General features: G+C 42.8%; 2 protein-coding genes and 1 long non-coding RNA gene across 7 annotated transcripts; 2 read left to right on the forward strand and 1 right to left on the reverse strand.

Annotated features, from left to right (window-relative positions):
• Positions 1-5,960: 5,960 nt before the first annotated feature.
• KIF23 (kinesin family member 23) lies at positions 5,961-51,734 on the forward strand. Of its 5 annotated transcripts, XM_055436000.2 has the most exons (24): positions 5,961-6,138; positions 8,533-8,602; positions 9,631-9,759; positions 16,527-16,632; positions 30,848-30,984; positions 31,203-31,312; positions 31,674-31,844; positions 33,419-33,460; positions 34,126-34,238; positions 34,376-34,497; positions 37,376-37,478; positions 41,948-42,027; positions 42,120-42,239; positions 42,461-42,587; positions 42,923-43,081; positions 44,151-44,308; positions 44,938-45,111; positions 45,576-45,755; positions 46,090-46,398; positions 49,003-49,233; positions 50,019-50,101; positions 50,291-50,369; positions 50,825-50,895; positions 51,597-51,734. In XM_055436000.2, exons 1-24 carry the CDS (start codon positions 6,128-6,130, stop codon positions 51,610-51,612), a joined length of 2,901 nt encoding a protein of 966 aa, XP_055291975.2. In that variant the 5' UTR covers positions 5,961-6,127; the 3' UTR covers positions 51,613-51,734. The 5 variants fall into 5 exon arrangements, with proteins under 5 accessions (XP_055291975.2, XP_055291977.2, XP_055291979.2 ...); XM_055436002.2 differs by lacking the exon at positions 49,003-49,233; XM_055436004.2 differs by lacking the exon at positions 46,090-46,398.
• On the reverse strand, positions 42,728-65,370 carry LOC129562641 (uncharacterized). The gene is made up of 3 exons (XR_008687235.2): positions 64,965-65,370; positions 47,880-48,127; positions 42,728-43,044 (listed from the first exon to the last, which is right to left on the reverse strand). It is a non-coding gene; the product is annotated as an uncharacterized LOC129562641 (long non-coding RNA).
• Positions 65,371-65,506: 136 nt separating this feature from the next.
• Positions 65,507-67,658, forward strand: RPLP1 (ribosomal protein lateral stalk subunit P1). Its single transcript, XM_055436006.2, has 4 exons — positions 65,507-65,714; positions 66,432-66,506; positions 67,187-67,304; positions 67,522-67,658. The coding sequence occupies exons 1-4, from the start codon at positions 65,643-65,645 to the stop codon at positions 67,599-67,601; spliced, it is 345 nt and encodes a 114-aa protein (XP_055291981.1). The 5' UTR covers positions 65,507-65,642; the 3' UTR covers positions 67,602-67,658.
• The last annotated feature ends 58,832 nt before the right edge of the window (positions 67,659-126,490 follow it).

Raw genomic sequence — 126,490 nt, forward strand, 5'->3', positions numbered from 1 at the left:
GATCTCAAAGAAAGCTGAGCACTGAGGAATTGATGCTTTTGAACTGTGGTGTTGGAGAAGACTCTTGAGAGTCCCTTGGACAGCAAGAAGATCAAACCAGTCAATCCTAAAGGAAATCAATCCTGAATACTCACTGGAAGGACTGATGCTGAAGCTGAGGCTCCAGTACTTTGGTCACTTGATGGGAAGAATTGACTCATTGCAAAAGACCCTGATGCTGGGAAAGATTGAAAGCAGGAGGAGATGGGGACGACAGAGGATGAAATGGTTGTATGGCATCACCAACTCAATGGACATGAGTTTGAGCAAGCTCCGGGAGTTGGTGATGACAGGGAAGCCTGGTATGTTGCAGTCCATGGGGTCGCAAAGAGTTGGACTGACGACTGAGCAGCTGAACCGAATTTAATGGACTAAGGACTTACCTGGTAGCTCAGATGGTATAGAATCTACCTGCAATGCAGGAGACCCGAGTTTGATCCCTGGTCAGGAAGATCCCCTGGAGAAGGGAATGGCAATTCCCTCCAGTATTCCTGCCTGGGAAAGCCATGGTCAGAGCAACCTGGCAGGCTACAGTCCATGGGATGGCAAGAGTAGGACATGACTTAGTGACTAACATGTCCCTTTTTTGATGGGGTGTAAGACACCGACTTTGCCCGCAGGTGGGGGAAAGGATTTCAAGTAGAGAGCTGTAAGAGCAAAGGCCCTAAGGCCAGAAGGTGTTTGTCTTTTTGGCTGGATAGAAATCAGGCCACTCATTCCTGAGATAACTCCAGAAGACATTGGCAAGACTTGACTTGAATTCTGAAATTTCTCCTGAACATTCCTCCTGGGAGATTGCCCAAGTGAGTTTTCAATGGCCCCTTGGTATTTGTACGAATTCTTTAACTCTGTAATAAATGTTCTTCAACAAGTAGTTGTCACACTCATTCTCTCCATGTCAAGAATCAGGTTTCTAAATGTCGCTTTACATTTTGCCTCCTCCGGAGTGTGGAACCACTAACCTCAAAGATAATTTAATCCAGCCTTAAAAAAATATGTTTGATGATGTAAAATGCACATTCCCAGAGCCCAGATGCACAGATGTAGAAGACCCAGAGTGCATGCTAGAGGTGAGCATGGTTCTGGAGTTTTGAACTTTTTATCAAAAGCCCCAGTGACTTTTAATACTATAAGAGAGTTTAAGAAGCACTGATATAGTCCAACCATCCCTCCCTCTTTTGGACATAATTTCATACTTAAGAAACATGTTGCCAAATAGTAAAAAGAATTCATAGGTACTTGTCACTCCCCCGCCTTTTGGTATTTATGTTACTCTCTAACAGTGAGAAACTTGGCTCCCCTTATCTGCAATGTATTTAATGTCATTTCAGAACTGCTAATCCAGGTCTTCAAAAATGCCAACTAATTAGAATTCAATGTTTTGAGTTCTTTTTGTCTTGGACATGAGGGCATATACTGTAGTCTAAATACTCCAGCTTGGGTAATGATATCTCCCTTTCTGTGTGAGTGTGTTATTCATTTGAAATATGGTTCTGCTCAGATCGTCTGTGTTTTTTGTATCAATGTTACACCCTCCCCCAAGTTTGTTGATTTTATTGTTTTTGAGTAGGTAAGACTTTAACATCCCGCTCATTCATTTTACAGATGGCCTGGGGATGTGAGATTACGTTGCCAAGGCCACTGAAGCCTTGGGTGTGCTGTGTGTTGGGTGCTCAGGGCCCCTGGTCTCCACCTTACCACCTTTCATCAAACATTCCAGGCTTTGGTATTTTCTGGTGCTTACTGGTTATGAGGTTCCCACAGCTGGACTTGTTTAGCTGGGAGCTTGGATTAATTATGTTTCAAATCTCTGTAGTATCAACCCCTTTTCAGTGATTTACATAAAACCCTCCCAGTCCAGTTTGTTAATTTCTTAGTGAAACTTACATTGAACACAGGACCAGCAATCCCACCCAAGAGAAATGAAAGTATCTATGTCTCCATAAATAACTTTACACAAATAATTATGCCAGTTTCATTCATAATTGCCAAAAAGTGGAAACAACTGAAATGTTCATCAGCCAGTGAATGGGTAGACTGTCATACAATGGCATACTCATCAGCAATAAAAAGGGAAAATATTCCTGATAGATGCAACACATGGATGAATCTCAAGAAGGTTATGCTGAGTTAAGGAAGAGACATTCTAGAAAAGACAGAAATCTGAGGAAAGAAGTCAGAAAAGTGGTTGCCAAGGGCTGGGAATAGGGAAAGGTGATTGCAAAGGGGCAGCACAAGGAATTTTTGGTGTGATAGACTCAATAGTTGTTGCACAGGGCTTAGTTGCTCTGCAGCATGTGGGACCTTCCCAGATCGGGGATCAAACCCGTGTCTCCTGCAATGCCAGGAGGATTCTTTACCACTGAGCCACTAGGGAAGCCCGAACCTGATCTTTTAAAAAGCCTCCCAGTTCTACCCTCTAGGCTTCTTCTACCTGCCTCTCCCGAACTCTGCCCCTGCTTGGCTCTCTAATTCTAGGGGGAAATGCAAATCTTTAACCAGTTATGGGGATTGCTTGACCATTTTTGAACAGGGAAATAAGATAATGAATTGGCATTAAAAAATTGTCAGTGAACTCTGATAAGAATATAAATGAGTGATAAAGAAGAAACTGGCCTGAAGAAAAGCTAGGGGTGATAAGTTATAGTCGGGTCTTCCATGGGATGCCCCGTGAAGGGATGGGCTCATTCATTCCTTCAGACACATATGGAGCATCTTCACTGCTGGGCACGGGGGACACAACTGTGTCGCCTAGTCGGGATCTGGGGATAAGCTGGTGGGGGTGGTCTAGTTCTCAGTCGTGTCTGACTCTTTGCGACCCTATGGACTGCAGTCCCCCAGGCTCCCCTGTCCATGGGATTCTCCAGGCAAGGATACTGGACTAGGTTGCCATTTCCTCCTCCAGGGAATCTTCCCTACCCAGGGACTGAACCTGCATCTCTTGCATTTGCAGGTGGATTCTTTACCACTGAGGGAGTAGCAATCACAAATTGGGATGTGAGCTCTGAAGCAAATCAGAGGGAATGACTTGGAGGTGGTGTGCAGAGGACTAGGGATAGAGAGCCGGGATCCAGCATCCAGAGCGGGGTCATGGGCAGAAAATCTGCTGAGAACTGAGGGTAAGGAGGCATTGTCAGAGGAAGGGAGGGAAAGCTGTGTGAGCCCAGTGTGTTCATGGCACAGAAGGCCATCATGGCTGGAGGGAGGCAAGGGGAAATGATAGGTGATGAGCTTGGAGAGGAAGAACCCCAGGGCCTGTTGAGGGTGTCCAGCAGTGGGAACAACTGTAGTATTACAAGTAGGGAAATGACATGACCAGATCTGTGATTAGTGGTGAGCTGGCTGCAAAATGGAACCAGGCTTGAAAGATGGCAGCAGGGAAGCCTGTTAGGATACTGTTTCAGTCATCCATACAAGAGATGGTAGTGGTTGAGGGGATGGAGAGGAGGGTTTTAAAAGCTATTTAGTTGATAGAAATGTCAAGATTTGGTGACTGATTGTTGGAATAGAAGGAGAGGCAAAAGTCAAAGGTAGTACCTTGCACCTGGGTAGGTGTATAGTTGGTGATGCTTGAGGGAGAACAGGTTCAGGAGAAGAGATTAGGATGGTGTTTAATGTGAGGTGCCTGTGAGGCACCCAAGTGAATTCATCAGGCTGTTGGACATATGGCTCTGGAACTCAGAAGAGCAAATATAAGTGATATGTGAGGCCACAGGAATGGTTGGGAGTGCCTGCAGAGAGGGCACAGCTAGTGAACACCAGGTGAAAACCTTAAGCCACAATATTTAAGGCAGAAAAAAGAACTCACAAATGAGGCTGAGAAAGAGGGACTAGAAAGCTAGGAGTAAAAACAAAGACATGAGAAGAGAGGAAATATTATTTTTAAAATATATATTAAATATATTTTTTATAAGAGAGGAAATATATTTTTTAATGTGTTAAGAGGTCAAGTAAGGTAAGGATCAAATAGTTTTGGCATCAAAGAAACATTGATCTTGATGAGAAGAGTTCCAATGGAAAGGCTGAGGCCAAAGCCAGGTTACTATGTAATTAAGAGGTAATTGGCCAGCAGCCCAGGCCAATTCCTAAATAATGAAGATCCCAACTTCATACCAGGCTTCCCTGGTGATTCAGACGGTAAAGAGTCTACCTGCAGTGCAGGAGACTCAGGTTCGATCCCTGGGTCGGGAAGATCCCCTGGAGAAGGAAATGGCAACCCACTCCAGTATTCTTCCCTGGAAAATCCCGTGGATGGAGGAGCCTGATAGGTTACAGTCCATGGGGTCTCAAAGAGCTGGACACGACTGAGCAACTTCACGGCTTACTTCTCAACCTCACACTTGACAACAAAGTTCAATGGTTCAAAGACTTAAACATAAAAAAGCAATAGGAAAAATATAAGATTAAAAACATTTTTTAAATGTTAGAGTACAAAAGGCTTTTTTTCTGGTGTGACACAAAACAGCCACAAAAGAGAAGGCTGATGAATTTGCCTGCCTTAAAATTTTCCCTAAGCTGTCACAAAGCAACACAAGCAAAATTATGAACTATAAAAGATTTGAACTCAGATTTTGGATGAGGAGTAACTTCCTTAATATGTGAAGAGCTTTTACAAATCAACAAGAAAACTAACAACCCAACGGAACAAGGAGGCAAAGGATATGAACATGATTCTTAGAGAAGAAAATACAAATGGCTGTTGAACACTGGCACAGACACCCAATCTCATTTACCATGAAAGAAAGTTTGAATTTGTGATTATTTTTTTCATCTATTAGATCAACATCCACAGAAAAGCTTGGTAACACTTTGCTATCTGAGAAATTTGGAAAAACAGGTCCTCTCATACATGCCTCGCAGGATTGTGCATTTGGACATTTATGGAGGACAATTTGGCAATACCCGTGAAACATTATGTATGACAAGTATACTCTTTAACACAGTACTTCTCTGTAAAATGATAAATTTCCAAGTATATTCAGTGTAACTATGTAACAGCAAAGACAGGAACCATCTTTATGTGGAACATTATGGGTTGAGGATATTATGTCTATTCTTACTGGTGTCTGGTCCTGTAGAAAGTCGAGGAGAATGGGACTACAGTTTCATGAGAGCAAAGATGTAGGTCCGAATTTGATAGTCATTGGTTTAGGGGCAAAAGTCGAAGTGAGAATCAGTTCATCTTAGAAAAGAGTGGTTCCGGGAGGAGCTAGAGGAACCAGAGAGGGAGATTCCCGGAAGGACAAAGAGAGAGAAAGGAAGCCAAGGTGATGTGATGATCTGGAAGCCAGAAAGTGAGTCTGTCTCTGCATAGGGTACAGACCAAGGACTGGACACTCCTGGGTCGGAACAACACTGTTGATCTCTGAATCAATCCTGGACTTGCCCTTCCATTCGACTTACTGGGATATGGGAAAAGAAACTCTCAGTGTCCTCAGAGAATATGGATGGGGTTTATTTCCTAACATCTGAGCCTAGCTTCCTCCTCCGGAGAAGGCAATGGCAACCCACTCCAGTACTCTTGCCTGGAAAATTCCATGGACGGAGGATCCTTGTAGGCTCTAGTCCATGGGGTCGCTAGGAGTCGGACACGACTGGGCGACTTCACTTTCACTTTCATGCATTGGAGAAGGAAATGGCAACCCACTCGTGTTCCTGCCTGGAGAATCCCAGGGACGGGGGAGCCTGGTGGGCTGCCGTCTATGGGGTCGCACAGAGTCGGACACGACTGAAGCGAAGCAGCAGCAGCAGCAGCAGCTTCCCGCTCCAGCCCGGGATCCCAGACACCCGGCTGCTAGTTCACTGTCTGCGTCGGTCGCCTAGGAGACGAGCACCACGGCCTACTGAGCAGGCGCTTTTTCTGAGGCCACGCCCCCCCGCGGGCGGGCGCTGATTGGCCCGTTTGAAATGCGCCGGGCGCGAGCTCACCTGGGCCCTCAGCGGCGTTTCCCGGATTCCTCAAGTGCCGCGCAGGAGTCTCCGAGTCGCGGTCCCTGTGGCCGGTCCCTGAGGTCCGCCGTTCTCGTCAACCCCCGGCCGAGTCCGGCATTCCCCGCGCGCGCCTCTGGGCAGTTCGGAGCTTACTGCCATGAAGCCAGCGTGAGTACTGGGCCGCGAAGCTGGGGCCGGCGTCTCCCCTCGCCGCGGCAGGCCGGCGGCCGCGCCGTGGGCACCAAGCCCTGCGCCGCCCGGACCACCAGGCCCCCGACCAGGACCGCCCGGGGGAGGCGGGCGTGAAGACCCGTCCTCGTCCACCCGGGCTAGCTCCCCGCCTCGCGGAGTCGGGCGCCTGGCTCCCCGCCCTGGCCGCGCTCGGCCGGGGAGGGGCGGGAGGTTTGGGCCGGGACCGCCGCCTCCGATCCTTTCTCTGACTCCCCTTTCCCTCCCTGGCCGCCCGCACCCGCGGGTTGCATTTGCCCAGTTAGTGCGGGGCGGGGGTCGTCTCGGGGTGGGCCTGGTGTTGTGTCCTGGGTTTGGGGTTGGGTAGGTGGTCTCAGCCCCTGAAGAGCCCTTGGCATCCGGGCGCACTGCCTGCCTTTCCTAGTCTAATTCGGTAGCCTCGGGGCCGCGACCCTCTCGGGTGTAGGCCAGTTACTTTTGCTCTGTTCTTTGGTCTCAGACAACCCCGCCCCCGGCCACAAACGCCCACATTCCTCACGAAGTTGGTGACAATTGCGCCGCAGCCTAATTCCTTGACCGCCACTGGGTGACGAAATACTTGTGCAAAAAAGGTTAACGTTATAATTATCATCAGGATGTCGCTAGTCGTTTGCAGAAAAACAGCGTGTTTTCTTAAGAGGCTAAAGTCAAAATTTTTATCTTTGGGGGAAAAAAATGTTGAGTTTAAGTAAACCTACCATAATATTTTGCACTTAAAACACGAATTTGTTTTGTTTCATTGGGAAAGTGCTGAGAAAGTATTTTAACAACCTGTGTAGTCCAAGCCAGTAATTTCACTTAGTGTTAAATGTTCATCTCGTCTATAGATAAATGGGGGGGGGGGAAGGGGAGTGTCATATTAGAGAAATGGTGAAATAAGCCAAAATATCTTTTTCTACTGCCTCCACTTAAGAGAGCACAAAATTGCAGTTTGGGGACCACATTTTGTCTGGGAACAAAGGATGATAGTTTTGAGAATTCAATAGTCACTTGTTCTTTAAAAATAAGGACAAATCTTGATCGAAGAGTGGATTTCTCCATCTGCATTTTTATAATTTAGAAATTAATCACTTGGTCTGCCTTGGCAATAGACTAAGCACAATGTATGTGCTTTACCAAATGCCTTTTGAGATAAGTGTGCTCAATTATTTGTTGAGTTTTCAAATTTGTAAACGCGTCTCGCATCTCTCTTATAATGCCTGTAAAATTGTTGGTCAAGAAAGCAAACCACTTAACATACAGAAATGACTTAATTACTTAACTATTCAGTTCAGTTCAGTCGCTCAGTCGTGTCCGACTCCTTGCGACCCCAGGCCACCCTGTCCATCACCAACTCCCGGAGTTCACTCATACTCATGTCCATAGAGTTGGTGATGCCATCCAGCCATCTCATTCTCTGTCATAGAGTTGGTGATGCCATCCAGCCATCTCATTCTCTGTCGTCCCCGTCTCCTCCCACCCCCAATCCCTCCCAGCATCAGAGTCTTTTCCAGTGAGTCAACTCTTCGCATTAGTTGGCCAAAATATTGGAGTTTCAGCTTTAGCATCAGTCCTTCCAATGAACACCCAGGATTGATCTCCTTTAGAATGGACTGGTTGGATCTCCATGCAGTCCAAGGGACTCTCAAGAGTCTTCTCCAGCACCACAGTTCAAAAGCATCAATTCTTCGGCGATCAGCTTTCTTCACAGTCCAACTCTCACGTATAAGTAGATATTAAAAAAAAATAACCAGAATTTGAGTAAATTGTAAAGATCTTACAGGTTTTATTCAATGATTCATGAATCAGACAGCTTCCTATCTAGCAGATAGAAAGGTGTTCCTAAGAGCTGTACAAAATGGAAGATTTTTATCGGGGGGTTGTGGAACAAAGGAATTTTACTAGCAATGAGTGGATTTTCTGTTGCAAGATGAGCATCCTTTACTCTATGGCAGGGGTCTATCAGGCAGATCACTTTACCAGTGCTGACCAGGTAATTCCAGATTGACTGGTTTAAGATTCTACTCCTGGGAGTGGTTGAAACTGTAAGTTAGGTATTGAGTCACAATTTGGTGACATGGAACTTAGCACAAATAACTCCATTTGGGGTCTGTTATTTCTTTTCTTGGTGCCACAAATGTCTCCTAAGCCAAATTTTAGTTGCTTTTAAGTTACGCATGTCACAAACACTCTCCTACTAAGGTAGTTTGTACGTATTCATATTATTTGGGGCATAGTGTTTGGAACTGCTAAAGAATAATTTTATAACCCCTAGGAAGATTGTCTCTGTATGCATTATAGGTTAGGTTTTTATATGTTAGTGTTGAACTGAAATGTTTTTGTTTCTATGACCAGGAGGACTAAGACGCCCAGGAAACCACCAGTGAAAAAAGGATCCCAAACGAGTCTTAAAGACCCAGTTGGGGTAAGGTCTGCCTGTGAATTTGTGTGTTCTTTCTTCAGTCCCTTTATGTTTTATATGCTTGAAAGGGACAGAGATATGGAAGTGGAATCAAACAACATTTAGCTAAAAGGACTGTACTAAATTGCTTAAGGCTGGTTCCAGCTTTGAAATTTTTTTTCTATGTAGGATTTATTAGTCCAGTAAAATGAAGCCTTTGGTTGTCAGTTGCATACTTCCTATAACTACTTATATTTGAAAAGCTAGATAATGAAAAAATATTCAACTATGTTGATAGTCTCTGGGATGGGGTGAAACTTTGTGCTTGGATGAACATCCTCTCCTATCTACACGACTGAGTGACTGAACTGAACTGAACTGAACTGAAACAGTAACTTACGGCACACTTGAAGAGTAAAGCCCCAAACTCCATGCTTTTGGGGACCAAGTTTCATAGACTCTGGTTTAGAACAGTTTCATTTATCTCGTGACTACTCTATGAACTTCACTAGTTTCAGGCTTGGGAACTTTTAAAAGCAAATGGCAAATAAAAGAACATTGGCTTGCTCTGTTTTTGTTTGTTTGTTTGTTTGTTTTAATTTTCCCTTCATTGGCACTGGAGTGTTATCTCTTGATCTGAGTTGTGGGAACCAGATGCTTTGCATTTACAGCTGAATAGTTTTCTCCCAGCCCTATCACTGATTAAGAAGATGACATTTTGAATCTTGCATGTTAGTATATTGTGTTAAGCTGGCAAGTTTTACCTGACATCCAATTCCAAACAATCCTAACAGCTTTTCAGATATTTTTCATTGTGTGATATGTTCTTGATTTTTAGAGTTTTGATTTTATGTGCATTTAAAATTCTCTCATATCTATCTGTTTGCATTTGACAGCAAATTGGGTAGCAGATTTTTGGCTTTTGGAGCTCTAAGTTTATTTAGCTTTCAAGTTTAGATGTCAAATGTTGGTTGATGAATGAATAAATGAATTAAGGAAAAGTCAGGTAAAAAGTCAACCTTTGTTCTTTAAGCACCTTCTTGTATTTTCAGGTGTACTGTAGGGTACGTCCACTGAGCCTTCCTGAGCAAGAGTGTTGCATAGAAGTAATCAATAATACAACAGTTCAGCTTCATACCCCTGAGGGTTACAGACTCAACAGAAATGGAGACTATAAGGAGGTAATTCTGATTGGAACCAACCGTTTTTAACTGATAGGTTCTTTCTTGGATCAGTTTTCTATTTTTTAAGTATGACAAAATTCCTGTGTTTCCACTTTACTGAAAGACTTATTTACTTCAGTCTAACTACCATATTAAAAGTGTCTAATTTCTGAGTTGTATAAACACACCTTTGGTATACTGAAGTTAAAAGATTGGTTTTAGATGGTAATTTCTTATACTGGATATTTATTGCTTTTTAGAGTATATTTTAAAGATAGTTTAATGTGGAATGATATCTGATTGTGCTCGGCAGTTATATATATATAGTTCCATGTGTGGGATTGAAGTAACATTTAATAGGCATTTTATACTTGTATTGATTTCTTATGAAGTGTTTTTATTTTTGTAAAATGTTAAGCAAAGAGTTCAGTTCAGTAAACATGTGCTAAGCTGGAGGGTGAAAGGAAACTTAAAAATGAGTAAGACATAATCCTTGCTTTCCTGGAGCTTACAACTTAGTTGGGAGCACAGACACTAAGCAAGTAATGCTCATAGGTAAGACAGAGGTGCTTAAAGAAATGGACTTTGGGAGTGCAGAAAAAAGATTAATTCAGGCTGTCGACTCTTGTCGCTGCCTTGACTGTTTTATGTACACTGCTCCCAGGAGATTGTTAGTCAGAAGTCTACCAGTGGCCTCTCTGGTGATGTGATGTGATGGACACCTCTTTGTCTTCATTATGATCTGTTTCTCAGCAGCACTGTTCTGTCTTCCCCCTCAAACTTTCCATGTTGTCTTTTATCCATAACTTTACACATTGATTATGTAATAATTTTGGAGTTTTGATCTTCAGCCTACATCTTTTCTCTAAACTGGAACGTCCACTGTTTGGGTGCCACATCGGCGTGTCCAAAAGAACTCTTGATTCTTTTTCCCCTCTAGATCAGTACTTCCTTTGTTTTTTCTTGTCAGTAAATAGCACCACCACCATCTGTTTGCTTAAACCAGAAACCTTGTCCCTACCTTCATCTTGGGGGCTTCCCTAGTAGCTCAGTTGGTAAAGAATCTGCCTGCAATGCAGGAGATCTGGGTTTGATCCCTGGGTCAGGAAGATCCCCTGGAGAAGGAAATGGCAACCCACTCCAGTACTCTTGCCTGGAGCATTCCATGGACAGAGGAACCTGGCGGGTTACAGTCCATGGGTCATAAAGAGTCAGACACGACTGTGTGACCAACTTTCACTTTTCTGTTACCCCCCTCATATCTAGTTCATCATTAGATCCTATCAGTTCTACTCCAGTGTATATCTTGAAACTGTCCTTTTATTTCTGTCTCTACTCCTACCCTTGTCTGAGGTCTGTTTTAATTATGGAGATGGAGAAGGCAATGGCACCCTACTCCAGTACTCTTGCCTGGAAAATCCCATGGACAGAGGAGCCTGATAGGCTGCAGTCCCACTCCAGTACTCTTGCCTGGAAAATCCCATGGACGGAGGAGCCTGGTGGGCTGCAGTCCATGGGGTCGCTAGGAGTCGGACACGATTGAGCGACTTCACTTTCCCTTTCATGCATTGGAGAAGGAAATGGCAACCCACTCCAGTGTTCCTGCCTGGAGAATCCCAGGGATGGGGGAGCCTGGTAGGCTGCCGTCTATGGGGTCACACAGAGTCGGACACGACTGAAGCAACTTAGCGGCAGCAGTGCTTTTCAAACTGTCCATGGTGAAGAAGCAACTTTCTTATTTTCAGTGCATTGTGACTGATAGTTTTATGCTGCTTTGCCACAAGAAACTGTTACACAATTGTTAGGCAAAGTTAGACAAAGGAGAACTGGTTTATAATCTGTTCAGAGTAAGCTCACTGATCACATGCTGGGACACTGCAGCCATGTGAAATGACTATAGAGGTTCTGAGCAATTACTCTCCATCTCTATAATTACTTCCCCTGGACAGGAGACAGATAGCCCTCAGAGGGGCACTGGCCTGCCTGCTGACCACACTTTGAGTGGCGTTGACAAGAATATGCTGAAGCCCACTGGACTACCTGCTTCCATTCTGAATCTTCTCTGATCTGTTGCCACAGAGCAGCCAGTCAAAGCAGAAGTCAGACCTCACTATTTTCCTTTTTTTCTTTAATTGAAGTACAGTTAAGTTACAGTGTTGTATTAGCTTCTGGTATACAGCAAAGTGATTCAGTTATCCATATATGTACATATTCTTTTTCATATTCTTTTCCTTTATAGTTTACTACAAGATATGAATACATCTGCCTGTACTATACAGTAGGATGTTGATGTTTATCTGTATATGTTGTTGTTCAGTCGCTAAGCTGTGTCTGACTCTTTGTGACCCCACGGGCTGCAGCACACTAGGTTTCCCTGTCCTCCACTATCTCCCAGGGTTTGCTCAAACCATATGTCCATTCAGTCGGTGATGCCATCCAGCCAGCTAATCCTCTGTTGCCCCCTTCTCCTCCTGCCTTCAATCTTTCCCAGTATCAGGGTCTTGGTACTTTGTATCTCCTAATTCCAAACTCTTAATTTGTACCCTCCCCCACCATTTTTCCTTTTAAAGCCTTCTAAGTTTTAACAGAAGCAGAAGATATTAAGAAGAGGTGGCAAGAATACACAGAAAAACTGTACAAAAAAGATCTTCACGACCAAGATAATCAGGATGGTCTGATCACTGACCTAAAGCCAGACATCTTGGAATGTGAAGTCAAGTGGGCCTTAGAAAGCATCACTACGAACAAAGCTAGTGGAGGTGATGGAATTCCAGTTGAGCTATTTCAAATCCTGAAAGATGATGCTGTGAAAGTGTTGCACTCAATATGCCAGCAAATTTGGAAAACTCAGCAGTGGCCACAGGACTGGAAAAGGTCAGTCTTCATTCCGGTCCCAAAGAAAGGCAATGCCAAAGAATGCTGAAACTACCCCACAATTGCACTCATCTCACACGCTAGTAAAGTCATGCTCAAAATTCTCCAAGCCAGGCTTCAGCAATACGTGAACCGTGAACTTCCAGATGTTCAAGCTGATTTTAGAAAAGGCAGAGGAACCAGAGATCAAATTGCCAACATCCTCTGGATCATGGAAAAAATAAGAGAGTTCCAGAAAAACATCTATTTCTGCTTCATTGACTGTGCCAAAGCCTTTGACTGTGTGGATCACAGTAAACTGTGGAACATTCTGAAAGAGATGGGAATCCCAGACCACCTGACCTGCCTCTTGAGAAACCTGTATGCAGGTCAGGAAGCAACAGTTAGAACTGGACATGGAACAACAGACTGGTTCCAAATAGGAAAAGGAGTTCGTCAAGGTTGTATATTGTCACCCTGCTTATTTAACTCACATGCAGAGTACATCATGAGGAACGCTGGGCTGGAAGAAACACAAGCTGGAATCAAGATTGCCAGGAGAAATATCAACAACCTCAGATATGCAGATGACACCACCCCAAGAGGAACTCAAAGGCCTCTTGATGAAAGTGAAAGAGGAGAGTAAAAAAGTTGGCTTGAAGCTCAACATTCAGAAAACTAAGATCATGGCATCTGGTCCCATCACTTCATGGGAAATAGATGGGGAAACAGTGGAAACAGTGTCAGACTTTATTTTTTTGGGCTCCAAAATCACTGCAGATGCTGATTGCAGCCATGAAATTAAAAGACGCTTGCTCCTTGGAAGGAAAGTTATGACCAGCCTAGATAGCATATTAAAAAGCAGAGACTTTACTTTGCCAACCAAGGTCCGTCTAGTCAAGGCTAGGTTTTTCCCGTGGTCATGTATGGATGTGAGAGTTGGACTGTGAAGAAAGCTGATCGCCGAAGAATTGATGCTTTTGAATTGTGGTGTTGGAGAAGACTCTTGAGAGTCCCTTGGACTGCAAGGAGATCCAACCAGTCCATTCTAAAGGAGATCAGTCCTGGGTGTTCATTGGAAGGACTGATGCTGAAGCTGAAGCTCCAATACTTTGGCCACCTCATGCGACGAGTTGACTCACTGGAAAAGACTCTGATGCTGGGAGGGATTGGGGGCAGGAGGAGACGGGGACGACAGAGGATGAAATGGCTGGATGGCATCACCGACTCTGTGGACATGAGTTTGAGTGAACTCCGGGAGCTGGTGATGGACAGGGATGCCTGGCGTGCTGTGATTCATGGGATCGCAAAGAGTCAGACACGACTGAGTGACTGAACTGAACTGAAGTTTTAAAATGGGAAAATCCTGCTTAGTTTGCCTGCTATCTAATTTCTCCACCTCACCTCTTATTACTCATCCAATCCCGAATTGCTTGGATAAACCAGAATCCTGCCTCAGGCCTTTTGCCTTGGCTCCTCATCCTCAAATCTCCTTCTCTGAGAGTTTGTCCAGACTACCCCCATTGGAAGTAGTATCATTCCTGCTTCTATTCTGGTCTGTACTCTATTCTTCCTTAATAGCACTTATCACAATCTGTAGACTTATTTACTTGTTTATGGTCTCTTTCCCCAGGTGTAATATACACTTCTATGGGAGATGCACCTTATGTGTCCAGTTTGCCAAATAGTCAGTAAATATGGAGTAAGCATGAAGGAATGGTTTGTGAACGCTTCATGGAAGAGTTGGACTTTGAGAATGTAAAATAGTTGAGAAGTGACTTATTGAATTTTACTTTTATTAGAGTTAATTTCATGTATGTGTAAATAGTACAAAAGCTAAGTGGGGATTAAAAGTTCTCAGTGTCTTGTGACTGGATAATGGAAAAACTGTTAAAATGGAAATGCCTTTGACAGCAATTAGCTTCTTTGGCTTGGGCAAGTTCCTTCTTGGCCTCAGTTTTCTTCAGTTAGAAGAGGGTGGGGGTTGTTCATGAAGACTTGGAAGTCATCTGATTGACCTGTCACCACTATCCTGTGTGTGTCCTTTCAGGTCCAGGATTCTTTGTTCTTTCTGTGAACTCTAAAGCTGTTTTCTAAAGGGCTTTCCTCATAGCTCAGTTGGTAAAGGATCCGCCTGCAATGCAGGAGACCTCAGTTCGATTCCTGGTTTGGGAAGATCTGCTGGAGAAGGGATAAGCTACCCACTCCAGTTTTCTTGGGCTTCCCTTGTGGCTCAGCTTGTAAAGAATCCACCCGCAATGCAGGAGACCTGAGTTCAATCCCTGGGTTGGGAACATTCCCCTGGAGAAGGGAAAGGCTACCCACTCCAGTATCCTGGCCTGGAGAATTCCGTGGACTGTAAAGTTCTTGGGTCGCAAAGTGTTGGACACGACTGAGCGACTTTCACTTTCAAAACTGTTTTATAGCATTGGAATAAAGACAAAGGTGAGAGTTAGCTGAAGTAAGTGTGTGCTATGCTAGACAGTGTTTGAGACATGATTAGTATTAAGTGTGAGCTGTTGTTATGATAATGATGATGATGTATTTCAGTCCTAATCTATACGGTCTCCTTTTGGGGGACAAAACTGCTAATAGTTTTCATAAGGGTTATGATATCTGAGCAGGTTGAATTTAAGATAAAAGGTACAAAATAGGGAAAAGGGGCCACGTGATAAAGGCTATGTGAAGTCACTCAGTCGTGTCCGACTCTTTGAGACCCCATGGACTGTAGCCTACCAGGCTTCTCCGTCCGTGGGATTCTCCAGGCAGGAGTACTGGAGTGGGTTGCTGTTTCCTTCTCCAGGAGATCTTCCCAACCCAGGGATCGAACCCGGGTCTCCCACATTGCAGGCAGACGCTTTACCATCTGAGCCACCAGGGAAGCTCGATAAAGGCTATAATCCATAATAAATTCTAAGTGAATACTCATGCACCAAATAACAGTATTGATGTTCATGGAGCAAAAACTGAAAGAAATTCAAGAAACCTACAGGAACGGTTGCAATGTCTACAAGCTACTAAAACTAGGAAATAATAAAAATAGAATAGAATTCCAGTCTTTGGACAGTTAGGTCATTTTAGTTTACCTTGAAATGTTTTTGTTTACCCCAGTCCCTAATCTTATTCTCCAGTTGGAGTTGGGTAATATTTTCGATAGTATAGCTATACTTTGTGTCATATGTTGAAAGATCTGAGAATTGAAGTATTACTTCACTTTAAAGGTCACAATTATTTAAAATTTATTTTACATTAGAACACAGATCAGAGATTTCCCTGGGGGTTCAGTGGTTAAGACTGAATCCTTCCGCTGCAGAGGGCATGGGTTCCATTCCTGGTCAGGGAACTAGGATCCTGCATGCCTTGCAGTGTGGGGGAAAAAAAAAAAAACTCAGATGAGATTATATTGACAGTTTTTTCTAGTTTTAAAAAAGCAATACATCAAAACTCTTAATTTTTTACTGTTATGCTATTTTAAAATGACATCTTTATTTTTTTAAAAAAAGAAAGCAGTAAAGTAGTATATGAAGTAATGCTTGAGGATTTTCACAAATCTGTGACTGAATTGTTATAATACCTTTTGATCTTCTTTGTCACTTAATTAAAACAAAATCAGCCTTAGTGTATGAAGCATAAGTAGACCTAAGACTTTTCTACATATATACTTTTATATATATAAAACTCTTCAGTAGTTGTAACCATACTATACTTCAGTACCATAACCATAAATATTTACCAGTTTATTACTGGTATAATTTAAGTATGTCATGACTTTTTAAAGTTTCCAAGTTTAAAATCTATTGATATTTTTTTCTTTTCATGTCTAGATTTAAGTGTTCATAAGGAAACATCTGAATGTGTTAAAGCAGATGTATTTCTATCCTAGATATAGTGCGATTCCATTTATGTGCTTTTTATTTTTTCCTTCTTCACAGACTCAGTATTCATTTAAACAAGTATTTGGCACTCATACCACCCAAAAGGAGCTCTTTGATGTTGTGGCTAATCCCTTGGTAGATGACCTCATTCATGGCAAAAATGGTATGATTCTGGAGTTTTTGCTGAATATTACTTTTTCTCTTCTGGTAAAACTTTTTGATACTTACATATTTACTCTGTGTTTGGCCTTGAACTCAGTTAATTTGTCAGGGTTGTGTTAAACCTACTTTTTTGAGCAGTTGATTTTATTTTTTAATTCACTTATTTTTTTGAATTTCATATTGGCGTATAGTTGATTTACAGTGTTGTATTAGTTTCAGATGTACAGCTAAATGATTCAGTTGTACATATATCCATTCTTTTTCAGATTCTTTTCCCATATAGGTTATTACAGAATATTGAGTAGATTTCCCTGTGCTATACAGTAGGTACTTGTTGGTTATCTATTTTAAATATAGTAGTGTGTGTATGTCAGTCTCAAACTCCCAATTTATCCCTCTCCTTTGGTAACCTTTGGTAATCATAAGTCTATTTTCTAAGTCTGTGAGACTGTTTCTGTCTTATAAACAGGTTTATTGGTATTTTTTTTTTTAAGATTCTACATATAAGGGCTATCATGTGATATTTGTCTTTCTCTGTCCAATTTATTTCACTTACTCACTTAGTATGATAATCTCAAGGTCCATCCATGTTGCTGCGGATAACAGTATTTCATTCTTTTTATGGCTGAGTAATAAATCCCATGGACGGAGAAGCCTGGTGTAGGCTACAGTCCACGGGGTCGCAAAGAGTCCGACACGACTGAGCGACGGAACAGAACGGAATATTCCATTTGATATATGTACCATGCCTTCACCCATTCATCTGTTGATGGACATTTGAGGTTGCTTCCATGTCTTGGCTATTGTAAACAGCACTGCAGTGAACACTGGGGTGCATGTAACCTTTCAAACCATAGTTTACTCTGAATATATGCCCCAGTAGTGATATTGCTGCATCCTATGGTAGCTCTGTTTTTAGTTTTTTAAGGAATCTCCATACTGTTCTCTAGTGGTGTGCCAATTTACATTCCCACCAACACTGTAGGAGGATTCCCTTATCTCCACACCCTCTCCAGCATTTATTGTGTGTAGACTGTTTGATGATGGCCATTCTGACCAGTGTGGGGGGATATCTCATTGTAGTTTTGATTTGCATTTCTCTAATAACTAGCAATGCTGAGCATCTTTTCATGCGCTTCTTGGCCATCTGTATATCTTTTTTGGGGAAATGTCTATTTAGGTCTTCTGCCCATTTTTTATTTGACTGTTTTGGATGTGGAGCTGCATGAATTGTATTTTGGAGATTAATCTCTTGTTGGTCACATCATTTACAAATGTTTTCTCCCAGTCTATTGGTTGTTTTTTCATTTAGTTGATGGTTTCCTTTACTGTGCAAAAGATTTACATTTTAATTAGGTCCCGTTTTTTTTTTGTTTTTATTACCCTTGAAGGTGGGTCCAAAAATTATCTCACTGTGATTTATGTCAGAGTGTGTGCTGCCGATGTTTTCCTCTAAGAGCTTTATAGTATCTGGCCTTACATTTAGGTCTTAATGTATTTTGAGTTTATTTTTGTGTATAGTATTAGAGAATATTCTAATTTCATTTTTTTTACATGTAGCTGTCAAGTTTTCCCAGCATCACTTATTGAAGAGACCCTTTTCTCCATTGTATTTTCTTGCCTCTTCCTTTGTCGCAAATTGACAATAAGTGTGTGTTTCTGGGCTTTCTTTCTTGTTCCTTTGACCTATAATTGTGTTCTTTTGGTGCCAGTACTGTAGCATTTTGATTTCTGTAGGTTTGTAGTATAGTCTGAAGTCAAGGGAGCCTGATTCCTCCCACTTCGTTTTTCTTTCAAAGGATGGCTTTGAATATTGGGGTATTTTGTGTTTCCGTATAAATGTAAAAAAAAATTTGTTTTAGTTCTATGAAAAATGCCGTTGGAAATATGAGAGAAACTGCATTGAATTTGTAGATTGCCCCTGGGTAGTATAGTCATTTTGACAATATTGATTCTTCCAATCCAAGAACAGGGTATAACTTTCCATTTGTTTGTGTCATCTTCAATTTCTTTCTTCAGTGTCTTATAGTTTTCAGAGTACAGATCTTTTGCCTCCCTAGGTAGGTTCAGTCCTAGGTTTATTCTTTTTGATGTGATAGTAAATGGGATTATTTCCTTAATTTCTCTTCCTAGTCTTTGATTGTTCAGTTCAGTTCAGTTCAGTTCAGTTGCTCAGTCGTGTCCGACTCTCCGCGACCCCATGAATCACAGCACGCCAGGCCTCCCTGTCCATCACCAACTCCCGGAGTACACTCAAACCCATGTCCACAGAGTCGGTGATGCCATCCAGCCATCTCATTCTTGGTCGTCCCCTTCTCCTCCCGCCCCCAACCTTTCCCAGCATCAGAGTCTTTTCCAGTGAGTCAACCCGTCGCATGAGGTGGCCAAAGTATTGCAGTTTCAGCTTTAGCATCAGTCCCTCCAATGAACATCCAGGATTGATCTCCTTTAGAATGGACTGGTTGGATCTCCTTGCAGTATAAGGGACTCTCAAGAGTCTTCTCCAACACCACAGTTCAAAAGCTTCGATTCTTCGGCGATCAGCCTTCTTCACAGTCCAACTCTCACATCCATACATGACCACAGGAAAAACCATAGCCTTGACTAGACGGACCTTGGTTGGCAAAGTAATGTCTCTGCTTTTTAATATACTATCTAGGTTGGTTATAACTTTCCTTCCAAGGAGCAAGCGTCTTTTAATTTCATGGCTGCAATCAGCATCTGCAGTGATTTTGGAGCCCAAAAAAATAAAGTCTGACACTGTTTCCACTGTTTTTCCATCTATTTCCCATGAAGTGATGGGACCAGATGCCATGATCTTTGTTTTCTGAATGTTGAGCTTCAAGCCAACCTTTTCACTCTCCTCTTTCACTTTCATCAAGAGGCTTTTGAGTTCCTCTTCACTTTCTGCCATAAGGGTAGTGTCATCTGCATATCTGAGGTTATTGATATTTCTCCTGGCAATCTTGATTCCAGCTTGTGCTTCTTCCAGCCCAGCGTTCCTCATGATGTACTCTGCATATAAGTTAAATAAGCAAGGTGACAATGTACAACCTTGACGTACACCTTTCCCTATTTGGAACCAGTCTGTTGTTCCATGTCCAGTTTTAACTGTTGCTTCCTGACCTGCATACCGGTTTCTCAAGAGGCAGGTCAGGTGGTCTGGCATTCCCATCTCTTTCAAAATGTTCCACAGTTTATTGTGATCCACACAGTCAAAGGCTTTGGCATAGTCAGTGAAGCAGAAATAGATGTTTTTCTGAAACTCTCTTGCTTTCTCCATGATCCAGCGGATGTTGGCAATTTGATCTCGGGTTCCTCTGCCTTTTCTAAAACCTGCTTGAACATCTGGGAGTTCACGGTTTACATACTGCTGAAGCCTGGCTTGGAGAATTTTGAGCATGACTTTACTAGCGTGTGAGATGAGTGCAATTGTGCGGTAGTTTGAGCATTCTTTGGCATTGCCTTTCTTTGGGATTGGAATGAAGACTGACCTCTTCCAGTCCTGTGGCCACTGCTGAGTTTTCCAAATCTGCTGGCATATTGAGTGCAGCACTTTCACAGCATCATCTTTCAAGACTTGAAATAGCTCAACTGGAATTCCATCACCTCCACTAGCTTTGTTAGTAGTGATGCTTTCTAAGGCCCACTTGACTTCACATTCCAAGATGTCTGGCTCTAGGTCAGTGATCATGTTATCGTGACTATCTTGGTTGTGAAGATCTTTTTTGTACAGTTCTTCTGTGTATTCCTAAGATTTCTGTATATTAATTTTGTATCCTGCAACTTTACCAGATTCATTGAGGAGCTGTAGTAGTTTTCTGGTAGCATCTTTAGGATTTTCTACGTCATCATGTCATCTTCAAGCAGTGACAGTTTTACTTCTTTTCCTTCTGGACTTCCTTTTCGTTTTCTTCTCTGATTGTTGTGGCTAGGACTTCTATTCCTCAGTTTGCCAATGTGCTGTATCACACTGATTGATTTGTGGAAACTGAAAAATGCTGTATCCTTGAGATAAATCCCACCTGATAATAATTTAAGATCCTTTTTATGTGTTGACTGAAAAGATGAACAATGTGAGAGTTGCGAGTTAAGTTTTACTTGGGGCAAAATGAGGACTGCAGCCCAGGAGACAGCACTTCAGATAGCTCTGAGAGACTGGTTTAAAGAGGTAGTGGGGGAAAGTCAATATAAAGATTTTGGTGAAGGGGGAGTTCAATGCATTCAAGTGCTTACTTTACAAAAGCTTTTCTGCTAGTCATCAGCTGATGTCACTATGAAGGGATTTAGTGATTTTCTAGATATGAAGAGAGGCAAGGGTTTGGATCCTGAAATCAGTTCCTGAAAATCTCCAACTATCTGAAGACCTGTTCCACCAGTTTCCCTAGAGCACAGAGTGACTCACTCTCCACCCTGAATTCCCCTCAGCGGTGTTGAAGGTTGGCAGCTGAAGCAGCATAGGGTTCAGGTGGCAAATGCTCTTGGCAAGTGCCAGTTTGTAGTTGATAACGTATTGTTGGTTGTGCTTTGCTAGTATTTTGTTGAGAATTTTTGCATCTATTCTCCTCAGTCATGTTTGCCTGTAATTTTCTTTTTTGTGATAATTCTTCTCTGATTTTGTTATCAGGATGATAGTGGCCTTATAGAATGAGTCTGGGAGAGTTCCTTTCTCTGCAATTGTTTTAGAAGAGTTTCTGAAGAAGTTAACTATTCTCTAAACATTTGATAGAATTCTGCTGTGAAACTGACTTTTGTTTGTTGGGAGTGCCTTTTTTTTTATGACATATAGTTGATTTACAATGTCATGTTAATTTCTTCTGTACTGCAGAGTGACTCAGTTAAACACATATATATTCTTTTTTATATTTTCAATTATGGTTTGTCACAGGATAGTAAATGTATTTCCTTGTGCTATATAATAGGACCTTGTTCATCCATCCTATGTATAATAATTTGCCTCTGCTAACTCCAAACTCCTACTCCTTCCCTCTAGTACTTCCTTCCCTCTGAGACCACAAATCTATTCTCTGTATCTGTGAGTCTGTTTTTGTTTTGTAGACGTGTTGATTTGTGTCATATTTCAGTTCCACGTATAAGTTTTATCATGTTATTTGTCTTTTTCTGACTTAGTATGGTAATCTCTAACTCCATTCTTGTTGCTGCGAATGGCGTTATTTCATTCTTTTTTTGTGGCTGAGTGATATTCCAGTGTCTCTGTGTGTGGGTGTGTGTACACCATCTTTATCTATTCATCTGTCAGTGAGCATTGATGTTGTTCCCATGTCTTGGCTGTTGTAAGCCATGAACACTAGGGTGCATGTTTCCTTTCAAAACATGGGTTTCTTTAGATATATGTCCAGGAATGGGATTGCTGCATCCTATAATAGCTCTAATTTAGGTTTTTAAGTAACCTCCATACTATACTGTTCTCCTTAGTGGTATACCAATTTACAAACCTACCAACAATATAGAAGGGTTCCCTTTTCTCCAGACCCTCTCCAGCATTTGTTATTTGTAGACTTCTTGATGAGGGCCATTCTGACTGGTGTGAAGTGGTACCTTATTGTAGTTCTGAATTGCATTTCTCTAATAACTAGTGATGCTGATCATCTTTTCATGTGCCTCTTGGCCATCTGTATGTCATCTTTGGGGAGATGTCTATTTAGGTCTTCTGTCCATTTTATGATTGAGTTGATTGTTTTTGTAAAAGAGATGCATGTTGTTGTTCAGTTGCTCAGTTGTGTCTGCTCTGTGACCCCAAGGACTGTAGCACGCCAGCCTTCCCTGTCCTTCACCATCTCCCTGAGCTTACTCAGATTCATGTCCATTGAGTCGGTGATGCCATCCAACCATCTCATCCTCTGTCATCCCTTTCTCCTCCCACCCTCAATCTTTCCCAGCATCAGGGTCTTTTCCAGTGAAGTTGGTTCTTCACATCAATTGGCCAAAGTATTGGAGCTTCAGCATTAGTCCTTCCAATGAATATTTAGGACTGATTTCCTTTAGGATTGATTGGTTTGATCTCCTTGCAGTCAAAGGGACTCTCAAGAGTTTCCCCCAACACCACAGTTCAAAAGCATCAATTCTTTGGCACTCAGCCTTCTTTATGGTCCATCTCTCACATCCATACCTGACTACTGGAAAAACCGTTCTGTTCCATTCCGTTCAGTCGCTCAGTCGTGTCCGACTCTATGCGACCCCGTGGACTGTAGCCTACCAGGCTTCTCTGTCCATGGGATTCTCCAGGCAAGAATACTGGAGTGGGTTACCGTTTCCTTCTCCAGGGGATCTTCCCGACCCAGGGATCGAACCCGGGTCTCCTGCATTGGAGGCAGACGCTTTAACCTCTGAGCCACCAGGGAAAAACCGTAGCTTTGACTATATGGACTTTTTTTTTGTTGGCAAAGTAATGTCGGCTTTTTAATACACTGTCTAGGTTTGTCACAGCTTTTCTTCCAAGGAGCAAGCATCTTTTAATTTCATGGCTGCAGTCAGCATCTGTGGTGATTTTGGAGCTCAAGAAAATAAAGTCTCTCACTGTTTCCATTGTTTCCCTATCTATTCGCCATGAAGTGATGGGATCAGATTCCACGATCTTAGTTTTTTAGATTGTTGAGTTTTAAGCCAGCTTTTTCACTCTCCTCTTTCACCTTCATCAAGAGACTCTTTAGTTCCTTTTTGCTTTCTGTTGTAAGGATGGTGTCACCTGTGTATCTGAGGTTATTGATATTTCTCCCTGCAATCTTGATTCCAGCTTGTGCTTCATCCAGCCCGTCATGTCGCATGATGTACTCTGCATCTAAGTTAAATAAGCAGGGTGCATGGGTTGTTTGTATTTTGGAGATTAATCCCTTGTTGGTCACATCTTTTGCAAATGCTTTCTCCCAGTCTGTTCTTTGTCTTTTCATTTTGTTGATGGTTTCCTTTTCCCTGCAAAACTTGTAAGTTTGGTTAGGTCCCATTTGTTTCTTTTTGCTTGTATTTTTATTGCCTTGGGAGACTAACCCAAGAAAACATTTGTTACAGTTTATGTCAAAAGCATCTTGCCTGTGTTCTCTTCTAGAAGTTTTATGATATCCTCTTTGAATCATCTTTAATTTCCTTTGTTAATGTTTTGTAGCTCTCAGCATATAAGTCTTTCACCTCCTTGGTGAGATTCATTCCTAAGCATTTTGTTTTTTGGTGTGAGTTTAAAAGGGATTGTTTATCAGATGCCAAGTCGTGTCCAGCTCTTCACAACCCCATGGACTGCAGCATGCCAGGCTTCCCAGTCCCTCCATTTCTTGTTTATTTACATTCACTTTTTGCTCTTTCATTGTTAGTGTAAAGAAACGCAGCTGATTTCTCTATGGATACAAGATTAATCTTGTATCCTGCTACCTTACTGAATTTATCAGTTCTAGTGGTTTTGTGTGGAAAAACCACGTTAGGGTTTTCTATATATGTTATCATGTCATCTGTGTATAATGACAGTTTTACCTCTTTCCAACCAGTGTAATTACCTTTTATTTCTTTTTCTTGTCTGATTGCTGTGACTAGCACTTCAAATCCTATGTTGAAGAAAAGCGATGAGAGTGGGCATCCTTGTCTTATTCCAGATTTTAGTGGGAAGGCTTTCAGCTTTTCACCATTTTCTGTGGGTTTGTCATAAATAGCTTTTATTATATTGAGATATGTTCTCTCTATACCCAGTTTCAGAAGGATTTTTATCATGAATGGATATTGAATTTTGTCAAACATTTTTTCTGCAGCTATTGAGCTAATCATGTAGCTTTTGTCCTTTCTTTTATTAATGTGGTGTATCACATTGATTTTATGTATGTTGAATCATTCTTGGAATCCTGGGATGAATCCAACTTGGTCATGCTCTATGACTTTTTTTATATGTTGTCGGATTTCAGTTTGCTAGTATTTTGTTGAGAATTTTTGTGTCCTTATTCGTCAAAGATAATGGCCTGTGATTTTCTCTGTTTTTGTGGTATCCTTGTCTAGTTTTGGTGTCAGGGTGATGGTGGCCTTGTTGAATGAGTTTAGGAGTGTTCCTAATTCTGCAGTTTTTTGGAATATTTTCAGAAGGATAGGTGTTAACACTTCCCTTAAATGTGTGATAGAATTTTCCTGTGAGGCCATGTGGTTCTGGACTTCTCTTTGCTAGAATTTTAATCACAGTTTCAATTTCAGTACTTATGATTGGTCTTTTCATATTTTCTATTTTTTCCTGGTTAGTCTTGAGAGATTACACCTTTCTGAGAATTTGTTCATTTCTTCTATGTTACCCATTTTATTGGCAAACACTTAATTGTGGTAGTCTCTTCTGATTGTATGTGTTTCTCTAGTCTCCTATTTGAACTCTAATTTTCTTGATTTGACCCCCTCCCCTTTTTCAGTGAGGAGTCTGGCTGTGGGTTTGTGAACTTTGTATCCTTTCAAATAACCTTCCTCGCTCTTTTCTGTTTTTTTCCTCATCTCTGTTTCATTTATTTCTGCTCCAGCCTTTATGATCTCTTTCTGCTCAGTTCTGTTTGTTCTTTCTCTAGTTGCTTTTGGTATCAGGTTATATTCTTTACTTGAGATTATTCTTGTATTTTCTAGTGCTTTTTTTTTCTTTTTTTACAATTGCAAAAAGCTACTTATCTTTTTAATTGAAATATATATGATAATGTTGTTTATAAGGTCACAGCACCTTATATGTATAATTAGATCATTTATACGGAGAAGGTAATGGCAACCCGTTCTAGTACTCTTGCCTGGAAAATCCCATGGATGGAGGAGCCTGGTGAGCTGCAGTCCATGGGGTCGCATAGTCGGACATGACTGAATGACTCCACTTTCACTTTTCACTTTCATCCATTGGAGAAGGAAATGGCAACCCACTCCAGTGTTATTGCCCAGAGAATCCCAGGGACGGGGGAGCCTGGTGGGCTGCTATCTATGGGGTCGCACAGAGTCGGACACGACTGAAGCTACTTAGCAGCAGCAGATCATTTATATATTGTAATGTGATTGCCATTGTAGCAATAATTAGCACCTCTATCATATTTCATAATTATTCTTTCTTTTTAGTAGTTGGAATAATTAAGTTCTAGTCTCTTAGCAAGTTGCCTATTTGTAATACAGTTGTTATTTAGTCACTAAGTCGTGTCCAACTCTTTGCAACCCATGGGCTGTAGCCTGCCAGGCTCCTCTTGCCAGGATTTCTCAGGCAAGAATACTGGAGTGGGTTGCCATTTCTATCTCCATTATAATATAGTACTGTTGTCTATATTCACTGTACTGTGCATTATATCTCTAGGTCTTATTTACCCTTGTTGTAAGTAGTAAACTTAACATCTCTCCTCCCATTTACTGTTCCCAAGTAACCACAGTTTTACTTGATTTTTACAAGTTTGGCTTTATAAAATTCCACAAATAAGTGACATCAGAGTACTTGTCTGACTTAGCTCACTTAGCATAATGTGCTCAAGGTTTATCCAGGTTGTCTCAAATGGCAAGATTTTATTCCTTATTATGAAAGTGAAAGTCGCTCAGTTGTGTCCAACTCTTTGCGACCCCATGGACTATACAGTCCATGGAATTCTCCAGGCCAAAATACTGGAGTGATAGCTGTTCCCTTCTCCAGGGTATCTTCCCAACCCAGGGATCGAACCCAGGTCTCTCACACTGCAGGCAGATTCTTTCCAGCTGCGCCACCAGGGAAGCCCATTCCTTATTATGGCTGAATAATATTCCATTGTGTTTATATAACATGTTTTCTTTGTCCATTGGTTTGTAGATGCTTAGGTTGTTTCCATGTCTTGGCTATTGTAAATAATTCTGAAATGAATGGAGAGGGTTGTAAATATCTTTTCAAGGTAGTTTTTAAATTTTCTTCAGATAGATACCTACAAGGACTTACGTATTATTTATCTTTAAAGTCTGGGTCATATGAAAAGTTCTGAAGAACCTCCATACTGAGAGTTCTGAAGAACCTCCATGCTGTTTTCCACAGTGCCTTCAGCAATTTACATTCCCACTGACAGAGCATAAGGGTTCCCTTTTCTTCACAACCTGCCAAACACTTGTTATCTCATCTTCTTGATGATTATTGTCCTTAACATACATGAGGTAATAGCTCATTTTGTTAATTGTTCCTTTGCTGTGCAAAAGCTTTTACGTTTGATGTAGTCCCATTGGTTGATTTTTGCTTTTGTTGTTTGAGCTTTTGCTGTCATATTTAAAATACCATTGCTAAAACCAATGTTGAGGATCTTCTCTCCTATGTTTCATTCTAGGATTTTTTTGTAGTATCAGGTCTTATGTTTGAGTAAATTATGTTTGATGCATTTTTAGTAAATTTTTGTGAGTTGTGTAAGATAGGGGTCCAGTTTCATTGCTTTACATGTGTTTATCCAGTCTTCCCAACACCAGTTGTTGAAGAAGCTATCTTTTTCACATTGGGTGCTCTTGGGTGGCTCCCTTGTCAAGTATAAGTTGACTGTATGGTCTGGGTTAATTCTGGGCTCTTTATTCTGTTCTTGTGTGGCTATTTTTGTGCCAGTACCATACTGTGTTTATTTCTGTAGTTTTATGGTATAGCTTGAAGTCCGGAAGTATGTGATACCTCCAGCTTTCTTTTTCCTCAGGATTACTTTGGCTTTTGGGGATTTTTGTAGTTCCATACAGATTCTAGGATTTTTTTTTTTCTTCTATTTCTGTGAAGAATACTATTAATGTCTTGATGGGGATTGTATTGAATCTGTAGATTTTGAGTATTATAGACATTTTAGCAATATTCTTTCAGATCATAAGCATAGATATTTTTCTATTTGTTGTTTTTATTTCTTTCAGAAGTCTTATAGTTTTTGTTGTACAGATCTTTTACTTCCATTGTTAAATTTATTCCTAAGTAATTTACTGTTTTGTTGCTATTACACATGGAATAATTTTACTTCTTTAGCATATGTTTCTCCTGAGTATATAGAAGTGCAACTATCTATATGTTGATGTTGTATCCTGCAACTTTACTGACAACATAGATTGTTTCTGACAGTTTTTTGGTAGAGTCTTTGATATTTTCTATATACAGGATCATATCACCTACATTTCTGTATATAGGAAAAATAAGAAAAACTTAATAAAAGAGTAAGTTTTACTTGTTCTTCCCCTATTTGGATGCCTTTTACTTCTTTGTCTCGCCTGATTACTCTAGCTAGGGCTTCCAATACTATATTGAATAAGAATAGTAAGATTGTACATCGTTGTCTTATTCCTGAATTTAGAAGAAAAACTTTCAATCTTTCTCCATTGAGTATAATGTTAGCTGTGCATTTGTTATACATGAACTTTATTATGTTTAGGTATGTTTCTTCTGTACCCAATCTGCTTAGGGTTTTTATCATGAAAGAATGTTGTATTTTGTCAAATGGTTTTTCTGCATCTATTGAGATGATCATGTGACTTTTATCTTTTATTAATATGTTTACATTTATGGATTTCCTTATGTTGAACCATCCTTACATTCAAGGCATAAATCCCACTTGGTTGTTATGTGTATTTCTTTTTAACTGTTCTTGAATTCAGTTTGCTGATACTTTGTTGAGACTTTCTGTTCCTGTATTCATCAGGGATATCCGTCCATAGTTCTCATTTCCTGTGGTGTCATACCTGGCTTTGGTTTCAGGTTAATGCTGGCCTCATAGAATGAGTTTGGAAGTTCCCTTCTCAAATTTTTGTGAAGAGCTCGAGAAGGACTGATGTTGGTGATTCTTTGAATGTTTGGTAGAATTCTTCATTGTAGCCATCTTGTCCTGGGGTTTTCTCTGTTGGGAGGTTTATGATTACTGATTTAATCTATTTGGTTATTATTGGTCTGTTCATATTTTCTATTTCTTCCTGATTCAGTTCTCTTTTTAAAGTTTATATTTTATATTATTGGAGTTATTATTGGAGTGTAGTTGATTAAGAATGTACAATGTTAGTGTATAGCAAAGTGGTTCACTTCTGCATATACTTGTATCTGTTCTTTTTCAGGTTTTTTCCCAATTTAGGTTATTACATAATACTGACTAGAGTTCCCTGTGCTATATAGTAGGTCCTTGTTGGTTATATATTTTAAATAAGTAGTGTCTATATGTCAATTCCAAACTGCCAATTTATCCCTTCTCTTTGGTAACCTTGTTAAGTTTGTTTTCTAAGCTTGTGAGTTCGTTTGTTTCGTAAGTAGGTACATTTATCATTTTTAATTTTTTTAGATTCTGCATATAATCAATATCCTGTGATATTTGACTTAACTTCACTTAATATTGATGGATCTGTAGATTATGCAAATGGCATCATTTCATGCATTTTAATGGCTGAGTAATATTCCATGTGTATGTATACCACAATTTCTTTATCTCTTCCTATGTTGATGAACACTGAGGGGCATGTATCTTTTTGAATTATAGTTTTCTCCAGGTATATTCCCAGTAGTGGGGTTGCTGGATCTTCTTTTCCAGTTTGGATTCCTTTTATTTCTTCTTTCCTGTTTTCTGTGGCTAGGACTTCCAAAACTAAGTTGAATAAAACTGGCGATAGTGGACATCCTTTTCCTGAGCTTAATGGGAATTCATTCCACTTTTCACCATTAAGTGACGTTGGCTGTAGGTTTTTCACATATGGCCTTTATTGTGTTCCCTTAGTACCCACTTTCTGAACAGTGTATCAAATGTTTGTTGCATTTTTTCAAAGGCATTTCTGCACCTACTGAGATGATCATATGGCTTTTATTCTTCAATTTGTTAATGTAGTGTGTCACAATGACTGATCTGTGGATACTGAAAAATCATTGCATACCTGGGATAAATCCCTCTTGATCATGGTGTGTGATGCTTTTAATGTTAGGTTCGCTTTGCTGGTACTTTGCTGAGGATTTTTGTGTCTTTGTTTATCAAAAGATGAGCAGCATATTCGTCTGTGTAATTTATTTTTTTTAGGTATTCTTGACTTTTTTATAAGGATTATAATGGCCTCATAGAATGGAATTATTTCTTCCTCTGAAATTTCTTTGGGATAGTTTCAGAGGGATAGATATTAACTCTTCTTTAAATGTTTGATGATATTTGCCTGTGAAGCCATCTGTTTCTGGACTTTTTTGTTGGGATTTTTCCAGTCAGTTTCAATTTCAGTACTTGTGATTGGTCAGCAAACCAGTTTTAGTTTCATTGCTCCTTTCTGTTGTTTTCTTCATCTCTATTTAATTCTGCTCTAATCTTTATAAATTCTTTACTTCTACTTGCTTTGGGTTTTGGTTGTTCTTTATCTAGTTGTTTTGGTGGTGGTGGTGGTTTAGTTGCTAAGTCGTGTCCGACTCTTGCAACCCCATGGATTGTAGCCTGTCAGGCTCCTCTGTCCATGGCATTCTCCTGGCAAGGATACCGGAGTGGGTTGCCATTTCCTTCTCTAGGGGATCTTCCCGACCTAGAAATTGAACCTGGGTCTCCTGCATTGCAGGCAGATTCTTTACTGACTGAGCAACAAAGTTGCTTTAGGTGTAAGGTTAAGATGTTTGAGATTTTTCTTGTTTTCTGAGGTAAGACTGTATTGCTATAAGCATCCCTGTTAGAACTGCTTTTCCTGCATCACATAGGTTTTTAATTATTATGTTTTTTTGTCATTTATCTTTAGGTATTCTTTGATTTTTCTCTTTGATTTATTCAGTGATCTGTCAGTTGTTTAGTAGCATTGTTTACCCTCTACTTGTTTGGGTTTTTTTGACAGTTTTTTTCCTTGTGATCGATTTCTAATCTCCTAGTGTTGTGGTCAGAAAAGATGTCTGATATGATTTCAGTTTTCTTATATTTACTGAGACTTATTTTGTTATCCAGCATATGATCTATCCTGGAAAATGTTTCATGCGCACCTGCGAAGAACATGTATTCTGTTGCTTTTGGACAGAATGTTCTATAAATATCAGTTAAGTCTCTGGTGAAAAGTGTCATATAAGGCCTGTGTTTGCTTATTGATTTTCAGTGTGGATGCTCTATCCATTGATGTAAGTGGGCTGTCGAAGGCTCCCTATTACTGTTTTACTGTGATTTCTCCGTTTATGGTTGTGAGCATTTACCTTATTTATTGAGGTATCGAGTAGTTAATAGTAAGTGTTTTCTAGTACAGTATTAGAAATATTATAATGAAGAACTTTTAAGATACAGCCCTTTGTAACTTTCACTATATAATTGTGACTTGTTATGTTGTAGGTCTCCTTTTTACATATGGTGTGACGGGAAGTGGAAAAACTCACACTATGACTGGTTCTCCAGGGGAAGGAGGGCTGCTTCCTCGCTGTCTGGACATGCTCTTTAACAGTATAGGGTCATTTCAAGCTAAACGATACGTAAGTGTGTGTCTTTTTAAAATTGTATTGTGACTCTCACTAAAAGACATAGGTGCCAAAATACCTGTGAATATAATTATTAAGGGAGAACTAAGGCACTGAATACCTTTTAAAACCTTAAATATGTTTAAATGTTAATTGTCTTGTTTCTTAAATATATTTCTTACTATTTATGACAAAGTCTAAAAATTATGGTCTGATTTTTGCCCTCACTTCAGGTTTTTAAATCTAATGATAGGAATAGTATGGATATACAATGTGAAGTTGATGCTTTATTAGAACGGCAGAAGAGAGAAGCCACACCGAATCCAAAGACCCCCTCTAGCAAGTAAGTAATTATATTTTGTAATACTGGCCTCATGGGAACCCTGTCTGGTGGTCAGAAGTGGAGAAGTTGGTCTGACAGTTGACTTTAGTGAGATAAAAGTTGAAGGATGTTCATAATTATGTTTGCTCAGATGTTCTATTTGGTTTTGAATGCACTGCCCTTGAATCACTGTGTAGGGAAAAGGTGCCTCTCTGGGTGAAAGAAGGTGTAAAAGTCTGTGCTATGTATCTGGGAAGATATGGGAGAACGTTGGCCCAGCCATGAGTATGAATAAAGTTGCTCTGTGCATTCTTGCTTGTAATAGAGGTCATTTCTCATAATGTGTAAGATGAGAGTGAGACTTTTTTTTTTCTTTTTTCAGACGACAAGTAGATCCAGAGTTTGCAGATATGATAAATGTACAAGAATTTTGCAAAGCAGAAGAGGTTGATGAAGATAGTGTCTATGGTGTATTTGTCTCTTATATTGAAATATATAATAATTACATATATGATCTGTTGGAAGAGGTGCCGTTTGATCCCATAAAGCCTAAGTAAGTAGTGGAGAGAGTCCCTTCTTAGCTGACTAACCTTGACGAAGTCACTTCACATCAGTGACCTTAGTTTCCTCAGCTATAAATGGGAATAAAGCTTACGTCTGTTTTCAAAATGAAATATAACTCATATATCATGCAGTTGGTGTGTGGTGAACAGTTCTGTTATTTACTTGATATGTAGTTAGTTGTATTAGGAAAACCAATGGGTTAAAGCTCTAAGGAGAATATTTGCCTTAGACTTTACTTTTGAAAACTCTTGGCCCTAGGCTATATTTTGAGAAGGATCTTAATTGTATAAAGAAGTGTCCCTGTAGATGTGCCTTGGGGCTGCCTTTCAAGAACCTGACACTTAATGTTGGGAATTTGCAGCCTCTAATCTGTGTCCTGGTGATCTCCGCAGAATGGAGCCTAAAGCTGCTGTCTGCACAATAGTCACAGACCTTCCATCATTGATTAATAAGAAGCGACGACCGACCGTATTGTCATTGCACCAGAGTTAAAAGACTATTCCTCAGATTTCCTTGGGTCTTGCCCTGCTGAGACTGAAGGCCAATTACAGTCAGGCATTACAAATAACCTTTGTGCCAGAGTGGACTCCAGAATCTCATGTCTAATAACAGTATCTTGTTCACAGTCTTCAGCTAAATGCTTGTCTTCAGTGCTGTCTTTGTTCGGGCCTCTTAAGACGTAAAGAATGTGAAGACCTGTCTTACATATTTAACTTTTGTGTATATGACTCCATCAGATATTATTGAAGGAGCAGCTAGATTTGGAAGACCATTACACTGAGTGTCAGTGTATCCACTTTATATTATATATATCATATTTATATTAAAGAGTTTACAGACTATTTTATAGATTAATTACTTTTTAACTTCGTATTTATATTAAAGACTTTATAGGCTAAATTATTATCAGGTTTCCCTGGTGGCTCAGTTGGTAAAGAATCCGCCTGCAATGCAGGAGACCTGGGTTCGATCCTGGGTTGGAAAGATCCCCTGGAGAAGGGAATAGCAACCCACTCCAGTATTTTGGCCTGGGAAATCCTATGGACAGAGGAGCCTGGCGGGCTACAGTCCGTGGGGTCGTAAGTGTCGGACATGACTTGTCAACTAAACCACCACAGACTAATTATAATTACTTAACTTGTTTCAAAGTGTCAGTTGTGTGTACCCGTTTTCCTAAACTTTTTTGAGGTAATTCATTGCTACCAATCACGTTCACATCTGCACATGTACCAAGTTTCTGTTTGACCTGTTCCAAATGAGATTATTTTCTAAGAAGCCTATCTTGTTTTTATTATGTAAATGAAGACTGACAAATGTGCTGTATGCCTTCCTGATAACACCTTGAATGAACTCACAGGGTGCTTATTTGGCAGTGAATTCATTTTGTTAGGGTGGTGTCTAACCTGTTTTTTTTTTGGAGCTGATTTAAGGTTTAGTTTTTAATACAGTGAAGGAGAATTTTTAAGATATGACTCACTGTAACTGTCACATACTCTAGACTGAATGTGTTGTTATGAAATGGCTGCTGTAGAAACAGTAACTTCTGCCTTATTCCTTTGGTAGGTGGAACAGTTGCAGCACACCCATGAGGAACACAGATTTTGTGTATGTGATGTGTTGACTCTTTTCTTAAGGAGAAGGTTATACTAGCAGTTATACTAGTGGTTGGCATTTGTGGCATGTTCGCATGTAGGTGATTTTTCATTGCTCCTGGGCCGGCTGCTACCTCTGAGCCCCTCCTTCCTGAGAAATCTGCCATTGGTGGCTGGTAACTGTTTTTGCCCCCACTTTTCACACGACTGAGGCCAAACAGGCAGCATCTTTCCCATCTTCATCCTACCTTAAGAGTAAAACTTGACCAGCTACTTTGAAAGGATGGCCACTCCTGGTATATACCAAACTCCTTCTGAATTTGTTTTTTTGTTGACAGAACCAGCTTGATCTGTTGATCTTTTAAAATTAAGAACATGCTAGATTTTGACGCTTAACCTTTGCATGTGATGGTGCTTACCACTACTTTCATCTCTGTTTAGTAAGTGTTGTTTCATGTGCTTTGTAGGAACAAATTAGAGCAAAGCTTTTATAACAAAATAGATTCCTGTTTTGTAACTAATCTTAACTGTATATCCTTGTTCTTATCCAAGTGTAATATTCTTCTGGAGTCTTGCTTAGGCTTATTCCCGTTGTAAGAATGGGTATCATGTTGCCTGACGTTTTAGTCCTTATGTCCTGAGATAGTTTAGGAACTAATGTTTTTTCCTTTCCCCTAGACCTCCACAATCTAAACTGCTTCGTGAAGACAAGAACCATAACATGTACGTTGCAGGATGTACAGAAGTAGAAGTGAAATCTACTGAGGAGGCTTTTGAAGTTTTCTGGAGAGGTTAGAAGCAGAGTTAGAAGTACAGATATATAAAGTGATAAATATAATCCTGAAAGTTGCTACTCTACTGACAATACTTTTTAGTTTGGTAGAAAGTATATATACTGAAATGAGCAATGATTTCTCTGTCACTGTAGGCCAGAAAAAGCGACGAATTGCTAACACACATTTGAATCATGAGTCCAGCCGTTCCCATAGTGTGTTCAACATTAAATTAGTACAGGCTCCTCTGGATGCAGATGGAGACAACGTCTTACAGGTAAAGGTTTAATGTGTGGAGCTTTTCCTGTTCTGAATCCTTAATTTAGGAATTAAGAGTTAAATCATGCAGGTTTCATTACACTGAATACTGCGCTAGAATTCTCTTATGTGTAGGTGATAACATGTTAAAAAAATGTTCCATTAATTAGGTAGTATAGTTCTAGGAAGTGTTAGCCCCTCATGTGCGACTCTTTGAGACCCCATGGACTGTAGCCCGCCAGGCTCCTCTGTCCATGGAATTCTCCAGGCAAGAATACTGGAATGGGTTGCCATTCCCTTCTCCAGGGGATCTTCTTGATCCACGGATTGAACCTGGGTCTCCCACACTGTAGGCAGATTCTTTACCATCTGAGCCACCGGGGAAACTCTTGTTCTAGGAAACTGGCTGTTAAATCTTAGAACCTGGAATTTTGTTGTGAAAAAGGTTTATCAGTTCAGTTCAGTTGCTCAGTCGTGTCCGACTCTCCGCGACCCCATGAATCACAGCACGCCAGGCCTCCCTGTCCATCACCAGCTCCCGGAGTTCACTCAAACTCATGTCCACAGAGTCGGTGATGCCATCCAACCATCTCATTCTCCGTCGTCCCCTTCTCCTCCCGCCCCCAACCTTTCACAGCATCAGAGTCTTTTCCAGTGAGTCAACTCGTCACATGAGGTGGCCAAAGTATTGCAGTTTCAGCTTTAGCATCAGTCCCTCCAATGAACATCCAGGATTGATCTCCTTTAGAATGGACTGGTTGGATCTCCTTGCAGTATAAGGGACTCTCAAGAGTCTTCTCCAACACCACAGTTCAAAAGCATCGATTCTTCGGCGATCAGCCTTCTTCACAGTCCAACTCTCACATCCATACATGACCACGGGAAAAACCATTGCCTTGACTAGACGGACCTTGGTTGGCAAAGTAATGTCTCTGCTTTTTAATATACTATCAAGGTTGGTCATAACTTTCCTTCCAAGGAGCAAGCGTCTTTTAATTTCATGGCTGCAATCAGCATCTGCAGTGATTTTGGAGCCCAAAAAAATAAAGTCTGACACTGTTTCCACTATTTTGCCATCTATTTCCCATGAAGTGATGGGACCAGATGCCATGATCTTTGTTTTCTGAATGTTGAGCTTCAAGCCAACCTTTTCACTCTCCTCTTTCACTTTCATCAAGAGGCTTTTGAGTTCCTCTTCACTTTCTGCCATAAGGGTAGTGTCATCTGCATATCTGAGGTTATTGATATTTCTCCCAGCAATCTTGATTCCAGCTTGTGCTTCTTCCAGCCCAGCGTTCCTCATGATGTACTCTGCATATAAGTTAAATAAGCAAGGTGACAATATACAACCTTGACGTACACCTTTCCCTATTTGGAACCAGTCTGTTGTTCCATGTCCAGTTCTAACTGTTGCTTCCTGACCTGCATACAGGTTTCTCAAGAGGCAGGTCAGGTGGTCTGGGATTCCCATCTCTTTCAGAATGTTCCACAGTTTATTGTGACCGACACAGTCAAAGGCTTTGGCATAGTCAATGAAGCAGAAATAGATGTTTTTCTGGAACTCTCTTGCTTTCTCCATGATCCAGCGGATGTTGGCAATTTGATCTCTGGTGCCTCTGCCTTTTCTAAAACCTGCTTGAACATCTGGGAGTTCACGGTTCACATACTGCTGAAGCCTGGCTTGGAGAATTTTGAGCATGACTTTACTTATAAATCTTTATAAATATCTAATAGAGGAGATAAAATATGTTATGATTCATTGTTTTTCTCTGAAGACTCACTTTGTATGTAGAAATTGTTCCTGGTTTTAAAATGTTACCAACAAACTTTTCAGGAGTGGTCAGTTCTAGATTGTTCTCTCTTGGTGACAGGCCAGTGGAGCCCGCAGCTGCTGGTCGCTGTTTAATGCTGGGCCTGTCATGCTGCAAGGCTTATATTAATTAGTAACAGCATCTGAGCCTGAATGTAAAAGTCGTTTAATGAGTTTAAGGTATTAAAATGTAATCCCATTCAAAACATACCATGAAATTGTGGTGTATCATGAAGGTTTTCAGATGGCAGTAGATGGTACGGCATGGTACTAAAGACCACCAGGATTTGAATTATGGTTTCTGTGCATTTACTAGCTGTCTTACCTAGTTGTAATAAACTCCTCTGCATAATAAATAATTTCTGTGTAATAAACAATTTCTACATACAAAATGAGTTCAGAGAAACACAATGAATCATAATATATTTTATCTTCTCTATTAGATATTTATAAAGATTTGTGAACCTTTTTCACAACAAAATTCCAGTTGTAGTGCTGTGAGGATTAAAGGAGGTGATGAATGTAAAGTTCTTAGTCAGTTGCTTCGCTTACAGTCAGCACTTGATAAACGTTTGCTAGAAAATGCTTCTAAGTTAAGTCTCTATACATTTGCTTTCTGAATCACATCTAATGTATTAGTAATATCAGTTATGTGTCTCTTGATTTTCTTATAAAAGTTATTAGAGTATTAGGAAATTATTAGGCTGTAAGATTATTAAATATCTCATTATACAAATATTTAGTCTTGCTCTAGACTATTTAGCAGACATTTATTGAGCTCCTGCTGAGTACTGGGAACTGTGCAAGGTGCTGGAGGTGAAGTGGTTAAAAGAGTTCCTGTTCTTGTGGAACTTACAGTATAACATAGTCTGCAAGTAATGTCATGAGGATATTTATCACGTATAAATAAACTGTTTTATTAAACAGTTTTAGTAAACTGTTCCCCCAAAACATGTATCTTTCCCCCTTATTATGCATTTTGTATTATGCAAACTTTATATTCATAAGACTTAATTTCACTTGAATATATTTAAAGAAAACTGTAAACCAGTTATAACTCATGTGATTGGCATTATCTTCCCTTCAGGAAAAAGAACAAATCACTATTAGCCAGTTGTCCTTGGTAGATCTTGCTGGAAGTGAAAGAACTAACCGGACAAAAGCAGAAGGGAACAGATTACGTGAAGCTGGTGAGCAAAACATAGTATTTACTCATTGCTACGACTTTTAAGAACTTGCAGTGCCAGGTTATTGCCTGCTTATTGATGGTGTAAGCCTAACTGTCTTCAATTTGACTAAAAATTTAGAGGCTAAGTTAAGTGACTGGTGCTTTTTCTTTAGTTATGCTGGTTTCATGTTGATCTGTTATAACACACTAATTTCTTTAAGAATAAGGTGGTGATTTAGTCGCTAAGTCATGTCTGACTCTTGTGACCCCTTGGACTGTAGTCCTCCAGGCTTCTCTGTCTGTGAGATTTTCCAGGCAAGAATTCTGGGATTCTCAGGGATTGAACCTGCATCTCCTACACTGCAGGTGGTCTCCTACATTGCAGGCAGATTCTTTACTGACTAAATCACCAGGGAAGCCTAAGAATGAGGAAAAGTGACTAAATATAAAGTAAGTTATATTCCTGTTGAAAGTGTTATCTATGGCTGGAGTGCCAGTACTGGGTCCATAAAATTAAGTGATTTAATAGTTCCTCCAGCATTCACAGTGGTAAAAATCGGCTTCTGGAGATAGAAAAAAAATCTTTGAACACAAAAGCCATTTGAAATCTGTGTTTTTCTTTTTTAATTTTTCATTTAGTACAGCCATTTATGATATGATTTATGCTAATAACATTCATGGAATACCTACTGTGTTATAGGAATTGAAAACATACCTAGCACAAAAGAGGCAAACAGCTAGTAAGAGCGTGAGGCAGGTGAGCAGCAGGTGCTGTGGAAATACAGAGCCGGGCTGTCCCATCCATTCTGGGGCTGTACGTGAGATGGGGCTTTGGGGAAGGATGCGTGGAGCTGATGAGGCATGAGCTCTTAGAAGAGCGATGGAATTAAGGTCATCATCCCTGGGAGAACATGGCAGGGTCAGGGTGGCTGCAGTGGAGGGTGTGGGTTGGTGAACTGTGACCACTGAGGCAGGAGGGCAAGGCAAGTTCATGAAGACCCCTGACTATCGTATTAGTGTGAATTTCTTATTGAAGGAATAATGGAGACTACCAATTATTAAGGGCTGAGTATTTATCATAGAGTCTACTATATATGGGCTTGATTTCTTGATTCTGACTTTTCAGGATTGGATCATACCCATTTTGTCAGACTGGAAGAGGTTAAGTAATTTTCCCAAGGTTAGAGCCGGGTTCAAACCCAGGTTGGTTGAACTTCCAAAACTTGTATCTTTCTGATGTTACACAGCCAGTGAAGGATCAGTTTTAAAAAGATTTTCCCAGTGTAGTAGATTAATTTATCAGAGGCAAGTCTAGAGAGATGAAAACCAGTTGGGAACCTTTGCAGTAATTCAGATGAGCAGTCCTGTCACCTGGAGGCAAAGGTCAGCCAAAACTAAGAGCTAGTTTGGAAGCAGGCCCACCTGGATGTGGAGAGGAAGGAAGAGAGGAGGATAAATCAGAGAAAATCTTGATTGAGGAGAAGTAGTTTGAGCTGCCGGAGAAGGCAATGGCAAGCCACCCCAGTACTACTGCCTGGGGAATCCCATGGATGGAGGAGCCTGGTGGGCTGTAGTCCGTGGGGTCGCTAAGGGTCGGACACGACTGAGCGACTTCACTTTCACTTTTCACTTTCACACATTGGAGAAGGAAATGGCAACCCACTCCAGTGTTCTTGCCTGGAGAATCCCAGGGATGGGGGAGCCTGGTGGGCTTCCGTCTATGGGGTCACACAGAGTCGGACACAACTGAAGTGACTTAGCAGCAGCAGTTTGAGCTGCAGGTGTGGGCAGCTAAGAGTTTTGTGTTGAACATATTCAGTTTATTCAAGTGTAAGTGAGTGAGTGAAGTCGCTCAGTCGTGTCTGATTCTTTGCGACCCCATGGACTGTAGCCTACCAGGCTCCTCCGTCCGTGGGATTCTCCAGGCAAGAGTACTGGAGTGGGTTGCCGTTTCCTTCTCCAATTCAAGTGTAGGTGCCTAGCAATTGGATGCAGAAGTAGACAGATATGGAAGGAGAGAGATTTGATTGAGGTTTACGGTTTAGGTTTTGCCACTGAAGATATGACTGAAGCCATGGGGAAGGTAAGATTATTCATGGAGTACAAAGAGGAACGCACTGAGGGCAGGGCTTCGAGGACAATAGATCTCTGGGAAGGAGAGCAGGGGGTAATAGCTAGGTGACCTGGAGTTATGAAATGACCGAACACACACTTTTTAAAAAAATTTTATTTTTTGCTGTGCTGAGCCTTTGTTGCTGCACGTGTTTTCTCTGGTTGCAGTGACGGGCGTCTACTCTCCAGAAAGAGCATGCAGGCTTCGCATTGTGGTGGCTTCTGTTGAGGAGCAGGGGCTCCAGATCGCATGTCCTTCAGTAGTTGCAGTGCATGGGCTCAGTAGCTGTGGCGCACTGGCTTAGCTGTTCTGTGTGCGTGTTCAGTCGTGTCTGATTCTTTGTGACCTGGTGGACTGGAGCCCACCAGGCTCCTCTGTCCATGGGATTTTCCAGGCAAGAATACTGGAGTGGGTTGCCATTTCCTACTCCAGGGGATCTTCCCGACCCAGGGATTGAACCTGTGTCTCTTGTGTCTCATGCATTGGCAGGCAAATTCTTTACCACTGAGTCACCTAGGAAGCTCTGGGCTTAGTTGCCCGGGACTAACAGCACACACGCATTATATACGTCTATATGAAAAGACAAAGCATCTAGAATCCAAATCACAAGAGGAAGGATTAACCTTGGGAAAGCAGGTTTAGCTGGATTGGAAGGAAAGAAGAAACCTGAGGGTTCTGATGCTTTGGGGACAAGAACAGAAACCTTATCAGTGTTGACATGATGGGGAAGAGGTGACATGGTTAGGGAGTTAAAACTATACTGGGGCTAGTTTGTGGCTGGGGAATATGACAACCTCAGGTTTCTAGAGGTTTTGGAGTTCTGAGTGACAAGGTTCAGGGCGTGGCTATAATGCTAAAGAGAGAAAGATTTCCTGGACTTGAGGTCTGGGCCCTCTGATGGCATGTTAGAGTGACCTTCCTATTAGATGCTGAAGTTGACCCAGGAGCTGGCATGTAAGGGGAATGTGTGTTTGAAGGCAACAGCAAGGGACTAGGAAAATGCTGCTGGCTTCCTGCCGCTCACCATCCTTTTACTATGTCAGGCTTTTAGAAAGCAGGCAACTTTTATTCACAAGGCTGCAGGAAAAGCACCACTCTTCTGGGAAATAAAAATAAGGTTGTAGGGTTTTGCATCATGGGTGGGGTGAAGCCTGTGGATATGATTCAGAATATTTTAGAATGTATAACATAAAATACAGGATTACAAAAATAAACCAATTGGAATGAAATGTGTTTTTAAAAGTATTCTTAAAATCTTTGTTATACAGTAATTTATGTACTTTATTAATGCCTTAAACCTGACAGCATGTCTATAACTACATAATTTCAAAGTAGTAATGAATATAAGTATCTTGAGATAAGCAATAAACTGTTATAAAAGTATCTGTGACTTCTATTGATTAAAAACCACAAGTACTACTACTACCATTACTATAGGTGTTTGGCCTACATTCATAATTGAAGAAACAGCTAAATTTCAGAGGTTAGTAGGAAAAAAGATGCATTTACTTCCCAACCATGTATGCACGCTCCCTGAAGTGTACCCATAGACAATATCCAGATCACAGGTGGCCATTAGAGAAAGAGATGGAACGGATCATCCTGTGAGAGGTCTGAGGGTATGGCAAGTCTGTTAACAGGGATATGGGTTTTGAAGAACACATGGAAGAAACGGAGGAAGGACAGTGCGAGCTGGGGTCAAGGAAGAGAAAGCACGACTCACGGAATATCATGGAGGCACAGACGAGCTCTGTCTTTTGAAAGGTGGCCAAGAATGAAAGCATGGGTTCAAAATGAAAAAACTTTTGTGTTGTAATACTTTTGGGGTCTCTGCAGGTGAGATCGCCTGTATTGTTGGCTTGATAGATCTGTCAGACTTGCCCTAACTCAGAAATTCAAACGAGTGGCCAGGACTAACAAGCATGCTACCTAAGAAACCTTCTTTAGATATAGAGGGAACAGATTTAGTTGGCTCTTGAGACACCTGACTGGTAGAAACAGGAGCTCCTTCTGGTGCAAGGGAGACATCGATGTCTGGATGGAGCCAACTGTAGCCTGAAATATGGGCATGCTTTAGAGGATATTAAACATCTGTACTCAGTATACTCTTTCATGGTATTTACGATTTGAAAGAAACCTTACGGGTCATGAAGTATAATGTTACATTCAGTGGAGTCTTTACGTAAGAATCTCGGTACTCACACTCTCCTGCAGCATTGCCAGATATGGACAGTTCTTTAAGCTGAGCCCACCAAAATCTGTCATTTGTAATTTCCATCTAAGAGTTCTGTGAAGTAGATATTTCACAGACAAACAGACCATACTCTAGCTACTCCATTGGTGTCTTCAAATGACTTCTGTGAATATTTTTCTGTCAGGTAACATTAACCAGTCACTGATGACACTGAGAACATGCATGGAGGTCCTGAGAGAGAACCAAACTTACGGTACTAACAAGGTGAGCAGCAGCCTTTGGTGTTTGTACACTTTGTATAGTTTTGTTTGTGTGCAGCTTCTGCCTGATGTATTTGGATTTGTATATATTTATAGATGGTTCCATATCGAGATTCAAAGTTAACCCATCTGTTCAAGAACTACTTTGACGGGGAAGGGAAAGTACGCCTGATCGTGTGTGTGAATCCAAAGGCCGAAGATTATGAAGAAAGCTTGGTAATTTTAATGCCTTTATGAAATCTGAGTTTCACATTTACATGTGAATAACATTTTGAACATTTTAAAAACTGATACAGAACCACTGGTTACAGAAGTGAACTAATGACCAATCTATTACTGTCTCATTTACTAATTTCTGAAGAAAGACTGCAAACGCCTATATATAAAAACAAAATCATATATAATAAAACAAAATCAAACCCTATTTTGTATCTTAGCAAGTAATGAGATTTGCAGAAGTGACCCAAGAAGTTGAAGTAGCAAGACCAACAGACAAGGCCATATGCGGTTTAACACCAGGGAGGCGATACAGAAACCAGGCCCGGGCAGGTCCTGTTGGAGACGGTATGAGCTGCTGTGGTGTCATCTGCCTGCTGATGAGTTTGTCTCTGTCTCTCTCTTTTTTTTAAATCTATTTCACTTAAGAAAACTGTTCACTTTCTTTCTCCTCAACAAACAAGTACAAAACAAAGTCTGAACCAAAGTATAAATCACATTTCTTTTATTATATACTCTGACATTTTTTTCTTCTTTACAACTCATATAACTCATTTTTAAGGAAATATGATAAGCCCAACAAAGTACACTGTTAATTGGACTGGGGCTCTGATAAGTGTTAAACTTCTCTGAATAACTTTCTCTCCTGTGTAACTTTTTTTTTTTAAAACAACTCCATACAGAGCCGCTGGTTTCAGAAGTGGTTTTACAGAGTTTCCCACCTTTGCCATCCTGCGAACTTTTGGATGTCAATGACGAGCAGACTCTTCCCAGGCTGATTGAAGCATTAGAGAGACGACATCACCTACGACAAATGATGATTGATGAGTTTAACAAGCAGTGTAAGGGCAAACTGTTTATAGTCATTTTAACGTGAGAAATTTGCAGGGAGTTTTGTGTTGGGACAGCATCTTCAAGGAAGGGTTATTTTGTCTCTGAACTTAGTGGCCCCCAAGGCATCATTTTATATCCTAAGACTGTAAAGCAGAAGATCAAAGTGGATGTGAATTTCTCCCTTTTAAAAATTAAGTCATGATGAAAGGGATAAGAGCTTCTTAGCTCTTACTAGATATTTATATGTAAGACATTTAACATGTATTACATCATAATAACTGTATCTTTGAGAAACTTAATCCTTTATTTCTAGTTTCCCTGTCTGCAAAGTAGGATTGTAATTGTTCCTGCCTCAGAGGGAGGTTGTTAAATATATAAGGATAAATGAGATAGTGTATGAAAATCATGTATGACATCCTGGTACACAGGAAGTGCTCAATGAATGTATGTATTCTTATCACCATCGTAAGAAAAGTGTGAGATAAATGGTGCTTAAATCTCCATTTTGAAATGAAGAAACATGCTCAGAAACAAATAACTTGCCCATGTCACATGACTAGTGAATGGTGCATAGGGATTTCAATTTGAATTAACTGTCCCTGAGTCTGATGCTGGGAGGGATTGGGGGTGGGAGGAGACGGGGACGACAGAGAATGAGATGGCTGGATGGCATCACCGACTCGACGGACATGAGTTTGAGTGAACTCTGGGAGTTGGTGATGGACAGGGAGGCCTGGCGTGCTGTGATTCATGGGGTAGCAAAGAGTCGGACACGACTGAGCGACTGAACTGAACTGAAGGCTAGTGTTACTTCTGTTCCTGCATTTTTTCTGAAACAAATTATTTATGCTATAGTGCAAAATGAAAGACTTAAGTGTTTTTTCAGTAACAAAAGTGTCTCTTTTGTGGATTTGAGAATCAAACTCTTGATTTCCTTCCAGACTTGTTTTCTGATTATATACTATCAAAGAGGTATTTGCTGAAGAGCTTTATTTTATATAAATATCAGTTATAAAAGTTGACTTCACCACTTACTTTGGGATTGGAGTAAACTTGGCCTGTGTATTTTTGTTTCAGCTATTACTTTTAAGGCTTTGTTGCAAGAATTTGACAATGCTGTTTTAAATAAAGAAAACTATATTCAAGGAAAACTAAATGAAAAAGAAAAGGTGATCTCAGGACAGAAACTGGAAATAGAACGACTGGAGAAGAAAAACAAAACTTTAGAATATAAGGTTGGTTTGGGGATTATTAAATGGATGTACGTGCTGGACATTTAACACTGGTCTTTGACTGAGCTGTTCTGCTATACAGGCCTGCAGCTGCTGCTTCCTTGGGAGTTATCACTTGGTTATTTACGAATCTTCATCCCATTCCCCTCATAGAGGAACTGTTAGTGAAAGGCAATAAAAGGGTAGAGTACTCTTTATGAGACAGGCCTTTCCAATTGAAGAGAATGTTCTGGTGTTTTAGTTTTGATTATAAATTGCTTTTTGATTTACTATAGAGGATAATTTAGGGGCTACATGATTCATTCTAAAGAGAAGCTAATCTCAACCAAAACTGTGTTCTCTATTCTGAAAGTGGCCTTTATAAAAACAAAATTTTAGGCCTTAATTTTAGGAAACAGTAATTTTCACATGAAATCAATTATAACTTCATCTTTCAGTGAGGAGCTTGTTTAAAAGTCCTCATTTCTAGGATCAGAGATGGGCATTCAGATGAAATTTTAGAGGAAAAGGTTTTCTCCATGACTCTTCTTTCCATAACTATGCTTGCATAGGCAGATTATGAGAGAGATTACTTTAAAGCTACTTGAAATGTGTACACATCAAATATTGAACATAATGGTCTACATTCCCAGGTTGAGATTTTAGAGAAAACAACGACCATCTATGAGGAAGATAAGCGCAATCTGCAACAGGAGCTTGAAACCCAGAATCAAAAACTTCAGCGACAGTTTTCTGACAAACGTAGACTAGAAGCCAGGCTGCAAGGCATGGTGACAGAAACAACCATGAAGTGGGAGAAAGAATGCGTGAGTGTCATCCCTACAGCACTCATCTCATGGATGACCGATTTCTAACTGTAGGGTTCTGAATGGTTTGTACGGGGGTCCCTGGTGGCTCACACGGTACAGAATCTGCCTGCAATGCCGGAGACCTGGGTTCAGTCCCTGGATCGGGAAGATCCCCTGGAGATGGGAATGGCAACCCACTCCGGTACTCTTGCCTGGACAGAGAAGCCTGACGGGCTACAGTCCATGGGGTCTTGAAGAGTCAGACACAACTGAATGACACACACACAGTGTTTTAGTGGTGGTGGCAACAGCAGCCGCTACTCAGTCTCTTTTACTTTTTTTCTCTGCCCTTACAAGTCACAGCAAATTAATTAGCATTATGAAGAACTGTCATCTTTAAGAAATAAAATGTTCAGGTAAACTAATGCAGTTGGTTTGGTATAACTGAATTAGACTACTTATTGCCATTCATAACCCTTCAGGAGCGTCGCGTGGCAGCCAAACAGCTGGAGATGCAAAATAAACTCTGGGTGAAAGACGAGAAACTGAAACAACTGAAGGCTATCGTTACTGAGCCCAAAACTGAAAAGCCAGAGAGACCCTCTCGGGAGCGGGATCGAGAAAAAGTTACTCAGAGATCTGTTTCTCCATCACCTGTACCTGTAAGTCGTTTGCAGTTGTGTAGTAACTTCATAGTACTAGAGAAGATTTGTTCAGATCAGCTGACTGTTTCTATGAGAATCAACTAGCTGACTATTTCTATGAGAATCAATTTTTTTGTTTTAAATTTATTATATTTCTCAAATTTCTATTTATACTTAAAAATTTAGTATAAACACAAATTTAGTGTAAAATTAGTAATTCAGTACAAAAATTCTTAAAAACAGACTAAGTTATAAAAGAATTATGTCTTCATGAGGTAAAATTATAGCAAAGTAATGAATTGTTTCTCAGTTTTTCAACTCCTGCTCATTAATTTCTCTTCAATTTTTTTAGCTTTCTAGTAACTATATTGCTCAGATTCCCAACGGCCAGCAACTCATGAGTCAACAGCTACATAGGCGCTCTAACTCTTGCAGCAGCATTTCTGTAGCTTCCTGTATTTCGGAATGGGAGCAGAAAATTCCTCCGTACAACACACCTCTCAATGTCACATCTATTGCGAGGCGTAGGCAGCAGGAGCCAGGACAAAGTAAAACTTGTATGGTGTCAGACAGAAGGCGAGGGATGTACTGGAATGAAGGCAGGGAGGTGGTTCCTTCGTTCAGAAATGAGATAGAAGTAGAAGAGGATCACTGCAGCAGGGTTAGTGCCAGTTAACATTTTAAAGTGTTATAGCAATAGAGTTTAATGTTGTGTGTTTTTGTAACTTGGTTCTGAACGTTCACCGGAATGATGGGTGAGCTCTAATATAAGCAAGGTCTGATTTCTGTTAGTTTGAAAGATCAAATCACCCTGAAACTGAGGCCCAGCTCTTCATCTGAAAAAAGCCTAGCTGCATTTGGCACAGAAAGTGCCTCGTGTTCAGTGAACACGCGCTCTTCTTCAGCTGCATGAACTGATGAGCATCCACAAAATCAGTGACTGTCTTAGAACACATTTTCCATTCTTTTCTTTTGGCTTTTCTTCCTCAAATTGGATTTTTTACTTTTTTTAAATTTCCATTTTTAAAACTGCTTTTCCTGGACTTTTATTTTTAAAAATAGGCATGTAAATCTCTTTTTTCTCTTCAGCCTTTGACAGTAAGTCATAGACTTTGTGTCTTACATAAACAACCACAATCTTCATCACACCTGAGAAAGTTAGTGGTGTCCCAATAATGCTTTTTCATTTTGCAAACCTTGGTCCTATCAAGGTGAATACATTATATGTGGTTATTATCTCTTTAATATTTTCAATATAAAATCCTTCTCTTTTTTTATTTTCATGATATTATTTTTTGAGGAGCCCAGGCCAGTTGTTTTATAACTGCTGAAGGAAGGTTTACATGTCCAATAAATTGCTTTTAATCTCAAGGCCTTTGTCTCAGTTTAGAAGAGCTCTGCCTCATTCAAGGTTGTTTAAACAAATTCATGTTTATATTTTCTTCTTAAAGATTAAGGTAAAATTTTCCTCTTGAATATGAGTAAGTTGACAAAGTTAATATTGTGAATCTACATTTAGTAAAATTATCTAAGAATTTTTCTTCTAAATAATTCAATCTTAAATATTTGCTTTAGATTTTCTTATTGTATAATTTAGAGTACAGAAAATATTTCATTTAGGTGGCCTGCATTCCTGATTATTAAGGGATGATAATGAATTACAAGGTATTTATCAAAGGCAACAAATAAGTCTAAAGTCGCTTAAGCCTAAATTCTTTACTTTGCAGATTCTGCTTTAAACCTTTTTGGGAAGCAAATTATATGGTGACTGGTCTTTCTGATCAACTCTAATAAATCCTCCTTATTTTATGCAAATTTACAGACTGAAAACTATTCAAGGCCTACTTATGCCTGGTCAACATTAACGTATCTAATGTAGCTATGAGATATTTAAGAGAATTTACTAGAGATCCTTTAACTTCTTCATTTGAAATCGAAATCTCTTTAGAAGTGCAGCAGAATACACATCTAGGTTTGCTGGTCAAAAATTATGTCAGGTGGACTCAATTTATACTTCAGTGAGGAAGAAAGCTTAAATATTATTTATTTCATAAATGACAGCAAAGTGTGAGTAAGAACAGTCATCTTTCCAAAGTTTGTTTCACGATGTCTGTCTTGCTAAATGCGTTTGAGAAAACTCACCTTTGTTCATGAGGTCATGAGAACCTCTTTCTTCCTTGTTCAGCATTAAGCCATTTTAAGAATGGGACGTTTCCTGCTTGTTGTGAGGCAGGTATCCTTAGTGGCAAACGCTGCTGCCCATGTCTTGGTGTCGTGATTTTGTCACTGGTGCATTTGTTTCTTACAACTGTACAGGGGAAATACTTCAGTTCTTCAGATACACATTTTAAATTAGGTGTCCACACTTGACCGGTTTTGAAGGATTTGACCTGTGACAGACATTTCATTTGCTTTCAGTTTTGCAAACAAAAACTGCAAAGTTACAAAGAAACTATTAACTACGTGCTGTATGTGATTTTCCCCCCTTAGGTTGAATGTGCTAAACCTAACTTTCCTAAACTCATATAACATTTTACTGGAAGTATCTAGTTTTTTATTGCATGATAGAGACTGATTTGATAGTGAATTCTTTATCTGGTTCTTGGAACATTTATGAAATGTTTGTGAACTTTTCATAAAGTTCTGAGATTTTTAAAAGTATGAAGAAGTACTTTATTTACATTCTTTTAATCATTTTATACACAAGGTTCTTAAAATACTTTGTTTTTTAGCATATATGTACTATACAAGCTCCATCAGCTTTTGCTAGGGGAGAGGTCTCTTTTTTTAATAGGAGTATTTTCTCTTTTGTTTAGAGGCCTATGATATGTTTAGGGCTTTTTATTGATCTTTTTGAAGCTTTTAATGTAGTTGCGAACCTAATGGATTACTTCACAGTAGCAGGAAAAAATACTGGTTTTTGATCAAGAATGCAAAAATGAATTATTTGTCCTAAACACCACCTACGCAGGAAAGACTAGCAGCATTACCAGAACTTTCCCTTCCACTCTTTGTTGAAAGGGAAGATCTTTAGTAGAATATACAATATATACATAAACTGGTATTTAAAGATGTTTGTTGGTTTTGTGTTTACATACAAAGAGAACATTTAAATTGCTTGAGTAACATAGCTTTTGAAAAGGTTCATACATTTGTTTTCATACTGACACCAACTAAAGTAGCCAAAACTGCTGCACTTCTAATAGTACCCTTAAATTAATTCTGGGTTATGCTTGTTTCTTGATTCCTCTCTCAATCTGATCAGAACGCACCACCAATTCGTCTGCGACACAGACGATCACGCTCTGCGGGAGACAGATGGGTAGATCATAAGCCTGCCACTAACCTGCAAACTGAGACAGTCATGCAGCCACATGTCCCCCGTGCCATCACTGTGTCTGTTGCAAATGAAAAGGCACTAGCTAAGTGTGAGAAGTACATGCTGACACACCAGGAACTAGCCTCCGATGGGGAGATTGAAACTAAGCTAATTAAGGTAAAGATCTGCACAAGAGAAGGAAGTATTCAAAAAACAAAAAACCATTTACTCTTCTGTTCCTTTGATGACACATAGGCATTGTCAACTAGAAGATAAATAGGTATTTGACAAAACCTTTTTGTTTGTTAGAAAACTCAAGTTACTCCTTGGGTGTGAATCTGCTAAACTGGAACTAAATCTGATAAATGTGTTTGTTAGAGGAACTCCAGATATATACTTTTAATTAATGTGCAGTTTGTTTTAAATCAAAGAACTCCTGCCTTTGGCTTAAGAGTACTGTCATTCAAGGGAATTCCTTGGCAGACCAGTGGTTAGGACTCTGTGCTGTCACTGCCAAGGACCCTGGTTCAATTTCAATTCCTGGTCTGGGAACTAAGATCTCACGAGCTGTACATAATGGCCAAAAAAATAAAGACTGTACTGTCACTTGTGTATGAGAGAAGGGGAACATCCAAAGCAGAAAGTATACTGCCTTAGAACATTTAGAAATTTGATAGATTGCTTGATCTTTAGTGTAGTTTTAAAATTACTAATTGAATAAAAAGGAGTGTTATTTTCTGCAAGTAAGAATGCTATTAATTTTACTGCATTGGACTTTTTTAGTGAGACATATGTACACAAATCTTTAAAGTATTTTAAGGTACAGACCCAGCAGTCCAAGCACCATCTGGTTTTGTGGATGGGAGCTTTCATATAAGTCTTAAAATCACTTTGAAATATATATGTATGTTTATCATTTGGATGTATAAAAGTGTAATGGTGATCTTTTCTCCTGGCTGTAGGGTGATGTTTATAAAACAAGGGGTGGTGGACAATCCGTCCAGTTTACTGAAATAGAGACTTTAAAACAAGAATCACCAACTAGGTAAGTGAGCATCAAATTGCTTTGTTTAGAGGGCTGTAATTTTCTTAGCTGCTCATTCTGAGGAACATACTAGCCTGTAAAAATGTGTCATTAATTCTCTGAAGGAGTATATATGCTATTTCTCCGTTTCTAATATTTTTCCTGTTCTTAGATGTAAAAAGTAACTTGCGTCGTTTCCTTTTTCTGTAGTCGAAAACGAAGATCATCTACAGTAGCACCTGCCCAACCAGATGGAACAGAGTCTGAATGGACTGATGTAGAAACAAGGGTAGGAGTGAAATATTTGTAGGGTGTCATATATGAAGCCCCACAGCTATCGCTTTTCATGCTCTTTGAAACAAACAGCTGAAGTTTGATCTCACATGGCCAGTGCAGCCTGTAGCCAAATTAGAGAAGGTATTTGTATTTCTGCCCTGGTCTTACTGGATGGAGCTCTTCAGTTCGAAGCCCCTAGTTTTTAGTGTAGTGGGTCTGTGCCCAAAAATCAAGTAAGAGAGCATCACCCTAGAAGAACAAGAATGTCCATCAAGCTGATGGGAACTCTCTCAGGAGCAGAACTGTTATTCCTGGGGACAGATTCAAATAAAGAGTGTGGGAAGGTGGGGGCCAGGCTCCAGCCTTTACACTGACTTTCTGAGGAACTCTTTCTGATGGACAGTGAGCTGGCCTGGCTGGTCTCTGAAGCCCCGCACCTCACAGTTCTCCTTTGTGGTTTGCCCCCAGTGCTCTGTGGCTGTCGAGATGAGAGCAGGCTCTCAGCTGGGGCCCGGGTACCAGCATCACGCGCAGCCCAAGTGAGTACTGACCACGTGCGGCCTCTCTCTCTGTCTGCCCTCCCCACCACCCCTGCTCCCGACAGCCACCTTTTTTTTTTTTTTTGAAAGAGGATCGATGTGGTTTTTGTTTGCCCTCTGGAATATCTGGGCCCTACTGGCAGACTACAGTAAGCAATAACAGTGCTGAGAACCCTGGGGGTTGGATAGAGCAATTAGGAACCAGAGTGAGTGTTCTTACAGCTCTAATTTGCAAGTGCTCATAAAGCTTTCAGAGGCCTAAGGGAGATCACCTCTAAGGAGGGGAGTTTGGGGCCAGGGGTGATAGCTCCTCACATAATTCATTCTTTCCTAACCTGCCTCCTGTTATAGCAAGATGTGTTCGTTAAAATAAAATGGACTGGTGACATTTGTGGTAGGGAAAGCAATCACAAAGACATACCCAAGAGTCTGGCCCATTCTTTTACTATTTTAACCCCCTTTTTTTTCAAATATCTAACTATACAGGTCCATGTGTCCATTTTGACACATGTACGTACTCTTTAGGCAGTTTGGAAAATCAGTGCAACAAAATGGGAAGTCTAATTAAATACTAGATAAGCATATTTTATTTGCTTGCTGAGAAGGACTTTAACTTTTCCCATGATAAAACAGGAATTCTCTCAAAGCCCGCCTAAAGATTCATTGCAAAATTCAACACTAAATGCTGGCTTTCATTTTAGGCGCAAGAAGCCATGAATTGACAGTTTCAATAACAAAAGAACATTTTCATCATTTGTGTTGGTGATTTCTCCAAAGCAGTGCCTTCTTGAAAACCATCTTATAAAACTCCAGCTTTGTTGAAAATCACGGACCTCATATGTCATCACACACTGGCCTCCATCAGGGATTCCTCTGTGGCTCCAAAGATATCTAGGATTCTACAAACTTTTTATATTATACATCTTGCCATATTTAATATTAATAGCAGAGAAAGACCCCTCTTTCTCGTTGCTGTATGAACTTTTTTATATTGCATTTTTTGTATATTTCTTGTATACTTATAAACTAATTCATGCATGTGTTTGTCTTGGATGATTAAGGAAAAATATATCTAGATCACGCTTTGCTTTTTATTGTGACTTTTCCACCTGTTGTCTGAATATTTCTTAAGGATTTATAAACAAAACATGCTGCTATTGATTAGCTGCGAGAATGCACTTTAGACATAAATTGGACAATTGAACCTGAGATGTCAGACTCGCCAATACTAAAACCGTTTTAGGAAGGTGTTTGGAATTTTGTATGTATGTACTTTCTGACACTTAGATATGCCAAATGAAATAAAAGCACTAAGAAATACAAGGATATGTGATGGTAATTTAACACATACGCCCAGAACCTAGCATCGTGCTTTTCATTTAGCTGGCAATCATTTGTGGGAGGAATTAAACAAAAGCACTAGAAACTGCTGTCACCATGCTGAGGATACCTGTTTCTGCATGCAAAGAAACAGGTTTGAAAGGGACTGTTTGCTGAAAACCAGGAACACCCTCCCAGCCCACGCAACCCGCTGGTGCACTGCGGTCCACAGGCCATCCTTTGTACATAAACTGTGTTTGACCTGGAATCCTCCTTTTACTTCACTCAACTAACTTAGGGTTTCAAGAACAGCACTCAATCTCCAGGTATGAAAATTTTAAATTATTGGTATTATACCTAACTTACATGTGCAGATAAAAAGTAGAGGAGCAAGTGATGGCAGCATCATGGCAGTGTGAGTTGTTCCTTTTCTTCTTTTATTTACAACTAACTGGTTGTTCATGGGCTTCCCTGGTGGCTCAGACAGTAAAGACTGCCTGCAATGCAGGAGACCTGGGTTCGATCCCTGAGTCGTTCATAACTGAACAAAAGTTTCTCTGTACACTACACCAGAACATGCAAAAGATTTCTACCAAAAAGTGCTTCAGAACGTAGGTGGGGAGACCTTAGCAGGACTGCGGACCCAAGAGTTCATGAGCCTGCCTCACCCCCACCTGCTGGGGGAGGGGCGGGAAGTGAGACGGGAACGTGTGGGCGGACATAAGAAACCAGTTTGGAGGCCGAAGAGGAGCAGCAACGCTGGGCTTCCACTGCCAGTGACCACAGCCACCTCCCTCAGAGGTCTTAAAGTGACTGCCTCCAGCTGTGCACAGCTGGCGGGACCTGTTTCTCTCCAGCAGCACTAATTCCTCAGCAGCGACGAGTGGGAGTGGGGAGGCACTGAAGGGCCTCACTCCCTGCTGCCTGCCTTGGATTTCAGCGGGAGGTCTGTGTATGGCCCTCTGGGGGGCTTACGGCAGTGAAGGGTTCCTCCTGCCTACTGCAGACAACCACAGGTGTTAAGCCCACACTTGCCCCACTCTGCTGCCAGCTTTTTCTAGGCTGACTTTTTCTAGGCAGACTCTCCCTAGCATGGCCCTAGAGCCAGCGCAGGTAGAGAAACCAAAAATTGAGCTATGCCGCCACCTTGTGGAGAACAAAAGAAAGGTTTCTAATGGTCAGCGTTGAACTGGAACATCTAACAACTAGTAAGAAGGAGGTGTGCTCCTGCAGCTCAATTCCAGAAAAATAAACAACCCAGGGATTCATGGGGTCGCAAAGAGTCGGTCACGACTGAGCGACTGAACTGAATCAAAAAATGTGCCAAAGACCTAAACAGACATTTCTCCAAAGAAGACATACAGATGGCTAACAAACACATGAAAAGATGCTCAACATCCCTCATTATCAGAGAAATGCAAATCAAAACCACAATGAGGTACCATTTCACACCAGTCAGAATGGCTGCTATCCAAACGTCTACAAGCAATAAATGCTGGAGAGGGTGTGGAGAAAAGGGAACCCTCTTACACTGTTGGTGGGAATGCAAACTAGTACAGCCACTATGGAGAACAGTGTGGAGATTCCTTAAAAAACTGGAAACAGAACTGCCATATGATCCAGCAATCGCACTCCTGGGCATATACACCAAGGAAACCAGAATTGAAAGAGACACATGTACCCCAGTGTTCACCGCAGCACTGTTTATAGTAGCCAGGACATGGAAGCAACCTAGATGTCCATCAGTAGAGGAACAGATAAGAAAGCTGTGGTACATATACACAATGGAGTATTACTCAGCAATTAAAAAGAATACATTTGAATCAGTTCTAATGAGGTGGATGAAACTGGAGCCTATTATACAGAGTGAAGTAAGTCAGAAAGAAAAACACCAATACAGTATATTAATGCATATATATGGAATTTAGAAAGATGGAAACAATAACCCTGTATACAAGACAGCAAAAGAGACAGATGTATAGAACAGTCTTCTGGACTCTGGGAGAGGGCGAGGGTGAGGGTGGGATGATTTGGGAAAATGGCATTGAAACATGTATATTATCATATGTGAAACGAATCACCAGTCCAGGTTTGATGCATGATACAGGATGCTCGGGGCTGGTGCACTGGGATGACCCAGAGGGATGGTATGGGGAGGGAGGTGGGAGGGGGGTTCAAGATGGGGAACACATGTACATACACCCGGGGTGGATTCATGTCAAAGTATGGCAAAACCAATACAATATTGTAAAGTAATTAGCCTCCAATTAAAACAAATTTATAAAACATAAAAATAAAGTGGGAAAAAAAAAAGAGGCGTACTACTTCAAACTCAGTGGAGAGGCACATTTTACCAAACTGAAAAAATCACGGTGACATGGTATCCCAAAGAGAAAAACAATAATTCTTCAGCAACTGAATTCACAGGCACAGAATACTGTGATCTGATAAAAATTAGAAACAGCTGTGATGAAGGTACACGAAAGCTTAGGCAGTTATTTACCAAATATAGGTGTTATTTACCAAATACATTGAATTTTCAAAAAACCAAATTCTTCAGCTGAAGAATTCAATGAATGAGATCAAGAATATGTAAAAAGCTTAGGGAATCAGGCAGATGAAATCTGGGAAAGAATTAGCAACTTGATTCTTAAAGTGAAGAAAACCTAAGAGAACTTTCATACGTGATGAGATGAGAAAAACAAATGTGAGAATAATGGTCTATCCAAAGGAGCAGAGGGAGAAGGGAGCAGAGTGTGTATTTAAAGAAATAGCCAGGAATTTCCCGAGCCAGGGAGGAAACTGGACACCCTATTATCTCAATGCCAACAGACCTTCTCCAATTACATCAAAAGTCATTAAAAAATCATAAAGGCTACAGTGGGGAGAAAAAGTAACTTACAAACGAATGCCTGCAAGGCTATCAGTGGATTTTCCAGCAGAGATTCTACAGGCCAGGACAAAGTGGAATGTCATATTCAAAGTGTGGAAGATAAATACGGCTGGCCAAGAATACTTTATCCAGCAAACCTGACCTTCAGCTATGAAGGAGAAATAAAGGCTTTCCCAGACACACAGAACCTGCCTTACAGGCAATGCTAAAAGGAGTTCTTCAGCTGAAATAAAATGATGCTAACTAGTGACACAGAAACAAGTGAAAGTGCACATAAAAAGAGGTAAACTGACATCAGAAGTATAAAAGGGGAGGGATAAAAAGGGTTGAACCATTACAGGAGAATGGAAACGATGCTATCAGCATGAAAAGGACTATTTTACTTATGAGATGTATTACGAAAGCTACAAAGTAAGAGGTGAGTGGAAAAGCTGGCTTGAAACTCAACATCCAAAAAACTAAGATCACGGCATCTGGTCCCATCACTTCATGGCAAATAGAAGGGAAAAAAGTGGAAGCAGTAACAGATTTTTATCTTCTTGGGCTCAAAAACCATTGCAGATGGTTGACTGTAGCCATGAAGTTAAGAAATGCCTGCTCCTTGGAAGGAAAGCTGTGACAAACCTAGACAGCATATTAAAAAGCAGAGACATCACTTTGCCAACAAAGGTCCTTAGTCAAAGCTATGGTTTTTCCAGTAGTCATGTATGGATGTGAGAGTTGGAACATAAAAAAGGCTGAGCGCCGAAGAACTGATGCTTTTGAACTTGGAGAAGGCTCTTGAGAGTTCCTTGGACAGCAAGAATATCAAACTAGTCAAGTCTAAAGGAAATCACCCTGAATATTCATTGGAAAGACATGCTGAAGTTGAAGCTCCAATACTTTGGCCACCTGATGTGAAGAGCTAACTCTGGAAAAGACCCTGATGCTGGGGAAGATTGAAAGCAAAAGGGGGAAGGGGTGGCAGAGGATGAGATGGTTGGACGACATCACTGGATGCAACGGATGTGAGTTTGAGCAAACTCCGGGAGACGGCTGAGGACAGAGGAGGCTGGTGTTCTGCAACCCATGGGGTCACGTCATGACTTAGTTGGACACGACTTAGTGACTGAACAACTGCCATCACCACAAAGCAAAAGAACAGAGGCAAGAAATGTTATAAAGAAAAAATGAGGAGCAGGCTGAGCAAAGCACTGAGGAAAACCACCGCTTTACAAAGGCAGGAACAGGAGAGAGAGAAAAAACAAGGCAGATGATAAGATAGCAACAGTGAGTCCTTATCAATAGTCACTCCAAATGCATGATGTTACTTATAAGCAGAAGCCAAAAAAAAAAAATTATAGAAATGAATCCATTTACAAAACAAACAGACTCACAGACTAAAAAATAAATTTACCAAAGGGGAAGGATAAATCGGGAGTTTGGGACTGACACACACACTTCTATATTTAAAATAGATAACCAACAAAGACCTACTGTGTATAGCACAGGGAAATTTGGTCAATACTCTATAATAATCTAAATGGGAAAAGAATTTGAAAAACAACAGATACATGTATATGCAGAACTGAACCACTTTGCCATACACCTGAAACTAGCACGTCATTCTTAATCAACTACACTCCAATATAAAACATACATTTTAAAAGAGGACTGAATCAGGAAGAAACAGATACTATGAACAGGCCAATAATAACCAAATAGATTAAATTAGTAATCATAAACCTAACAGAGAAAACCACAGGACAAGAAGGCTACACTGAAGAATCATCAACATCAATCCTTCTCAAACTCTTAGAAAAATTGAGAAGGGAATACTTCCAAACTCATTCTATGAGGTCAGCATTAATCTGAAACCAAAGCCAGATAAGGACACCACAAGAAATGAAAATGACAGCTCAGTATCCCTGATGAATATAAAACAGAAAATCTCAATAAAGTATCAGCAAACTGCATTCAAGAACACTTAAGAATTGTATACCATGACCAAGTGGGATTTATGCCTTGTATGTAAGAATGGTTCAACGTATGTGAATCAATAAATGTAACACACATTAATAAAAGATAAAAATCACGTATCATCTCAATAGATGCAGAAAGACTGTGACAAAATACAATTTCCTTTCATGATAAAAAACCTTAGCAGACTGGTGCAGAAGGAACATACCTAAACATAATGAAGATCATGAAAAACATACTTTCACTGGAAAAAGAAAGCTTTTCTTCTAAGATCAGGTATAAGACAAGATGTCTACTCTCATTATTCTTATTCAATATAGTATTGGAAGGCCTAGCTAGAATAATTAGGCAAGACAAAGAAATCTATCTGAATACAATGAAAACACTACCTTGAAAAGATATCTAACCCCCATGTTCATTGCAGCATTATTTACAATAGCCAAGACATGAGTCCACGAACCAATGAATGGACAAAGAAAACATGTTATATATAATCACAATGAAATACTATTCAACTAATAACAAGGAACAAAATCCTGCCATTTGAGACAACATGGATAAACCTTGATTACATTTTGTTAAGTGAGGTAAGTTAAACAAGTACTGTCTGATGTAACTTACATACCCATCTGAATGCAAAGTTCCAAAGAATAGCAAGGAGAGGTAAGAAAGCCTTCCTAAGTGAAATCCAAAGAAAGAAAGGAAAATAATAGAATGGGAAAGACTGGAGATCTCTCTGAGAAAATTAGATAGTGTATTAAAAAGCAGAGACATTACTTTGCCAACAAAGGTCCGTCTAGTCAAGGCTATGGTTTTTCCAGTGGTCATGTATGGATGTGAGAGTTGGACTGTGAAGAAAGCTGATCACCGAAGAATTGATGCTTTTGAACTGTGGTGCTGGAGAAGACTCTTGACAGTCCCTTGGACTGCAAGGAGATCCAACCAGTCCATTCTAAAGGAGATCAATCCTGGGTGTTCATTGGAAGGACTGATGCTAAAGCTGAAACTCCAATACTTTGGCCACCTCATGCGACGAGTTGACTCACTGGAAAAGACTCTGATGCTGGGAGGGATTGGGGGCGGGAGGAGACGGGGACGACAGAGAATGAGATGGCTGGATGGCATCACCGACTCGATGGACATGAGTTTGAGTGAACTCCGGGAGTTGGTGATGGACAGGGAGGCCTGGCGTAATGTGATTCATGGGGTTGCAGAGAGTCAGACACAACTGAGCGACTGAACTGAACTGAAGGGAACATTTCACGCAAAGATGGGCTCAATGAAGGATAGAAACGTTATTACGGATGTCAAAGAAGCAGAAGATATTAAGAAGAGGTGGCAAGAGTACACAGAAGAACTGTAAAAAAAGATCTTAATGACCCAGATAAGCACAATGGTGTGATCACTCACCTAGAATCAGACAACCTGGAGTGCCAAGTCAAGTGGGCCTTAGGAAGCATCACTATGAACAAAGCTAGTGGAGGTGATGGAATTCCAGCTGAACTATTTCAAATCCTAAAAGATGATGTTGTTAAAAGTGCTGCACTCAATATGCCAGCAGATTTGGAAAACTCAGCAGTGGCCACAGGACTGGAAACAGTTTTCATTCCAATCCCAAAGAAAGGCAATGCCAAAGAATGCTCAAACTACTGCACAGTTGCACTCATCTCACACGCTAGCAAAGTAATGCTCAAAATTCTCCAAGCCAGGCTTCAACAGTACATGAACCGTGAACTTCCAGATGTTCAAGCTGGATTTAGAAAAGGCAGAGGACCCAGAGATCCAATTGCCAACATCTGTTGGATCATAGAAAAAGCAAGAGAATTCCAGAAAAACATCTGCTTCATTGACTATGGTAAAGCCTTGGACTATGTGGATCACAACTAACTGTGGAAAATTCTTAAAGAGATGGAAATACCAGACCATCTGACCTGCCTCCTGAGAAATCTGAGTGCAAGAAGCAATAGTTAGAACCGGACATGGAACAATGGACTGGTTCCAAATTGGGAAAGGAGTACGTCAAGGCTGTATATTGTCACCCTGCTTATTTAAATTATATGTAGAGTACAGCATGAGAAACGCTGGGCTGGATGAATCACAAGCTGGAATCAAGATTGCCGGGAGAAATATCAATAACCTCAGATATGCAGATGACACCACCCTTATGTCAAAAAGTGAAGAGTAACTAAAGAACCTCTTGATGAGAGTGAAAGAGGAGAGTGAAAAAGTTGGCTTAAAACTCAACATTCAGAAAACTAAGATCATGGCATCTGGTCCCATGGCAAACAGATGGGGAAACAATGGAAACAGTGAGAGACTTTATTTTCTTGGGCTCCCAAATCACTGCAGATGGTGACTAAAGCCATGAAATTAAAAGACGCTTGCTCCTTTGAGGAAAAGTTATGACTAACCTAGACAGCATATTAAAAAGCAGAGACATTACTTTGCTAAGAAATGTCTATAATAGTCAAAGCTGTGGTTTTTCCAGTAGTCATATGTGGATGTGAGAGTTGGACCATAAAGAAAGCTGAGCGCCGAAGAACTGATACTTTTGAACTGTGGTGTTGGAGAAAACTCTTGAGAGTCCCCTGGACTAAAAGAAGATCAAACTAGTCGATCCTAAAGGAAATCAGTACTGAATACTCACTGGAAGGACTGATGCTGATGCTCCAATACTTTGGCTACAGATACAAAGAACTGACTCACTGGAAAAGACCGTGATGCTGGGAAAGATTGAAGGCAGGAGGAGAAGGGGAAGACAGAGGATGAGATGGTTGGATGGCATCACTGACTCGATGGACATGGGTTTGAGCAATCTCTGGGAGTTGGTGAAGGACAGGGAAGCCTGGCGTCCTGCAGTCCATGGGGTCTCAAAGAGTCGAACGTGACTGAGTGATTGAATCCAAACTTGTAAAACTCGAGAGTATTACGGTGGTTACTTGGGCATAGGAGGGGGAAGGCCCCGACGGATGTTAACTTTACTACATGCAGCAAGTATAAATAAGCCCTAGAGATATAATGCACAGTACAGTGAATATAGACAACAGTACTGTACTGTAAGCAGCTTCCCAGGGAGCTCAGTGGTAAAGAATTTACCTGCCAATGCAGGGGACACAGGAGACATAGGTTCAATCCCTGGGTCGGGAAGATCCCCTGGATAAGGAAATGGCAGCCCGTTCCAGTATTCTTGTCTGGGAAATCCCATGGACAGAGGAGTCTGGTGGGCTACAGTCCATAGAGTCATAAAGAGTCGGACATGACTGAGCACACACACACTGTATCATAAATGTCAAACTTGCTGAGAGACTAGAACTTGATTATTCCAACCAGTAAAAAGAAATAATTACGAAATGTGATACAGGTGCTGATTATTACTATGTGCATGTGTGCTCAGTCGTGTCTGATTCTTTGCAGCCCCATGGACTGCAGCCCATCAGGCTCCTCTATCCGTGGAATTTTCCAGGCAAGAATACTAGAGTGGGTTGCCATTTCCTTCTCCAGGGAAATCTTCCCCACCCAGGGATGGAAGCTGTATCTCTTGCATCTCCTGCATTGGCAGGCAGATTCTTTTATCACTGCACTACCTGGGAAGCCCAATTATTACTACAAAGGCAATCATTACAATACATAAATGATCTAGTTATACATTACAAGATGTTGTATACCCTTAAATTTACACTATGTTACATGTCAAATGTATTTCAATACAAAATGAAAAGTAGATTTTTGCAATTGTAAAAAAAAAGACAGCACTAGATAATATAAAAATAATTTGCCACGAACCGACAAATTCAGTGAATTTCCATGACAACCATATGTGCTAAAGCACTTCGGTCATGTCCGATTCTGTGTGACCTTGTGGACTGTAGCCCGCCAGGCTCCTCTCTCCATGGGATTCTCCAGGCAAGAATATTGGAGTGGGTTGCAATGCCCTCCTCCAGGGGATCTTCCCCACCCAGGAATCGAACCCAGGTCTCCTACACTGTAGGCAGGTTGTCTACCACTAGTGCCACTGGGAAGCCCAGAATATCTATGTATTAACTATGCTCTTCTAGACATTTCAACAAAAAACATGGTTTGGGGACAAAATCAGAAATAGGACTATGGAACACCATGATGACACAGCCATTCTTAGCTGAACATACATTTTTCTGTGTGTTTTTTTTTTTTTGAGGCTGATTTTTTTTTAATTCCTAAAATTTTTACCAAATCACAAGTTTGTGTACACGACACACAGTGAGGTCAACCAACACCAAAACTAATTAGAGTCTGGAACAGAGAAAAGTTTATTACAGACTCATACAAGGAGATGGGCACCTTATGCCCTAAGAACCCCAAAGTGACTGAAAGCTTTCAGCAAGCCCCTTTCAAAGCAAAAGGTGAGGGGGGGCATGGTTAGTTGCTGCAAACTTCCTGGTGTCCGATCCTTTGTTCTTGAAGTCTGGTCATGGTCAGGTAATGATGTTCCTGTAAATCTCTACCAGATGAATGTTATTCTCTGTCCTGACCAGAAAGGGCAAAGTCCCAGGGCACAACTTTCACCCTCCAAGGTCCCCGTCCAGACTAAGAGGAGGTAGATCTCAGTTGGCAGCTCCTTCAGGGCCAGGTTCCCACATCCTGCCCAGCTATCGTCCCTGAGTTCACCCAACCCACACCAGCCCTCAGTCTCCTCAGGCTGCCCAAATGCGGGACACCAGGTCTCACAGATCTGCAACCCAGGCAGATGGCCACTGCCGGAAGGTCACAGACACAGGGTTGGGGGAGAGTTTCACCACTGCCTCAAGGTTTGCTGCTGCTGCTGCTGCGTCACTTCAGTCGTGTCTGACTCTGTGTGACCCCACAGACAGAAGCTCACCAGGCTCCCCCATCCCTGGGATTCTCCAGGCAAGAACACTGGAGTGGGTTGCCATTTCCTTCTCCAATGTGTGAAAGTGAAAAGGGAAAGTGAAGTCGCTCAGTCGTGTCCAACCCTTAGAGACCCCACGGACTGCAGCCTACCAGGCTCCTCCATCCATGGGATTTTCTAGGCAAGAGTACTGGAGTGGCTTGCCATTGCCTTCTCCGGCCTCAAGGTCTGGGCCACGGCTAATGGAGGCCCTTAGTGAGGGCTCTGGAGTTCTGTAGGACGCAGTCCCCAGTCTGTTCCCTGGGCCCTTCAGCTCACCTGTTGGCCCAAGGCTGGGTGAGCTGGAGGGCCTCTAGGAGAAGGCCTGAATCTGCCTCTTAACTCACTTTCCACCTGATGACCACCACACCACCAACCCTTGGCTAACTCGGTTCCCTAATGGTCCCCCATCAACAGTTACTTGTGAGCAGGGCTCACTGCGGCGCTGACCAAGAGCTGAGCAGGACACTAACAGTCGCTCACTGACAGCTGGTTGCTAGAGGGCAGGGCCCACTGAGGCAGCAGAGCAACGGCTGAGCAAGACCTGTGGCTCAGTAACAGGGAGCAGAATAAAGAGCAAAGCAACGGCTACCTGCTAAGGGCTGTGCTCATCTTGCTCTGTTACAAAATGACAGTTTATCTGTTTTTTAAAATTTTATTTCATTTTAATTGAAAGATAACTGCTTTACAATACTGTGTTGGTTTCTGCCATACATCAAGATGAATCAGACATAGGTCTATATATGTCCTCTCTCTCTTGAAACTCCCTCCCACCCCATATTTTTTTTTATTATTAATAGTGAAGGTGTGATATTATTCCTAGCAAAAAACATATCCAAACGTTACACGAAAAGACAAAATCCATTTATTTGTAAGCAAGGTAGCATGTTTGTTTCTAGAATGTTTCAGAGTACCTCTCTCAATAGCTGTTACTCTATTTCTTGACTATTTTTAATTTTTTAAAATGTCACATTGCTTAGTCTTTTGAAATACTTTTTTTTGGCCTCACTTCACTGTTTACGATCTTAATTCCCCCATCAGGGATTGAACCCGGGTCTCTAACAGTGGAAATGCTAGAATTCCCATGAAATAGATCTTAACAGGAGGTTTTTACTATGATATGGGAACACAGGGTAGTAGAATTTGTCTGAAGTGAGAGTATGTTCACTCCAGTAAGTCCCTGAAAGGGAAATGCATCAGCAATTGATGTTTTGCTTAAACAGTTACGAAGAATAGCTGTAGTTAACTGGGTGCTCAGTCTCTGATACGCTGTAAAGGTGTTATTTGTCATTTACAGGTGAAGAAGTAGACTGGAGGCAAAAGGGAAGTGGGTGGCAGAGGATGAGATGGCTGGATGGCATCACTGACTCAATGGACATGAATCTGAGCAAACTTCAGAAGACAGTGGAGGACAGAGGATCCTGGAGTGCTGCAGTTCATGGGGTAGCAAAGAGTTGGACACAACTTAGCAACTGAATAACATCATCAAACTAAAAAGCTTCTGCACAGAAAGTGAAACCATCAACAAAATGTAAAGGCAACCTACTGAATGGGAAAATATACTTGCAAATCCTGTGTCTGATAAAGAGTTAATATCCAAAACATACTAAAAATTCATACAACTCAGTAAAAAAAAGGACCCCAAACAACTGAATTTAAAAAATGGGCAGATCTGAATAGAGGTTTTTTCCAAAGAAGACAAACAGATGGCCAAACAGGTACTGGAACAGGTGCACGCCATCACTAATCATCAGGGAAACACTAATTAAAACCACCACTCACACCTGTTAGGAATATCTATTATTAAGAAGTGTTAATAAATGTTGGTGAAGATGTGGAGAAATGGGAACCCTGATGTACTGTTGGTGGGAATGTAAACTGGTGCAGGTACTATGAAAAACAGTATGGCGTTTCCTCCAAAAATTAAAATTAGTATAAGATCCAGAAATTCTGAGTTTTTACTTGAAGACAACGATAAACAGTAACTTGAAAAGATACCTGCACCCCCATGTTCCTCGCAGCATTATTTACAACATCCAATGCGTGGAAACAACCTAAGTGCCCACCAATGAATAAATGGATAAGGAGAATTATGTAACACTATTCAGCATAAAGGAATAAACTCTCGCCATTTGAGACAACAGAAATGGACCGCGAGAGCGGTATGCTAAATGAAATGTCTGACAGAGAAAGACAAATACCATGTGATCTCATTACATGTGTAATCTTAAAAAACAAACACGAAGAAACCCCAAACAAGCTCACAGATACAGAAAACAGGTGGTTGACAGGCGAGGATGGGGGGAGGGGAGCGAGAGAAATTGGCGAAGCGGGGTCAAAACCTACAAACGTCCAGTTATAAGTCAGTCATGGGGCTGTAAGGCACAGCATGGTGACTACAGTTAATAATGCTGTATCACATATTTAAAAGTTGCTTCTGAGTATACCTTATCACAAGAAAAAAAAAACTGTTGTCTATGAATAGTGATAGATGTTAACTAGACTTATGATGGTCACTTCCCAATATAAACAAGTATCTATTACGCTGTATACCTGAAACAAATGTCAATTACACCTCAACTTAAAAAATTGTAAAGAAAACCTCTCAGAATGAATCCAACACCAGTTTTCTTAGCTTTAAAGGACACAAAACAGCAGTAAAGCACCTGGCGAGACAGCAGCTACATCAAGAGGTCTTTTAACATCACAAGTGCAATTTCAAAGGTTTTACACCGAACCAGAAGGTCCTTTAAAAAAAAAAAATGAAGTGGAAAGTTCCCCTACATTCCTAATATATCTTTTATGCTTTGGGAAGGAAAGAAAAAAAAAAAGGACAAAATTTACTCATAACCCCCAAACCCATCCTTCTCTGCAAACAGAAGCAGGAAGCACTGAATTTAGTTAGGTTCCCAGAATTCAAATCCAGGTTCCGTCTCGCGGTAACACGGCATCTCGGAAAACCAAGACTATATTTTAATTTTGCCATTACAAAATGGAGATAATAGTACTTACCTCTTAAACTGGGTGAGGCTTAACTGAATCTTTGTAGAGTGTGGCCCAGTGCCTGGGACATAGTAGGCGCTCAAATGCCTCTGCTATTGCAACGCTGCAGATTTCCCATTTTCTCCTATATTCAGTATTTTATCGGAGACGCTGTTCTAGGCACCGGGACCTCCCGGCTAAACCCTCCAGCAGATCGCTGCCCGCCGAGGGTGGGCACTGGGGAGTGGGCTGACAACGTCATTAAATGACTGCTTAAGAAATGTCATACGGGCTACAGTAGGTGGGAGTGACGCCTATTTCCCTAGGTAACTTTTCCGTAAAAGTATTCTTATTGTTCACAAACCCTGAGAGTTTAACCCCCTACCAAACAAATTAGCATTCACAGCTGCCTGACAACTTTTTGAGCCCGCGAACTACTCACAGGTTTGCGCAGGCGTCTTCAGCCGGAAGTCGCGGTATGATCTATCCCCGCCTCTTCCGGCCACGCCTCTTCCGGAAATCACGGAGCCGATTGGTTCGCGTGACGGGTATAAGAGGCTGCGCGCAAGCGCGCGGTTCTCTTTCCTCCGCTGCCGCTAAGGTGCTCGGTTCTTCCGAGGAAGCTAAGGCCGTTTTGGGGTGAGGCCCTCACTTCATCCGGCGACTAGCACCGCGCCCGGCAGCTCCCATCTAGCATTCGCCCGCACCATGGCCTCCGTCTCGGAGCTCGCTTGCATCTACTCTGCCCTCATTCTGCACGACGATGAGGTGACGGTTACGGTGAGTGCGGGCCTGGGCCGGCGGCGTGGCGGCCTGTGTGGGCGGCCGGTTCCCCACCCTCGCAGGCGTCCGGGGCAGGCCCTTCCGGCGGGAGCGGCAGCCATCGACACCCGGCGGAGGGGCGGACAGGCGGGACGGGCACCCATCGGATGGACACATGTGCGGGCTGTCTGGGGCATCGGCCACGTGCCCGTCCTGGAGTGAGTGAGTTTCACTTACAGCGGAGCGCTCCGACTTTGAGAACTTTTTTTTATTTAAAGAAACGTGTGCAACCCGTGGGTAGCCTCACGCGCAACTATAACGTGTCCCAGGACAATATATCTTCTTTGGGTGTGATTTCCTTGGTCCTCTGAGTAGGCCTTGAGGGGCCTTGTGGGGCCTGGCTGTGTGGTGTGGAGGGGAACACTGCGCTTTGCTCCACCTCTGGCCTTGCCTCACAGCTTAAAATAGCAGGGCAGGTCCCAGCCTGTGAAATGGCAGCGATGAACTCGAGGCCTTGCAAAGTACCTGGCATACGGGAGCAGAAGCATTTCTTTTGCCTTAAGAGTGGAAGAAACGGTCGTCTTAGATTAGTATACCTGCAGTGCCAATAGAGTACTCGTATTGGTAAACAATGCTTTTGTACCCAGGTTATCAGTGATTTGCTTTCAATTTGCAGTATTTTGAAGACATTTAAGAAAGTGCTCTCTGATGGGGTGCCCGTTTTATTTGTTTTAGGAGGATAAGATCAATGCCCTCATTAAAGCAGCCGGTGTAAATGTTGAGCCTTTCTGGCCAGGTTTGTTTGCAAAGGTAAGGTGATGGTGAAAAGGTGATTTGGAGAAGCAAATTTTGGAAGACCTACTGATTTATTATATCAGGTGCTCCTGCTAACCTCCATAAGTGCTGGAATGCCCCACGTTTCACTGGACTTGTCCAGATAGAAGGTGTATTGCCTCATATTTCTTTCTCTAGGAGCTAATTATGGTTTTGCTCTGTGGTGTCTTTTTCTCATGGTCTCATACCCTGCTTTCTCTTTCCTTCTGTTCTAAAATCATGAGGAAAATATACTACCAGGTCATTCTTTCATTAAAAAAGGGTCATCCAAGATATACTATCCATGCTGTTCCAAGTAAATCCTGCCAGCATGGTGGTGACATTTTATTGATCGCTTATTCTGTATCGGAATATAAAAGACGAAGGAATGTAGCAGTGGCCACCTTCCACAGTGTAGGTTACTTAATCTCTGGCAAGTGAAACTAATAGCCTCTATTCATCTCCTGTTCTTCAGTCTTGAGAATGGAAACACTGTACCTGTATCTCTCTTCGTGAATTCCTTGGAAAAATTACACAGAATTACATAGAAGTCTTAAAAAAATAGAATTCACTGTTAAGAGGATTCATGAACTGTACTTGTAAGTTAAGCCAGCATTTCGGTGCTGTAACAGGAGGCCAGAACTAAGCATTTACCTGAATATGCACATGTGTTGCAGGCTTTGGCCAATGTCAACATCGGGAGCCTCATCTGCAATGTGGGGGCTGGTGGACCTGCTCCAGCAGCTGGTGCTGCACCAGCAGGAGGTCCTGCCCCATCCACCGCTGCTGCCCCAGGTAGGAAACTTGGTTATTGGAAGGAGGAGGGTGGAGATTAAAGGTATAGGGGCAAAATTGCTCTTCATTTGCTAAGAATAGATACATAGAAATCTTAAAACAAGAGGCATCATTTGATGAGGGAAAGCTAGGATATTTTTGACTATGTGAGTTGTAGGTCCTGGAGCTCTTTGGAGTTTTAGTGAGGTAACTGACTGTTTTTTTGCTTTGTTTTTAGCTGAGGAGAAGAAAGTAGAAGCAAAGAAAGAAGAATCTGAAGAGTCTGATGATGACATGGGCTTTGGTCTTTTTGACTAAGCCTCTTTAGTAACACATTCAATAAAAAGCTGAGCTGTTTGCTGCTGTTGGTTTTAACTGAGAGTTCTGGGGGGTGTTGTGTAAAAATGAGCTTTGGCTTTCAGTGTTTTCTGTCATGACAGGAGCTGGGTGCAACATTGAGAACTGCATGGGGAGGCTGGAGGAGAAAGGCTCAGAGCAGACATCTTGTCCAGATTACTCACATGACTTCATGATAAGGATCTGTTCTCTAGACCTGAATAAGAGTCACTGTTGGGCATGGGGGTGTGTCATCCAGATCTCAGATTTTTGAAAGATGAAGTAGCTCTGTGGGGAGGGGTGACTGAACAATGATGCAAAGGGTAAATTGGTTCACTTTTCAAAATGACAGAGCCAGCCTAGAACTTGGATTCATATAAAATGTATATTCAGAGCATCTGTTAGGTGCTAGGCACTTGGGACATCTGTGCATTTGATAGGGACATGAGGTTGAGGAGTTGTAGGACTTTCGGGCCCATGGCCCTAAACATGTTCACTCTAGTGTATAGGACCACTTTGTATACATTACTGTAGCCACATCTCAGTGGTTCATCAAAGAGTAGGACACGACTTAGTGATTGAACAACAACATTCAAACAAAATAAGTGGCCCCAGACTGTCAGTGGAAACCACAGATGAGGAATTCCTACAGGGTGAGGTTTAAGCAAGTCCTAGTAAAGTACGTAAATATATATAGCATATTAACATTTATGTAAAGCTCAAAACACTTTTAAAAGAGCGAGACGTATTTAACAAAAAATTGTAAGGTGTAAATAATTTAGGACCTTGAGGCAGGTGGGATACAATGAGAAAAATGACGAAAATGTCATTCAAATTTTGGAGACTTACAAAATGCATAACGTCTAACCTAAATGAAGGCCAGCATTGTGGTAACAAGTAATTAGCACAGTAAGTTCATGGATTAAAACCACACAATGACTCCAAGTAAAAGTCCAAAAAGTCAGTTGTGTCCAAGTCTTTGCGGGATTCTCCAGGCCAAAATACTGAGGTGGGTAGCCTTTCCCTTCAGGGGATCTTCCCAACCCAGGAATCAAACTGGGAATCAAATCATTGCAGGTGGGTTCTTTATCAACTGAGCTCTTTGTTCCCCATGCTCCTGCCCTTGCTGCTCCTGCATTAGCTAGCTTTCTCATGTAGTGAAGGAAGTAGTACATTTAAAATTTATTCTTTTGGTTTGTGCTGTTTGCCCAGGCTTTAACTGCCGCAGGCAGGGATGGGGACTCCATTGTGTGGTGGCTTTTGTGGAGCACAGGTGCATGCTTAGTTGATCAGAGATGTGTGGGATCTTCCCAGACCAGGGATCATACCTGTGTCCTCTGCACTGGCAGGTGGATTCTTAACCACTGGACCACCTGGGAAGTCCCAAAAGAAGTCTTAATATAGTAAAAATCTTAATAGTAAAGCTAAAAAAGGTTTTTCCAAAGAATGTCCTGATAATCAAATTAGGAGGCCACAGCAGTCTTATTCATTTGATAACAATAAAGCCTGCCCAGTTCCACCCACCTTCCAGTTCCCTGAGCCTTGATTTCCTTTGCAAAGTAAGAATCACCTACTTCATATTGGAGAATGAACCAAGTAACACTTGGTGGCACGTGCACGTTTCTTCCCTTCTGCATAAGGTATAAAGAACACAGCTGGCTTCCCAGGCTTCCTGAATCCCAGGCAAGCCTTGTGCTCCCCAAGTCCCTTTCCTACTGATCCTACTGGAGCATGCAGCAGCTTTGGTGTCTCTGCTAGTTTCACATGGCATGCTCGGTCACCAAGCATATTTGTTTAAACAGTTACATAGTTAAAATTCTATTCTGTGGCCACTGAAAGTGTATCTAGGTCCATGGACAGCTCACTCACCCCTCTAATGCTGCATTAGCAGGAAGCCAATAGAAAAAGCAAGAGAGTTCCAGAAAAACGTCTACTTCTGCTTTATTGACCATGCCAAAGCCTTTGACCGTGTGGATCACAACAAACTGGAAAATCTTAAGAGATGGGAATACCGGACCACCTTATCTGCCTCTTGAGAAACCTGTATGTAGGTCAAGAAGCAACAGAACCGAACATGGAACAATGGATTGGTTCCAAATCAGGAAAGGAGTATGTTTAGGCTATATATTGTCACCTTGCTTATTTAACTTATATGCAGAGTACATCATGCAAAATGCTGGGCTGGATGAAGCACAAGCTGGAATCAAGATTGCTGGGAGAAATGTCAACAATCTCAAATGCAGATGACGCCACATTTATGGCAGAAAGTGAAGAGGAACTGAACAGCCTCTTGATGAAGTGAAAAGAAAGTGAAAAAGCTGGCTTAAAACTCAGCATTCAAAAAACTAAGATCATGGCATCTCGTCCCATCACTTTATGGCAAATAGATGGGGAAACAGTGGACACAGTGACAGACTATTTTCTTGGGCTCCCAAATCACTGCAGATGGTGACTGCAGCCATGAAATTAAAAGGTGCTTGTTCTTTGGAAGGAAAACCATGACCAACCTAGGCAGCATATTGAAAAGCAGAGACATTACTTTGCTGACAAAGGTCTGTTTAGTCAAAGCTATGGTTTTCCCAGTAGTCATGTATGGATGTGAGAGTTGGACTGTAAAGAAAGCTGAGTGTAGCAAAATTGATGCTTTTGAACTGTGGTGTTGGAGATGACAGAGGATGGGTTGGCTGGATGGCATCACCGACTCAATGGATATGAGTTTGACCAGTTGGTGATGGACAGGGGGGCCTGGTGTGCTGCAGTCCATGGGGTTGCAGAGTCAGACATGACTGAGCGACTGAACTGAACTGTTCAATCTGGACTGCAGCATCCCAGGGCTCCCTGTCCACCACCAACTCCCAGAGCTTGCTCAAACTCATGTCCTTTGAGTTGGTGATGCCATCCAGCCATCTCATCCTCTGTCGTCCCCTTCTCCTGCCTTCAGTCTTTTCCAGCATCAGGGTCTCTTCCAGTGAGTCAGTTCTTCCAATCAGGTGGCCAAAGTATTAGAGTTTCAGCTTCAGCATCAATCCTTCTAATGACTATTTAGGACTGATTTCCTTCAGGATTGACAGGTTTGATCTTGCAGTCCAAGGGACTCTCAAGTCTTCTCCAACACCACAGTTTAAAAGCTTCAATTCTTCAGCACTCAGCTTTCTTTATGGTCCTACTCTCACATCCGTATATGACTACAGGAAAAACCATAGCTTTGACTAGACTGACTTGTTGGCAAAGTAATGTCTCTGCTTTTTAATATGCTATCTAGGTTTGTCATAGTTTTTCTTCGAAGGAGCAATATGGGCTCTAATTTTTACGTTTAGAAGATTTTTAGGAATGAACGTGCTCATTGACAAACCATCTAAGCAAACAAAAAATCCATGTTTTCACTAAATGTGTTGCACAATGGGATAGGTTTAAAAAAAAAATCTAAAGGTCATTCCTGTCAGCTGTTAATACTCTTAATGTTTTGTTGTTGTTGGTGGTCTTCTCAACAAAAATTGATGAGGAAAGATCCATGTATAAAATGTGAGATTTTTAAAACCACCTTTTGGAAAGGAGAAAAGGAATTGAAAGAATTCAAAATATTTATACAACAAAACAACTTAGTATATTACTACAAATTTAAATATTATGTATCATAATATTCCCCATAATTTGAAGGAGTATATACAGTGAAATTCTGAGTTAGCAATGTGACCAGGTGATTGCTGATGTGGTTGGGTAGGACTTTATAAATAATTCACACATTCTCCCATTCTGAACTTTGCATGTCAGAAGAACTTAATTAACCCTGCATATATATATATATAAAGAACCAGTTCCTGTGAGAGTTTGAGTACCCGGTCAGGTTCCCATAGATAGTACAGGGCCTCCACCTCATTTGTCTCAGATCAACTGTTCTATCACACCTAGTGTACCTTCTGCACATGTGCTTTTGTAAGGTACAGCAATCAACTTGATTTTTTTCTCTGTCACTACAAGCCACCTCTCTCATTTCCTTATCTTTGCAGTCAAGCCTGGACACATAAGCTTGAGTTGGGAGCTGTTTTTAAGAGAAGATTGATGTTTTTAGTTCTGAAATAGCCAGAAGATACCCCTCAAAGTCAGAACACAGACACCCCAGAGAATGCTTCATGGAACTTGGACTATTACCAGATTCAACAGTCTTCTGGAATATTAACGTGTTCTAGTAGTCATGTATGGATGTGAGAGTTGGACTATAAAGAAAGCCGAGTACCAAAGAATTGATGCTTTTGAACTGTGGTGTTGGAGAAGACTCTTGAGAGTCCCTTGGACTGCAAGGAGATCCAACCAGTGCATTCTAAAGGAGATCAGTCCTGAATATTCATTGGAAGAACTGATGTTGAAACTCCAATACTTTGACCACCTGATGCGAAGAACTGACTCATTCGAAGAGATCCTGATGCTGGGAAAGATTGAAGGCAGGAGGAGAAGGGGACGACACGAGATGGTTGGATGGCATCACCGACTCAATGGACATGAGTTTGAGTAAACTCTGGGAGTTGGTGATGGACAGGGAAGCCTGGCGTGCTGCAGTCCATGGGGTCGCCAGAGTTGGACACGACTGAACTGAAGTGAATTTTCCTTCTGGACATAGTGACCTGTCACCTCTCCTGTCACATCATGTCCACAGGCTCAGGGGCCATCTCATGGTTGTATACGACTGCTCAAATAGTTACGGGCTTCCAAAAAATCAAGTTCTACTCAGTTTAGCTCACTGAAACTTCTACTCCCTTTACTTGTATACTTTGAGGGTTATTATGATGTCCAATTAAGGTAAGAAATAGGTTTTTCACCTACCAGATCTTTGCACTTGCTGTGTCCCCCATTTCCCTGGGCCATCCACTGCCTACCCCAGTTAATTCTACTCCTTCCAGACTCAGGAAGCCCACCCTAGGCTATATTAAATCCCTGCTCTAAGTTCCCTGTATTCCACTTCTTAAAAGTAAATGTGTGATTGTGCATTTATGACTTCAGTATCTTCTTACCTCCACACAGTGAGTTCCAGGATCAGGCTGTCTGCGTTGCTCACTTGCACCCCCAGTACTTATCACACTGCCTGGCTCATTGTTGGCATTTACTATTTATCACAGCCCAGCTCTCTCCTTTCACACGGAAGTAATCAGGGCCCAGACAGGATCAGGACCTTGCTCAGGAGCAGTGACTGGAACAGCAACCCATCTCTGGATCCGTGAATGCCCTTTCCACTGCAGCAGGCCTACTCCTACCACCAACCTCATTCCGTCAGTTCTCACTTAGTGCTCACCTTCCAGGTTGCCACATACACGTGTGGATGTTCATGCCCTGAGGTGGAAGCCCAGGGACCCAGATGACGCTTATACCAGGTCTGGCTTTACACATTCCTTACCTGCAGGACCCGGTTTCTCCGACTCAAGCGGGAGCATCTCGTCATTCCCCCAGGTGATGCCCGGCCAGCCCATATTGACAACGTGGAATTCTCGGTAGGCAGGACAGCGGGAGCAAGGCGTGGAGCCGGGCAGCCCTCAAACTTCCTTCTGAACACGGTGACCTGTCACGTCCCCCGTCACGTTCACTCGGCCCAGGATGAAGGAGAATATGCAGCAAAGCTTGCGGACTGAGACCCGGCGGCCGAGTGAAGTGTGCTCAGCCCACTTCAGCCTTATATTCCGTAGAAGTCCGATTCCCTCAACTGGCACTGATGCTGGGCTTGGAACACCCGCGCTCAAGGTCTGGTAGTTCGCCTCTTGCCAATCGACCTCCGCCCTGGGCGGAAGCGGCTGGACGGCAGGCGGGGATAGCAGCCGCTCGTGGCGCTGGCGAGCCGAACTCCTCAACGGCACCGGCACCTACTGACCGCTAGGGGCGCGCATGCCCCAGTTCAGTTCAGTCGCTCAGTCGTGTCCGACTCTCCGCGACCAGCACGCCAGGCCTCCCTGTCCATGCCTCCTCTGGGCTTTTCTGATCTGTCTGAAAGGCGCTCAGTCGTGTCGGACTCTTTGCGACCCCGTGGGCTATACAGTCCGTGGAATTCTCCAGGCCAGAATACTGGAGTGGATAGCCTTTCTCTTCTCCAGGGGATCTTCCCAATCCAGGGATCGAACCCAGGTCTTCCGCATCACGGGCGGATTCTTAACCAGCTGAGCCACAAGGGACCCATGCCCATTAGCATCAATTCCACGAACAATTTTTAAAGTCTGGATTGAGGACAGTATGGCTGTAGCCGGCGCTGGTTAGGGGATCGAGGCAAGTAATCTGTTGTGAAACAGGCGATTCCTACACTTTCATCAACCAACAGGAATGGGATGGGGCATAGTTGTAACCTGGGAATAATGAGCCTGTTCCTGCCACAAGGCTGTATTTTTGAGGGGTTGGGAGCAATAATAGATATTGGAGTTTGGGTATTACTAGTTAATATAACGGAGTTAGTTCCCTGTTATTTTGGGGGAAGTGGATCCTGACTGTTCCCAGCGGAAAACCAAGGAAGATGGTTTCCATTTTTTTGCCCAGAGAAAGAAGCGAGATTTGCTCCACTTTTGGCTGCTTATCATTCGCTGAGTCATCTGGGAAACTGTTGCTGGCTGCTGCTGCTGCTAAGTCGCTTCAGTCGTGTCCGACTCTCTGCGACCCCATAGACGGAAGCCCACCAGGCTCCCCCGTCCCTGGGATTCTCCAGGGAAGCTGTTAAAACGACACAAAACAAAAAAACCTGAATGAAACAAACAACTAAACAGCTTGCTGAGTAGGGCTGGAAACTCCTGGTTTAGGGCAAACCCAGCTCCTACGCAGTGCCTGCCATGAAAAAGGCTGGTAATAAGCCTTGTTTAAAGGAATGACTGAACACCTGACAACTAACACATTGTAAATCAATATAAAGAATTAAAGAAACAAAAAGAATGACAATTAATAACTATCTTCAGACACTGAAGGAAGATTTAACAGAATATAAACCATGTTGTCAGCACTTGGAAAACGGACTGTTGTTTTAAGTGAAAATGACTACAACTTTTTAAGGAGTGTAATTGGGTTCTCTCTCACAGAGTTAATAAGTGTCCTTACCTTCCATTCAGGAATTTCACTTACAGGAATTCATCCAAAAACATATGTACAGTTTCACTGGAGCATTATTTGCAAGAGGAGGCTTTTCTTAAGGGTATGAGAGGAGGCTTTTATGTAGCCATTAACAGGAGAGCTGCCGTTGAAAGATATCTATGATACCTGAAGTGAAAAAAGGCAAGTTGCAGAGTGTTATACATAATATGACCCTAAAATTTCATATGCTTATGTTTATGTGTGTAAATAAAATTTCTGGAAAGATTCAAAAGTAACTAGAGTGATTACCTCTGAGAGGATAGATTGGATGGGGCAGGAGAGAGATTTTTTTCCATTTCAATTTATCCTTTTCCATATTGCTTGCATTTTAAAAAACCATGAGCATTTTAAAATGCCTTTTAAAAAAGAGCTTTACTTTTAATAGCTCTTAAGTCTGATTTAGTAATGGTAATGTGGTCAGACGGTAACCCACTCCAGTATTCTTGCCTGGAGAATCCCATGGATGGAGAAGCCTGGTAGGCTACAGTCCACGGGGTCGCAAAGAGTCAGACACAACTGAGCGACGGAACGGAACGGAGTGTGGTCAGATGGTGTTTGTGAGTGGCTTAAGGCAACTAATCTGTTGTGAAACCTCTATGTCAGGATCGTCCAGCACTTTTCATTAGCCAGCAGGTTAGGATGTATTTGTAAATGGGAAATAATGACCCTGTTCTTGCTGTAGGGCTGGTTGAGGGCTAGGGAGCAACAGTGAATGTTATTATTAATTTTTCAAAAAGTAAAGGGGCTTTAATATGGAAGAGAAACTCACATTATTCCAAAGAGCTCTGGAGGGAAGAACTGTGACCAATTTTGAGAGCGTTTTAGATCAAAATAAGGGAAAACTTTGCTGGGCATTTAGTCTGAGGCTGATATAAAGGAAGACAATCTCTGTTTAGGGAATGAGTGTGGATTGATACCTCTTCCAGCCATGAGATCCCATTGGTCTTTTAGGATACAAGCTTAAATGCTCTGATGTCAGACTACCTGTGTTAACTCAAATCCCACTCTGCCTCTCAACAGGGCTGTGTGACCTTAGGTGAGTTGTCTAACCTCTCTATGCCTCCGTTTCTTCATATGCTTGATGGGGTTAATGGTGATACCGACCTCATAGAGTTCTTGAGGGATTCAATGAGATGGCACATGTAAAACACTTAGCACAGTTCCTGTTTTAAAAATATTAGCATTTGTTTGCTATCTCATATGATGGGTTGACCCTTAAAAAAGAGCATCTGAGAAATTAATTCCTACTATTGGAGCGGCTGGTTTTAGTTTTACACCCTTTAAATATTTATGGAAACAGTCATATATTGGATTATCAGGATTAATGGAATTAGAAGATTGGTAGAATTGCATTCATGCTGGATGACTTTGCTTACAAAGGCAGTTTTGAAAGTTTTTTCTTCCAGATGCTTGCTCATTGCTGCTACCATGTGGTCAATCATAGGAATAACTACATGGATAAGTTTGCCTCTTTGATAGGAGAGCTTGGGTGGGCTGGGGAGTATGAGGCAGGCAGGTAGGGGTGCGGGCTGTTGGCCCAGGGGGAGTGAGTCAGTCCACACATCTGAAAGGAAAGGCATGTTTGTGTGCCCACCAATGACCCAGTTAAGAGGAAACCATGCACATGTTCCTATGGTTTTGCCTCCTGTGTAATTTCCTTAGCACATTTGACTTTTCCTCTTACTATGCTTAAGTTCATTTCTTGTCTAAAAACAAGGAAGAACGTTACTGAGCTGCTGTGCAAGCTGGTGTAGGCTTGGCTTTCCTCCAAGGTTCTTGGAAGAAACAGCCTCATGAAAACAGCTTCTGCTTTTGCCATAAAACTTATGGAGGCTGTTGTGCTGTTACTGTCTCCCAAATAGGGTCTTGTGTGAAATTCTTTTAAATTTAGGGCCAGGAGAAAGTTTGTATCCTCCAGGGAAATGGTAGCCATGCCTCCTTTATAATAAAAGAGCCCTGTGACTTATCACGCTCACTTCTGTGCCTGAGAAACAACACCAGGCTTGATGCCCAACCTTGGCTATTAAATTGACCTAAATGGATAATAGACTTGCTTCCTCATCCTCTTCTTGGTATTGATTTAAAAAAATTTTTTTTTGTGTGTGTGTGTCTCTTGTAATGACTTCACAGCATACTTTGATCTCTGTTCTCATACCCTTTCAAGAACAAGGAAAGGAATCCAAAAATTAAAAAGTGGAATGATTCAAGTTGGTTGAGGTTTGTGTATGTGTGTGTGTGAAAAGTTATTTGAGACGATTTTAAGTCAGTGGTTGCACTTAGGTTTTGGAGACTAACAAGTTTATGGGTCACAGATTTCATACCCCAATTTCTTTTTTTTTCCACTTGGGAAAATGAGAAGCTCATGTAAACAAGGCTGTCAAGGAAGTTATGAGGTGTGGGCAAAGGACCAGAAGCTATTAAGGTTTGTTTCCTTAGCCACTACCATTAAGGATAATATTGAATCAGTGTTAATATTTGGAGACAGAAAGTTGGTCACCTATTTGGACCAAAAATATTTTCCCACTTCTGTCTTCATTAGGGCTTCACTTCCTTGAAGTTGTCTCTAAGTATGAAAATTGTCCTGGGAAGGTTAAGATATCAGCTCTTTGACACGTCAGAGCACATGAGATGGACTTCCAGATTCTGCTTTCTAAGGGTCCTTTCAGAGTCTGGGTTTTTGCCTCCTCACCGAGAGAACCGGCTCCTTGGGGGAGCAGAGGCTGTTGGGTAAGAGTGGTCTATTTCTGCTTCAGCTGACTGTGTGATAATCAGTAAGTCCCATGACCTCTCCGATCCTCCCACCCCACGCCCCTCCGGCATGAACTGCTTGCAAAGATGCTTCTGCCTCACACACGGCCAATCTCAGCTCCTTCCCAGGGCCCCACAAAGCAGCCTATGCCAGCAGAGTTGCCTTCCAGCCTTCGGGCGCACCTCAGCTCCTGGCTCTGTTTACTCTCAAGTAAAGCCTTCCTTTTGTTTACTCAGCAAAGATTCTTTTAAGACAGGCTAAGCACACGGTTTACTCTGCTAACAAGCCTTGCCATTTACTGTGAGGACCTGTGTTGACTTATTCTTGAGTCTCCGTTGACATTCACTGGGAAACGTTAATGCAAACACAGGAGACATCTTGGGAGCTCCAGGCCTGACAGAGTGCTCTGGAAAAGGCCACCCTTTCTGTTTTGGTTAGAACCACCTCGAGAGTTAAAAACAACAATCATGTACTGCACCACGACATTCTAATGATCTCCCTTTAAAAAAAAAATTATTTTTAAAAAATTTTGGTTGCCTCAGGTCTTAGTCGAGGCATGTGGGATCTTAGTTGAGGCACATGGTGCATGGGCTCAGTAGCTGCAGCACGTGGGCTTAGTTCTGAGGCATGTGGAATCTTAGTTCCCCGATTAGGGTTTGAACCTGCATCCCCGTCTTGGAAGGCAAATTCTTTACCACTGGACCACCAGGGAAGAACCCTGCCCCTTTTCATTATTAGATTCAGTATCTGGACACTTCCTAAAGGAAATCAATCCTGAATATTCATTGGGAAGACTGATGCTAAAGCTGAAGCTCCAATACTTTGGCCACCTGAAGCGAAGAGCCGACTCATTGGAAAAGCCCCTGATGCTGGGAAAGACTGAAGGCAAAAGGAAAAGGGGGCTACAGAAGATGAGATGGTTGGATGGCATCATCGACTCAATGGACATGAGTCTGAGCAAACTGGGAGACAGTGCAGGACAGGGAAGCCTGCCGTGCTGCAGTCCACGGGGCCTCGAAGAGTCAGACACGACTTAACGACTGAACTCAGGCCAAGGGGCTGTAGGAAGCCTGCCGTGTTCATTCTGGATGGGACCGTGTCTGTACCAGCCTCCTTCTGGGCACAGCTGCAAGGAACCTGAGCTGGGGGTTCAGGCACAGCTTGGTGTCTAGGTGGCCCTGTGATTTTGAGACAGTTGCTTCCTTCCTCTGGCTCTTGCTTTTCCCCTCCATAGCTGAGGGGAAGTGGCTTCCTCTCTCATCTCCCCAGCTAGACTGGGCCCTGGGCCCAAGCACGGGTCCTCAGAGCGCTTGACAATGTTTGTTGAATAAACGGATGAATGAGACACGCCACCTGATCCCTCTTGCCTTGCGCTAGTGCCCGAATCCTCCCTAAGACTGGCTTGGCCTTGAGTCATCATCTGACAAGATCTGCTAATGGGGTCATTGCAGACAATCACAAACCCCCAACGTCTGAACCAGCCAGTGCTGCTGCCAAGGGGTTTCGCTTGCCTCCACCTCCCACCTTCTCCAGCTCCCCATCCAAGCGATGCTTGTAAAGGAAACATCTTTTCAGGTGAGGGGACCGTGTATTTGGTTTGTCTTTGTTGCCTGGAAACTGTTGACATCCCGAGACATTCTGTTGCCTGCGCCGGCTCATGAAAAATTGATGACTTTTTTTCTCTGTCAACAAACTCGCAGCCTGTTCACCTTGACTGGGAAGGGGTGGGAAGCTTGCTCTCCGCTCCGCAGCTGTTTGCTTTCTTTCAAGCTGTTGAGTTTGCTTTCCTTAGAGGCGGGGGTGGGGCCAGTTGAGTGTGGCTGTGTGTAGGCGGCTGGTGCTAAGGTGGAGAGGGCTGGCCTTGCTTCTGTCGACTGCTCCCTCAGTTCCACCAAGTGCCTTCCCCAGCTGATCCGAAGCACCTTTCCCTTCCGAGGCATCCCCTGGGTGCACCCTGCCCAGAGGCCTTCCCTTCCTCTTTGCTCTCTGGGGCCAGCCTGCCGGGCGTGACTACTGTCCATTTTCATTCCTTTCAGTCTGGTTTCTCCTCTTGGCAGTGGAATAGCCCTGCTGCCCATCTCCCCAGACCAGCAGCACGTTAGATTTAGGAGGGATCTCAGGAGCATCTGTGGAAGAGGAAGCTCAGAGTGGCAGGGGGATGTGACCATCTGCTTAATTTTTGGCCTCATGTACAGCATTCAGTGGTGGTCTCCCCCACCAGTGAACGAACCTGTGCCCCCTGCACTGGAAGTGTTTTTCTTGTGCGTACATGCTCAGCCGTGTCTGACTCCTTGTGACCTGAGGAGTCTTAACCACTGGACCACCATGGAAGTCCCAAAGAGTAAGGCCATTGTTTTTTTTCTTTTGGTTGCTCTGTGTGGCATAGACCATATAATTTTGGACTGAAACTCCCCTTTGCCCTACATCAGATTAAGACCCCCACCCCATGCCTCCCGCTTGCCAGGGGAAGGATCTGTGTCCCCACTGGCCTCCTTGGCTTCAACAGCCTCAGCTTTCCTGCAGATGGAGAGATCTGCTCTCTAAGCACTGTCTTCGGGGTCTGCCCCGGGGCTCCCTAAGGCCTAAGCTGTCCCTTTGCTCCAGCTGCCCATCCAAGGATGCACTGTAAGTCAGCATCAGGACCCAAGTCTCAGCAGGGCAGAGTCAGTGCCCCAGGGAATGGATTCCTTTATACCTGGCCATAGGACCTCAGGCAGACCTTTTTGCCCAGTGGCCATTTGGACCAGTGCCACTCAAAGTGTGGTCCCTGAACTCTCCTGGCTCACAGACTGTTTCTTGAAGACAGGAACCAGAGGAACTCATTGAGAAGTTGAGAGGAAGCATGTAGAAACTTTTATAGCAATTTGACATTGCCACATCATTCAAGCAGCATTTTATTTTTAAAAAGTAATTTGTTTTTATTGAATTTTAATAAGAATTCTTGATCCATGACAGATTTAAAGTGGAAAAAAAAATGACAGTTTGGTCCTTCATGGATGTCTTAGGAAGCCCTGCACCTGACCCCTTTTCCCCCCTGCCCTGGGGTGTTCCCCAAGGGCTGTGGTCTGGTGAAGTTCTCCTTTGGGGCAGGAGGGGGCGACAGAGACATAGATAATCCATCTTTCCCCAAGCAAAGCCAGTTCATTCCCCAAGTAACCTCCATCTGACCACTTCTGGATGCTGGGTCGTGGGGAGAAAGGAAGTCTTTCTCCTTTCTCTTTGCCCCAGCTGAGAGAAGAGTTACCAGAAAGAACATCCAGTAGGACTGGCCAAAGGGAAATGTCAGGAAAGCGTAGATCCAGGCCAGGGACTTTCTTCCTGGGGAAGACAGATGCAAACGGTTGGAGTCTTCCCTTTGTGGCTTTGTTTTTCTAAGTACTATTTTTTTTTCTAACTTTTTCCTGCTTCACATCTCTGCACATTTCATAGTATATAAGGCATCACACTACTGGAAGGCCCTGCGACATAGTGGTTACGAACCTTGAACCTGGAGCCAAGCTGTTTGAGTTGGAATGCTGGCTTCACGTCTTGCCAGCTGTGTGACTTTGGACAACTTGCTTGACTCCTCTGAGCTCTCCTTATTGAGCTGCGATAATCGAGTGTGGTATTGTGGGTGAAGGCCAGGTGACCAGTAAACATCAGCAGATGAGGAAACTGAGGCTTAGGAAGGAGATGCCTTGCCGTGTATTAGACTCTAGACACCCCCCAGCAGAGAGGCGGGCACTTTTGTCACCAGCTGGCAGATCTGGGAACTGACACGCAGTTTATACACATCTGTAGGACTGTGAAGAGTTGGAGTTGGGTTGCTGGCCTCCAGGGTCTAACACAAAGTCCAGAGTTCTCTGCTTACTATGTAACAGGAAGATAGGACTGTGTGGGGGTTTTGGAGCCCTTAGGTATAGACCTAAAAGCCCAGAAATAACATCAGACTTTTTTCTCTGATTTGCCCCAAACCTAAAGAACTTTCAAGAAGACAGTTCATGAGAGACTAGGGTTCCTCTTTGGGGGAATCCCCAGGCTTCCTTGGTGGCTCAGACGGTAAAAAATCTGCCTGCAATGCGGGAGAACTGGGTTTGATCCCTGGGTCAGGAAGATCCCCTGGAGGAGGGAATCGCTACCCACTCCAGTATTCTTGCCTGGAAAACTCCATGGACAGAGGAGCCTGGCGGGCTAGAGTCTATGGGGTCGCAAAGAGCTGGATACAAACGACTGAACACATACGAATGCACCAGTCTATTAACCAGCAGCGGCTTGGCATTAAATGGTGGGGCTTCCCAGGTGGTTCAGATGGCAAAGTGTTTGCCTGCAGTGCGGGAGACCTGGGTTCGATCCCTGGGTCGGGAAGATCCCCTGGAGAAGGAAATGGCAACCCACTCCAGTACTCTCGCCTGGAAAATTCCATGGACGGAGGAGCCTGGTGGGCTACAGTCCACGGGGTCACAAAGAGTCGGACACGACTGAGTGACTTCACTTTCACTTTCACGAAGAGAGTGGGAGTGAGCAGCAGGGGGCGCTGTGACACAGAAAGAGGGCTACAGCTTCCCTGGGAACAGACCCAGGGCAAAGCTCAGCTGTCTTAGGCTGGCAGGAGGATGTGCGCCTACAGGTTCCCGGGGGATATTCCACCTGAGAACTAGAGGGGTCTCCAGAAATCAGTCAGAATGGGCATTGAAAGCACTCACTTTGATGCTGGCAGCCCTGGATTTGAAAGTCTGCTCAGTTCTTTCTAGTTTTGTGATCCTGGGCAAGTCTCTTCACCTCTTTGGAGCCTCAGTGGCCTCATCAAAAACAAAAAACCTATTTCATGGGGCTGTCAATGTAATGAGGTGGGTACATTTCTTAGCATGGCACCTGGTACCTCATGAGCATCCAGGGCTTGGCAGCTATTACTGAGAGATACACAATCGGTGAGGTTGTCCCAAAGAGGTGAGACCCCTGGCTCCCAAGGTCTAGGGTCCTCTGCTACTCTGCGCCCCTACTGTGGCCCTTCATGGGCTCACACCCCTGGGACACTGACCTATCTGGGCCTCCTCCTGCCCAAGTAAACTGCCTGTGCCCCAAGGATACTGCTTATGTCTGGGAACTGCTTTTTCCCAGAGGCTTGTGAATCCCATTTGGACCAACATGTTAGCTGGAGGGCAGTTGGGAGTTTGAGGGGCTATGGGGTCCCTGCCCTGCCCTGGAGTTGCTGCAAGCCCCTTGCCCTCTCTGGGCCTCCATTTCTCCATGCACAGTTGAAGGAGCTGCAGGAGATAAGCATGGAGGATCCTTTTAGTCTAGCTCCAGCCATCTAGGACTGTGTCCCCATCCTGCAAACACTTATGTTGGAGCAGGGTCCTTTGCTGCAAAACCCAAAGTATGGGCCCGGGGTAGGGAATGGGGAGGCTCCTAGCTGATGCTTATGGAGGAGACAGCGGGTGGTGACTCCCCTCACCCAAGAGGCGACTTTGGTTTCATGTCCAGCTTGCCGCTCCTGTGTTCCTCTACCCACGTGGTGGAGTTCAAGGTCTCCATACTCGCTCCCCCACTGGCGTGTTCTGCTCTTAGAAAAGCATCTGATAGACTCTGGGACTCATATCTCTAAGATATGAATGACTAGGAGGCCTGGTGCTACCCATTTGGAGGGCACTGAACTTGGCAGGGATAGAGTTTTTAATCTAGAGAAATTATTTATGGAATCCCATCAGGAGCATTTGAAGCTGGAAGGATGTTGCCTCCACTCAGTCACAGCAGCCTCTGTTTCCTGGCCTTGGCCTTGAGTCGGGGCTAAGACAACAGGTTCAAAGCATACAGCAATCAAAGGAAAATAGATGAACTGCATTTCATCACAATTAAAAACTTTTGTGTTTCAAAAGACATCATCAAGAAAGTGGAAAGACATTCCACACAGTGGGAGAGAATTTTGTAAATTATATGTCTGGTAAAGGACTTGTATCAGAATATATAAATAACTTTTACAACTCAACAACAAAAAGTCAAATAACCCAATTTAATATGAGCAAAAATGAGCAAAAGACTTGAATAGACATTTTTCCAAAGAAGATGTGTAAATTACCAGTAAGCACATGAAAAGATGCTCCACGTCACTGGGCATTAGGAAAGTGCAAATAAAAACCTTAATGAGATACTGCCTTACACCCACTAGGATAGCTATTACCAAGAAGGCAGACAACAACAAGTGCTGGTGAGGATGTGGAGAAGTTGGTGGAATTATTGGTGGAATCTTAAAATAGTGTAATCACTGTTTGGAAAAAGTGTGGCAGTTCCTCAAAAAGTTAGGCATAGAGTTACCATATGACTGAGCAAATTCTAGGTATACACCCAAAATAAATGAATACACACATCTACTCAAAAACTTACATGATGAGGGATGGGAGGAGAGAAAGTTGGATAAAGGCAGTCAAAAATATAAAATTCCAGTTAATACTACAGATGTAATGTACAACAAGAGAAATATAATTAACACTGCTTTATGTTATTCATGAAAGTTGTTAAGAGAGTAAATCCTAAGAGTTCTCATCTCAAGGAAACATATTTTTTCCTATTTCTTTAGTTTTGTGTCTCCATGAGATGATGGATGTTCACTAAACTTATTATGGTAATTGCTTCAAGTACGTAAGTCAAATCATTATGCTGCATACTTTTAACCTATACAGTGGTGTGTGTCAGTTATGTCTCAGTAAAAATAGAGGGAAAAAAACATACAGGTAAACATCCATAAGAGCCAAAAAAAGGAAACCACTCAACTGATGAATCAATAAATTGTGGTCTATCCGTATAATGGAATATTATTCCACCACAGAAAGGAATGATGTACTGATACACACCATGACATACATGAACTTGAAACATTATTTTAAGTGAAAAAGCCAAACACAAAAAGCCACATATTATCTAATTCCGTTTGTATGGCATGTCCAGACTAGGCACACACAGAGGTGGAAAGTGGACTGGCTGTTGCTGGGACCTGGGGAAGGAGAGGATGAAAAACGGCAGCTAATGGTATAGGGTTTCTCTTTTGGGGTGATGAATGTGCCCTGGAATTAGGCAGTGGTGATAGCTGCACAGCTTTGTGAATATACTAAAATTACCATTCATCCTTTTTTTAAGGTTATTTTCTCCATGCAAGCAGGAATGCCCCAGGGGGCACTGAAAACAATAGGAGTATTTCTGGTGGTCCCACTGTTGAGGAGAGCACTTCTGGGTAGGGGAGGGGCTATGAGGAGCCAGGGATGCTAGAGACTTTGCAGTGCCTGGGCCAGCTCATGGTGAAGAGCTGCTTTCCCCTCCGTAAGACTTTTTTTTTTAAAATATGTATTTATTTTTATTTATTTGGCTGCACTGGGTCTTACTTATGGCAAGTGGCATGATCTAGTTCCCCCTGGGATCGAACCTAGGCCCCCTGCATTGGGAGTGTGGAGTCTTAGCCATTGGACCACCAGGGAGGTCGCCTTTTTTGTTTTTAAATATACCCTCTATAAGACTTCTGAATGTCTCTCAGGACATTGATGTAGGTGATTATCTGAGCTCAAAACTAAACTCTGCTTTACATAATAAACACCAAGTATATTTTCAAGATTTCAATATCCACTGAATTTCCCAGGAATACAACTACCATGTGAACTGGGAAGACGGTATGTCATCTCCTGCTTAATGTCAGTTATCTAGTCCTGAAAATGAGAGCTTCTGTGCGAAAGGCTTCTGAGAACATCTTTCCTTTCATTTTCTTTCCTTTCTTTTTTAAAGGGGAAAATTATATTGTTATCTGTCAACCACAATCCCTTAACTGATTTCCTAGGTCTAACTATAATATTGCAAAATGCTTATATATGTAACAAAGGATCAGGTTAGGTTGTAAGATGCTTAACGCTTTGCTTCCTGGTCACCTATAATTAATAGGGACACTAACAAGCAGTTATTCCGTAAAATAGACAACAAGGATATACTGTATATCACAGGGAACTAAATTTAATATCTTGTAATCTATAATGGAAAATAATCTGAAAAACAACATATATAAGAATAATATATATATATATATATATATAATTGAACTACTTGCTGTACATCTGAAACTAACACATTGTAACTCAACTATACTTCAACAACAACAAAAAGAATGTGCCCCCTACAAGCTTTGTCAGATAAATCCAATCTTCAGTCAACCAGACCACGTGGCTTGATATGCTGATATTTGTGTGTATTTTCTTTCCAACAGGAGTATAAAATCCTCTTGAAAAATAAAAACAAACAAAACAAGAAAAACTAAGCAGTTGCTCTGTACACAGGAATTTGCCCTCAGTGCCAGCGACAGGCAAGTGACACCATCCACTTCCTTACTGTCATGTGTTTCAAAAGACAACTTGATTTGAATCTTCTACTAATTGTACTTGGACTGTACCTTGATTCTTCTCCTGAACTCTATTTCATTAAAAGATGTTGTATTAGGGAGTTCCCTGGTGGTCTAGGGGTTAGATTTGGCACTTTCACTGGTATGGCCTGGGTTCAATCCCTAGTTAGGGAACTGAGATCCTGCAAGCCATGTGGCATGGCCAAAAAAAAAAGTTATATTAAATTTTGGAGATGTACAGTTATTTTTTTTTCTCCTATGTAAAATTATCAGCCAGAAAGGATTGTATTGAAGACACACATGTTCTATAAAGGAATGATCTACAGGAAAAATGTTCACCAGGGGTGTGGTGTGTAGGGCAGACCTGAACTTGATCTTCTCTGGGCACTGGAGGAAGCATGATTCTCTGGTTAGAGTTCAAAGGACCTTGGAGAAAGTCTCTCCTTCAGTTCACAAGGAAGAGAAAAAGGAACCCAGGGCTTGTCTCAGATCACCGAGAGCCTGTGGCAGAATCTGGCTGGCGGCCAGGCTGCTGGCATCCAAGCAGTGACTCGGGGCTCTACCGCAAGATTTCAGGCTGGCTTTGGAGCAGCTTGTGGAAACACAGGCCACCAAATAAGTTTGGGGAATTGGTCACTGTGCCTTTGAACAAGCAACCTCCAGACAACAAGTAAGTAATCTACCATGCTGTCCCTGCCATTGGAAGGTTAAGTGTCAAAGTGTTCTTGGTAAACATGCTGCCTGGCTATTTAGAGAAATCAGCATAGGGATGAGACTGGGCATTTGAACATGGTGAAGTCAGGAATGTGGCAGCCGAGCAGAGAGGCTGGGGGCTTGGGACCCAGGGGTCTGAAAAGCCCACTGAAGCACATGTTGCTGGAAATGGGGAGAGTCATGCTCCCACTCCACTTTAGAGATGCAGGTTCATCGCTTCTCGGCCTTTTGGCTAAGATCAAGTGAGATGCAGGTTCATCCTGATGGGGAGGGGTCTAAGCTTGGGTACCCTAAAGTAGAGCCCAAGTTAGAGGCTTGTATTGGAGGAGTTTTTTTAGGAATGTGATGCCCAGGAAGCAGAGTGCAGGGTGGGAGAGCAGAGCAGGGCAGGGGTAACCAGTACTGGATGCACGTTGGTGTTGCCTCTGCTCTGTATCACAGGGCCGTCTGCAAAATCCACAGAACAAGTCTCAGAACATCCTGTGGAGGAAGGAGGGATGCCATCTATTCAACCCCCTTTGATCCGGGGTTACCATGGCGTGTTCATGTCACTTGGCTCCCCAGGCATCCTGGGAAGGGCTGGGGCAGGATGAATGAGGAGGGAGAGTGAGGGGGATCCAAGTCAGACTCAGGCTGGTAGCACCTTCACAGAATAGAGCAAATCTTGTGGGGAGCTGGTGACCCTGGGGCCAGAGGGGTAAGAAACGAAGTCAGGGGGGTGGGAAGCTGGTATCAGGTAGCAATCAGTACAGGTGGCTGCAAGGGATCAGCTGGGCGGGGGCAGGGGTGGGGGTGGCTTGTGTGAATTCCAGAACATTTGTGCGCCTAGGGGGAGGCAGAAGGAGAAAACTCCTTTGGAGTCTCCGGACAGCAGGTGAGGGGTGGGGCATTCTCCCATCTGCCTCGAGGTCTTTGAATGGGCTGTTCCCTCGGCCTGGAGTGTTCTTCCCCACCTGCCTCCTTGCCCCCTTAACTCTCTGCTCATCCATCAGCTTTGGGGCCTGGATAAATCAGCACTCTGTTAGTGGCTCTGAAATGCCTCCTTAGACTGTGTCTTTGTAACACTACCATTGTTGATAACCTTGTATTTATCTGTGGGATTATTTAATATGTGTTGACTTCCTTAGACTGCAAGCCTCAAGCAAGCTCCTGGCGTGACCAGCAAGGACAAGCGGTCCCCTGTTGTGCTGCCATGGCTTCGGCTGCTCAGTGCTCTGGAAACGCCCAGCCTTCGCCCCTCTGGGCCTTTGCTTAGGCAGTGCTCTTTGCAGGGAGTGCCCCCGCCACATATCAACAGTTTGGCCTAAATGTGATGTCCTCCAGAAGGCTTCCTTAGGCCAGAAAAATGTCAGTCTGTCTCCCTGGCTCTTCCCCTCTCCCACTCTGTCTCCCTCCATTGTTCCCTGCTCGCCTGTGTGCCCTCTTCTACTCCCGTACCCTGACTGTGTGCTTTGTCTTAGCTGCCGAATTCCACTGGGCCTCTTGAGGTCAGGAGACAAGCCACCTCCATTTTCCTGTCTCCTCCCACCCCCACCACCCTGTGTGGCTGGCAGGAGCACGTGTAGATCGGATGGCACCCAGAGTCTCCAGCTCCTGGAAATCTAAATGAGACAGACTGAAACCTCATTCCACCCCCTGGGGAACCCAAAGCCCTCTAAGATGCAAATTCCTACAAATTGTCACCATCCACTCTGCCTCCAGCACCTGCCTTCACAGGATCTAATTTTCCTGCAGCTGTTCCCTCTCTGTCCCCTGGAGTTACCCCAAACATAGACCCTGGGTCATTCTCCTATATCTTTCACTCCAAAGTCACTCAAACAGTAGAAACCTTACTGAAGGTTCTTGGATCACCAGGAAGTGTCTCATTGTGCCCTGTATGATGGTAGCCTCAGTAGTATTTCATGTTACACATTTCAGTTTTTAAAAAGCTCTGCCAGCTTCCAAGCTAATTGGCTATTCTTCCCCCTCTCTCTCTTGGGACCAGCCCTTCCCCACCCTCTGGGTCTTGACCCTCCCACTCTGGAGAAAAAAAGCTAGGTTCCTCCTGGTTCAAGCTAGCTCTGCAGGGTGAAGGCCATCTGTGTTCTCAGCAAACCCAGGGGTCTGCTGTGACAGAGCCCTTCCTCTGCAGGAGGCGCTGGAGTGAGGCTTACAGGGGACCCCAGAGCCCCCTCCATGGACCTCTCGGGATTCTGGAAGGCCCCAGCCCGTTGTGCTTGGCCTCCTTGCCTAAGGGGCCTTCTCGTCCCTTATGTCAGCTCCAGTGGGGCCTGGCACAGTTTCATCTGTGACTTGGAGTTGGTTCCCAAACGAACTGCCTTTCTCGGAGACACAAACACCCCGGAACCCACTAATCTCTTTCTCCAGAGCATCGTGTTGCTCTCTGCGATGGAAATCTCTCCTGGCAGACCACGCTGGAAAAAGTATCCAGGGGAAACTGGATTTTTCTGGGCACAGCCAGGGCTGTCTCCCCACCCACTCCATGGCCCCACTGGCTGTGCCCCACAGGGAACAGAAGTGGCTCCTGTTGCCCAGCCCACAGCCTCACCACGGAAAGCTTCTAAGTGCTCCACACTCTCCTTTCCCTCCTCTGCCGGCCCCTGGGCAGTGAAGGGTCTCCAGCTCACGCCCCAGTGTAAGGAGGTGGATGTGTGGGGAAGAGGGGAGATCTGTGCTTTGAGGGCCTGAGTTTGTGCTGGCAGCTGCCCTGATAGTCTAGATCATGGTAAAGCTGGCTGTGGGACCTCAGGCGAGTCTTCCAACCCTTCCGGGCCCTAGTGTGCTCCCCTGTAACCTGGGCGTAAGGCACAGCTGCTGCCTCACAAAGCTGTGGTGGGCACGCAGTCAGAGGAGGCTGAGAAAGCACCCTGTGGGCCTCAGTTACCCGTTCCCTTGGGCGTTGTCAATAGTCCTGACTCACAATGTGGCACTTAGAGAGTGACTTAGAAAAGTCACCCTCCTCTCCGGGCCTCTGTTTCCTGATGTGCAAAATGAAGGGAGTGGATGGTTGACCTCAAGGAAGGTTTTTCCAGTGGACAATGTGTAGAAATGTGATTTTTTTTTTTAAGTTTCTCAGTCGTGTCTGACTCTTTGCAACCCCATTGACTATACAGTCCATGGAATTCTCCAGGCCAGAATACTGGAGTGGGTAGTCTTTCCCTTCTCCAGGAGAACTTCCCAACCCAGGGATCGAACCCAGGTTTCCCACATTGCAGGTGGATTCTTTACCAGCCTGGGATATGATTTTTTTAACTCAGTTTTACTAAGCTATATCTGAGTTATGTTGTAACTTATGTATGATAAAATGTGCCCATTCTAAGCACACAATTCAGTGACTTTTGACAAATGCATATATCACAAGATTCATTTTAATCTCCCCTGCTTTATGTTCCTATGTCTAGAATGTCATATAATGGAATCCTCCAGATAAACTCATTCATGTCTTATTTCTTCCAGAAGTCAGCATGCCTGTTAGATTCATGCATGTTGATGGATGTGTCAGTGACCTGTGCCTTTGTGATGCTGAGGAGTATTCCATTGCCTGAATACACTACAATTTGTACATCCCTTTACCTATCGTTGGACATTTAGGCTATTTTGGGCTTTTTTCGAATTTGGGGCTATTCTGAATGAAGCTCTTATGACGTCAGCGTGCAGGTTTTTGTGTGAGCTGAAGTTTTTGTTTCTTTAGGGTGAATACCAAGGAGGGTATTGCTGAGTCATTATGTTCGGTATACTGTTGACTCTTGAACAATGTTGAAGTTGGGGCACCAACCCCTCAAGGTTCCTATGCATTTAGGGATTCAACAAACAGTAGATCATGGATCGTGTAGTACTTATTATTTACTATTGAAAAAATCCACATATAAGTGGACCCCTGCATGTAGTTTAAACCCGAGTTGTTCAGAGGTCAACTATAGGTGTTTAACTTTGTAAGAAACTGCTACACTGTTTTCCAAAGTAGCTGGACCACTCTTCATTCCCACCAGGAGCTTATGAGGGTTCAGTTGCTCCATAGTTTTATCAGCACTTGATATTGTCTGTCTGGGTTCCTTTCTCCTCCTACTGGCCTCAATTCCCTGTCATTCCCGGAGCCCAAAAGCCTGCCAGTCAATGCCTCCCATTCTCCCAGACTCTCCAACCCACTCTGCCCTGCTTCTCAGGCCTGGTGTAGGCCAGTAGCCTGGGTGGCATCTGGGAAGACATGGAAACTTTTAGGTTCAACTTGTTTTGGAGAGCTGGCCTGAGATGGAATTTCAAATGCAGCCTTTCAGCTCAGCGAAGCGGATAAACTAGGGGCCTTTTTAGAATCACTGGCTCCCACAGGGCCAATAATTTTGTTGTGCTCGTGTTAATGGCAACTTTCTATTTATTGCGGTTTCTCCTCAGATGTCACCTTCTCAGAGAGGCCTGTCCTGATCACCAGGGGCAGACCAGACATTGTGGGGCCTGAAGCTTACCTAATTTTTGAGAATGCTCTTTAGAAAAAAGAATCGAGTACCGTGGATACAAAGTTTGGTAGGGAAGTTCTGGAACTGGGAACAAGAGGGGACCTGAGCACACCAAGAGCCTGAGGCTTGAGCTTTATTAGCTTTGAGGTGAATCTATTTCTGCCAGCCCTGCTAAATGAAATAGGGTTCCCCCTTCCCTCTCCCCTCATCTCTAGTCTAGCCCTGTGCCTTGGTTTCCTTTTCTTGATGGCGCAATGCTACCAGTTGTCACCCTCTATCTCTATTTATTTTCTGTCTTCCCCACTGGAATGCACCCTCTATGAGGGTGAGGAGTGGTTGGTTCACTGTGGTACCCTAAGCACCCAGAACAGTACCTGGTACATGACTGGCCCTCAACAAATATTGACTGAACAAAGGAAGGAATGCTTTCCAAGTGCTGCTGGTTTTCTATTTGCAGAGGTGAGACTGAGTTTTAAAAGTGAATCAATGCATGGGACTTCCCTGGTGGTCCAGTGGCTGAGACTCCGTCCTCCCAATGCTGGGGACCCAGGTTAGATCCCTGGTCGGGAACTAGATCCCATATGCTGCAACTGAGCTTGTGTGCAGCAACTTAAGATCCTACATGTTGCAACAGAGACCAAAGATCTTACATGCTGCTACTAAGACCCAGGGCGGCCAAATAGATAAATAAATATTTAAAAAGTAAATCAATATAGAAAAAAGTCAGACTCATATTGGTGTTGCACAGAAATGGCAAAGGCCACCATGATGGAAGCGTGGGATATTCTAGGATGACAAACCAGGAAATGGACGTTTAATGAGTCCCTACTAGGCACCAGGCATGTTTTACACCTTGTCATCTTAAAGACTGACAGCAACCTTTGAGGCAGGCAACATTGTACCCATTTTGCAGGTAACTGAGGCACAGTGGGGTGAAGTCACTCAACCAGGTGTCACGCCAGGGAGTAGAGGACCAGATGTCCACCCAGGTTTGTCCTATCCCCTGACTCAAGGTGTGTCTGCAAGGCCCCCCTCTGTCCTTGGAGACCCTGGAAGCTCTATACTCCATGTTTCGAGGGGTAAGAGGTTTCCCAGGGTCAAGTGCTCAGAGCTGAACCCAGGGCGAGCAGAGATCCAAAGATGGGAGAAGACGGCAGGTCATGTCCTCTGACTGGGCACTGGACTATTGCCTGGGAGGCTCTGTCTGCCTCTCAGGCAAAGCCCCGCCCAGGTCAACTTAAACGAGGCCAGCCTGGAATGAATCCGTGTTTGTTGTTAAACAAAGGTACAGGGACTGCGCCCCAAAGGGGGTGAACCTTGAGTTGCTTCCAGTACTTGATTTGATTTAAAAAGAATAGGGAGAGTACCAGGAGCCCAGAAACACTTCCTGCTCCAAATGCCAGGAATTCCAGCCGTGCCCGCCCTGGGAGGCTGCACCTGCCTGTGTTCCTGCTTCCTCTTCCCCTCCCGTGGACTTGGGCATGAACCACACACTGCATAGGCCGATATGAGGATTAGTCAAAGTCATGGCACATAATAAATACCTGTGAACTCTCTCTCTCTCCTCCCTGACTTTTATTCAAAGATCTTGAGTACTTTTGGCTAACTACAGCTGGTAACTCTTCAGTAGGGCTTGCCAGGTAGATGAGTGGGTAAAGAATCTGCGTGCGGTATAAGAGACACAGGAGACAAGGGTTCAATCCCTGGGTGGGGAAGATCCCCTGGAGAAGGGCATGGCACCCCACTCCAGGATTCTTGCCTGGAGAATCCCATGGACAGAGGAGCCTGGCAGGCTACAATCCATGGGGTTGTAAAGAGTCAGACGTGACTGAAGCGACTGAGCATGCACGTAACCCTTCATTGCCGGTGCTTGAAACACTCACCACTGTCCCAAGCTCTGCATCAGGTGTCATCTTCATCCCAGGGTCATCACTGTAGGTACAGCAGCCTTTTCTGTAGCACCTACCGTGTGTCAGGTACCGCATAGCCATCATCTTTCTTTCTCACCATGACTCTGCAAAGTAAAGATCATTTTTTCCCATTTTGCTGATGGAGAGACTGAGGCCCCACAGATAATCAGGTGAAATGAGGAGCCCCGATCTTGCTCCATGTCCCAAGTCACTTCTCTCTTGTTTTTCTCCCAACTCTCTAGTCCAGGCCCAGAATCCTACACAGCTTGACTTTTATATTATCTAACATTTATTTATTGAGTCCCCACTCTGTGTGGGGCAGGATCCCAGTCCAGGACCCACAGAGGGGCCAGCCTCATCCATGCCTTCGTGTAGCTCAGCAGGTAGCTGGGGAGCAGATGAACGATAAAGAATTCTAAGAGTGTGTGGCAGGTACAGGTTAGCAGGATGGATGCAGTGCTATGGGGGTGCCTGTTTCTATTGGGAGACACAGAGCCCAGCAGTGTGAGTGATCAACATGGGCTCCATCCACACACTGCCGATGTTGTGTGTGTGTGCCCACAAGTGTGAAATGATTGTGACAGGAGGAATGAGACTTAGTTGCTGCTCAACTTATGGGATAGGTTATATAGTGCCCCAAATTGCCACTTGGAAGGAAACACTTTTAATTGCACGTTTTTTAACTTGGCTGTGCTGCCTGGTTTGTGGGATCTTAGTTCCCCGACTAGGGATCGAACCCCGGCCCTCAGCAGTGAGAGCACAGAGTCCTAACTGCCGGATTGCCGGGGAATTCCTTTAATTGTAACTCTAAAATGAGAACTTTGATATAAGCACGGGTTGACAGACTGGAGTTTGTTGATAGTAAATTGGTTTGTGTTTTTTTTAAACCAACATGCAAAATATTTACAATGGAAGTTCTTGCTTCTGATATTTAAGAAGCAGATTTAAAAAATATATACATGCAGTTTTAACTTTTTATTACAAAATTTTGAAAACATGCATAAAAATAAAGAGAATAGTACAATAACCCTCCCTCCAGTGTATCCAGGTCCCAAGAAATTTGCCAAGATAAGTAAATTAGAATTTTGCAAAATATTCAATGTAACTTATTCAATATATATAGTTGTTCTATGATAAAAGAAGTAAAAATTAAAAGAATATTTACAGTATTTGTTGAAGAAGCTATTAAAGACACACCTCTCTGCCTATGGAACTCTAAAGGTGCGTGGAGAGAATTCAGATTCTTAGGCCGAAGGGAGTCTGGGCAGGGACAAATCTCCCTAGCCTGTCTCTCACAGACCTGATATCCTGTGGTTCTCTTATCTACAGAGAGAAAAAGCCCATTTATAACTTTTCTCCTCTGGTTTTAAATGTGGTGGCAAAGATTCAGGAATGTGTTTGCGTGGAGCTTGGAGCCCTGGGAAGAATCCCTTAGAAAACAAGGCCTCCTTGTCTCCCCCTCTGACTCTCAGGACACATTCTAATGAATTGCTCTCAGACCCAAATTGGCTTCATCCTAACTCACAGCAGCTGCAGTCCTCAGGGAGGGGAGAGGGGAACTCAAACCTGGGGGTAGAAAAAAATAAGCCCTAGCTCTTCCCCCATTAGCTGTGTGGTCTTGAGAAAGTTGCTCTTCCTCTCTGGGTCTCCACTGCCCAGTCTTTAAACAGGCTTTCACCGGGCTTAACTCCTGCCTCCATGACTCTGAATGACTGTGATCTGTGGCTCAGTGCAAGGAAGGGGGGTTAAACACCACGCGTGGTAGATGTGCACACATCCATTTATTCTTTTATTTTTATTTTTCAAAAATATATTTATTTATGGCTGCACGTGGGCTTTGTCTAGATGTGGCAAGGAGGGCCTATTCTTTGTTGTGGCGTGTGGGCTTCTCATTTTGGTGGCTTCTCTTGTGGCAGAGCACAGGTTCCAGGTACACGGCCTCAGCTACTCCACAGCATATAGAATCTTCCTAGACCAGGGGTTGATTCTGTGTCCCCTGCACTGGCAGGTGGATTCTTATCCACTGTACCATCAAGGAAGTCTTTCTTTTTTATATCCATTTATTCTTGAAGAAATGATGGGTTAGAGGGCTCTGATGGACTTGGGAAAGGAACAGTGTTTTCTAAATTTATTAGCTGCTGTGCAATTAATGAGTGATCCAGATGTCAGCTGAAGGCACTTAGGATTGAGAGGAGACTGTCTTGAAATCTGATTCTCTGAAGAATTCTACAGATCCCCAATGGACCCCAGGCTCTCAAGGTACAGATCCAAGACCCCTGTCTTTCACCCCTCATGATCCATCACTCCATCCCCACACCAAGATCTTTGAACGTGACACCTCCAGATCTCTCCCACCTCCAGAGAGGGGTCCCATGGAGCATCCCACATCAGGGGGTTTAGAATATTTTCACCCTGATCTTTCTTATTTTAAAACGCTGATTCACCTTCTCACCCCAACTGCCCAAACTCCCCCACTTACTGTTTTCTTCCTCTTTTTCCTTTTCTGACACTCCTCCCCTCCATTCCCTAGATGTCCAAATTCATTTCCTCCTATTTTGCAGAGCGGTTCTAGCACTTAGCTTCTCCAGCCTATGCGTCAAACCTGTCAGGGTCCTTGCCAGGCAAAAAGACTTCTACTTAATAGGACCAACCTTCTAGAGACAGAAGGTGTCATCAACAGGATTTTAAAAAAGATTTTTACTGTACTTCCCTGGTGGTCCAGTGGTTAAAAATCAGTCCACCAATGCAGGGGACCCGGGTTTGATCCCTGGTCCATGAAGATTCCACCTGCTGCCAGGAAATGAGCCCCATGCGCCACAACTACTGAGCTTGTGCTCTAGAGCCTGTGCTCTGCAGCAGGAGAAGCCCCTGCAATGCGAAGCCATGCACCACCACGAAAAGTAGCCCCCCACTTGCTCACTAACTAGAAAGAGCCCATGCACAGCAACGAAGACCCAACCCAACCAAAAATCAGTAAATAAATAAAAATTTAAAGGTTTTACTGTACAAGGCTACAGTCTAACACCACTTGGGCAGGATTGGGGTGAAAGTATTACATACTTCTGACTCACTGTCCATCAGCTGGACCCTGTGCTTTCAGGCAGATGTCTAGAATATGCGCTAGGATGTGACACTGTTCCTTCCAGCTTGGCTGTGTCCAACTTGACTCTGCTGGCTGACCTCCTTTCTCATGAGCCAGGCTCCTTCTCCTCCTCCTCCTCAGCTGATTCTCTGGGCCATACTTGTGGGAAGTGGAGGAGGACATGGAGTTTAGCTTTGAGCATCTGCTCACAGGGATCCTCCTGGGGTGGGGCTCAGGGGTTCACCCCTACTGAAGCTCTCCTGTGATGAGCAACTGGATCTTTGGGCTCAGCTGTTGGGTCTTCAGGGTTGGTCCCAGACTATGAACTTGATGCAGGGATGAGAAAGAAGGAAACAGGGAAACAGCCAAGGAAAGTAAAAAGTGATGTCGTTTGACAAGACTGGGGAGGAACACCTGCATCCAGGTGAGAACTGGCCTCTCGCCCTGCTCTCTAGCAGGCACTAGCCTACAGAGAGGCTAGAAGGAGTGATGGATGACTCAGAGTAGGAAATGATTTGCCTTGGTTCCCACAGTGAAGAGAGTTCAGTCTTACGCCTTCCAGTGTGGCTGGGGGGATCACTGGGGAAACAAAAAGTGGGGATAGGAGTCTGTGGGCAAATCCTTCACATAGATGCTTGAGCTGAGTTTTGAAGATGGACGCTTGCAGGCTGATCCACTTTGCCAGGTGGCTCAGTGCAGGTAGGAAGGTGTTGAGTTAAAGGAAAGCTCCCTTCTGGTGGATGGAGCGTGTCATGTGATCCAGGCAGGGTGGCAGAACAGCTGGCCTGCCTGGTGAACCACAAACAATCCTGTGAGGCTGAATTAGAAGGGTGGATGAGGTGGAAGTAGAGGTTTGCGTAAGCTCTGCTAAGGCATCTGTACTTGTCATCTAGGCCCAGTCATTGGAAGGCTTTAAAGCAGGTAAGTGACAATGTCAGATGGGCACCTAAGAAAGATGCTCTTGGCTGCTGGATGGCTGCCCAGGGCCAGTGGGGAGTGGGCGTCAGTTAGGTCTCTGTTGCATCATCTAAGCAAAAATAGTGGCAGGGGATTGTTGGAGTGGAATCGAGGAAATAGATCTTACAGACATCAAGGAGGTGGAATCTATAAAGCGAAAGGAGCAAATGTGAGAGGTAATACACATACCTCTAGTTTCATTTTACCTCTTGTATGATATTCCATTGAGTGAATAAACCACACTTTTCGATTTCCATTTTCCTAATGGTTATTTCTGCTTTCTTATTATTATAAATAGGTCTGCAATGAACATTTTCACACCTGTCTCCCTGTGCGCCTGAAATTCTCTTCAGAGTGGTTACTCAGATTTGGTTTTGCTGTGTTGTGAGTCTTGATGATATTAAGATCTACTAGATAGTTTCAAATTCCTCCACAAAGTGACTGTACCAACACACTCTCCCATCAACAAGTATAGGAGTTCCTTTCCCATGTTGCTTATAACTCTGTTATCAGACTTATAAGATTTGGCTAATCTAATCAGCGTGAAATGAAATCTCTCTGTTGTTGCAATTTGCTTTCCTGAATCCTAGTGAGGTTAAGCATATTTTTATATGATTATTCACCACCCTGTTTCTTCTCCTGTGAATTATCTGTTCATATGTTTAGCCCACTTCTGTTAGGTTGTTTTTTGCTTACTGATTTGATGGAATTCTTTATATTTTCTGGATACTAAGTCTTTTGGTGGTTAAATATCTTTTATCTAAAAGCAAGAATAAACAAATGGGACCTAATCAAACTTATAAGCTTTTGTACAATAAAAGAAACCATAAGCAAAATTAAAGACAACCTATGGACTGGGAGAAATTATTCGCAAATGATGTGATCAACAAGGGCTTAATTTCCAAAATATACTAACAGTTTATACAACTTAATAACAAACTACCTAATCAAAAAATGGACAGAAGGCCTAAATAGACATTTCTCAAAGATGACATACAGATGATTAATAGGCACATGAAAAGATGCTCAACATTGCTAATTGTTAAAGAAATGCAAATCAAAACTACACTGCACATTGATCAGAATGGCTCTCATCAAAAAGTCTGCAAATAATAAATGTTGGAGAGGGTATGGAAAAAAGTGAACCCTTCTACACTGTTGGTGGGAATGTTAATTGATATCGCCACTATGGAGAACAGCATGGAGGTTCCTCGAAAAACTGAAAATAGAGCTACCATATGATCCAGCAATCACACTCCTGGGCATATACCCAGACAAAACTATAATTTGATAAGATATAGGCACCTCTGTGTTCATAGCAGCACTATTCACAATAGCCAAAGTATGGAAACAGCCTAAATAGCCATCGACAGATGAATGAATGAAGAAGATGTGGTGCATATACACAATGGAATATTACCCAGCCGTTAAAAAGAATGAAGCAATACCATTTGCAGCAACATGGATGGACCTAGACATTATCATACTAAGCAAAGTAAGTGAGAAAGAGAAAGACAAATACCGTATGGTATCACTCATGTGTGGAATCTAAAATGTAACACAAACTTATCTATGAAACAGAAACAGACTCACAGACGTAGAGAACAGACTTGTGGTTGCTAAGAGGGAGGGAGCAGGGAGGGGAGGAAAGGATAGGGTGACTAGGACTAGCAGACACAAACTAGTATACATTGGGTGGGTAATAACAAGGTCCTACTGAGATGGCTGGATGGCATCACCGACTCGATGGACATGGGTTTGGGTGGACTCTGGGAGTTGGTGATGGACAGGGAGGCCTGGTGTGCTGTGATTCATGGGGTGGCAAAGAGTCGGTCACGACTGAGCGACTGAACTGAACTGTATCGCACAAAGAACTATATTCAATACTTTGTGATAAATCATAATGGAAAAGAATAAGAAAGGATATATATATGTATAACTGAGTCCATTTGTTGTACAGTAGAAATGAATACATTATAAATCAACTATATTTCAGTAAAATAAAAATCTTTTCTCAATCTGCAACTTATCTTTCAAATATCATTTATAAAAGTCTTTGTCAGACGGAAGTTTCAAATGTCAATGTATTTCAACATTACAAAACTTTCTTTTATAGTTGTAGTTAATATATCTTGATAAAAATTTGATTAAAAATTTTATGCTCATGGTATAAAATATCCTTCTCTATTTTTCCTTTTTTCTGAAAATTAAAAAAAGATTTTTTTCACATTTTGATCTTTAATCTCCTTGGATTGTGTGTTCCTGTCATGTGCATGTGTGCGTGTATACAATGTGAGGAAAAGGCCTAATTTTACTTTTTTCCAAATGGCCAAGTTTTTCAGTACCATTAATAGAATAATTCATCTAATCATCTATTATTTATAGAATAATTCATTACTCTGATTTGTAATTCTGTTACATATAAGCTACATTTATGGGTTTATTTCTGGGCTTTATCTTCTATTCCATGGTTTATTTATTTATTCCTGGAGCAATATCACCACTGTAAATTATAATAGCTTTATAATAATTCCTTATATCTGGCAAGGTAAGCCTCTCAATTTTGTTCTTTCAAAATTTTCTTGGCCTTCTTTCCTTCTGTATTAACTTTAAGATAATCTTATCAAGTTCTGTGATAAAACCCTTTGAGAGTTTAGTGGGAATGGCATTGAATTTATAGATAGAAGTGGGGAAGTGCACTATTTTTAAGATGTAGAGTCCTTCCATCCATAGATGTGCTCTGTTATTTCTATTGGAGAAGGACATGGTAGCCCACTCCAGTATTCTTGCCTGGAGAATCCCATGGGCAGAGGAGCCTGGTGGGCTACAGTGCATAGCATTGTAAAGAGTTGGACACAACTGAAACAACTTCACCACAAGTGTCATTTCTATTGTTTTATTCTTCCCTTCAATACAGTTTTACATTTTTCTCCTTGTAGGTCTTGAGCATTTATTTTAGTTAGATTTAACACCAGATAACGTGATTTGTCACTGTAAAGAAAATACATCTGATGTTTCACCACTGAGTACATTTGCTGCATGTTTTCCAAGGATACCCTTTTAGGAAGTTAGGGAAGATCTCACTAGCCCTAATGCTCTAGCAGTTTTTGTTTTTAACATGAAGCTTTGAATTAAAGTATAAGTAAGTTTGAATTTTTTTCTTTGTTTTCTGACATTAAAGATGCTCTAGGCTCATTTTATACATTTCCCATTCCAGTCCTAGAATCAGCCATTTATCCAGTGCATTTTTTAATCTTTTTAACTTCAAAATATTCAAAAAAATATATAAACATACAGCTCAATGAATTGTTATAAGGAATGTACCCTTCCAGTGTTGTGCTGGAGCTGATTCACACAGCCTCCTAAGAGCTTTTCTTCTTCTTTTTATGTTTTTCGTTTAATTTTTATTTGTGTATAGTTGCTTTACAGGTTTGACCTTTATCAAACTTTTTTTTCATATAGTTTTTCTTCTCTCTTTCCAGTAATATGGTGAATTATGTTAAACATTTTCCTGAAGTTGAACCTTCCTTGAATTTCTGGGATAAGTGTCACTTGGCCAGGATAGATAGATGATAGACATATAAATAGGCGGATGGATAGGTTATCACATTCAATCTGTAGGACTGCCTGGGGCGGGGGCCACGGGGGAAAGGGCACTGTTTTGAGAACCTCATACAGGTACTTTAATGAGGGGTTGGCACTTTCTAGGCTTGCTGATGTCTAAAGCAGGCTCTTTCTCTATTTGGATTGTCTCGGAACCTCATCTACTCCATTGGGCCTCCAGTGCAATGCCCATGGCGTGGTGGCATCTTGGCTCCAGCTGGCTCTCTGGTTTTCTCTGCCAGACCCTATTTGTTTGAGCCTGTCCCCCAGAGGACAGACTCCATTCCCTTCAAGTCCTCCTCTCTGGCCCTTTGCTTCCTGGCCCGCTGTTGGCAGAGTGCAGCTCCCCAAGTCAGTCCTGGCTCTCACACCCCCGCTGGTGCTAGCTCACCGTGGCTGGCTTTAGGATTTTCAGGTGCACAGACGCCTTCATGACTGCTCATTCTGGGAGCCCCTCGAGCCCTCTGAGCAGTCCTTGTTAAGCTCACTTGGTTTGAGGTTAAGAGGAAGCTCCTACCTGCCCATCACCAAAGACACCCTCCTTTCTTCCAGGTCTTTCCAATTTGTACCCTTTTAGCAGCTTGCATTCTGACTCAATGGATGTGAGTTTGAGCAAGCTCCAGGAGATGGTGAATGACAAGGAAGCCTGGCATGCTGCAGTCCCTGGGGTTGCAAAGAAGGGACACGACTGAGTGACTGAACAGCAACAAACAGCTCTACCTGGTGAAGACCAGTACTGGCAGAACTGGTTTCACAAAACCTTTGCTCACCCTGCAGAGGTGAGGTGGTTTGGTACCTCGTTTAGAAATGGGAAAGCATTTTGCAACTGCATCTAATTCTTGGTCTCAGGACCCTCAGCTGAAGGTGAGATGGAGAAAGTCCCATTTTGATATCTTGTTACACATTTTCCTAGAGAATGGCTTAGTCTGTTTTAAAACTTATTGCCCATAGATAAATTGTTGTTTGGTTGCTAAGTTATGTCCAACTCTTTTGTGACCCCATGGACTGTAGCCTGCTAGGCTCTTCTGTCCATGGGATTTCCTGGGCAAGAATACTGGAGTGGGTTGCCATTTCCTTTTCTGGGATGTCTTCCCTCTTCAGGGATTGAGCCTGCATCTCCTGCATTGGCAGGTGGATTCTTTACCACTGAGCTAGCAAGGAAGCCCAGAATTGGTCCTAGTATACTTTAAAGAGTTAAAAAAAAAACAAACAACTCTACTGTATCTGGAGTTTTATCCTCTTTTTCATTCTGAATATCTGTGCCTTCTCTATTTCTTTTTTGATCCATTTTGCCAGAGCTTTGATTATTTATTAGTGTTTTCAGAGAACACTAAAAATTCTCTTGTTTCTTTGCATTCTATTTAATTTATGCTTCCATTCTCCTTTTTCACTTTTTAAATTGTGAAATAAATCATACATATAAAAGGTGCATATGAAGTCTTATGTATGTTTTAGGAATGATAATAAAATGAACAATTGTGTATCCATGACTGAGTTTAAGATATTGAATGCCAGGGTCAGGGAAGCCCCAAGCATAGCCTCATTTTCATCCCAGAGCAATCACTATGCTAAATGTTGTATTAAACATCCATTTACTTTTTCCCTCTCCAACAAAGAGCAAATATTTATTGAGTACCTATTATGTGCACAGGCACTCTTCTAGAACACCTGCCCCCACAGTTACCAATTTTTACAGATGCTTTTCACTTATATATTACTAAACAACACATGATACGCTCTGTTGAGCATTTTTGTTTTTTATTGGCGTGTAATTGCTTTTCAATGTTGTGTTAGTTTCTACTGTTCAGTTCAGTTCAGTCGCTCAGTCGTGTCCAACAACATAAATCAGCTGTAAGTATATATATATCCTCTCGCTCTTGGACCTCCTTCTCATGTCCTCATTATCCCACCCCAAACTGAGCTCGCTGTGCTATACAGCAGCTTTCCACTAGCTAGCTATTTTACACATGGAGTATTCTTGCTTAGAGAATCACGTGGAGAGAGGAACCTGGTGGGCTACAGTCCATAGGGTCGCAGAGAGTCAGACATGACTGAAGTAACTTAGCTGGCACACGCACGTGTATACACGTCAATGCTACTCTCTCAATTTGTCCTGCCTTCTCCCAGCTCCCATCTCCAAGTCCATGCTCTACATCTGCGTCTCTATTCCTACCCTGAAAATAGGTTCATCTGTACCATTATATGCATTAATATACAATATTTATTTTTCCTCTTTCTTACTTCACTCTGTATGACAGACTCTAGGTCCATCCATGTTACTACAAATGACCCCATTTCATTCCTTTTTACGGCTGAGTAATATTTTACTGTGTATATGTACCATATCTTCTTGATCCATTCATCTGTTGATGGATATTTAGGTTGCTTCCATGTACTGACTATTGTAAATAGTGCTCCAGTGAACATTAGGGTACTTCACTGGAAAAGACTCTGATGCTGGGAAAGGTTGGGGGCGGGAGGAGAAGGGGACGACAGAGAATGAGATGGCTGGATGGCATCACCGACTCTGTGGACATGAGTTTGAGTGAACTCCGGGAGTTGGTGATGGACAGGGAGGCCTGGTGTGCTGCGATTCATGGGGTCGCGGAGAGTCGGTCACAACTGAGCGACTGAACTGACTGAACTTCGTGAATTCTGATTTTCTCTGGGTATATGTCCAGTAGTGGGATTACTGGGTCATATGATAGTTCTGTTTTTCATTTAGCATTTTTTTTTTTAAAGGACCCTGCTGCTCCTGCTGCTAAGTTACTTCAGTCGTGTCTGACTCTGTGTGACCCCATAGACGGAAGCCCACCAGGCTCCCCCGACCCTGGGATTCTCCAGGCAAGAACACTGGAGTGGGTTGCCATTTCCTTGGTGACCAGAATTGGACGAGTTAAAGTCTTTGCTTCGTGGCATGCCCTCACCTCTGGCCCAGGCACAACACTTTCCTCTCCTCTCTCTTCCCTCCCTCCCATCCTCTCTTTCTCTATGCCTCTTCATTTTCTCTCTTCTAACGTAAAAAGCACCTGTGACTCCACCGCCAAACAAACCTCAGGATCTTAATGAGAAACTGTATTAAGCCACCCTCCCTAATCCAAATAACTATGACCCTTCTATGTTTGTCATTCTTTTATTTTTAATTTTTTAAATTACAAAAATATGATAACACATTTACAGGAGACTTGGAAAATATAGAACAAAGTTTCATAGTTCCACTATATATTACAATTATTTTTTAAGTAGACAAAGATTTTTAGTTGGAGTTTCAATGTCAAACTCTCAAAAATTAATAGAATTAATAGACAGGAAGTAGAAGGGGATAGTAGACCTGAAAAGCACTATGAACCAATTCAACATAATTAAGATTTACACAATTTTCACACCACAGCAAGGTACAAAATTCTATTCAAATTCCATAGACTATAAACCAGGAGACACTGGAACATATCCAGGGACATAAAATAAGGGGCAAAAATTTCATGGTCTATAGGTATTGAAATCATAGAATCTGTTCTCTTAGCACTGTAAAATTATGTTAGAAATCAATATCAAAAGATTTGAAAACAACCCATATATTTTCAAGAGCAATGTGTTGTTTACTAAGAGGGATATTTGACTCAGCCATTGAAAGCCTCAAGAATGTTAAAAGACTGAAAAACACAGAGGGTGATTGCAGAGAAGAAAATATTTAAATGAGAAATTAATATCAAACTGAGAAATTAATATCAAGGATACTTAAAAAACCCCATGGAAATTAAATGCCCACTTTTAAATGTGTTCATCATTCTCTTGCTTTGCTTATTTTGTTGTACTGTATTTTATTTGCTTTCTCAAAAAGCCTATTTTAAATTTTAGTTGTTTTAATGTTATAAAGGACTTCCCTGGTGGCTCAGCTGGTAAGAATCCGCCGGCAATGCGGGAGATCTGGGTTTGATCTCTGGTTTGGGAAGATACCCTGGAGGAGGGCATGGCAACCCGCTCCAGTATTCTTGCCTGGAGAATCCCATGGACAGAGGAGCCTGGCGGGCAGCAGTCCATGGGGTCGCAAAGAGTCGGACACAACTGAGCGACTTAGCACAAAGAGAATATCATGTTGTATGTCATTTGTGGCAATTTCAACTTTTTACTTGGTGTTATCATGATTAATTATATATAGTAATTTTTTTGTGAGGGGGATTCCTCTGTGGGTCGGTGGTAAAGAATCTGCCTGCAACGTGGGAGACGTGGGTTTGATCCCTGGGTCAGGAAGATCCCCTGGAAGAGGAAATGGCAACCTACTCCAGGATTCTTGCCTGGACAGAGGACCCTGGTGGGCTATCATGATTAAGTTAGCTATATATAATAATTTGTTTTTAATTATGGTAATACATATAATGTAAAACTTACTATTTTAACCACTTTAAATGTCAGATTCAGTGGCATTTAAGTATATTCATAGTGCAGTACAACCATCACCACCATCCAAATCCAGAACTTTTTCGTTTTCTCAAACTGAAACACCTGTTAACTTGATTTTACACCACTGCACATTGTGGGAACACACCACAGATTATTCATTCGTGTGTTGATGAACAAGGGTCTTTCCAGGGTTCTGCTACTGTAAATGGTGCTGTTATGATCACTATTGTAACGTCTACTGGCAAACACGTGTTCCCTGTCGAGTGTTAAGTATGTGAGTGTTCAGCTTTAGGAGATAAAAGTCAAGGGTTTTGCAGAGTGGCTGCACCAATTTACACTCCACTGCAATGTGTAAAGGATATCACAGATACACATCCTCACTAACACTTGGTGTTGCAGCTTATGATGTTGACAAATGGCGGTATGAAAGCTTTGAAAACCAATTGTTACGTTACAAGTTGGGGAGGAGGCTTCCCAGTGTCTGCCCTTGGGGTCTCCTTGAACTCTCAGCTCACAAGACCCTTTTAGAGACTTTATTTTTGCAGAGAATTTCAAAAGGACATTTACTGCCTTTCCTTCCAAATTATAAAAATCATACATAAGTTTTGTAAAAAACTTGAAAAGTACAATAAATCACTTTTGATCTCATAACTGTTTTTAACATTGGTTTGTATAATCTTTCATTTTAATGCACAAATTTGAAATCAGACTATATGTACTGTTTCGTAAGCTTTTCTCCTCTCCTCAACAATATTCAAATTATAATTATCAGGGTAATTAAATATTCTTCTATAAGGTGATTTTTAGTGACTGCATATAGTCCCATCATTTGAAGGCACCATAAATTTTAACCAATTGTTGAATTAAAAAAATTTGTATATCATATATCAACAGATAGCCTTGTTCATAAATCATTGCATGTATTCACAGTTATTACTTAGTAGAAATACCTGAAAGTGGAATTGCTGGGGATTGTAAATTTTTTGAAAAAAGGTCTTCCTACCAAACAAACCTCATGTATCATACAACAGTTAGTTAACGCTGTACCTTTACATTAATCAGAAACATCTGTATTACCAAGCTGAGCTTCTGGCGAACATGAGATAATGATGTTATTACTACACTCTGAAAGAACATTCTAGCTAAAAGCAAAGTAAATTGCCCTTGAGTTTACCTAGGGAAGTATCTTCTGTAAGACTTTGAAAACTTGATAATAGGCTGGAGGTACCAGGGCCACGTTTTGTGGGTCCCTGGCAGCATGGGATCCCATATTTAGAAGCCTCAGCTAAGATGGTTCCTGGTCCCCATATCCCATAAGAGCAAGATAGGGGTGTTTTGAATATTAATGTATAGGGCCCATGCTAGGCACTGTGGAAAGGCTTTAGGTGAATTCTGTAAGAGATGGGTATGGTACCAGGAATGCCTCATCAGGCAGGTGAGCTGAGGGCTCTGCTGGGGGAGAGAGAGTATCCACCCATCCTTGACACTGGTGTGGCTGGCCTGGTCCCAGACTCCATCCTACTTAATCCTCATGGCCTGAGAAACCAGCAAAACAGACCTTACAACCCACTGTACAAACAAGGTGGCTGGAAACCAGAGGTTAAGTGATGTCTTTGGGGCTACACAAAAGAGTCACGTAAAAGACAGTTTGGGATACCAATCTGGTATTCCTTCCTGTCCCGTGATGTCCTGTGGAGACAGACCAGCTGCCAAAGCCTGAACCAGGCTCTGGCCTCATATCACAGATTCCCAAAGCTAGAGGGGAAAGGGGCTTGACAGTGCTTGTCAACCTTTTGTGGTTTGTTATTTTAAAATTTAATTTAGTTTTAATTGGAGGATAATTACAATATTGTGATGGCTTTTACAGTACATCAACATGAATCAGCCATAGGTATACATATGTCCCCTCCACCTTAAACCTCCCTTCCACCTCCGTCCGCATCTCACCGGCAACTCTTTGGAAGAAGGAAATTGAGTCTTTGGACTCTTGGCTCAGTGACCTAGAAAAAGACCCAGCTGACTCTAGGAGACACTATCCCGAGGGAGGGGCAGGTGACAAGTTACTCACCGTGTGGTCTTAGGCAAGTCCTTCCCTCCCTGGGCCTCCAGTCTCTAATTCTGTGAGACTGGTGCTGGCTTAGCAGGTCTTTGAAAGTTCCTCTGTGACAGAAGCCCTGAGACTCTGCCCTGTCTGCAGTGTCCGTGGTGTGGGGAGGCTGGGGTCTGTGATGCACCCAGCACGGGTCTCCATGGCAGGGCTCTCCTCTCTGTGAGGAGCGTTTGTTCTTCACTGCAGTCTGAGGCTGATAATGTGGTTCTGCTGCTCCTGGGGGTTCTACTTGCCAAGGATCCCAGTGGCCTCCTCTGCCTGTGGGCGAGGGCCTAGCAGGGCCACCTTCTGCAGGGACATGGCACTGGCATCATCATTGGCCATGCATGATGTGGCTGCTGCTGCTGCTAAGTCGCTTCAGTCGTGTCCCACTCTGTGCGACCCCACAGATGGCAGTCAACCAGGCTCCCCCGTCCCTGGGATTCTCCAGGCAAGAACACTGGAGTGGGCTGCCATTTCCTTCTCCAATGCGTGAAAGTGAAAAATGAAAGTGAAGTCGCTCAGTCGTGTTTTTTCGCGACCCCATAGACTTTAGCCTACCAGGCTCCTCCGTCCATGGGATTTTCCAGGCAAGAGTACTGGAGTAGATTGCCATTACCTTCCCTGGCATGACGTGGCTACCCTCCTCCAAACCTCTGCTCAAGCCTTTCCCTGACCGATCAGCTTAAAATCATAGGCAGCTGGAGATTCCCTCTGCTTAAGTATAAAGAGTGAGAGAGGGTGTGGAACAGCCGGAAACCATCCAGACTTCCTGCCAGTGTCTTGACAGTGTTTTGAAGCCCAGTAGATTTTAAAAGATGTCCAGCCATGGGAACTTTTGTTCAAACCAAACTTCAGCTGATAGAATGGGTAGGTCCCTGGGGTTGTCTCCAGAACCCCGACCACTCCAAGGAGCTCAGTTGCACAGGGAACTCCACGTGTTCTCCGGACTTCTTGTGGCCCTGGGAGATCCACTGAGCTCTTTTATCCACCCCTCTGCAGCTGGTGAGCAGAGGAGTGGGCCTTGGCTGAGGCACCGTTGTTTGCAAGTCACAGGATCCTACTAAACTGGCTTAAGCAAGGTGGGTCACAACACAGGGCAGGGCAGCTTCACAAAGGCCTGTGGCCACAGGGGCCCGGGCTCCCTCCCTGTCTCCTCCCTCTCTCTGTCTCCCTCTGACCTTCGCTCCTTCACTTTCAGATCAGCTCATTCCACCAGCATCTGCTCCCAGGTCCTTAATTCAGATTGGTTGCTGATGGGTCAGTTCCCCTCTCTCAGATGTGTTTTCAACTCTGCCTGCCTCCTGGAGTCCACATTCTGGACTAGAGGCTATACATCCTTTGCCCGCTTCAAACCCATGGCTGAGACCATCAAGGAGGACTGCTCACCCCTGTCAGTAAAACGCATTCTTGGCATCCTAACTGTCAACTCCACCCCGTCTGTCCTATGAGAAAGCAGAAGGGCGTATGTGCGATTACGAAACAGACTTGCAGACATAGGAAACAAAGTTATGGTTACCAAAGGGGGAAGGCGTGGGGGAGGGATAAACTCAGAGTATGGAGTTAACAAATGCAAGCTGCTATGCATAAACAGCAACAGGATTTACTGCCTAACACAGGGAACTATATCCAATATCTTGTAATAACCTATGGTGGAAAAATAATCTGAAAAAATTATATGTAACGGATTCACTTTGCTATACACCTGAAACTAACACAAGATTGTAAATCAACTATACTTAAATTTTAAAAAGTGATGTTGTTAGATGTTGCTGTTGTAGTTTTAACTCTGAATCTTCTCCAATTTATACAATTAAATAAGTCATTCCTGAACTGTGACATCTAATTGTCAGTAACATCATTTGGACCATACTGGCGTGCTGTGATTCATGGGGTCGCAAAGAGTCGGACACTGAACTGAACTGAACTGAACTCACAGCCCATAACTGCCGATCAGAGGGTCCCTATACCTCGACCTGTAAATTCTCCTTCTAGGTGATTGAAGGGTTAGTAAAAAATAAAGGGTGGGAGGATGGGTCCTAATGTTGGCCTCTAAGTACTGAAGCTTAGTTCATTTTTCAAAAATTAATTTTTTAATTAAAAAATTTCGCTTTTCGGATGTGCTGGGTCTTTGCTGCTGTTCACCAGCTTTTTCTAGCTTCAGGCAGTGGGCGCCACTCTGCTGCGGTGCGTGGCCTCTCGCTGTGGTGGCTTCTCCTGTGGAGCACAGGCTCTAGGGCACGTGACTTCAGCAGTTGTGGCACAGGGGCTCAGCTGCTGTGGTACACGGGGCTTGGTTGCTCCATAGCATGCGGGATCATCCCAGACCAGAGACTGAACCCATGCCCCCTGCATTGGCAGGTGGATTCTCTACCACAGGACCACCAGAGAAGTCCAGCTTTGTGCACTTTAAATTATACATGGACAGCATGTGTGTGTGTGTGTTTGCATTTCGAGATTGCCTGAAAGAGTTTTGGCGGATCCAGTCCCTGACCTCTGGCCACTTCTCCTCTGGGTGCAGATGGAGAGCAGGTGCTGTGACTTCAGAACAGAGGGAACCAATTATAGGTTTTTTTTTTCCCCTCCTCCTCCTTCTTCTTCAAGGAGACTCGCTTTTAATTTCCTATGTGATTATCCTGCTTATTGCTAAACATAAGCTGATGGCTGGTTCCTCTTTGATTTCTCTTTTCAACAAGTCTCCTTTCCCACCTCTTTTCATTTTCATTGTTTTGTATTTAGCCCCAGATGGTTGAGAAAATATGCAATGCGTGCAACCACTCAAGCCTCACCACTTGTTTTGGGTTGATGTCAGGCGTTGGGGCAGCATCTTTTCGGCCCCTTGGGAGATGAGAGAGAGAGAGAGGCTGGAGCCTTAATGGGCTCAATACTAATCTCCAACTTTGGGGGAGACAGCAGACCCTGTGCTTCACAGTTTGAGTTGAAGGGTCCTAGGAAGGCCTCTGCTCCTCCGCATACCAGTTTTGCATATTCTGTTGCCGTGACTGAGATTTCTATTCATTCATTCAACAAATATTTATCGAACATCTGCAGCTTGTCCTATCTGTGGTTGGCGCTAGGGATTCAGTGGTGAATAAAAGCAGCCATGGCCCCTGATCTCAAGCAGCCTTCCTCCTTTTTTTTTGGCATGCCATTCAGCATGCAGTATCTTAGTTCCTGGAACAGAGATCGAACCCATGCCCCGCATTGGGAGCATGGAGTCTTAACCACTGGACCACCAGGGAAGTCCCCCAGTCTGCCTCCTTTTTAATTGCAAAACCTTATCAAGAGGTTGCCTGTACCTCGCTTTCATGACTTGATTAGTTTAATGGCTTTTGGGCTGTTGCAGAATTTCTGCAGCAGAGCAGACAGAACCTGGGCTGGGCTGGGGCCCTGGCAAGTTGTAATGATGTGCTTAAGGACATGAAATCAGCAACACATGGATGAAGGGCTGGGAAGCTAGGAGGGAGCACGAGAGTGCAAGGCCCCTGGCAGGGCGTGGGGTACCATAGTTGAGAAAATTGAAGCAGAAAGGACCTTTGAGATAATTGAATTGATCTCTTTCATTTTCATCTTGAGGACAACTGGGCTGAGGGCAGGTCCCGCCGGTCATGAGTGTGACTCCCTTCTCTACCCTGAACACTCTGGTATCACACATTAAAGTCTCTTTCCAGCTCATGTAGCTGGCATCTTTCTTTGTTCACAGACCTCAATTATGTGCAGCCGGGCTGCTAGGAGAGCCGTGAGCAGAGAGGTCAGCCATGTGGTGCCCCCGGTTAGTTCTGACTCAATGGCCCAGCCGCTCTACCCATTGGTTCCCTGACTGTGGGCTCTGAATGAGCAGCATGTGGACTTCTCCCTGGGCTCCAGCTGCCTGGGTCACTGTGCTTCCTGGCACTGAGTGACATGTGTGTGCATGCTCAGTCATGTCTGTCTCTTTGCGACCCCATGAACTGTAGCCCATGAGGCTCCCCTGTCCATGGAATTCTCCAGGCAAGAATACTTGAGAGGGTTGCCATTTCCCTTCTCCAGGAGATCTTGCCAACCTGGGGATTGAACCTGGGTCTCTTGCATCGGCAGATGGATTCTTTACCACTGTGCCACCTAGGAAGCAGAGATCACTCAAACCTTGGGTACAAAGGTGGCTCCAGCTGCCAACGGGAGCAACTTGACCTTGGACTTGGCCCAGCACCCCCTCGGAGCCTGGTCTGGAGGAAGGACTGGGTGCCTCCAGGAGCACAGTGGACCGTTTTCAGGGTTCACTCTCCTGTTGCAGTCAAACCCTTCTGCTGATTCTTCCCACCTAGTGCTCTGAGCTGAGGGCCTAAAGGGCTTGTCCAGCCCCTTGCTACTTCCTCAGACCCACTGCCCTAGTTCTGTCTGTCATCTGTTTTGTGTTCTGCCTGTTTTGTCATCTGTGCTGGTAATGGTTGGAGAGATAAGTTCTCTGATTATCACCCAGGAAGGGGCTTCCTGCTGGAGCGTATTGGCTTTCTAGGGCTGCCGTAACAAAGCATCACAAACAAGAGGGCTTACAACAACAAACGGATCCTCTGACGGCCAAGGTGTCGGCAGGACCCCACTTCTTTGGAGAGCTAGGCAGAGTCTGCCCCAGATTCTGTCCCCAATGTTTCAGGGTCTGGCGATGCAGGCGATCCTTGACCTGCAGCTGCAGCCCTTCCACCTCTGCCTCCCTCGCCACTTGGCTGTATTTTCCTCTTGTGCCCATGTTTCCCTTCCTCTTCTTATGAGGACACCAGTCGTACTGGATGATGGGACAGGGTCACCCGACTCCAGAATGACTCCATCTCCACCAGGGGCCCGTGTCACAACCCTATTTCCAAATAAGGTCCCATTCTGAGCTGTGAAAGTGTTATTCGCTCAGTCATGTCCGACTCTTTGCGACCTCATGGACTGTAGCCCATCAGGCTCCTCTGTCCATGGGATTCTCCAGGCAAGAATACTGGAGTGGTAGCCATTCCCTTCTTCAGGGAATTTTCCTGACCCAGGGATTGAACCCAGGTCTCCTGCATTGCAGACAGATTCTTTACCATCTGAGTCACCAGGGAAGCCCATTCTGAGGTATAGGGGATTATAGCTTCAACATATCTTTTTGGGAGACATAGATTAATCTATGACCCATAAGAGGTGGAGCTCACAAAATGGATGGAGGGGATGTGGGTGGATGTTTTGCCCTCGGGTGTATGTGCCTCTCCATTATCTACACCCTGTGGCCAATGATCACCAAGGTGGGGGGGGCGCGTATCCAGGATTTTGTAGGGATTGAGGCCCATGTTGCTTGAGGGCTGTCTTTTTTAAAAAGTTTTATTGTCGTCCATCGGTTTATAATGTGCTAATTTCCACTGTGCAGCAAAGTGATTCTGTTATGCATATACACTCTTCTGCAGATTCTTCTCCATTATGGCTTATCACAGGGTATTGAATATAGTTCCCTGTGCTGTACAGTAGCACCTTGTTGTTTATCCATCCAATATCTAATAGTTTGTATCTGCTAATCCCAAACTCCTAATCTTCCCTCCCCATGGGGGCTCTCTTTAAGAAAAAGAGTACCAGTTATGAATACAAAAATAGGTAGAAAGTTGTACCTATACCTATATCCATCTATAGTTTATTTATTGTATTTTATGACATTTTGACATCTTCCAAAACCTTTCTGGCTGAGGAGAGACTGCCATTCCTGGGATCTAGCCCATTCTTAGAGAGCAGGCCTTTGATATGTGAACTCACCAATGCAGAGTCAGACCTTCTCTGCCTGGCCCTTGTATCCCAGAGGCAATATATCTCTGCCTTAATCATTCAGGTAGGTAGGGACAGACCTATGGACCAAACCTGCTAGAATTATTTAAACTTGCCGGTCCTGAGCTGTTCACCCTTCCCTACCTTGCCTATCCCATGGAAACCTCAATAAAGGCCATGGTGTGAGCGCTTCCTCATTCCTGTCTTCTGAGCCCGGTGCTTCCCCACGTGGCCCTGCATGGTGAACCCTGCCTCCTGTCCCTAGGACACGGGAGTACAATAAACTGTTTTCCTGAGCCTCTTTTCTGTCTCGTCTTGTGGCCACACATGGCTGACCATTTCGTAAAAAGAATACAAGAGTGAATGTTTATTTAGAATAAGAGAATAAATTATAATAAAACTAAAAACTAAAAAAGTTGACAAATACCACAAGCATCACAAAATCCAGAATAATAATATGGACACTGTTGTTCCCCTGTGCGATGTCCTTTACCAGGTAAGGATGGGAGATGGCGGGGTGGCTAGCCTAGCGGTATTCAGAAGAGGCCTGTTGTTCAGTTGCTCAGTCATGTCCAACTCTTTGCGACACCATGGACTGCAACTTGCTACCAGGCTTCCCTGTCCTTCACCATGTCCTGGGGCTTGCTCAAACTCTTGTGCATTGAGTTGGTGATGCCTTGGCCTCATTGTGGCCTGGGGGCAGTAGCTATTCATGGAAAGTGAAAACGAAAGTGTTAGTCATTCAGTTGTGTCTGATTCTTTGCAACCCCATGGACTACAGCCCACCGGGCTCCTCTGTCCATGGGATTTCCCAGGAAAGAATACTGGAGTGGGTTGCCATTTCCTTCTCCAAGGGATTTTCCTGACCCAGGGATTGAACTTGAGTTTCCTGCATTGCAGGCAGGTTCTCTGCAGGGAAGCCCAAAAGCTATGACAAACCTAGCATGTGTGCTAAGTCACTAGTTGTGTCTGACTCTTTGTGATCCTATGGACAGTAGCCCACCGGGCTCCTCTGTCCATGGAATTTCCCAGGCAAGGATATTGGAGAGGGTTGCCATGCCTTCCTTCAGGGGATCTTCTCACCCCAGGGATCGAACCTGTATCTCTTACATCTCCTGCATTGCAGGTGGGTTCTTCACCACTAGCGCCATCTGGGAAGCATCTCAATATTTTAACTGGTATGGCTGCATTGCTATATATGGGCCACATCTTCGTTCTGGATATAAGAATAGCTCCTCCTGGCTCCCACGTTGACCTCCCCTCAGCCCAAAGGTAGGTCAGGGGGGTTCTGTGAGGAAGGCTTGGTGGTACTGGCCATGGCTACAGGTGATGGAGAGGGAGCTCACCTGGGATGGCTTTCTGGGGTTTTCTATTCTAGGGAGAGGCAGTCTGCAGCAGACTATATGAGAAAACTACATTTATCCAAGAAATCAAAAGAACTGAACTATAATTCAAACATTATGAGGGAAGGCATGCAGGTCTTTAAAAGTCAGAGAGGGTTGGGACTTGATGATTTAGAAGGGAACGCAGGGACAGCTGTTTCCCAGACACAATGTTAGCCCACCTTCCTGGCAGCGAGTGGGGCAGTTGAAAAGGGGAAAGGTGAGGAGGGAACTTACAGATTCAGTTTAGACTCACCCAGTGTGAGAGCTGGAAGGAAGTTTGATGGAGATACAGAGGCCCAGAAAGGCAAAGTGATTTGCTGAATGTCATATGACTTCCTATTTTGGCTCAGGCTTTTAATAGGAATTCTCACTAAGATAGCTTTGGGCAATCCTTAAGGCAGGCTGCGAGAGCACTAGGCTTGGAGTCTTTTCTCATGTTCCTTTGCCAAGAACTTGGACACACGGTCATACCTAAGTGTAGAGGAGCCTGGGAAATGTGGTCAAAACCAGGTCATGGTATGCTGGGCTATACTGCTAATACTCTGGAGGAGGGGAAAGGGATTTTGACTGACAGCTAGCATTCTCTGTCATGAGCTAGAAGAAGGTATGTGCAAAAAAATCTGCAAGGTTGTGATTGCTATTAAGCTCTTCTAGGTTTGATTTGCTCACCCAATGGTGACGCACTTCAGAAAACTCAGAAAAAACACAATAGGGGCAAGAAAGGGGACGAGTGACCCGTGTGTAAATTAAGCACCTGCTGTCTGAGGAGGCCTTACAAATAGCTGTGAAAAGAAGAGAAGCGAAAAGCAAAGGAGAAAAGGAAAGATATAAGCATCTGAATGCAGAGTTCCAAAGAATAGCAAGGAGATATAAGAAAGCCTTCCTCAGCGATCAATGCAAAGAAATAGAGGAAAACAACAGAATAAGAAAAACAAGAGATCTTTTCAAGAAAATTAAAGATATCAAGGGAACATTTCATGCAAAGATGAGCTCAATAAAGGACAGAAATGGTATGGACCTAACAGAAGCAGAAGATATTAAGAAGAGGTGGCAAAAGTACACAGAAGAACTGTACAAGAAAGATCTTCACGATGAAGATAATCACAATGGCGTGATCACTCACCTGGAGCCAGACATCTTGGAATGTGAAGTCAAGTGGGCCTTAGAGAGCATCACTACGAACAAAGCTAGTGGAGGTGATGGAATTCCAATTGAGCTATTTCAAATCCTGAAAGATGATGCTGTGAAAGTGCTGCACTCGATATGGCAGCAAATTTGGAAAACTCAGCAGTGGCCACAGGACTGGAAAAGGTCAGTCTTCATTCCAATCCCAAAGAAAGGCAATGCCAAAGAATGCTCAAACTACCGCACAATTGCACTCATCTCACACGCTAGTAAAGTCATGCTCAAAATTCTCCAAGCCAGGCTTCAGCAATACATGAACCGTGAGCTTCCAGATGTTCAAACTGGTTTTAGAAAAGGCAGAGGAACCAGAGATCAAATTGACAACATGCGCTGGATCATGGAGAAAGCAAGAGAGTTCCAGATAAACATCTATTTCTGCTTCATTGACTATGCCAAAGCTTTTGACTGTGTGGATCACAATAAACTGTGGAACATTCTGAAAGAGATGGGAATCCCAGACCACCTGACCTGCCTCTTGAGAAACCTGTATGCAGGTCAGGAAGCAACAGTTAGAACTGGTCATGGAACAACAGACTGGTTCCAAATAGGAAAAGGAGTACGTCAAGGTTGTATATTGTCACCCTGCTTATTTAACTTATATGCAGAGTACATCATGAGGAACGCTGGGCTGGAAGAAGCACCAGCTGGAATCAAGATTGCCGGGAGAAATATCAATCACCTCAGATATGCAGATGACACCACCCTTATGGCAGAAAGTGAAGAGGAACTCAAAAGCCTCTTGATGAAAGTAAAAGAGGAGAGTGAAAAGGTTGGCTCAACATTCAGAAAACAAAGATCATGGCATCTGGTCCCATCACTTCCTGTGAAATAGAAGGGGAAACAGTGGAAACAGTGTCAGACTTTATTTTTTTGGGCTCCAAAATCACTGCAGATGCTGATTGCAGCCATGAAATTAAAAGACGCTTACTCCTTGGAAGGAAAGTTATGACCAACCTTGATAGTATATTAAAAAGCAGAGACATTACTTTGCCAACCAAGGTTCATCTAGTCAAGGCTATGGTTTTTCCCGTGATCATGTATGGATGTGAGAGTTGGACTGTGAAGAAAGCTGATTGCCGAAGAATTGATGCTTTTGAACTGTGGTGTTGGAGAAGACTCTTGAGAGCCCCTTGGACTGCAAGGAGATCCAACCAGTCCATTCTAAAGGAGATCAATCCTGGGTGTTCATTGGAAGGACTGATGCTAAAGCTGAAACTCTAATACTTTGGCCACCTCATGCGATGAGTTGACTCACTGGAAAAGACTCTGATGCTAGGAGGGATTGGGGGCGGGAGGAGAAGGGGATGACAGAGAATGAGATGGCTGGATGGCATCACCGACTCAATGGACATGAGTTTGAGTGAACTCCGGGAGTTGGTGATGGACAGGGAGGCCTGGCGTGCTGTGATTCATGGGGTCGCGGAGAGTCGGTCACGACTGAGCGACTGAACTGAACTGCACTGATGTGCTACCCAGCCGTGTGCTATCTTTTATGGGGCTATCCAAGGAAAAGATGTTATCCCATCCTCATGGGCCCTTAGAGTGTATAGCTTCCAAAACACACTTGGAAAATAAAGGACATCCAAACTATGTGTTGCAGACCAGGAATGCAACAGAAATCCTGGGCCAGACCTCGTTTTGGCCCATCCAGGCTTCTGTGCACATACCAGGCTGGCTCTGTGCTGAGCCTTGGGGCTAAGAGAAGTCATGAGTCCTGCTTTTTGGTGACACAGTCTCATAGGGAAGGGTCACCTAGGAGTGTGACAAGTTATAAAACACAGTGGAGAGACTTCGGTGTCACCAGAGAGACCCAGATGGCATCACAACTAGATTGGGGATGGTGGAAGCAATCAGGGAAGGCTTCCTAGAGGAGGTGATGTTTGATCATATTGTTGGAAGAATGATCCAACTGGTTGTGAGGAGGTGAGGCTAAGGCATCCCATGGGAAGAGAAGACAAGAGCAGAATTGGGAAGATGGGAGAGCACTGAGAGGACAGGCTGTAGGAAGGAATGTTGGTTTAGCTGTGGGACAGGCAGTATGTCTGGAAAGTGAAGGCTTTGCCTCTCCCTGTGGAAGCAAAGAGGACCAGCTCCTTTCTCCCTGGATGGCGGTGATGAGGCTGCAGAAGGAGACCAGGCTCTGTTGGTTGGACACTCCCACCTAGGACTGGGAGTCTGGAGGTTGACATGAGGAGGTGGAGATGCTTAGGGGTGGTTCACGGAGGCTGCAGGGATGTTGGATAATGGCAGCAGGGGTGGCGTCAGCAGTGGCATCCTGGTTGGACCACTGCCCTGGTCCACATGAGTTTATTTCTGCCCTTTGCTGGCTGACCTCCCAGTTTCCCATTGATCCTATGAGTGCCCCAGTGTCCTCAGAACAAGTTCTTTCTGCCTTAAATCAGACACAGTCACTTTCTGCTGTTGGCAACCCAGAACCCTGATGCAGAATGGTCAACTGGAACCATGGTCAGACATGGGAACTTTAATGCCATAGCGAGGAGGAGTATGGACAATGGGGAGCCATGGGAGGTGCATGAGTGAAGCAGTGCCTTGATTGACAGATCCAGGAAGAGTCAGTAGTAGACTGGAACAGGGAGGAACAAAACTTCAAGGGCAAAGAGGAGACACTGTGAGAAAGTATCAGTGGAGTAGAATTAGTCAGATTGGCCGGTTTTTGCAACTGGCTGGATATGGCAGGACAGTGGGGAGAACTTTCCATAGAGACTCCACATCTATTTCCTCTCGGTGGTCTTCTCAATAACTGTCTCATCCGTTTCAGTTTATGGTTAGGGAGGGAAGGGTGTAGATGGAGGGGGGCCAGCCTCGCTCTCCAGCCTTATCTTGGAGGTACCCCGCCTTGGAGCTGTCCTCTGCATGTAAGCAGACAGGAGGCTTAGGAAAGATTAGCTTTTAAGGGGAGGGGAAGAAAGTGACCCTTAATTCCTCTTTAATAACATATGCCAGTAGGTAACGTTTTCAATATGTCACTGTGTCTGCAGTTCCGGTCAGCGGGTCACTATCATTTCTGAGCAATAAACAAAAGACTGCTTTTAATTACTTCTGTGGAATTGCCTGACCCATGCATGATTAAATATTCATTATGTAGAAAGAGGCATTTTCTTTGTATATAGATCTATGTTAAATTTAGCTGGCAATCCGCTGACAGAATGGTACTAATAACTTTCTTGTAACAGGTCGCAGCTGGTCCTGGCTTCTCCAGCTCTTCTCTCTCCATCCCTCTCTCCAGACCCCTGCTTCTGTCTTGGCCCAGCTATCTCTACATCACTTAGAAAAACGGTGGTGAAATTCATACAGCTTACACTTAAACATTTTAATGTGTGCAACTTAGTGGCATTTAGTGCTTTCATGCCTTCGAAATGCTGTGTAACCCCAGCTCTCTCTAGTTTCAAAAATTTTCTCCCCCAGCCAGTAGAACTCCCCATGCCCATTAAGTAATCATGCCCTGTTCCTTCCTTCTCCTATCTCCTGTTCATCACTAATCCACTTTCTGTCTCTATGGATTTGCCTATTCTAGATATTTTCTATAAAAAGAATCATATAACTTGTGAACTTTTGTGTCTGGCTTCGTTAACTCATGTTTTTGAGGTTCAAATTTTAGCATGTGTCAGTACTGCATTTCTCTTTATAGCTGAATAATATTCCACTGTATGGATGTACCACAGTTTGTTTAAATTCATCTATTGATGCATACTTTGGTCGTTTCCACTTTTTGGTTATTATGAACAATGCTGCTGTGAACATTCATGTATAAGTTATATGTGGACATATATTTTAATTTTTCTGGGTACATAAGAGTGGAATTGCTGGGTCACATATTAATTCTATGTTAATGGACAGGGAGGCCTGGCGTGCTGTGATTCATGGGGTCGCGGAGAGTCGGACACGACTGAGCGACTGAACTGAACTGAACTGAACTGAACTTTATAAGGAAACACCATTCCGTTTTCCACAGTAGCTGGACCATTCTGTAACCCCAGCCCTCTGTGTAAGCGATGTTGTGAGGGTTTCTGTTTCTCCACATCCTAACTAACTAAAAAATACTCATTTAAAAAAATTCTAGTAGTGGGTTTGACTTGGTATTTCATTGAGGCTTTGATTTGCATTTTCTGAATGACTAATGATGTTAAAAATCTTTTCATGTTCTTGTTGGCCATTTGTATACCTTTTTTGGAGAAATGCCTATTCCAATATCTTACCCTTTTATTTTGTAACGGTTTTCACATTTAAAAATTATTTATTTGGCTGTGCCAGGTCCTAGTTGCAACATGCAGGATCTTAGTTTTGGCATGTGGATCTAGTTCCCTTATGAGGGGTAGAACCCAGGCCTCCAGAATCAGGAGCATGGAGTCCTAGCCACTGGACTACCAGGTAAGTCCCTTTTGCTCTTTTATTAATTGGGTTGCTTATCTTGTTGTCCCTGTGTCAAAGTGTTCTTTATACATTCTGGATATTTATCAAGCATGTGATTTACAAATACTTTTTCCCATTCTATAGGTTGTCTCTTCACATTTTGATAATGCCTTTATGCACAATATTTTAAAATTTTGTGAAGTCCAATTTACCAATCTTTTACTTTGCTATTCATGCTTTTAGTGTCAAGTCTAAAAATTCGTTGCCAAATCCAATTCCATAAAGATTTACCCTTATGTTTACTTCTAAGTGTTTTTTTTTTATAAAGTTTTGACTCTAATATTGAAGTTGTCCATCCATTCGAGTTAATTTCTGAATATGGAGTGAGGTCGAAACCCCCTGGTGGTTCAGCAGTAGAGAATCCTCCTGCTAATGCAGGAGACGTGGGTTCGATCCCTGGGTGGGGAAGTACCCCTGGAAACCACTCCAGTATTCTTGACTGGGAAATCCCATGGACAGAGGAGCCTGGGGGGCTACCTGGGATTGCACAGAGTCTGACACAACTTAGCAACTAAACCTATTATTCAGGCATGGCCACAGAGACAGAATGAAACCACAATTATAGAAAACTTATCAAACTGATCACATGGACTACAGCCTTGTCTCACTCAAGGAAACTATGAGTCATGCCATGTATGGCCACAAAAGATGGGTGGATCATGGTGGAGATTTCTGACAAAACGTGGTCCACTGTAGAAGGGAATGCAAACCACTTCAGTATTCTTGCCTTGAGAACCCCATGAACAGTATGAAAAGGCAGAAAGATATGACATTGAAAAATGAACTCCCCAGGTCAGTAGGTGACCAATATGCTACTGGAGATCAGTGGAGAAATAACTCCAGAAAGAATGAAGATATGGAGCCAAAGCAAAAACAACACCCAGTTATGGATGTGACTGGTGGTGGAAGTAAAGTCTGATGCTGTGAAGAACAATATTGCATAGGAACCTGGGATGTTAGGTCCATGAATCAAGGTACATTGGAAATGGTCAAACAGGAGATGGAAAGAGTGAATATCGGCATTTTAGGAATCAGTGAATGAAAATGGACTGGATGGGCGAATTTAACTCAGAAGACCATAATATCCACTACTGTGGGCAAGAATCCCATAGAAGTAATGGAGGAGCCCTCATAGTCAACAGAAGAGTCTGAAATGCAGTACTTGGGTGCAATCTCAAAAATGACAGAATGATCTCTGTTTGTTTCCAAGGCAAACCATTCAATATCACAGTAATCCAAGTCTATGCCCCAACCACTAATACCGAAGAGGCTGAAGTTGAATGGTTCTATGAAAACCTACAAGACCTTCTAGAACTAACACCCCAAAAGATGGCCTTTTAATCATAGGGGACTGGAATGCAAAAGTAGGAAGTCAAGAGATACCTGGAGTAACAGGCAAATTTGGCCTCGGGGTACAAAATGGAGTGGGGCAAAGGCTAATAGAGTTTTGCCAAGAGAACACACTGGTCATAGCAAACATCCTCTTCCAACAACACAAGAGAAGACTCTACACACAGACATCACCATATGGTTAATACCGAAATCAGACTGATTATATTTTTGGCAGCCAAAGATGGAGAAGCTCTAAATGGTCAGCAAAAACAAGACCGGGAATGGCTGTGGCTCAGATCGTGAACTCCTTATTGCAAAATTCAGATTTAAATTGAAGAAAGCGGGGAAAACCACTAGACCATTCAGTTCAGTTCAGTTGCTCAGTCATGTCCGACTCTTTGCGACCCCATGAATCACAGCATGCCAGGCCTTCCTGTCTATCAGCAACTCTTGGAGTTCACTCAAACTCATGTCCATCGAGTCGGTAATGCCATCCAGCCATCTCATCCTCTGTCATCCCCTTCTTCTCCTTCCCCCAATTCCTCCCAGCATCAGAGTCTTTTACAGTGAGCCAACTCTTTGCATGAGGTGGCCAAAGTATTGGAGTTTCAGCTTTAGCATCAGTCCTTCCAATGAACACCTAGGACTGATCTCCTTTAGAATGGACTGGTTGGATCTCCTTGCAGTACAAGGGACTCTCAGGAGTCTTCTCCAACACCACAGTTCAAAAGCATCAATTCTTCGGCAATCAACTTTCTTCACAGTCCAAATCTCACATCCATACACAACCACTGGAAAAACCATAGCCTTGACTAGACGGACCTTGGTTGGCAAAGTAATGTCTCTGCTTTTTAATATGCTATCTAGGTTGGTCATAACTTTCCTTCCAAGGAGTAAGAGTCTTTTAATTTCATGGCTGAAATCAGCATCCACAGTGATTTTGGAGCCCCAAAAAATAGTCTGACACTGTTTCCACTGTTTTTCCATCTATTTCCCATGAAGTGATGGGACCAGATGCCATGATCTTAGTTTTCTGAATGTTGAGCTTCAAGCCAACTTTTTCACTCCCCTCTTTCTTATGACCTAAATCAAATCCCTGAGGATTATACGGTGGAAGTGACAAACAGATTCAAGGGATTCGATTTGATAGACAGAGTGCCTGAAGACCTATGGATGGAGGTCCATGACCTTGTACAGAAGGCAGGGATCAAGACCCCCCCCAAAGAAAAGAAATGCAAAAAGGCAAAATGGTTGTCTGAGGAGGCCTTACAAATAGCTGAGAAAAGAAGAGAAGCTAAAAGCAAAGGAGAAAAGGAAAGACATACCAATCTGAATGCAGAAAAAAAAAAATGACAAGGAGAGGTAAGAAAGCTTTCCTCAGTGATCAGTACAAAGAAATAAAGGAAAACTATAGAATGGGAAAGACTAGAGATCTCTTCAAGAAAATTAGAGATAGCAGGGGAATGTTTCATGTAAAGATGAGCACAATAAAGGACAGAAATGGTATAAACCTAACAGAAGCAGAAGATATTAAGAAGAGGTGACAAGGATACACAGAAGAACTGTACAAAGAAGATCTTAATGACCCAGATAACCATGATGGTGTGATCACTCACCTAGAGTCAGACATCCTGGAGTGCGAAGTCAAGTGGGACTTAGGAAACATCACTACGAACAAAGCTAGTGGAGGTGATGAATTTCAGTTGAGCTATTTCAAATCCTAAAAGATGATGCTGTGAAAGTGCTGCACTTGATATGGCAGCAAATTTGGAAAACTCAGCAGTGGCCATAAGACTGGAAAAAGTCAGTTTTCATTCCAATCCCAAAGAAAGGCGATGCCAAAGAATGCTCAAACTACCACACAACTGCGCTCATCTCACAGGCTAGCAAAGTAATGCTCAAAATTCCCCAAGCCAGGCTTCAATAGCACATGAACCGTGAACTTCCAGATATTCAAGCTGGTTTTAGACAAGGCAGAGGAACAAGAGATCAAATTGCCAACATCCAATGGATCATCAAAAAAGCGAGAGAGTTTCAGAAAAGCATCTACTTCTCTTTGTTGACTACACCAAAGCCTTTGTCTGTGTGGATCACAACATTTGTGGAAAATTGTTAAAGAGATGGGAATACCAGACCACCTAACCTTCCTTCTGAGAAATCTGTATGCAGGTCAAGAAGCTACAGTTAGAACTGGACATGGAACAACAGACTGGTTCCAAATTGGGAAAGGAGTATGTCAAGGCTGTATATTTTCATCCTGCTTATTTAACTTTTATGCAGAGTACATCATGTGAAATGCCAAGCTGGATAAAACACAAGCTGGAATCAAGATTGCTGGGAGAAGTGTCAATAACCTCAGATACACAGATGACACCTCCTTTATGGCAGAAAGTGAAGAAGAACTAAAGAGCTTCTTGATGAAAGTGAAAGAAGAGAGTGAAAAAGTTGGCTTAAAACCTAACATTCAAAAAGTATGATCATGGCACCCAGTCCCATCACTTCAGGGCAAATAGAGAAACAATGGAAACAGTAAGGGACTTTATTTTTGGGGCTCCAAAATCACTGCAGATCGTGACTGTAGCCATGAAATTAAAAGACGCTTGCTCCTTGGAAGAAAAGCTATGACCAGCCTAGACAGTGTTTTAAAAAACCTGAGATGTTACTTTGCTAACAAAAGTCTGCCTAGTCAAAGCTATGGTTTTTCCAGTAGTCATGTATGGATGTGAGAGTTGGACTATAATGAAAGCTGAGCACTGAAGAATTGACACTTATGAACTGTGGTGTTGGAGAAGACTCTTGAGAGTCCCTTGGACTGCAAGGAGATCCAACCAGTCAATCCTAAAGGAAATGAGTCCTGAATATTCATTGGAAGGACTGATGTTGAAGCTGAAACTCCAATACTTTGGCAACCTGATGCGAAGAACTATTTCATTGGAAAAGATTGTGATACTGGGAAAGATTGAAGGCAGGAGGAGAAGGGGATGACAGAGCATGAGACTGTGGGATGGCATCACTGACTCGGTGGACATGAGTTTGAGCAAGCTCCGCATGTTGGTGATGAACAGGGAATGCTGTATGCTGTAGTCCATGGGGTCGCAAAGAGTCGGACATGATTGAATGACTGAAATGACACAGCATTTGGGGCAGCTGAGCTAGAATTCATTTTAATCCAGGCCAGATATGCTGTTTACCAGTCCAGCTAGGGCATGGAACACCACCTTTCTGGGATTTGGTTTCCTCATTTGTAAAATGAGTAATGGATTTGAAAGTGCTTTACAAACTGCAGAGCAAGGGGCTCTTGTAATAATAATTATAGTACAAGTAATTTATTGTTGTTTTAAAACCACAAAGATTGAATAAAGGAGTAACAAGTTGCAGAAAATTGTGGGGCATTTTCCTTCAGTGAGTGAGGACCTGGCAGAGCAGTGCTGTGGACAGGAACCTCACTGCCACCAGAGCCTGGTGACTCCACCCATACTCTGTCCCTCTGCCCAACCTCTGACTTCCTTTATAGGTAAAAGGCCCTAAAGACCATTGAGTCTTAACTGCTTATTTGGCAGAGGAGGAAACTAAGGCCCAGGAAGGGATTTGTCAGGGCTCCACAGCCATCAGTGATGGAACCCATCTTCCCACCCAGAGCTCTGACTCTGGTCAGGAGGCCCCTCTGCCTCTTTAGATGGTTCCCTGGTGGTGTTTCTCAGCCTCAAGAAGAATTCTTTACGTTTTGGGAAGTTGGTATCTTCCAGGGTACAGAAAAGTGATAGGCTCTCTGTGGGGCCAATAAGAACTCAAAGGTTGACCCCTCCTCCAATTGTAGTTGGAGGAAAGTTACATTAGCAGGAGCATGTTTGGGGCTCAGGGTATTTGTTTTTTAATAAAATATTCTAGACATGCAAAACCATATACCTACCACCCTGCATGAGAAACAAAGAGGGAAAAACAAATTCTGCAAAGTTACAGGATAAAAAATTAACATGCAAAAATCAGTTGCATTTCTATCCATTGACAATGAAAAATCTGAAAAGAAAATCAAGAAAACCATTTCTTTAAAATAGCATAAAAAGTGAAAATGAAAGTGTAAAAATTACTTAGGAATAACTTAATCAAGAGGCAAAAGATTTGCCTTCTGAACTACAAAACCTGAAAGAACTTAAAGTAGGCATAACTAACTAGAAAAATATCCCAAGTTCATGGATTGGCAGACTTAATATTTTTAATACGTCAGTACTACCCAAAATGATGTATAGATTCAATGCAAATCCCATCAAAATCTCAGTGATTTTTTTTCAGAAATAGAGAAATCCATTCTAAAATTTATATGGAATCTCAAGGGATCCCATATAGCCAAAGCAATGTTAAACACAGTTAGAGGTCTCATACCTCCATGATTTGGTAATGATTTCAAAACTTACTACCAAGTATGGTGTGCCAGTGTGCCACAAATGCACAAATGGAATAGAATAGAAAGCCCAGAAATGAACTCTTGCATACATGGTAAATGATTTTTGATAAGGGTGCCAAGAACCTTCAATGGGGAAAGCACAGTCTTTCAACAGGTGATATTGGAAAAACTGGATATCCATGTGTGAAAGAATGAAGTTGACGTTTACCTTACACCATCTACAAAAATGAAATTAAGACAGATTAAAGACCTAAATGTAAAATATAAAACTATAAAACTCTTGGAAAAAAATTTAAAAAGTTTCAAGACATTGCGTTTGGCAAAGATTTCTTTGATATGACATCAAAAGCACAGGCAATAAAAGATAAAGATAAGGTGGACTTCATCAAATTTCAAAACTTTTGTTCATCAAAGAATGCAATCAACAGGTTGAAAAGAGAACCACAGAATTGGAGAAACTGTTTGCAAATCATATATTTAAAAGGATTGATATCCAGAATATATAAAGAATTCCTTAAACTCAGCAACAGCGAAACAACTTGATCGAAATGGGCAAAGGACTTTAATGGATATTTCTTCAAAGAAGATACACAAATGGCTAATAAACTTATGAAAAGATACTCAACATCCCTAATCATTAGGAAAATGCAAATCAAAAATAAAACTACAATGCTACATACCTATCAGAATGTCGATTCAGTACCGTTCAGTTGCACAGTCGTGTCCAGCTCTTTGCAATCTCACGGACAGCAGCGCGCCAGGCTTTCCTGTCCATCACCAGCACCTGCAGCCTGTTCACACACACCCATCGAGTCGGTGGTGCCATCCAACCATCTCTGTCATCCCCTTCTCCTGCCTTCAGTCTTTCCAGCATCAGGGTCTTTTCTAAAGGGTCAGTTCTTCACATCAGGTGGCCAAATACTGGAGCTTCAGCTTCATCATCAGCCCTTCCAATGAATATTCAGGACTGATTTCCTTTAGGATTGA

Source organism: Moschus berezovskii, chromosome 9 (assembly GCF_049115385.1).
Source record: "Moschus berezovskii isolate FMDL1 chromosome 9, NW_MosBer_1.0, whole genome shotgun sequence".
Lineage (NCBI taxonomy): Eukaryota > Metazoa > Chordata > Mammalia > Artiodactyla > Moschidae > Moschus > Moschus berezovskii.

Excerpts from the sequence above, each read along its gene's own strand:
- KIF23 (XM_055436000.2), top strand. Across the intron at positions 31,313-31,673 it reads CCAAAGACCCCCTCTAGCAA|ACGACAAGTAGATCCAGAGT; the intron begins GTAAGTAATTAT and ends TTCTTTTTTCAG. Across the intron at positions 44,309-44,937 it reads ACAAAACTTTAGAATATAAG|GTTGAGATTTTAGAGAAAAC; the intron begins GTTGGTTTGGGG and ends CTACATTCCCAG.
- RPLP1 (XM_055436006.2), top strand. The coding sequence starts at position 65,643 with ATGGCCTCCGTCTCGGAGCTCGCTTGCATCTACTCTGCCCTCATTCTG. Across the intron at positions 66,507-67,186 it reads GGCCAGGTTTGTTTGCAAAG|GCTTTGGCCAATGTCAACAT; the intron begins GTAAGGTGATGG and ends CATGTGTTGCAG. Across the intron at positions 67,305-67,521 it reads ATCCACCGCTGCTGCCCCAG|CTGAGGAGAAGAAAGTAGAA; the intron begins GTAGGAAACTTG and ends CTTTGTTTTTAG.